The sequence below is a fragment of the Sprattus sprattus genome, assembly GCF_963457725.1.
Source record: "Sprattus sprattus genome assembly, chromosome: 3".
In the NCBI taxonomy this organism is placed as follows: domain Eukaryota; kingdom Metazoa; phylum Chordata; class Actinopteri; order Clupeiformes; family Clupeidae; genus Sprattus; species Sprattus sprattus.
In genome coordinates, this window is record NC_137922.1 from 39,460,647 (window position 1) to 39,567,606 (window position 106,960).

General features: G+C 44.3%; 5 protein-coding genes across 12 annotated transcripts; 4 read left to right on the forward strand and 1 right to left on the reverse strand.

Annotated features, from left to right (window-relative positions):
- Positions 1 to 5,877: 5,877 nt before the first annotated feature.
- Positions 5,878 to 20,524, forward strand: ercc4 (excision repair cross-complementation group 4). The gene is made up of 11 exons (XM_080835906.1): positions 5,878 to 6,274; positions 6,657 to 6,837; positions 12,946 to 13,141; positions 13,466 to 13,673; positions 14,206 to 14,386; positions 14,815 to 14,940; positions 15,440 to 15,547; positions 17,654 to 18,236; positions 18,630 to 18,722; positions 18,938 to 19,050; positions 19,549 to 20,524. The coding sequence occupies exons 1-11, from the start codon at positions 6,098 to 6,100 to the stop codon at positions 20,283 to 20,285; spliced, it is 2,703 nt and encodes a 900-aa protein (XP_080692032.1). The 5' UTR covers positions 5,878 to 6,097; the 3' UTR covers positions 20,286 to 20,524.
- Positions 20,525 to 20,924: 400 nt separating this feature from the next.
- Positions 20,925 to 57,349, forward strand: mrtfba (myocardin related transcription factor Ba). Of its 6 annotated transcripts, XM_080835754.1 has the most exons (18): positions 20,925 to 21,059; positions 24,738 to 24,773; positions 27,207 to 27,282; positions 31,616 to 31,869; positions 39,190 to 39,255; positions 40,423 to 40,478; positions 41,073 to 41,148; positions 41,518 to 41,679; positions 42,336 to 42,487; positions 42,874 to 43,023; positions 43,255 to 43,505; positions 44,774 to 44,945; positions 45,245 to 46,117; positions 46,894 to 47,022; positions 48,465 to 48,623; positions 50,161 to 50,295; positions 51,132 to 51,192; positions 51,738 to 57,349. In XM_080835754.1, the coding sequence occupies exons 4-18, from the start codon at positions 31,734 to 31,736 to the stop codon at positions 52,226 to 52,228; spliced, it is 3,069 nt and encodes a 1,022-aa protein (XP_080691880.1). In that variant the 5' UTR covers positions 20,925 to 21,059; positions 24,738 to 24,773; positions 27,207 to 27,282; positions 31,616 to 31,733; the 3' UTR covers positions 52,229 to 57,349. The 6 variants fall into 6 exon arrangements, with proteins under 6 accessions (XP_080691880.1, XP_080691879.1, XP_080691884.1 ...); XM_080835753.1 differs by lacking the exon at positions 24,738 to 24,773 and having other exon boundaries at positions 20,928 to 21,059; XM_080835758.1 differs by lacking the exons at positions 24,738 to 24,773; positions 46,894 to 47,022 and having other exon boundaries at positions 20,928 to 21,059.
- A 12,257-nt stretch (positions 57,350 to 69,606) lies between these two features.
- Positions 69,607 to 83,969, reverse strand: ubald1a (UBA-like domain containing 1a). The gene is made up of 3 exons (XM_080834712.1): positions 83,757 to 83,969; positions 82,987 to 83,046; positions 69,607 to 71,099 (listed from the first exon to the last, which is right to left on the reverse strand). Exons 1-3 carry the CDS (start codon positions 83,862 to 83,864, stop codon positions 70,746 to 70,748), a joined length of 522 nt encoding a protein of 173 aa, XP_080690838.1. The 5' UTR covers positions 83,865 to 83,969; the 3' UTR covers positions 69,607 to 70,745.
- A 1,896-nt stretch (positions 83,970 to 85,865) lies between these two features.
- Positions 85,866 to 100,219, forward strand: mgrn1a (mahogunin, ring finger 1a). Of its 3 annotated transcripts, none has more exons than XM_080833968.1 (16): positions 85,866 to 86,227; positions 87,074 to 87,192; positions 87,783 to 87,871; positions 88,164 to 88,310; positions 88,714 to 88,831; positions 89,199 to 89,277; positions 89,406 to 89,449; positions 90,518 to 90,565; positions 91,052 to 91,120; positions 91,366 to 91,525; positions 92,426 to 92,535; positions 93,454 to 93,680; positions 95,039 to 95,153; positions 95,525 to 95,570; positions 96,827 to 96,937; positions 98,329 to 100,219. In XM_080833968.1, exons 1-16 carry the CDS (start codon positions 86,140 to 86,142, stop codon positions 98,439 to 98,441), a joined length of 1,683 nt encoding a protein of 560 aa, XP_080690094.1. In that variant the 5' UTR covers positions 85,866 to 86,139; the 3' UTR covers positions 98,442 to 100,219. The 3 variants fall into 3 exon arrangements, with proteins under 3 accessions (XP_080690094.1, XP_080690095.1, XP_080690096.1); XM_080833969.1 differs by having other exon boundaries at positions 93,457 to 93,680; XM_080833970.1 differs by lacking the exon at positions 98,329 to 100,219 and adding an exon at positions 97,760 to 98,071.
- A 2,354-nt stretch (positions 100,220 to 102,573) lies between these two features.
- foxj1b (forkhead box J1b) lies at positions 102,574 to 105,821 on the forward strand (the record flags this gene model as incomplete). Its single annotated transcript, XM_080835261.1, has 2 exons — positions 102,574 to 103,137; positions 104,970 to 105,821. 2 exons carry the CDS (start codon positions 102,574 to 102,576, stop codon positions 105,819 to 105,821), a joined length of 1,416 nt encoding a protein of 471 aa, XP_080691387.1.
- Between the last annotated feature and the right edge of the window lie 1,139 nt (positions 105,822 to 106,960).

Consider the following 106,960-nt stretch of genomic DNA (forward strand, 5'->3'; position numbering starts at 1 on the left):
AAGCCCAGCCTCTCCACTCAGCTCTTGGCACCGTGATACTATTACTGCCATAACCCTCCAGCCCCATCTGCTCACAGAGGGAGCACCATCTGGGGTCCAGGGTCCTTATCTCAGCCCCCTCAGCCCACCCTCCAGGCCTGCGGCCAACTATCAAAATGGCTGACAGGCGGTCTAATATTTTTGTACAATCCCTCCTTCTTTCTCCGCTGTGCGTGCCGCTTCCCTGCGCCTACTCCAAAGCATGAGGACCGCAGGCGAGGTGAGAATGAATGTTCCCAACTGGTCATTCAGGCCCCTGTTAAGCTAATTGGCACGTCAGAGGGCAGCAACAGGTGGGTGAAAGTAATTTCGCGCCACATGACTGTTCACGACAGCAACTTTTATCATAGAAGGGAGAGAGAGAGCGCGTGAAATGGAGTGCATATAATTCACAGTCAGACCTCGTTGGAAATGGTACATTTCCATGATTTTCTGTCAGCAGGTATGTTGATGTGAAATCTTGTGAATACGATAACAACTGTTACTAGAAGGCTATAAAATGTCAACAGTCAGCCATATTGCCACTGGTAGGCTAGCATGGCAGAGCTGTGCCTTGTTTACTGGGCGGATGGCTCATGAGCGTTGACAGAAGGACCAGTGACATTTACCAGGTTGCCATTCTTCACACAGCAGAACAGACTCCCACACTCACCCAGTCAGAAGCACAGAGAATCAGCAGCTCAACTTTTGCCCAGGCTCAGCCACCCCATCTGCCAGCCAATAATGGCTTTTGTCTCAGTCCGCCTTTGCTTTTCTCTTACTTCACTGTGTTTATCCCCCCCTACCATTTAGAAATCTAACTTTCCACCACATTCAAGTTTATTTACACGCAGCCATAACTTTGGAATTCCCAATGAGGCCTCCTCTGTCAAAAGAAAATGGCAATTTGCCAGACGGCTTTTTGAGCTGTCAATCATGACCTCCCCTCAAACTTTTGAACGATTGCCTGCTAGACAGCCCATCTGCATGCTATTATGGCGGGGGGATTCGACAGTAATGGAGCCATTTTCCAGAGTGCAGTGGAGCGGAGGAGACATTAGTGGAGATGTGGGGAACATGGTGAAAATGAAGAGCCACTGACATGCACCGTGTCATTAAGATGCCTCATTGGGATCCCAAATGACTCAACAAAAGAACACCTGAGAGAAAAAAAAGACAGACAAAGCTCCTGTTATTTGTAATATGTTAAAAGCACCATGGCTATGGTCCAGTTTACTGGTCACTGTTATTCATGTGTGTTATTTATGAATTTCATAATGTATCATCTATGCAGCATTGGGATTTTGACATTTGTGCTTCAGCAGGTGCTTTAACAGAAAGTACAGGCAATTTCCGCTTAATGTATAAGAAACTGCCGACATTAAGAGGGCAGTATGTTCTTAAATTTGTTTTGAATGCCTACAAACCACTCACTTTTTTGACTGATTTTAACAGTCTCCAAATGCCACAACAAAGAATACTTTCCACTTAGGTAGCATTTCAAGGCTTTTCCTTCCTATAATACCAAGTTAAGCTTTTGTGAAGTAATGTGAAGTGCACTATAAGACTATACTGAAACACACCACTATAGAGAACATATGGTAAACTCATTAAGATGCCTTTCAGAGTCATTAAGCGACCAGTAACAACACTAATTAATCCAGCTATCATTTTCACACACACTAGGATGGCCTTGGTTTACACTCCACCCATCCATAGATTTACATGTATAATATAGGCGTTTGAATTTAATTGGAATTACACAGGAAAGGCTAATGTTATAAATCCTCCTGGCTGCGAGTGCTTCATATCAGCAGCACAGCAGCCTCACAGGACCCAGCGTGAAGCTCTCTTTATGTTCCACTGAACATATAAACAGTTCTTCTGACGGGGCCTCTCACAAGGAAATGGCACTCTTTGCCTCTCCAAATGTAACTTTAGAAAACCCCACAGGTGATATCCTGTCCTGTCAGGTTGTGTTTTTTATTCTACTCCAACTGGGGTTGGGGTGGGGTAGGGGTGGGGGTAGGGGGGCAAGGAGCAGGAGTTTGTAATGAGAGGAATAAAAAACGAGGACATCGGGTTAATTAACGCCCCATAAAGTCGAGGGCCTCTGTCAGGTTGGACATTTTGGCCCTGTCTCTCTTTGAAAACTCGGCCAACACGTGCTCATGTGAATCAAAAATGCATGGATCATTGTCAATATATTAATTTATTTAGGGAGTAAACCCAGAGCCATCTGCTCTGATCTCACTTGAAACCAAACTAGTCAGACAGCCGCTGAAAATAGCACTCGACGAAATCAAAAGCATCCAACTTTCCACAAATTAGGTTGTAATAAAACTCATATATCTGGCCCCAACATATGTACACCTTTCAGAGCACAGGTGCCAGGAGAGCAACCACTCAGCTTTAATGAAAATGCAGCCCAACCTAGAGGAGGGTGAGGGGCTTGAGTGCAGTTTCTAAACTCATGTTTAGGTTCTCTAAAGGTTTTTATGCTGCATCATATCCCAGAGGTTTTCTCTGACTGACTCACTGATATTAACTCGGTCAAACAGGGTGTACCTGTCACCTCCCCGACAGAACCCTCAGAAATCCATTCACTGAGAACCGACAGATCCTGGTAAATTATTAATCTGATATGTTTTCTGACAAGTTCTGTCTTTACCATTTCTGCTGAAGATGGCATTTGTTTTTTCTTTTCATGTTTGTTTTTCGCAATCCTTCAACAAGGAATATTCTCTCTACTCCTTTTTATCCATTTCAACCATCCCTCGTCACAGTGATTTGCTAAAATGGATCTGACAGTTCAAGAGCCTTGTTCATGCTGCCAGGAAGACCATGTGTTCAGCTAAATAAGATGCCCCCCCCCCCCCCCCCCCCCCCCCCATTCACTGTCTTGCTCTTTGGCCACAAAAACATTCCCAGCAGAGCTCTCAGTTCGTCACATTTCAATGGCTGAGACTGAAGCACCACAAAAACTAGGTCTCCTCTTTACCAGCCCGCGTTACACAATATTTTCAGAGAAAAAAGGAAAGATTAAAAACAACAAAAAAAAGGAGGGGGGGGGGGGGGGGGGGGGGGGGGGGAGGAGAGAAAAAAGCGACCTGCATTCTTGCTGTGAGGCTTTGCCGAGAAGCCAAGGTGCAATCTCCTTCATTCATACTTTAGCAAAGAGCAGCAAAACTGAAATACATTTCTAATGGCGGTGAAGAAAGCAAAGGAACACAGAGGAACACACTTACTCACATCAGGGAGTCCAGTTTCAGATGACTCTCTGCTAGACAGTTTCAGCAGGTCTAAAGCCACGCAACACAGCGAGCCCACAGTCTTTCTCACTTCCTGTCTGTATCAGATGATGGGTCATATAATTAGTGTGGTATTATGTGATTTGTATCTTTGCTTGTCAGCGCATTACTAATTAAAACCAAAGTGTAATTACGGAGATCCATGAAAGATGACCTACTTATTTTTCTAGTCACTCACGGCCGGTGATTACATGCAAATCGGCGTACAGTAGTTTTAGTGATGAGCACTATCTACTCTATCGGATCAGGAACCAGAGTTTAATTTGCTCTGCCATATTAGGTGGTGGTTCAGCACTGTGTGTGTGTGTGTGTCTATGTTGTTATGTGGTGGTTCAGCACTGTGTGTGTGTGTGTGTGTCTATGTTGTTAGGTGGTGGTTCAGCAGTGTGTGTGTGTGTGTGTGTCTGTGGTATTACGTGGTGGTTCAGCACTGTGTGTGTGTGTGTCTATGTTGTTATGTGGTGGTTCAGCAGTGTGTGTGTGTGTGTGTGTCTGTGGTATTACGTGGTGGTTCAGCACTGTGTGTATGTGTGTCTATGTTGTTATGTGGTGGTTCAGCACTGTGTGTGTGTGTGTCTGTGTTGTTATGTGGTGGTTCAGCAGTGTGTGTGTGTGTGTGTGTCTGTGGTATTACGTGGTGGTTCAGCAGTGTGTGTGTGTGTCTGTGTTGTTACGTGGTGGCTCGAGTGTGTGTGTCTTCTGGTGATGGGATCCTGCACCATCTTCATCCTGACAAGCCGTCGAGCAGTTCAAAACCCTCAAGCAGTCTATAAATTTCAAGCTGTTCTCATCCCATTTAAAATCAAATCTCTAATGATGCTGGAGGACAGCACTGGTATGGGTTTTTAAATCTAAATTCTATCTGGTGTCTGCAGAGCTACACAAAAATGCCATATATGAGTTATTAGATTCCCCCAGGTACTGGGGTGCTTTTAAATTGACAGAATAATGGAACTTGATCACAATTTCAGATCTATCACTATTTCCATTGAGGCTATTCTATGTAATATTCAGGACATGAAACCAGGAAAAAAAACCTGTTTGCATACAGGTTGACAGATGCCATTAACTGTAAGTCAACACACATTCTGATGTACAGAATGGCTGTTCTCAGTGTGAGTAATTCTAGAGGACTGGAAACAAAGCTAATTACAAATCATACACCTCACTATGTCTGCTGTGTGTCTTGATTGAATTGTATGCAAATCTTTGGCGGAAACAAGCTTGCTCTTCCTAAACTAGCCCTGTGCTGCTCTCTAGTGGTGTTATAGTTGAAAATGTGTCAATGAATACAGACTCCAGTCTCACCATCTGGATGGAAGGGAGTCAAGGACCAAAAAGGTCCTGAAGGTGTCAGCATTTGATAAATTCATTGACTGCATATGTTGATTCAAAACACTTTTTGTATCTGAATATTCCTGTGGTAAATTTGTCAGACATTATTATTAGACCCTTTGAATATATTGTGGATGATTCTTAAGAGATTCCTAAGGCTCTTGTTTGTAACAAGATGTTGTTATTGCATGTTCTATGAATCATTTAAAATAGATCGGCATATGTAAGGTATGGACATATTTGGTTGGAGGCGGGTGGAAATACATTAAAAAAAAAGAAAGTATGAAAGGTGACAGAACTCACTATAAGTCTTTGATTCAACAAAGAAAAGCCTTGTGTTATATTTGCACCATATAAAGAGCAAGAGAGGCAACAACAGTGGAGGCGCATGGTGGGGGGTTAATCTCCTCCTCTGCTCTTCCATTTACAAGTCTGTGCTATTCTGAGCTGTGGTTACACTCCTCTGTGTGATGACTGAGCACCGGCGGTTCCGTGAAAGTGCACACACCTACAGAGCCCAGCCGAGCAGAATTAGAAGCACAAACAACACTTTGTGTCACACAGTCTTAAGAAAATGGAATCCTCTTTTCTAAACTCTCTCAGTTAGCCCTTTTATACTAGGCCCTCTGTTCTGATTAAGCTGTCTCAAGCATAAATAAAATGAGTGGCTACCAGCTGTCATGGAGTGCTGGCCATGGGCATGCAGTTTAGGACTGTCTTATGTGGGTTTCATGCAATGCCACTTTGTACATTTGTTTTTGTTTTTGTGAGCAGAATACCAAGAATAACATGTCACTGAAGATGCATCATTAAGAGGTGTTTCAACTTATTTGTGCAAACCTGTGCAGATTATGGTTTTACGTTGTAGCAGGTAATTACAGTTTAGCAATAATTTGCTTTGGTACAGTGGCACTGGTTTATTTCTGGGATTTCAAACCAACTTTAAATAAAGCGGCACTAGGCAATATGATATACATGTTTTGAATGGTCCACGTCGATAGAAGGCGCTAGTGGTGAAACTCTTGTTTGTATCAGTGGTGAGTCTGACGACAAAAATGACGTGATATCCGGTGACATGTTGCGTTCAAACGCCGCTGTTAACTTTATAACTAAAACAACACACAAAAAAGAGAGTTGGTCTTAAACATGATTAGTCATAGTAAAGAATATATGTCGCGCCTTTACTACAGTAAAGATAGCAAATCTTAATTTTCAAGAACATACTGGCATCATACACACATACATACTGCATTGTTGTCTAACTCTAGCTTGCTAGCTAACGTTAGCCCTGTGAAGGTACATGCATGGATGAGCTGTGCAGCCTTTTTGACAGGAGGCCGGTTAGACGGTTCTCATAGACAGAGAAGTAATCATGAATTTAGGGTAACTCATGAAGCAGAAAGTTGATCGTAGAAATCCTGAGCGAGATAACAATGGCGGGTCCTTTGCTGGAGTATGAGACGGAGATGTTTTTGAGCCTCTTCACCACGGACGGATTGTTGGTGACAGCAGAGGGTCTGGGCATCGATCGCATTCTCTTACAGTTCCTCAGAGTGTATTCAGAGGAGGGCAGTCTGGTCCTCCTCCTCAACACAACCCCCCCTGAACAGGTAACCCAACGTTGACTAATGGCCATATTCGACAAAAGATCATCACGGTGGTTTTGTGAATGAATTTTGCTTTGTTTTTCTGTGCATGTTAATCGTTATTTGATTTGGCGAGAAGCACTGACTTTATAAACACAACCAGAAGTATAACAGGTTGAAATCTTGTGTAAAGACATTAGGCATTGCAGGAATAGGTGTTTTTGTTTTGAAAACTAGTCAAGACAAATCAAACGTTGTCTCGCCCCAAAAAACACGTTAACGCTGTCTGTAAATCTACACTGTGCCATTAACATACCGACAGTTATGACTTGTGTAGCCTTTTCATTTTGCATGCACTCACCTTAAAATCTATAAGGTGCTGTTGTAACGGTAGCAATCATTTCAGGAATACTTCACGGAACAACTCCGTGCAGAGGGTGTGAGTCACCTTCCGCGAACCGTAACCAGTGAGGTGCAGGGCAGCGAACGATATGACGTCTATACGCAAGGTGGTGTGCTCTTCGTCACCAGTCGCATCTTGGTCGTGGATTTCCTCACAGAGAGGATACCTGCCCACCTCATATCAGGTTTGCAGTTATTTGTGAATACATCACATGGTATTTTTATCACAATATTTATGGTGTTATGTCTATCAAGTCAGTTCCTATTCCTATTTTATTTTACACTTACAGTAACAAAAGCACTTAAAGTATGTACTTCCCAGCTTTATAGTGCAGTGCCAGTAGGAATCATGCATTCTGTAGTGTTAGCAGACGTAGGTGTAGCTGTTGGGTAGTGTAATAGCAAGACATATTTGCACTCCACATAGGTACAGGTTACACTGAAGTATTATTGTGATGCATGTTTCCTTTTCATTAAGAAATGTTTTAATGTTAGCCTTTTTGGAGATATACCAACAAATAAAGTTTGAGATTATGTAGTGGATGCAGTTTAATATAGATGTCAAAGTTGCTGTCTAAACTATAAACTAAATGTCATACAGAAAGATATTATTTAAAATGAAGTTATGGTTGAAATAGGATCACTTCTTTATTGTAAGGGTAAGTGTAGGGTAAGAATGGTCATGCAGTTGGACTCAAATGTAGGTTCATTTTATTGAATGTATGTAGCCTACTGTACTGTAGGCTACTGTATGACTTCGATGATGCTAGCTTTGACAGCCCATTCTCAGACAGATCGTAATCTAATTATGTCCTTACAATGAGAACACAGTGTAAATACTCTGACTGGAGATGGCGTTACTATCCCCCACCCGAATTCAGTGCAGGACTGGGAGGATAACATGACGACGTGGGCCCAACATAACTTACAGCGAGATTTGCGCGTATTTCGTGGACTCCATAGCAACAGATGGGAAAGCAATGGACAATCTGAAAGCCTCCGAGGCTTATCAAAATATTCATATTGTTTATTAGTATAGCGTAATTTTACAGTACATTTCTGCACTTATTTGACTTACAACTTGGCAAACTCATTTCATAAGCATGGTTGAAATGTAACTGTGATTACATTACTTATTCATGGCATATGCAAAACGCATGAATTTTACTACAACTCTCTCTCTCTGAATTCATAGTTCGCGAGATATTTCTATTTTATCGTTTGCGTTTGGATTACGCGTGGATTACTATTCCCTGTCTGTTAGATGACTGTACAACTCTAGACATTACTTTGAAACTTAATATAAATAAGCTTATATAAACGAATAGATAAAATCAATCACTGTCTTAAGATTACCTGAGCAAAAGTCTGTATCTGTTCACCAAGAAGAATTTGAATGCGGACCTCCTTATCGTATCCAACGCTATTCTGAACTTTGAGTGAAGGCAGGATAGTTTTAATACCGCTAATATTGTTTGTGACGTAATTTGTGACATCATTTCGGTGCTACGGGAAACGATAACCCATTAGTGCCTACGGGAAACGGTAAAATACAAATATCTCGCAAACCATGATTTCAAAAATCTTCAAAATCAAGGATGCACAGGTTCAGGACATGCGTAAGCTACGTGCGAAATCTCATAACTAACGTAACTACCGTCAGGGAGATACGCCCTAGACAGACTGACTGACAGACACACAGAGATTCCTGGATTTATAGATAGATTTCAAACTGAGAAGAAGTCAAAGTAAGTTTAACGAATTAAATTAAGCCTAATTTTTGTTAACACTATAAACATGTAAAGGACTGGAAGTGTTTCTTTAAATGAACAATTCCAATAAAACAAAATCATGTTCTCTATTTAATAGCCTTCCACAAGACATAACCATATTTTCCTATGTATGACTGAAAAAACAAACAAACAAAAACAACGGTAAATGTTATGAAAATAGACATTATCCCTCAAAATTCTTAACCAGGAACACCAGCCTTATGGATGCCCTACTGCATATCATGACATTTCCCCCTATGCTGAAAGCCGGCTCAGGTGGTCTTATAGTGAGAAGAATGTCATGCCATGGCGACAAACCGGTAACTAAATAGATGCCAAACCCTTGGGTGACAAATGCAGTTTGCTTTGAATGAAGAACAACATTGACAATGACACAGAAAGACGAAAAATAATTTGGTAATTTAAAAACTGTATGGAGACCCAAAATCTGTCTCCCGGTACTTTTTGCAATACTAATTTGCAAATAAAGACTGTTTTGAGTTTTTTTACACTGAACCACTTTACACTTATCAAGATAAAACTTGAATCTCGCATATTAGGCTAATCTTTCTTGGACATTATGAACTATTGCTTTATTTCAATGATGTCACTGTAAATTATGTCATTAATGCCAAGCTCAAATTCTTTGTAAAGCTTACATTGTTCATACTTATTTAGACATTGAAAACCTAACAGACTCGTAAATTAATATGTACTAGTGCAGTGCCCGTAAGAATTATGCATTCTGTAGTGTTGGCAGACGTCGGTCGCTGTTATTGATGGTTCAATTCACACTGGTCAAGGTTATCATCTAACTTGGTAGGCTAATAATCTAAATGGTTGGATGAGTTCTGTATAGGCTATAACTACGTTCTTAAGTGTATTTTCAAGGATTGTCAGTCACAAACTAATTCCAAGTGTCTGACTAAAACAGAGGCTAGATGGGTGGTTGCGTGCGTGTGTTTGGGGCATGGGTGAAAAAATGAGTGGTATGTGAGATTGACAGAGAGAAAGTGAAGCTGTGTAGTACTCCACTCTTGCGTTGTGATTTTGATTGGCACCCAGCCGTTTATTCATACACTCTGACAGGTTTAATGAACACAGAGCAAAGGCGATCACACACAGTATCTTCGAAATGACAGCCTCTCCCAGCCAGGGTAAATGCAGACTGAGGTTTATAATATTGCAATAATGAGAAAACAAAGTACACATGAATTATAACAGATACATCGGGACACTAATACATCGGAAAACCTCTCTCATTGCGTCAGTAGATAAATGCCATGAACACATGGTCACTGGTCTAGGCTAACCGGCAACGTTGAATAGGAAGCTAACTCTTATACAAATACATCAAACTACAATATACTACTAACATGGTAATGAGAGTTGGTTACATGCCAGGCCCATATGCATCAGCTGGGGTAACATCTATGACGACGACTGTTCTATGACTGTGACATAATTCACGTCGCTAAAATTCATGCGTTTTGCATATGCCATGAATAAGTGCTGTAATCACAGTTACATTTCAACCATGCTTGTGAAATGAGTTTGCCAAGCTGTAAGTCGAATAAGTGCAGAAATGTACTGTAAAAATACGCTATACTAATAAACAATATGAACATTTTGATGGATTATTATTCCCTGTCTGTTAGATGACTGTACAACTCTAGACATTACTTTGAAACTTAATATAAAGAAGTTTAAAAATAAACGAATAGATAAAATCAATCACTGTCTTAAGATTACCTGAGCAAAAGTCTGTATCTGTTCACCAAGAAGAATTTGAATGCGGACCTCCTTATCGTATCCAACGCTATTCTGAACTTTGAGTGAAGGCAGGATAGTTTTAATACCGCTAGGCGTATATGTTCGATTGTGACGTCGTTTCGGTGCACAGTGGGACTTGCTACGGGAAACGATAACCCATTAGTGCCTACGGGAAACGGTAAAATACAAATATCTCGCGAACTATGATTTCAAAAATCTTCAAAATCAAGGATGCACAGGTTCATGACATGCGTAAGCTACATGCGAAATCTCATAACTAACGTAACTACCGTCAGGGAGATACGCCCTAGACTGACAGACTGACACACAGAGATTTCTGGATTTATAGATAGATTTATTTTGTGGCTTGGGTTATGGATTATTAGTATCACCCAACTTCTTGACAATACTGTAAGAGGTATCTAATAATATTATCCACTGCTTCCATCCTTCTATTGAAACCATCAGCAGCACAGTAATGTCGCTATTTTCTGACCACTACTTCAGGTGCTGTCCAGTAATTCTGTGACGTGTACATTAATTTATAGGTAAAATGACATGACGTAAAGGGTACCAAAGTACACGTCACAATGGACAAACGCTATATAAGCCCATCTCGCATGGCATTTTTCACTCATTTCACATTTTTCACTCTTTTCATATTTTCCGTCCTGCAATTACCGAAGTCATGATCTATGATCTTCGTAGTGACACTATTGTGTCTAAAGTATTGCAATGTATTAACGGCTGGCTCTGCGACGAGTTTGTCACGGCCACCGTCGGCAAGGTTTTGAAGTCCGCTCTTCGAAAGGTAAAAAAAAGCGAGAAGACGACGCCTACCCGACGATGCCGTCCCGACCAGCAAACACGGAGGTATCCCGTTCTGCGCCCGGTCTCATCAACCTACAGGAAGCCGTCCTACCACACCACGGAGGTGACCCACGTGGTGATGGACACCTGGAACGCCGTGTGGCATCGATGCGATGTCTGCATGAAGCAGACTCTCCAGACCATCTGGACTAGAAACGTGTTCACCCACTTCGGGGCATATATAACCTGAACTCGCCAACGTTACTGTTGATGAATGGAAACTGCTACACTAATATTTTCAATAAACATACTAAATATACAGCCGCGGAAAAAATTAAGAGACCACTTCAAAATTATCAGTTTCTCTGGTTTTACTATTTATTGGTATGTGTTAAAGTAAAATGTACATTTTTGTTTTATTCTATAACCTACTGGCAACATTCCTACCAAATTTCAAATAAAAATATTGTCATTTAGATCATTTATTTGCAGAAAAATGACAATTGGTCAAAATAGCAAAAAAGATGCAGTGTCTTCAGATCTCGAATAATGCAAAGAAATCAAGCTCATATTCATTTTTAAACTACACAATACTAATGCTTTAACTTAGGAAGAGTTCAAAAATCAATATTTGGTGGAATAACCTTGATTTAAAATCACAACTTTCATGTGTCTTGGCATGCTCTCCACCAGTCTTTCACATTGCCGTTGGGTGACTTTATGCTACTCCTGGCGCAAGAATTCAAGCAGCTCGGCTTCTTTTCATGGCTTGTGACCATCCATCTTCCTCTTGATCACATTTCAGAGGTTTTTTTATGGGATTCAGGTCTCGAAATTGGGCTGGCCATGACAGGGTCCTGATCTGGTGATACTCCATCCACACCTTTACTGGCCTGGCTGTGTGGCATGGAGCATTGCCCTGCTGGAAAAAACACTTCTCAGAGTTGGGGAACATTGTCAGAGCAAAAGGAAGCAAGTTTTTCTTCCGGGACAGCGTTGTACTTTGCCTGGCTGAGGTTTGTAAAAGACCATAAGGATTGAACCAAAGCAGACTGGAGGGTCTCCTAGTTCGTCTTCTCTGATGAGTCCAATTTTCAGCTTTGCCCAACACATGGTCGTCTGATGGTTAGACGGAGACCTGGAGAGGCCTACAAGCCACAGAGTCTTGCACCTACTGTGAAATTACTGTGACCAATTGTCATTTTTCTGCAAATAAATGATCTAAATGACAATATTTTTATTTGAAATTTGGTAGGAATGTTGCCAGTAGGTTATAGAATGAAACAAAAATGTACATTTTACTTTAACACATACCAATAAATAGTAAAACCAGAGAAACTGATAATTTTTAAGTGGTCTCTTAATTTTTTCCGCGGCTGTATATTGGCTATGTGTTTCTCTCTATGGGGCAGGTAATCAAATCATCCCAATAAACCAGTTGGCCTTAGTTCCAATTGCGTTACATTACTTGAAAGTTTTAATTAATCAAATAATTATTAAATGGAAACAAAGGCAGCTGATGGATCAAACCGATCAAAGCTAATCATGAGAGGACCTCTCCTCCCCTTCTGAGTTAATGACTGAGAAGTGAAGAGCCTCATTGTCAGCAGACCTGTTGGGATATCCTGCAAAAAAATAGATTTTGAAATTTTGTCGTTCAGCAACTGTGGCTGGGAAAATTCAAAGTCATTGGCAGGGGTGAATGTAGTTTGTCGCAATTAAATGACATTCTATCAGTTATAAAGCCACCATTATGCTTTATTTCATGCTTTTAATATTCCGGTCTTACAAAATTCATGTTGTGGCATAATGTAATGCCATAGACAACTACAAACCCCCCCCCCCCCCTTCATCATGGCAAAAATGGATTCTTGACCATTCATGATTGCTATTACAATATTTCTACCACATATACCATCACGACTTATGTTTACACAGGAATCTTGGTTTACCGAGCCCACAAGATCATTGAATCGTGTCAAGAGGCCTTCATTCTGAGGCTTTTCAGGCAGAAGAATAAGACAGGCTTCATCAAGGCTTTCACAGACAAGGCCACAGCCTTCTCCTTTGGCTTCTGTCTGGTGGAGCGCGTCATGAGGAACCTCTTTGTCAAGAAGCTCTTCCTGTGGCCCAGGTAAATGAGCAGGTGTGCGAAGCTTCTGCGTGTTCTTATTGCACCATATTGTTTCATGGTCCTCTGTCCTTCATAGCATTCATATCCTACCATGTCAGCCAAGGTTCAACTAGTATGAATGACGGCGTGCCTATTCAGGGGTGCAATATCCTTATCTTCCGGTGGAATTCACAGTTTTGATCTCAAAACAAGTCACTTATGCAGCAGATTTTTTTTGTCCCCTTCCCTGTTTGCATCTCTTTTATTTATGATTGTGTGTATTGCGTGCATGTGAATGAACACATTGAAAGTCTAGATGTAAGTGTGCATCCATGTGGGTATCAGATTCCAGGCATCTGTGGTCTCTGTGCTTGACCGACACAAGCCTGACGTGGTGGAGCTTCACGTGTCTCTGACGCCGGCCATGAGGGCCATCCAGAGCTCTGTGATGGACATCATGAACGCCTGTCTGAAGGAGCTGAAGCGCTACAACCCCACCCTGGAGGCTGAGGACCTTTCTCTGGAGAACTCACTGGGCACTGCGTTCGAGAAGGTGGGTGGTTGTACGAGGGATGTGCACGGATGTAGTTAAACAGAATGGTTGATTCAGAAATTATGTCAAATAGGGAGTAGACAGGGCCTGACCCTGTCAGACTTGTGACTGTGTGTCATGTGACTTATCCAGCCCGTATGATGACTAAATATAAATGGGAGAATCGCAATAGTGTTAACTTTTGTTATTGGACAAATTGAAAATAATTGAACACTAACAGTAGATATACTTTAATGTAAAAATACATTTAATTTCTGTTTTGTCAAGAGAAATATCTTCTTTTGAAATTGTTAATATCAGCACAAGTCAATTCAGCATTTGCCCACCAGGGAGACCCTTGCTGCACATCTCTAGCTAAACCTTGCCCTTCAGGGTTAGATAAGGTCATGGATGGGCACCAGATGCTTTAGAGCCAGTGGAATAGTTTGACAGAGTTGAACTAAACTGATTTAATGCTGCGCTTCAGTACTGTTTGACACTGACGGTATGGACGTTTGATGCACTTGACATTGACCTTGGGTGTTTTCTTCAGACTATTCGTCATTATTTGGATCCCTTGTGGCACCAGCTGGGAGCCAAGACCAAGTCCCTGGTGCACGATCTGAAGATCCTGAGAACCCTCCTCCTGTATCTCACTCAGTACGACTGCGTGACCTTCCTCAACCTGCTGGAGTCCCTTCGCTCAAGCCAGAAGAACTTTGGAAGCAACTCAGGTACAGCTTTGTCATGAGGGGAAGGAGAGACAGTTACATATTAACGCAAAAGGCCAAAATCAGCCAGAAAAATGAAAGACATGTTTGGGCTTGGCAATATGGCCTAAACTAAAAATATCATGATTTTATACCTGGGTGATGATAAATGAATTATATTTCTCTTCAAAATACCACTTTCATTTATGCCTTTGGGACAGTAAATGTCTGTGGCAAATATGTTCTGTTTAAATTACATCAGTACTGAAATTTGTATCCATGTTATAATTTGTATATTTTATGCTATGTCATACATTCTTAATAAAGTGTCACAATGTGACATTCCTAGTATGTTGCCATAAATAATGTTTGTTTGGTAAGAAGTTGTGGGTATCAGCAAATTTACGGTTAATTGTGCAGCCCCATATGATGGCTTTTTTTAATCTCAACAGGATGGCTTTTTCTGGACTCGAGCACCTCCATGTTTGTCAACTCTCGTCAGCGTGTCTACCGCATCCCAGAGGCAAAGAAGAAGCTGAAGGTGGGAGGAGAGAAGGAACAGAAGAAGCCCACTCCCGGTACAGCGTTTGCATGTTTCCTCCCTCATCCATATGTCTTTATCTTGTTTTCCGAAACCTCTAGCGTAAGCTCAAGGTAACTGTAGAAGTGATTGGTTAGCACTTCAGGCTTCAGCTCCCGGCAAAGCTGCTTTGATACGAGATATTTTGTCAGAAGCGATGTAAATGAAACTAAATGCATTTAAAAGTAGCTCACTGGAAGCTGTAAGGAGAGGAAAAGGGCACTCTGAATGAAATAAGCAGCCTCTAAAGGCACAGACACTGTTTCATGTACCCTTGAAAGTCATGTCTATTTTCGATTCATAGTCTCAGCATTGCCATTGTGTCTGTTCTTAGACAGATAGTGCTGACAGTCGTTTTTTGGGATGCTCTGTTACCTTTGAGTGATTTGTGTGTGTGTGTGCGTGCGTGCGTGCGTGCATGCGTTAGTGCGTGTTTGTGTGTCTGTGTGTGTGTATGTGTTTCTGCTTGACATGCTTTTATGTGTGTGTGTTTGTAGTGGAAGTAAAGAGACAAGTGGTGCTGGAGAGGAACCCAAAATGGGAGGCGCTGTCGGAGGTGATGCGGGAGATCGAGAAGGAGAACAGCAGCCGGGGGGATGCTGCAGGTCAGACACACAGTCACAAAAAGATTACTGATACACACCGATGTCTGTGTCTGTGTCTGTGTTTGGATGTGTGAGTGGGTTGTGATCTTTTACAAAGGCCTGTGTGTATGTGTTGGGTGCACGTATGTGTGTAGATGCATGTATTTGAAAAGCAAGAAGTTCATACCTTCATGTTTATTTGCGTGACAATCATGCTCTATGTACGTGTGTGACTGCATGGGTGTACACACTGTTGCTGTAGGTCGGCAGGGTGGCCGCGGGTCATTAAAAAGTCTTAAATCAATTTTCATCAAAATAAGGCCTTAAAAAGTATTAAATTGTCTTAAATTCAGATTGCATTGGTCTTAAATATTTTTGTGCCATGTCAGTGCAAAAATGCAGGCAATCTGTTCTGCCAGGTCAAATATTATTTTTCCGGTAGCTGGTGCGCTGCGTTGTCTATGGTTAAGTCAGTGCGTAGACTACTGCGTGCAGCTAAACATACAAGTGACTAGATAGCCTACTAGCTGGCTAGCTTGCTAACTAGCTCTCTAGTCCTGTCAGTGCTATTTCCACACACTACACCACGCCCGCTAGCAATGTATTAATTTACCTTACAACGAACTAACAGTTTATGGAAATTAAACGGAGGTCACATATTTATCACAGTGTGAGACGGCAAAAAAACACTTATTAGCCAGCTGTGCTGTAATCTGCAGTTGCTCTGATTTTGGGAGGTGGTCTACCTGTTGCTTTGATCGCTAACTTGCCACTGTAACTCAATCCCTGGAATGCTTTGAGTAGTAAAACACGAACAATTGCCTATGTTTCCATTGTGCACTTTATTCGCAAATGTTATTTTCTTGCTGTCGTTCAAATGATCGGAACTTCTTGCTTTGTTTAGGGCTGAATCTCGTAGCCTAGACTTGAGGGGATAACCCCACCCCCCGGATTGCGCCACAGCCAGGGCTCCTGTTTATTGGTTTATCATCATAGCCAGGGCTCCAGCCTGTTCGTTTATAGATTTTGGCGGTTTTTAATTTATTTACTTGATTTTATAAGCATGGCTGTCAAGTGTCACGCATTGAGCGTGACAGTCACTCATTTCGGTCTTTAGCCACGCACTCCCGCCACACATCGTATTTCTCACGCTGAAAAAAAAACCTCTAGGCTGTTTAATGTGCCGTAGCGCGCAAACATGACCTGGCCATGGAGGAATCAAGCACGTCTCCCCGAATACCCTCGAGTTCTGCCGTAAGGTGCACAATAGCGAATCAAAAAAAATATGTATCTTTTGTATCTGGGTAAGATTTAATCCAGGAACCAATGGAAATAAAGCATCATGGAATGACTTGACTGCAGTTAGAGAATATTTCCCAGAAAATTAGCAACAGTTTCTAATGAGTGTTTGTAGCCAACACAGTTACTATAGCTTTGACTCCTAACTTCGAAGAGGAGAAGGAGATGGCTAGAACAAAAGGGAGAAAAGTCCAGGAGCAGCCACCTACAAGACCTCTTTTGATAGTGAATGGACCTCTAAATGGCCTTACTGTAGGAAGCACCAGTTCATAATACTGGTGCTCTATCTGCCGCCAAGAGAACTCCTGTGCCCATCAAGGTGTCATAATTGTCATAATTCTCTCTCTCTCTCTCAAATCGAATACATACTTTGTAATTGGTCGAATTGTCAGTGCCATGTGTCAAATCTTTCCTGCAAGTCTGAGCAATTATTATTAACAACAACAAAACACTAATAATAATATGGGGGGGGGGGGGCCTGGTCTGTGGGCATATGGAATACGGCGGGCCGGGGCGTGGTCGGAGGATATGTCACTCTTGCCTGTCTTCAAAACTTGAGAGCCCTGCAGCATTTGTTTATGGGACCTAAATGCTCTGAAAATTGAGGACTGATGACATTTTTGTGTTATCTTTTCGCATTACACACATTTAGCCGGTGTTCTTAAACTCAGCCGGTTATTATCAGACATCAGTGTGTTTACTTGGAAAGATTACTGTATTTTTCAACTTTTGATTTGTTTTTCCATCGTAAGTTTGGTCTTACATTTAATTTAGAAGTGGTATTAAAAAGTCTTAAAAGTCTTAAATTTAATTTGTTTATACCTGTAGACACCCTGGGTCGGGTTCTGATATGCGCCAGCGATGACCGCACATGTGCCCAGCTGAGGGAGTACGTCCAGCGCGGGGCTGAGGCGCTGCTGACCCGCCTGTATCACCGCACCGTTGGGAAAGGGGAGGCCGTCTCCACTTCAGAGCTCGGCAGACAGAGCAAACGATGGGGCGCCAGGGAGCCCGGCAAGAACTCAAAGGGCAAAAGACCCAAAGCCAAGCAGGGAAAAGCTGGCGGTAAGGGCCCCAAAGCTGCCCTTTCCCTCAGCCAAATGGTGGGGAGAGAGGGAGAGGAGGATGCCATGCATAGCGGAGGTGAGGAAGAGATAAGCAAAGAGTACGAAGAGGAAGATCAAGAAGAGGAAGAAGAGTTGGATTTGAATCTGTCCTCGGACTCCTACTATGGAATTCTGAAAGAGCCATTAACTGTCATCCACCCACTGCGGGGCTGCAGTGACCCCTACGGTCTGACGCGGGTACTGCACGAGGTGGAGCCCACCTATGTGGTGCTGTACGATGCGGAGCTCAGCTTTGTGCGCCAGCTGGAGATTTACAAAGCCAGCCGGCCAGGAAAGCCTCTGAGGTATGTGCACAGGAGCCGTCTTGTCTGAAGCTCTTTTAAATCTCGTCTCCTGTTTCTTGTACCACAATGAGTCACAGCCCCTAGTGTTCGGTGTCTGTGACATTAATATTTGTCATGTCTGATTCCCTTGATGACTTCATCCTTGGTTCTGGACAGTCACATGTTTCTTTATATGTTCTCTCTCACCTGCAGGATGTGCTTTTAAATGTCTTTATGGTGATGCAAGGCTATCTCTTCACTAAACTAAAAATATATGAATTAAGAGTTTTAGTTCACATAACATTTATACGTGTACAGTAAGCAGTAGTCCTAAACGTAAATGGATCAACACGTGGATGTGTCTGTGGGTGAAACATTGATGGCATTCATTCTGTCTGCATCTCTCTCTTGCAGGGTGTACTTCCTCATCTACACTGGCTCCACAGAGGAGCAGAGATACTTGACAGTCTTGCATAAAGAGAAAAAAGCATTTGAGCATCTCATCCGGTAAATAGTTGTGCACACATTCCACTCATTATGTGTGGAGAATTAGAGTAAGCTAATTTAATCAGGCCATCATGCCTCTGAAGTGTGTTCTGCATTGTAGTGTACATTACATTAACATTACCTTTACAAGTTGGCAGCAAGTTGAATGAATTGAAGTTCTAAGGCTCAGATTTTAGTTTATGTTGCCTAATCAAGTCTTGTGCCTGCACACACAGGGAGAAAGCCACTATGGTAATACCCGAGGAGAGAGAGGGACGAGAGGACACAAATTTGGATCTGTCAAGAAGTCAGGAGCCAGCCAACGCCACCACCAACTCTCGCAAAGCAGGCATGCTATTTTACTTCTCCTTTAAATTCTGGTTCTGGAGTTCAGATTTTTTACTGTTTTTGGGGGTACAGTAAGAATGGAGTTTTGGCACAATCCACAGTCACTGCCTTCATACCAGACTGTAGTAGTCAAACTGTAGTCATAAAAAAAAAACTGAGCAGGATGTAGCACTATTTTTTGTATTTCTGAATGTCAGTGATACATGTGCTCAAATAGCCATTGAGCCAGAGCGATGATGATGAGCACAATGATGACGATGATAATATCTTTTAGTTAGCCAGGTTTGACACTGGACCGCATACTTGAATTTTGTTCCCCCCAAAATGTAAACCTAATTAATGCAATGTTTTTTGAGACAAACACCCAAGTCCAATCCAAATTCCTGAATCACATTTCCCAGTGTCCAGCACCTGAGCCCAATTTGAGGTAGATGAGCACACTATCTTTTATGTGTCCTTCTGAACCACGTGTGTTAATGCATCCGTGTGTTTCCTTCAGGGGGTCAGGAACAAGTGAAAGAGCCGAGCCGTGTGATCGTGGACATGCGCGAGTTCCGCAGCGAGCTCCCGTCCCTGCTTCACCGCCGCGGGCTGGACATCGAGCCGGTCACGCTGGAGGTGGGCGACTACATCCTGACGCCGGAGATGTGCGTGGAGCGCAAGAGCGTGAGCGACCTGATCGGCTCGCTGCAGAGCGGCCGCCTCTACTCGCAGTGCCTCTCCATGACGCGCTACTACCGCCGGCCTGTGTTGCTCATCGAGTTCGACCCGGCCAAGCCCTTCTCGCTGGTGGCCCGAGGCGAGCTGCGCGGTGAGATCTCGGCCAGCGACGTCACCTCGCGTCTCACACTCCTCACGCTCCACTTCCCTCGCTTGCGCCTCCTCTGGTGCCCCTCGCCTCACGCCACTGCTGAGCTCTTCGAGGACCTGAAGCACGGCCGGGCTGAGCCGGACGCTGCAGCCGCGCAGGCCATCACCGCCGAGTCGGACACTGTTGCCGAGTCTACCGACCTCTATAATCCAGGCCCGTACGACATGCTGCTACGCATGCCTGGCGTCAGCACAAAGAACTGCCGGGCACTTATCAAACATGTGAACAGCCTGGCAGACCTGGCCACCCTCAGTCAAGAGAGGTTGGCAGAAATCCTGAGCAGTGCCAACAATGCCAGGCAGCTGTACGAATTCCTGCACTTCACTGCAGAGGTCAGTGTAGGGCAGAAAGGGAAGCGTACTTAAACAGGACTAATGACATTTCTCATTGAGGTTGTTGCCATGAAGTGTTGAGGTTGCAAGTTGAGAGTAAAAAGGGAGCTTTGGGTAGGGATAGACATAGGAAGTATTTTTTTAACAAAATGATTTGGAAATTAAAAGCCATGTTTAATTAATGCCTTAATGTCTTCAGGTTTTCTGAGGACTTTCTTAACTTAATAGATATTCATTGTAAGGTGATGAAAATATTTCACACTGTGTTTTGTGGCCTGTATGTGGTGTACAGTTTAAAAATGTGTAGTGATTTTGCTAAATTGTTATGTAAAGGTAAGTGTGGGATTCTTATGTCCTTAAAAACTTTCTATTAAATAGCGATGCTAAACTATTTTTTATATTTGATTGTAGAAATAAAATGTTAAGGCAGCATGAAATGAAAAGCACTCAGTACCACATTATTTGTTGTTTACTTGCATGAATGCATCTTTGACTCCGTAAAGAAAACAAATTGTAGATCAACAAATTGCAATCAACTGAGTTGAATGCTCTTTACTCCCATTTGTTTGTAAACTTCTGTACTCACACTTGCGCCCCCCTCAGGTAATCCTGAAAATGAAGTGTGGAGTGAAAAGCTCCCGATTGCGTCACTGGGGGCAGACGAACAGCAGCGGCCATTTTATTCCGCGTAAAACTTCAGCACTAAACAAAAAAAGGAAATTGAGTCCTGTTTATGTAATAGTCAAAGCTGGACCATTAAGCCAACGACTACGCTGATGTGGCCATTTACAACCACAAAGGCTAAAGGTAAGGCTGCTCATAGGTGGGGGAAAAAAGCTATTTGTTTCATCTGGCTTTGCTGTCTAGCAGTTTGCTGACATTAGAGACATCCGTCGCTCATGCAGTACTGTATAGTGCATGTAGGATGTGTGGGCTTGCCAGCCAGTTAGCTGCCAAGCTAACATTACAGGGCAGACAGTGGTGTCCAGCCTTATTAACGTTCAACAGTTTCTTTGAAAATCAGTGATGTCAGTCATGCCGAGTTTTTGGGTTATCGGCAGTCAAATTGTCATTCCCTAATAGTAAAGGCAACACATGTTACATACATTTTGGGAAAATACTAAGCCATTAAGATATAACGTTAACTTGGCTAGCAAGCTAGCCATATTCTTAGTTGGCTGGAATTGTTGTTTATCTTTCCAGACTCCCCTGCCACTCGTGTATATAACAATACGATTGTCACACAGGACAGTCCCAAATTGTATTCACAAGGGCTAACAGAAGAACAACCGTGATCGTAGCCTACATTCATTATTTTTATAACCAAAGCGCCGCACTGTGTCCTGTCAATAACAATGTATGGAAATGTCAACCATTGCGGCACTGAGAACTGATTGACACCCAGGGACATTTCTAAGCCTCATTAATTTTGAAAATGAAGACTATTCTATTCTTTGACATGCGGCATCTCGAATCACTTGCGCATGCCTATCAATATTATCTAGTGTCCCAAAATTACACATTGTACATTCTGTGAAGGTTATTTGTGGTGTACCGCTGTTAGGATCTAGCGTTTATTCGTGAGCTCAAAACTGTCTGCGATTGTCTTCCTCTGAAGCTGATGAATGTCATTAGGTGCCTCCTGTGACACCACATAACCTGAAATCAGACATCTGATAGATATAAAAGTAGCAACGAAACACAACGATACATCAATGGTGCACGGAGAGACGGATGAAAGTGGCACTTTGTAGATCAGACAGTACGTGAGTCATTCACAGGTGTGCCAGTTCACCTTACAGCCCAGACACCTACTCAGCTGCTGTCTCCAGCTAGATGTTTGTTAAACAAGGACCTTAGCATGTCATGGCAACAGATGTGATAGATGCTGTCTAATCTCGAAAAAGAGTTTGTGTTTCGAGTGTAATGTTAAATTAATCACACAGTCGCCCGCAACCTTTTGTGGGGCAGACTACAGAAGAGAGCTGTGGTTGGCATTCAATAAAACATGTTTTTCAACAAGCTTTTGTTCCCAAGCAGTGATTTGGGGAGGCATGACATTCCAGTGCTCTGTCCCATGAGATTCGGTGACAAATTTCTCAGAAGTGACATCAGCACATGGTTTGGTGGGCCGACTCTCTCAGCTCCTCAGTCTTAACTTGCGGAAGAGAATCGAGGGCTGAATGATTTGGTTATTTAGACACATATCGGTATATGCATATCACCAGCACACCACACCCCTGTTTGTTAATTCTTTCATAACCTGGCATCATCCAGCGGTATGTTCACCCAGCAAGAATGTTTTCAGTGAGGCCTATTCATGTTGTTTTTGTGATTGTTTGGTCATGAATGTCATATTTATGCTTTCTGTGATTTGTATGCTTTCATCTGTTAAATGTCCTGTGATTTTAAATGCCGGATAAAGGTCTGTTTGGTTCAGCTATTTCAAACACATCACCGTTAATAGGCGTATTATAAACTCATTTTTCTTCAGAAGCAATCTGGGGAAACATTTCTTCTGGTGTCACTGCCTTGTAAGATTGAGGGGATTTTTCAGCCTTTGCCAGATCTTGATTTTGGCTTAACGAGCTAGTTTTGCTTTGATGAGATCATCTTCCAAGTTCTCTCGAAGCGCTCACAGGAACCAAAACAGAGAGCTTGTGGTCAGCAAAGCAGAACCTCTTGCCAGAACCTTCACTCTTGTGGCTGCCTTTTGCATTTCTGTTGAACAGGCTTTCATTAACTCGTTACAAGTGCTTCTTATTTTGGTCGACAGCCTTGGCTCTAATGTGGCTCAGTCTTGAAACAGGCGGACTGTTCCGAGTTGGCCAGGAAATGCACTCAGCCTGATAGCCCTGGTCTCAAAGGGGGAATGTCGTTGCAGACCAGGGAGAGTGCTGTACTCCTCAACACTGACCAGGATGTGGGTTCAAGGGGTCTTATCTCCGGAAAGAGTGGTCGTTATTTTGGGACATTTTGTTCACGTTAGTCGGACAGGAGTCAGCTGTGGCTAGTGCGATTGAAATTCTCTTGACCACTGGCCCAGTGGCTTCACTTTAAACCTGCCTTCGGGTATCCACAATTAGGATGCAGCTCTGATATTCAGCCTTTTTTTTTTTTACAGTACCTCTTACAATGTACAGTGTTCAATTTCTATTCAAAAATACACAATGTGTGCCGTACATTGTAAGTTTATGTACACTGTGACGCTTTGCTTAAGTTTCTGTCTTGTTTGATTGTGTGTTCATGTGAGTTAACAACATCCCTTGAGTATGAAAACAAACAGGAGCAGCGTCCAGTCCAGCTCTTTGGTGCAGACAAAGGCTTGTGTGTTATGGTGGAGGAGTAGGCTAGTCTCTGTGGGTTACTAGAGGCCCAGTCTATGATAAAGAGAGGTGTGACTGATTGAGTGAGTGTGTGTGTGTGTGTGTGTGTGTGTGTGTGTGTGTTTTTATAGTCCTCCTGGTTATTCCGACACACTCACTTGTGCCAACAGGCTATTTTAAGACCAGCGCTGACGCCTCCCTGCTTTGTAGTGTTGAGGAAGAGGAGGCCTGGGCATTCGTGTGTGAGTTTGTTTGTTTGCTGCCGCTGTTTGATATGATCCATTTGAAGTGGACCATCTTGTTGATTGAGGATGCAGAGATGCGACTCCCCCAGGTCTTTGCACATGTGTTTCCTGCCTTTAAGCAGCTACACTGAGGCTTCCTCCTAAAGGTTAAGCCTACCGTCGCTCCGCTTAACTTGAGCTATCGCACAGCATGACATAAACCACACCATATGCCTCTCTCTGAAGGCTGTGTGTGTGTGTGTGTGTGTGTGTGTGTGTGTGTGTGTGTGTGTGTGTGTGTGTGTGTGTGTGTGTGTGTGTGTGTGTGTGTGTGTGTGTGCGTGTGCTGGACTGATAACATTGTCAAGAGAAAAAAATAGCTAATGATTCAACTCTTGTGCTGACAGCTTTCTGTTATCCTCAGTGTATAGGTCTGTTTGGTCTGCAATCATGATCAACGCATGCACCGGTTAATATGTAACTGCCACCTTGCTTGGAATGCGATCACATCCATAAAAGGTTAACTCTCAAATCACGACCTGAACCTTGCTATCGGTCCACACCATTTAGTTTTCTGTTTCAACCCACGCAGGTCCCACCTATAGTCTGTCCTGTTTGATACACATATGGCAGCAATTGGTCCCTGTTCGTGGCAGAACAAGCCCAGAGACCTGGCAGGTGGCCACGACCCACTGATAGTTCACAGTGGGGCTTGATGTTTACCAGAGAGTGTTTAGTCATGGTTCAGGTGTAGCCCCGTGCCATCGTGTCCTCAGGAGACGGCGCACAAGCGTGGCGAGCTCTGCTTTTTCTTTTGTGCACTGTGATGTCTGCGAGGTGAAAGGGGACGTTGTGTTTTGTTGGTGAATAGAAACAGCTGGAGCCGTGGGCCAGAGCCGTCATTAACCTTCATATCTGCTTCATCTGCTCCTCAGGACTTTCCAGGAATGAAAGACTTCTTGAAATGAAAGGTCTGGAGACCAACTTTCTTGTGTTTTAATGCATGAAACAAACAAAACAGCAGTTTTATGTCTCTGTTATTTTTTTAACTTATGACAGAACAATCAAGTGATAGACTAAACCCAGCACTCTCTGGGAAGTGCAAGTCTGAATGGTAATGATTTAGCCCCTTTTTACTGTTTTCCTAAAAAAAATTGGCTCCATAATAGTGCTTTAAATAAATGGATGGGTAATAGCCAATACAGGCTCTTTTGTTGGCACTAGCCACAGGTTTATGAAATCAACATACAGTTGACTATATCACAGTGTTCTACCTCATCAATGATTTAAATAATGCTCATGAGAGTTAGGAGTTTGTGAGATGGCAATGAGTTAGAGTGCCGTAATATAACGACTATTAAGACTATATAATATAAAGACTAGAAAGGTGTGGTATCAATGGTCATTCATTGAGTTAGAGAGACACTTGGACAAAGTGTATGTTACAAGGGACAAAAACAGTCCATTATTGAGTTAGAATGCTACCGGCAACTTGGGACCCAAAAAGCTCTGAAAATAGGGCCCAGGTTGAAAAATCCCAACGTTTTTCTTTACCTTTTTTTTTGTTGTTACTAATTTCTGCATCATATAGTAAGATATATTTGCCAAAGAAAAACTAAAAAAATGTCAGTAAGAATGTTAAAACAAGGCTTTCCTTCAAGTGTTATACATGCCCAAAAATAAATCTAACCAATCTAAAAAGAATAAATACTACTCAAAGTGAAAACTAACAAAAAAGGACTCATGATGCCTAATAGTATGACTAATATGCCTTGTATTATTGGACACACCATGTTTTCACCAGCTATGCTGATAAACCTATCAATATGAATGATTAGAACTCACAATTAACTTCTATTTCCTTGGCTAATGTCTAAAAACTGGCTAGTGGCTTCGACCAAAAAATGAACCTGCCTCTGTAAGGCTAATACTGTCTTCAGCACTTTGGTCAACATGAGTTTTTTTTTTTAAGGGTAAGCATGTTAACTAGATTAGCTCACTGTAGCCTACCTTATCATTTGTTGTTTGACAGAATCTTGTGTGATGTTGATGTGTGATTTTCAGGCACCTGTGAAACTTTCGACAGCCGGGGAAATAGTAGCCTAGACATGTGTTTACTTCTCTTGGGAGTCATGACAGGGGAGACTTGCTGCACAACTTTCCTATGTTGTTACCACTGACGATGATGCTAGCTGAAAACGAATGCCAATATCATTCAATATAAGGCGTTTTACAGCGTGGCACCCCTATGTGCACTTGTCCTTCAAGCAAGTTAACGTGATTTAACCTGTTGTGGACAATCAGACAAGTGCTAAGTTAGAACCACGTCACGTCATGATGTTAGTAGGCAAATATCAGCTTGCTGAAGGAAATTTGTCCTTCTGGGGTATGGTCCCAACTGGCAAAATAGTCGTAAATTCAAAAGTTTAGAGGCCCTGTCAATCATTCTGTTATTCATAGTGGCAGTGGAAAACAGAAGGGTGAAAAAATCATCTTCCGTCTCAGATGACGCAGGATATCGAAACGATAAGCGAGGTTATCACTTTCCATTACAACACAAAGAAAGTTCTCCAGTTATGCAGTGTTTTAGACCATCACTCTTCACTCTTATCAGCACCTTCCTGATGCATTTGTAATGAGGAACCTTGACTGCTCTTCTACATGATAACATGTTGATCCTGACAGATATGCTTTATCACTCCGTGTACTGCCTGCTCATTATGATCGTTTCAGTTATTACCAAAACAGTGTAGGATAATTCTTGGCCAGCATTACACTATGTCACTGGGCTATGTCATTAAATTAGCAAACCCAGTAGGGGCAGTATAAATTCTGTCTGGAGGGAGACTGTGAACCTTTCAACAGGAGTGCATTCTAAAACTAGCTAAGTTAATTAAAAGGTTGCCCATTAATATTTAATTGCCTATTCAAAAGGATGGCCCCAAGCTGTCCATAGCTCTCGCCATTAGGGCTCTGGGTCGCGCTCAGAGAGCCTCGCCATCCTCCGAAGGAGCGTGAGATGCTATCGGCCCCTGCTCACCTTTGAAAAAATGTGACTCTTCTCAACGCGCATCTGCAGCCTCTGTCGCCAGAGAAACCGCACACGGTTGCCATAGCAACCCCTTTAAGCCTTTCATGACACTCACGCTCTCTCACACAAACACACACACACACACACACACACACACTCAAGTAGCGCTTTGAGGTCTGCTGTTGAGAGCCGCACCATTTCGATTCCCCACATCAATCCTCCTGCACAGGTACACGTTTGCCACAAGTTTATCTGAGTTCACCCTCTTCATTGCCTTGGGCGAATGCTGTACTGCACTGTGAACTGTGAACGAACAGGCTCGTTTTCATTTTCATCCTAATTGAAATTCCTCTCTCTCTCTATCTCTCCACAGGTTGGTCTCCATGGCTTAAAGAGTGAATACAAAGTCTTATCACCCTCCGTCTCTTCTTCCACTTCCCAGCATTAAGGTAAGCAAGTAGTTTGTCGATGATGTCAATGGGGAAACATTTCTGATCACAGACTGACAGTTGAACAGGGCCTACTCGCTCAGTAGAGTAATCTGAAGGAAAATTGTATTTTATTTTGTGTGTAAGCTGATAAGCTCAACAAAGAGTGAATACAAAGTCTTATCACCCTCCGTCTCTTCTTCCACTTCCCAGCATTAAGGTAAGCAAGTAGTTTGTCGATGATGTCAATGGGGAAACATTTCTGATCACAGACTGACAGTTGAACAGGGCCTACTCGCTCAGTAGAGTAATCTGAAGGAAAATTGTATTTTATTTTGTGTGTAAGCTGATAAGCTCAACAAAATGAAGTTGAATTCTGCCTCTATCCATGTTGTTGTGACATTTTATTAGGAGAGAAGTTTAAACGGTGACGTCTTTAGTAAGACTGAACAGGATGTCAGTGGAATTCTGGACGTTTAATAAAAGGTGAACGCCTTAGAGATGCTCTCTCTCCGGAAGGTTCCTTACCCCCTGCACTTAGCCAGGTATCATGCCAGCTCAAGCTTTCATCTTCTGCTCTCTAGGCGGCTTTACTACAGAGTCTTAATTTAGACGAGTGTCGCTGCCAATTCATTCACATCTAGACCGAAGTTGAATCTGGCTGAATGTTGAGATGTAATGAGAGGCCATCAGCTGCTGTCTTGACACATTGTAGTATGCTGTTGTGAGGTTGCGCCGCAGGCTGTGAAGTTTCCCTGACGTGTTCTCACGCCAGCGGACACATCCTCTTGTCCATTGCAAGCCTTTAATAGCTCACCAGTTGGTAGCGTTGTCCTTCTGCTGTTAGTCAGCACAGTTGTGTGGGGGAAAAACGTTTGTAAAAAATCTAGAAAAGAAAAAAAGCTTATCAAAGAGATTGCCAGCCACATGTAATACGTTTTGGTTTTGAACTCGGCCAATTGAACTTGAAGGAAGGATATTTAAACTTCAAATGACGACAAATGTAAAACTATTAGCTAGAAACACAGGAATGAAATCCCCTGAAATGAACCCAAAATGAGCCACACAGTGCAGGAGCTCTAGTGTGCTCTTATATATAGGCCTAGTGTTGAGACCAGAAACCAGTGAGGCGTTCCAGCTGAAGAGCGGACTGCTCTGATACCGGCTCGTGTCTGTGTGTTAATTGCCATAAAAGCGGCTGTATTTTTCTAACTTTGGGCTCTTTTTGAAGAGCGTGATGTGTGAGAGCGGTGCTTGGAACAGCAGCGGCCTGGAGATGAAGTGGGCTTTAATTTAATTTCTGCCCTGTTTTGACTGGCTCTTCATGTCATCTGCTCCTCATGGCTCGGCGTACTGCTGGATTGATAGCAGTTAGCCTTTGGCTGTATCCTAACCCCTGTGTTTTTCCCCCCTCAGCTCCTTGACGGGGGCAGGAGTTTCTCATAATAAAAATATTATGCCCTTTGGGTCTTTGGCCGTCCTGATATAAAGTGATTAAAAATATCACAGTGTTGGGTATTTGTTTTGTTATGGATGTGTAATCATGACCGTTATGGTTTTGAGGCCACGGCTATCTGTTGGCGTGTTGAATTTCGCTAGAGGCCTAGATTCCTGGAACCTTTATTAAATTAGTGCACCGTGCTCTAAAATATCAGTGTTATACCTCAGCTTTGTGTTGACAATTGGAGATAAGCTGTGTGCCACACATCCCTCTTTAGATTATTAATATTTGAGTACTTTCCTGTCTGAAGGGATCCTGCTGTACATTCGACAAATAACGATAGTGGTGAGTGTTTGCGCGCGTTTGGCCATTGGTCTTGGAGCGGATATGAAACCGATACTGGAGTGTTGTGGCAGACTGGATTTTGAAGTGAACCGAGGCAGGCACACACAGGATCCTGCCTCGGGAGTGCTTGCACAAGTTTATTTGTGGAGGTGGCAGCTGTGTCTCTAAGCAACTGTGGCTGTCAAGGACAAGTAATGGAGTCGCATTCTCAGTATTGTGTGTGTGTGTATCTGTGTGTGTGTATGTTTGTGATAGCTGGGCATGCAGCCCTACAAATATAAACAAACAAGAAGGCAGCCCCAGACCAGGAGCTGTGCTGGCAACGACAGTGAGAGATGATCGTGCCCTCAGTGGCCTCATCTCTGCAGAACAACTGTTTTGAGAATAGCACTTTATCTAAACAAGAAGGGAACGGAATTAACCTGGTGCTAAAGGCATCACATACACGAGCACAGGGACCATCAGTCAATCCTAGGCACAGACAAACCTCCTAACAGGGGAGTGAAGAAGATGACTACTGTTATTTTCATTCTGTGGCGTTGCCGCGCATTTGTTTTCACTGCCTCTCCCGTGCAGGTCGGCGCGACCGCAGCTAGTAATTATTGTCGATGCAACCAGTTTCCGTCTGTCGACATATCCTTGTTTCACGTCCCGATTACGTCAGTGACCACAGCATTTTTCGAACCGTAGTTATTTTTTAGCCCCAATGCATATTTCACGTTTGAATCCCAACCTCCCCCTTTGCTTTCCCAGACTCTGTAGAGTTGATGGAAGCTCAGCTGACTGTCACAGGGGCCTGGTGGAGTGGGTGGTTAGTCTGTGAACATCTGGAGTCCTCTGCGAGCAGCTCTGTGTTATTATTATAGCAGAGGAAATTTATGATTTCAATTAAAAGTGTGTCCGTGGATGTGCTTGTATGTGTGATGGAAAGGGAGGCAGGATGTGTGTGTGTGTGTGTGTGTGTGATAGAGAGAGATAGAAATGGAAAAGGAGGCTATTTGTGTGTGTTCACTTAGGGGGGTGGGGTCCAGATTCCCTTTGAAGGTTGAACCTTGTGGCTCCCCTGAAGATGGAGGAAATGGCTAGTGGTTGCCCATCCCACTGAGTCCTGGAGACTGCAGGACAGGCAGGGGGAAGGAGCGATGATAAAAGAGAGCGCTTGGCAGTAGGTTTGGCCCAGAGTCTGAGCAGTTTCATCCAACACACACAAAAGCACAAATCCCCACAGACACATACATACACGTAAAAGCACAAACACACACACACACCCACAGACACCACACACACACACACACACACACACACACACACACAGACAGACACATGTGCGCAGAGAGATGGCTAGACTTCCCTTCAGCGATGCGGGCTTGCCCCACCCAAACAGAAACAAATCATGTTGCAGAGCATAATTAATGTCAGGGTTTAATTAGGCCTGAGATCCTGGGCTGCCTCTTTCTCTCTCATTTCCAGTGAAAGGGAACACACAGACAGCAATCACACGGTGTTCATTATTGTTATTTGTGTTCTGATGTTGGCTGACGTTCAGCGCAGATCATTAATACGACTCTACCAGAACCCAAGTTGACTTAATCCAAATACCTCTCTCTGTCTTGATCTATCTGCCTGTGTATCGAGTTTGTCTCCAGCTCTCTCTCTCATTTGAACTACGATGGTTTAACCGGGTAGCTTGACCATTTTTGTCATATCAATGGCATGAATGATGATATTTTTTTTTAATAAATTCTCTTGCTTTTAGTGAAGACTTATAATGGTTCACATAGGCTCACATAATAGATAGAGGAGACTGGGAGTAGTTTGCTAAATTAAAAAACGGACTCATTTGATCGCCACCCGAGATGTCTGGATGGAGAGCTTCTCTATACCAAGTGCTCCGTCATAGTGAGCAATGCATGTGGTTCATAGGGATTCAATCAAGGCAATCCATCTTTTTCGCCATTCCGAGTGCTGTTATGATTCCATGGTGAAAGCGGTACTTGCGCACCCACGTTTCCAAATGTTAAGCCTCACCGCAATGATGTAAACTTGAGATAATTATACGTTTGGAAAACACTGGGTCCGTTGTGCACGAGGTGGTTATGATTATTGGTTGACATTTCTTTGTGGATGCATAACTGTGTCGATTGTACTGTTGATGCCTCTTGGCTCTTTACACCAACTGTTGCGCTACAGTGATGGAGCTATAACTGTGTAGATCCCCACAAACCAGTAGCAGAAACATCTAATAAAAAGAGTGTATGAGAATCCCAGACGTTCCACTTCCTGCTTGGCGGAGAACCGTATAGTTTTCAGCAGGCTCAACCGTTTACAGTAAATCTGGTTAACCATTCTCTCAGCGTTTGTTAATATTAAATTACAGCTCGGTGCTGGATTGACCATGCCTAATGTTGTGGAATTGTAGCGGAAAGTTTATCCCCGGTCCTTCACAAACGTGAGACCAAACAGACTCAGTCAGGTGCCTGAAAAGCCTCTGAATGAAAGTGAATATCCAGGCCTCCCCCTCCTGTGGTGCTGACCCTCCTCAACTTCTTCTCCATCTCTCTTTCCTAGGGACCCACGTTGAGGATCCCGCCCAGACCGACCCACTGCCACCCCCTCCCCCCCTTCCACTGCTCCACTCCTGCCTGCTGGTCGCCAGGGCGTCCCCCCCTGACCCCTCGGTAAGGAGATGGAGGCCCGGGGGGACTCTGGGCTGCAGGGGCTGCTGGCGCCCAGCCCGCAGAGCGAGGCGGTGGCCCACGAGCTGGAGGAGCTGACCCTGCAGCCCAAGAACAACCTGCTTCCTCTCAACGAGCGCAAGAACGGTAAGCACCACCTCCACTTCCACCTCCACCCTTCTGCCTGGACTTTCAAGCAAGGTGTCATTTTTTTTGTTTCCTACTGCTTAGCCTCAAACCCACCACTAGCTGTGTCCTTAGTCCTTGAGCCCGTGTCCTCTTTTTTCTCATTTCTGCTTTTTTCTCATGACTGCAACATCAAAATTGCTACGTGTTGTGACAAGCCTCACTTGTTCAGGTCCTTCTTTTCTTTAGTGAGGGACTGCCATTTTTTTCCCCTCAGCTCATCCTACCTGAGTTGGTGTACTCTGGCTGAGGTTCAGTAAGCATGAAAAACTGTGAGCATCACCCTGCACTGCCCTGCTAACACACTCCCCCTTTGCTTTTTTTCGTTGACTCAGCAGTTCTTTTGTTTTCTTCTGTCCTCCTTGTTTCCTGATGTGGCCAGTCGGGTGGATGATGTATGTGTCTCACGGAGTCGCCTGGAAGGCTAATATCGGTGTGTTTTTGTTGAGTGGATGAATGAGACAGCTGGGACACAAAGCATTGGGTTACACCCATTGTCCTTCTGAATCATCACTTTTAACTAGAGATGGTATATGGATTTGGGTTTCAATGGAAAGTTCAAAAATACTTTCCTTCTTCTTCTATAGGTCTTTACCCACTGTTGCCTGAGACCTCGTTGTCTCTCCTATTTCTATGGTGCAAGTAGAGCATCCCACCTGGGCGCATAGTATTTCATGTTCTGTGTGGGCTGCTTTGTTTGTGCTTCATATTTGTTGCGTTGTGTAAGCAGTGGCTTATTAGCCTGAGGTTGCAGAGTGTGCTGCTAGCATGTGTGCTAACCATTAGTCAGGCGCTGGTGGTGTTTTTGGCAGCATGATTCGACTCACTGTGACGGATGACTCTACCCACAGATGGGCAGTGATTTCGCTTTAAAGACTGATTTGGAATGGCCAATCTTTGCCAGTTGTTAATCATCGACCCGAATGGTATGTTTTTAAACGCTCAACTCTTTGGATGCTTTTTCCTGTTGGAGCGCAAGCGGCGGTTATTAGCCAGATGTGCTGTTGTTGTTGCAGCAGCGCTCCCCTTGGTAGGAGGAGCCACAGATGTTAAGTTTTCAATAGCTGATACGTTGGCTGAGGAGTGGGGGCAGGGTCAGGGGCACGAACCAGTGTGTCAGTGACTTCGGAGATCTCACAGATTTTGGCCTCAGATTGTTATCCGTTCCTGTTTGGGCTGTTTTTCCCACTCCAATTTTCCCTCCTTCCTCTCAAACCCAACCCCACCCCTCCACCTCCCACCGTTTTTTCGGCAATTCTAGCATCTAGTTTCGGGGAGGAGCAACACGTGAGTTCCCACCACACTGCCAGTACGGGGGCCTCTCCCTAGGGCTGCCGTCTGGGGCTCTGAGTGACATGTGAAGGGTCAAGGGGCCCCGGAGCCTGGGGAGCCCAGCCGAGGCTCCCGGAGGGGGGCGCTGGGGGTCGGGGGGATATTTCGGGGGGGGGGGGGGGGACAGGCAGACAGTCCGAGGCGAGTTGGCAATGGCCCACTATGCCCGGCACGCCGACATGCGAAATCCCACGGATCTGCGAAAAATCAACAGGCCAGCGGCCCCAGAGAAATGGCTGCTCACTGAATGACTCAGAAGGAGAGAGAGAGAGAGGGAGAGAGAGAGAGAGAGAGAGAGAGAGAGAGAGAGAGAGAGAGAGAGAGAGAGAGAGAGAGAGAGAGAGAGAGAGAGAGAGCTAGAACAAGAGCATGTCGTAATTTTTGCTCGTAAATAATCCATACATGCGTCACCAATTGCTGTTTTGATTTTGGCGTTTTGGCTAAGAGGCATGCTTTCACAGACCATGTGATTCAGTTTCTGCTTAATTTAAACAAGCTCTGTACTTTAGGGGGCAGGTTTGTGAGGGCCTGAAAACGGTTGTCATTATATCGTAATATTTTCCTTTTAGTCGGCTTGTTTTTTGTATTGATTTCAGTGTGAGTGCAGAATTCTAGGGGGAAATCTTTGGACAGAATGTGAGCCTGATGGAGAGGAAAAGTATAAAAGTAAGGGATACGTGAGTAATAGGATGAATGTCGAGTGTAGACGACTAGATGATCTATGGCTGGTTGTGTTAGCGTGGGCTATCTGCTCATTCATAACTATAAGCAACTGGGGGAAGGAGCCACGTTCTTCCTCACAACTGCGTTGTTTCAGTGATGTCACGTAGCGGTATCACAACATGGCTCGCTCTATGACTTTGCTGAGCTATGAATTGTACTTTAAATCCAATCAACGCTGTCGCTCCTATGCCAAGAACCCTGTTTGAAGCAACAGAGTGCTGCTTCTCACGCTATTCAGGGACTATGAAGTGTATTTTTAGATCACTATATACACCAGATGCTTGGTGATGTCAGTCTGCACTATAACATTCCTTCGGCCCCTCAATGGAGATCTATATTCAGCCTCCCAAAATCCCAAACGGTTCATTGCAGACTTTTATTTTTGCTTTTTTTTAGGTCCCTGAAGCAGCCCTTATTAGCAAACCTCACAATAGGTTTCTGTTTACAACGCATAGTAGGAGAGAAAACATGAGTGCAGTGGAAAGTCAGCTTGAGAAAAATTAATTTGAAGGTCCACATTTATATCTAAGCAATTTATATCTAATCAATTTATATCTTATCAATTTATATCGTCAATAATTCAGAAACTCATAACCTTATTATTTTATAAGTGGCCATTCATTTCCTACAGACTACAGTCATATTCTTGCGATGTGTCTGTGATGAGTCAGGGCCCACTGTGTTTTTCAAAGCAACGTCGATCATGTTGTCACCTACCACCTCAAGCTGTGGAGGTCATGTGCTGAGAGTCTTTTAAACAGTGATCGTGACATCAAAACAGACGAAAACATGAGAAAAACAGAAAAACGTATTCACACAAACATTTATACATTTCACATTCTTTACCTAGGTGGTCTCCAGATGTTACAAGTGCTTTGAAAGAACTCTGCTTAAGTTCATCCAACAGTACCAGTACCTTGATCAACTAATTATCATGACCCTCTTTTAAAGACTTTGACCTTTACCTAATGGTCATACATCCATTTGATCGCTCTTGAAAATGCCACCACCTCATTAGCCTCTGCACACTGGTAGATGACCTTGACTTTGCATGACGTATTTGAATTCTAGTTAGTCAATAGTAAAATAACGGCATTGCAAAATATTTGGTTGCAAGAAGTTCAGTGTTAGGAGGTGGTGTTGCAACAGCAGGTTGAGGTGAGGATGACGCACAAGTCTTGGAGCGATGTCACATTCATTCCCTGACCTCAGCACGGGGTCACTGAGGCCGAGTCACCCAGGGGGATAGCCAAACCCCCAGCAGACCGGAAGCTCTCATACCCCACCCAGACAGTACACACACTCACACACTCACACACTATCTCTGTCTCGGTCTCTACACCCTCACTCTGTCCCTCTCTCTTTCTCTACACCCTCTCTGTCTCTGTCTCTCCTCCCCCTCTCTCTGTCTCTGTCTCTCTCTCCCCCCCCCCCCCTCTCTCTCTGTCTCTGTCGCTGTCTCCCTTTCTCTCTCTCTCTCCACCCTCTCTCTGTCTCTCCTCTCTCTCTCATGAACACACATATACTCACCCACTCACTCTTACTCACTCATATGCAAACACACACTCACACAGGCATAGATACACCAATGCAGTTTGACCCGCTCGACTGGACAGGGGCTCAGGTCACTGTGTCACCGGCTGGAAACTTTTCCGCCCTCTCCCCAGTGTCATCAGGCATGACTGCCCCCACACCCACCCATGGTTATATTCTTTGTTGTCGTTTTCAGTGGTGTAGATTTCTTTGGAATTGGGTGATAAGTTCTTCCGGCCAGAACTGTTTTGAGTGGTTTGCATTCCGTCATAAAGTGTCTGTCTTTAACTTACAGTGCAAAAATACGATCATCACTTTACATTTCACAGACTAGGCTAAATGTAAACGTTTGCTTCTTTGCTGTCCTGCCATAGAAGTATTTTCATGACTTTTTTCATAGTTTTGTGAGACTTTGTTTGAATGAGGTTTGATCAAATCTTAAAGTAAAATCAAAAAGTACAAATGTCTCTTAGGGAGAACACATATATGATTGCTTTTAAGATTCCTTTTATTTGTTTTGTGGAACTGGCTGTGTAAACTGATCTTCACAAGCAAGGCTTTTTTTTGGTGTCTGTGCTGTGGTTTGCACTGTGCTTGGGAAGGTAAGGGTTAATGTTGCTGTGCTGTGTCTGTGTGTGTGAATACTCCCTGCATTCTCCTCCTCCTCCTACTAGAGGGAAGTACTCACAACTTTGTTAGCAACCTCTCCCAGCGAGAGAGAGAGAGAGAGGGAGAAAGGGAAAGAGAGAGAGAGGGAGGGAGAAAGGGAAAGAGAAAAGACAGAGCATGGAGGAGGCTGTGGTTTAGTTAAGGCACACCACGGAATGAGCTCCATCCAGGCCCCTTCTCTGCGTGGATGTGTGGTGGTGAGTGGAGGCTGAGTCGCAGCATCCAGACCCAGCACCGTGGCCCCTGGAGAAGCATGGCCTGTCTAGGAGTGGAGACGCGTCCGATTTGCAGAACCGCTTGCCCATCAGGTGCCTTTACTGACCACTGAGAGCTGTGTTGGGGTTGGGATGCTGTTTTTTGAGTTCCTTCTTGACGTCCTGATTTTGTCGTAATGGGAAAGTGCTCAGACTGTATTTGTCAGACAGTTCATTGGTTTGGTTTGGTTTACGCTGCTTTACCTGTTGGTGACTGTACATCTGCTTGCTGTTCTTGGAAGTGTGTGTGTGTGTGTGTGTGTGTGTGTGTGTGTGTGTGTGTGTGTGTGTGTGTGTGTGTGTGTGTGTGTGAGAGAGTGCGTGCGTGCGTGCGTGTGTGCAGACACACTCAAAGCATGCCGCTTTGATACCAGTAAATCCTCCCAGCCTTCCTATTGTTGTGCATCTGCTCTGACATTCTCATCTGAAAACTGTCCGTTTCTCTCGGCCAATGATTAACCATAAGGAAACGTCCACAGCAGACCAAACAGGAAGCGGCTGGTGATTGTTCCCAGCTTTCTTAGTGTGGGGACTCACTGGAAGTCCAACCACATCTTGGATGAGTCAGCCCTGCTTAGCATTGGCAGATCCACCCTGGAGGGGTGATCATGCAACCAGACAGTTCTATCTGATAGCTGTCTCATCTGTTGCTTGATATCAAAGGGAGGTGAGATTGTAGACCAACTCACTTATGCTCCAACAAGAGGGGTCCTCACAGTTTCATTTCAGAAATCTTGAGGTGTCTTCGAAGGTCTTCGAAGGTCTGTGTGTGTCCTCAAGATTTCAGTTAGATTTGGAGGGTAAGATGTGGCACCCTTTTTGAAATATTTCTAACTTGAATATTGATATGGTTGAAGATTTACGAACGAAAAGAAAAAGGATTCATTGTACTTACTTTGTTGAATGCCTCTGTTTGCTTAAGTATGAATATGGAAGGCTAGCCCTGACTTCTGTTTTGTGGGTGTGAGAGGTAGCCCAAGTTGAGGAGTAAGTTTAGCTGTGTTGTTTACAACATTCTGTCAGAATGCTGCCACTCTTGACTGGGTTGAATTCAGTGACGTGATTTAAGTGTATAGCCAAAGAAGGCACATCACAGATGCTTGGCAGTCGAGTAATGTTTTTGGCAAACTAATCTCTAAGATCTTTTTTTTTTTTTGCCGTTTTAGCACTTAATAGGTCTGTCAACAAACCATAATTATTTTTGCAGAAGTTGGCAGAGTTTGGCAGTCTGCATCCAAGTCCAAAAACATCATGGCAGACATGAATTCTCACTGTCATACCACTTCATGTCAGCCAGGCTAATCTTGGCTCATCTATTTTGCGACCGAGAAGATTGGACTTTCCCTGTGTGGGTTCAGCGTCTGCAGTGATGGCTGATCAGTGGAATTTGAGGGCACTTCTAACTAGGACCTTATAACTCGAAAGCATTTCCGGTATAAACATGTAACATTTTAACCAGCTTACAGTGCACACGATTCAGTTTGGATATAAAAACTGCTTTGCGTTCAGCTGAAGTGAATTGAGTGGGCAGCTGGGTGATTTGTTGGAATGGCCTTGCGCTTTGAAACAGGAGTTCCTTATGGCCTTGTGGGCCTCCTCTTGCTCCCCTACCATTAAATCCTCTGACCCTTGGCTGACGTCATTAGCTCCAGGCAGACCGAGAGGCCAAGAAGTGATGGCCGGTGGTTTGGCCACTCTCAGCCACGTTCGTGGGCTCTCTCGTGGAGGCTGTTCAAACATTTTCAGCAGCAGTTACATAGTCCACCAGGGGAAATGTTTTCCAAGAGGACGTTTTTTTTACGCAAGCAAAGGGACCTATAAAAGGAACACTTAGCTGGGTAAATCCGTGTCGACAGATTTTAGAAAAACATTCTGGACTGACCATCTTGGAATTGCATCATACTTATAGTATATGTAAATAATGTTGTTTTACACAACAACTAGCGTGCAAAATGTTTTGCTTGATATGGAGTTGATTTCCCATAGACTGACCCAGCTGCCTTTTAAAAACCAACCCAAACATTGCAAAACAGCGGTCCAGTGCATACCATTATACTAATTATACAGAAACATGGATTACCTCACACTGGTAATCCACTGGTTTTGGCAGAAACCTCCCAGTGCCTATCATTTAACCGACATATGGAATGGACCCTTCACTGGGATACTGTTGAGCTGGTCATAAATGAGAGGCAGTCATTTCTATGGGCGACAGGAGTAATTGTTTGTTCAAATGGGTGTTACGTAATGTGGCCTTGTCAGAGAGGAAGTGTGGGGGGTTTCTAAAGTGAGTCCAGCCTTTGTGTGTGTGTGTGTGTGTGTGTGTGTGTGTGTGTGCGTATGGTGTGTGCAAGTATGTGCCTTGCTTAAAAAAAAAAGAGCATGCATACGTGTGAGTGTGTTCACAAGATCACATCCTGTGTGGAGATCATTGGGCAATTGTTTAACACTGAGGAAACTCATCCCATTCTCTGTTTCCCATCCCATCCCATCCTCTCCCTCCCTCTCTCTCTCTTCCTCTCTCTCTCCCATCCTATCCTCTCTCTCCCCCCCTCTCCTTACGATCCTATCCTCTCTCTCCCCCTATTTCTCTCTCCCTCTCTCTATCCCATCCTATCCTCTCTCTCTCCCCCTCTCTCTCATTCTCTCTCTCCCTCTCTCTATCCCATCCTATCCTCTCTCTCTCCCCCTCTCTCTCATTCTCTCTCTCTGTCTCTCTCCCTCTCTCTCTCCATCCTCTCCTCTCTCTCTCCCCCTCTCTCTCTCTCAGTGCTCCAGTTGAGGCTCCAGCAGAGACGCACGCGGGAGCAGCTCGTAGACCAGGGCATCATGCCACGTGAGTACCAGCAGCGCTCCTCTGCCAGTGTGTGGAGCGCAGCTCAGCTCAGCTCCAGCTTCACGCCAGTGGATTTCAGTTATGCTTCATGCAAAAGACATTAGCCCTTATTTGGCCCGTACTCTTTCGCTACAAGAAACTGACACTGTTATTTTTCTATAAGGACTATAGGATAACTCCTTCATTTCATCCACTGATGGAACTCAGAGTTACTCAACTTTAACTTTCTGTTCTGTTGGTCCAGTAATGGTCATTAGGATACTATTATATGCAAACATGGTCATTAGTATACTATTATATGCAAAAATGGTCATTACTATACTATTATATGTATACATGGTCATTAGGATACTTTTATATGTATACATGGTCATTAGGATACTTTTATATGGCTGGCTGTTATTGTGTTGCCACAGTAAATCTATCTAAATCTTTGACACCCCCTAAGGTGAAGAATAAGTACTCCCCAGTTCTTATTACTTTGTGCTCGTAAACAAAGTCTGTGGCATTATCACGCTACGGCCAAAGCCTAAGTTAACACAAGCTGGCCAAGGGGGTGCTGCAACAACCTGAGTTGTCCAAAAGTATTCAACTAAAGTCATGGAGGTCATTGCCAGCTTAAGCTAGAGAGAATGTGTTTCTGTGTGTGTGTGTGGGGGGGGGGGGGCTTGTATGCTTGCGTGTGTGTCTGTGTGTGTATTGTGTGTTTCCTCGCGAAGGTGCGTATGTCTTGCTGGCAGCTCTGTGAGTGTCTGGAGTAAGGAATCGGTGCGGAGTGGGCAGGAGACTGCTCCCATCTGTCTTCATTATGAAGTGGAAACTGAGCCCGTGGAGAGATTGCGTAGATAGAGCTTAAGTCACTCAAGCAGCGGCCTCACTCACACGTCACAGTAGTAACAGTAGCCCCTCTCTACTCCTCTTGGAGTAATCCCAGAAATACTTCTCCCCAGCGCCTCTGCCTGTCTGCCGTGTGTGTGCATGTCAGCTTCTGTTTGTGTGTGTGTGTGTGTGTGTGTGTGTGTGTGTGTGTGTGTGTGTGTGTGTGTGTGTGTGTGTGTGTGTGTGTGTGTGTGTGTGTGTGTGTGTGTGTGTGTGTGTGTGTGTGTGTGTGAGGGAGACCAAGTATTATGACTGTGTGTGAAATTCAAAATGTATCTCTCCTTGCAGCCCTGAAGAGCCCCGCAGCGTTTCACGAACAGATCCGCAGCCTGGAGAGAGCCAGGGTAAGAGCCAGCCACCTAGCCTCATCCCCATCCCCGTCCCCAGCCTCTCTCCCTCCCATCTGGGCCTCCGTCAGCAGCATATCCCCACTAAACCTCAGTAGATCACGAAAAGATCCAGGGCTTGGGCCTGTAATGTGACGCATATGGATCACAGTGATGGGCAGTGATGATCAGCAGTGTTGTCCCAGCTCCTACGAATGTGTTTATGGTTTGCCGGGCTTTAATGTGCGTCTGTATAGGGTCCTCTAAAGGACCCATAGGCTTCCTCCATCCCTTTATGTGTGTCTGTGTAGGGTTCTCTGAAGGCCACATATGCCCCCTCCATGCCTTTTCTCAATGGATTATCTGTTGAATGGAGCATTATGGGTTTAGTGAGGGGCTGATCCTGTGTGTGTTTGAAGCCTTCATTCGCTTATCGTGTAATTTGCCAAGCTTTCATGTCCGTCTTTGAAGGTTTGCTCCTTGTAGAGAAACCCCCCCTCCTTCTCTACCACCTCCCTTTTTTGAATGGTGTGTTGTTGAATGGAGAGGTTTGGGCCTTTGATGTGTGAGTGTATGACCGTTCACCCCTGATTAACACATCTTCTCCCGCAGACGGAAAATTTCCTGAAGCACAAGATCCGCAGTCGGCCCCAGAGGTCGGAGCTGGTGCGCATGCACATCCTGCAGGGTGAGGTTCTCCTCTCCGCGCGCTGGACGTCTGGGTTCGATCTCGGCCTAGGGGACTCGAGCCCCTTTAGTGCAGGCAAATGAAGACAAATGCATCTGGTCCCGAAAGACCAATAAATAACCACAGCACTTTAACAGAAAGCCAACCGTTATTAATTCTGTAATTGTCCTGTGTTTTGTTCTGTCTTATTTGATTAATGGGAAAGCCAGTGGTAGGAAAGCCAACCAAATATTTACTGAATTACGCCTTTCATTAAGATGCTTTGGTCCAGTTTTCAGACGGCCTAACCTAACCTCCCTTATTCTTTTCTATGTATATAAGTTGGGATTGTTTTTCTGTGCGCTGATTGGTCGGTCCCCCTCCCCTCAGAGACGCACGCTGAGCCCTCCCTGCAGGCCACGCAGCTGAAACTCAAGCGGGCGCGTCTGGCAGACGACCTCAACGAGAAGCTCGCCCAGCGGCCCGGACCCTTGGAGTTGGTGGAGAAAAACATCCTGCCTGTGGATTCCACCCTCAAAGACGCCATCGTCGGTAATAGTCGTGCTTGACACAGTCCACAATCCAGCAGGTCCGATAACGATGGGAGGGAGTGGATGTGGGCCTTCGGGGTATTAAACCTGCAGCTTAACATCACAGCCTCAGAGCCGGGATCGTTAATATGGCAGTCAGAGTGCATACTTAACCATAGTGATGGCACTTTGTCACAGGCCCCCCCCCCTTAAATAGATGTGAGATTAATCTGGGGGTTTGGACAGAAATATTTGTCTGCCTTCATGTGCTGTGGGCTTTGGCCTTCAGGTGCAGAGCAGCTCTTGTCACTTCCCTGATAAGAGGAGTATTTATGGCGCTCTGCCACAGGACAGTGACAGGAGGAATTCAGCAAATACTGTAGATCAGAGAGGACAGAATGCTTGTCAGCTGGATGAAAAAATGTGTTCTTGGTGTCAGCCGAGTATGAAAAATGTGCCTATAGCTGGATGATTCATTAACACTTTCAGTTACACACACACATCAAACAAACAGTTATACCCACTCAGACTCACAGGCACACACGCGCACACACACACACACACACACACACACACATACACACACACACACACATGCGCTTCTAAAACAAACATTCAGAGCCGTCCAGTTACAATCTCACCATTACCTTTCTCCACCCCACCCCATTGATCCCCCAGAGACGCTGGAAGCGTTCGACGAGGACAGCTGGGATGCCCTTTCCCCGGAGCAGCCGGCCAGCCAGGACTCCCAGAGCTCGGCAGCTTCCCCCGGGGACGCCCGGCCACCGGAGACACCCTCTCCTCTACCTTTCACATCTATCACATTACAGGTGCACAACGCAACCACGCAACAGCCCACTGATCACTGCAGGTAGACTGCAGCACATCTAAACCATACCAGTCAGAACCAGAGTAGCCAGAGTTAACCATAGTTGCCACAGCCAGACAATACCAACGTCAGCTCAGTACAGACACTTGACCACAGCCAGACAGTATGTGACCACACCGCACCACATGTGAAACACACATCAGGAGGACCGATCGTACACACACAACACACACTGCTGTGCCTGTGTGCCATAATACAAAGATCGGAATCCCCGGTATGATAATGAAGTCCACCTGGAGAGATGAGTCATGGTATTCAGCACCACATCTGAAGCTGGCTCCATCTGAAGGGTCTGTGAACGTCTCGTCTGCTTTCTTTTTCTGACAGCCGAGTCCCCCGGTTCCCCAGGCTGTGCCAGACTTCCTCAAGCCCTTCCCCAACAGTGAGAAGCAGCTCCCGACTCCCCCCCCAGCAGTCGCCATCCCCCAGCCAATCAGCCCTGCTGCCCCGACAAAGCCTGCGCCCATGCTGGTCAAGGTGAGTCTACTACATCACAGAACCCCCCGCCCCCCCACACACACACAAACACACACCCATACTAGGTGCCATCTGGAACAGTAAACTCCATCCATACTACTTTGAGAATCTCTTTTACCACAAACACCTCACTCGCCCATCTTCTCATTCTCTCTGTCACTCCCCGCCTCCCCCCCCCCCTCTCTTCCTCTCTCTTTTCCTTCTGTCTTTCTCTCTTTTTCCTCACCACAGCAAAGCCAGCCCAAGATGCCAGGGGACAAGAGCCGCAGCAAGAAGAGCAAGGAGGCCAAGCCGCGCGTCAAGAAGCTCAAGTACCACCAGTACATTCCCCCGGACCAGAAGCAGGAGCCCAGTGAGGAGCCCATGGACTCGGCCTACGCCCGGCTCCTCCAGCAGCAGCAGCTCTTCCTGCAGCTGCAGATCATCAGCCAGCAGCAGCAGCAGCACTACAACTACCAGGCCATCCTGCCCGCGCCCCTGAAGTACGTCACACCGTCTACGCTGCACACAGCTAGCGCAAGCATTACGGAGCAGATGTGGTTGAACTATGCAAAGAGCGATTGAGAGAGAGGAGAACAATAATAGTGAATAATTCAGAGGTCTACCTAGTTTATTCAGTTGTCTCTGTTCATAGCCACTTTCAGTGCCATGAAAAGGTTTGTAATGGTGAATCTTGTTTTGTACAATACAGAATGGACCTTATTGATGTAAAGATATGAGTTTAGAGTTTAGTCTAGCACACAATAACCACACACCAGCGAATGAAGTGTATTTGAGTTGCATGACGCTGATGACCAGGAATGGGGCTATTGTATGCTTGGAGTTCTGTTTGACCACATGCAGTCGTCTGAAGGGAGCTTCAGTATGGAGCAGCAGAAACCACATCCATAGACCCAGATGACTAAGCATAGGCCCACAAGGATCCATTGCATAATGTATATGCTGATTTTTAAGGTCTGGGCCAGTTCATCAGTTAGGCTCTATCTGCTTTGAATGCTATCTGACCTCAAGCTGAGCAATAGGCATTTTGGCGCCATGTTTGTTACCAGATGTATAAAGGTTATGAATGTTATTCCAGCAGCAAAAAGGCTTGAAACAAATGTTGTTTTTTCCAATTGCCCACAGGACAATTACCTAGTTTCCAATAACAAGTCCGGTTCGGGCATATCAATTAATTGACGGATGTGGGGGAGGGTCCAGTTTCCTGTTCCGCTTGTTATACGGAGGCGGCACATGTGGTGGATTTATTTGGACTCCAGTTCTGGTTCTGCCTGGGCATTGTTTGAGCGTTTTAAGCGTTTGTTTATTGAATGAAAGAGGGACAAAGAAAGAGAGAGGGAGGGAGAGAAGCAGAACAGAACAGTGAGCGGAAGAGTTGTTTCCTCCGGTGCTTAATAATAACCCCCCCCCTTTTCTTTCCCTCGCTCCATCACTCCTGCCTTCCCTTTATGCCTTTTTCTCCATTCCTCCTTCCTTCCCCCTTCCTTCACCCCTAACTTTACTCTGCCCATCCCCCACCTGTTCCCTTCTCTCAACCAACCATCCCTCCCTCCTTATTTCCATCTCCATTTCCTTCTTTACTTCCTCTTCTGTCTTTACCTTACTTCCTCATATCTCCCCATGTCTTACCTCCATCTCTCTCTCTCCTTTTTCCACTTTTATTTCTCTAAATGTTTTCCTCTCTCTCTCTCTTTCCCTCTCTCCTTCTTTCCACTTTTCTTCCTCCGTCTCTCTCTCCCTCTCTCCACAGGCCGGTGGTGGAAGGCCAGCCTCTGAACAGCACCAACAGTCTGCCCACCTCCATCGTCGTGTCGCTGCCCGCTGCTGCCCCTGCCGCGCCCACGACGCCCCCCGCCAAGCCCAACAACACTGCCAGCAACCGCAAGGTGGGCACGCTGCCTGCCAACCTGGAGGAGATGAAGGTGAGCAGTGATTAGTTGCAGTTAACATTGGGACTGGGTAGAGTGGTAAGGGGAAAGTATACATCGCATCTGAAGTTATAAGCCTGCAGTCACTTATTATGTATCTTTTGAGGTCAAACTTGATTTTTTTTTTCTCTTGCTTTGATTTTGTTTTCGTTCTTTGTCAAGTCTTTTCAAAAGACCAAGAAGCTCAACGACAAGAGTTTTGTCCCAAACTGTCTATGTTTGTGTCCATATTTTCCCAAAGCTTAGTGCGCAGTTGTGTGATCTTGAGCGATAACGGGTCGTTGTTTTCCCAGGTGGCTGAGCTGAAGATGGAGCTGAAGCTGCGTGGCCTCCCCGTGTCTGGCACCAAAACCGACCTCATGGAGCGCCTCAGGCCCTACCAGGACAGCCCTGCAGCCCCTGTGCCAGCCAGCACAACACCCCACCAGCTCTCCACCACCACCTCCACCTCCAGCACACCCATGGAGGTTTCCATCTCGTTGGCCTCTTTATCTCCCAGCCAACAGCCTCCTGTGGTGGAGAACATGACTGCCTCACCCCCTGTCTCCCCCATGCCCACAGACCCCACCAAGGAAGACGCAGGAAGGGTCCTGGAGAGTCACAGGGAGGCCTTGATGGCCATGCTCAACGGGCCCCGGTTGCCCGAGGAGCGCGATCGGCAGCTCCACGAGAAGGAGCGCCAGATCAAGGAGCTCCTGCGCAAGCTGGAGCACGAGCAGCGCCTGGTGGAGGAGCTGAAGATGCAGCTGGAGGTGGAGAAGAGGAGCGGCATCAGTAGCACCAACCAGGCGATGGTGTCGTCGCCTCCACCCACGCCTCCTACACTACCCTTGACGGTCTGCGAAAGCAGCCCCCGCAGCCCCGTGTTTGCCGTGTCCCCGGTAAAGACTGAGCACCGGGCCCTCCCGAACTGCACCATTGGGGTGCAGGGCTCTCCCCAGCTGGTGAAGCTGGAGGAGGCTCATGCGGCCCAGGTGAACCGTGCTGCCGCACCGCTGCTACCCCAGTTCCTCATCAGCCACGCAGGCATGCCTCAGGTGCTGACCCATCCCCAGACCACCATCATCACCACCCAGCACGCCGGGACGCCCATCGTGCTGCCCGTCTCCCTGCCCAACAACACGGGCACCATCCAGCTGCCCGCCGTCACCAGTGTCAAACTACAGGTGCCATATTACCCATCCTCCACTCTTTCCAGCAGCCAATACAGCAGATTAGTAATTAGTATTAGTATTTATTTAATATATTTCAAACATTTCCAATTCAATATTTGAATAGTTATTATAAATCCTGCACTCTTAATCTATTAGCTCCTCTATCCATTGAAACACTTTGCTAAGAGACAGTAGCCACTCTAGATTTCAACAAATAACCTTTATAACAGTATTATTATTGCACAAAATGGCTGCTGTGGTTCAGTAGTCCCAGCCCTTCCCTTAAGTACAAAAATGTTTCCTTTGACTGTTGCAGCCCTTCCCTGGCACACCTGACCATTTGGCTTGGGATTATTTGGACAAGGTGTGTCTGTGTGAGGCTGCAGCAGATGGGAGGACATGTTGGTGCTCCCTAAGGAACTGAACTGAAACAGTGGGGAACTCCTAAATGGTTCTGAAAGGACTGGGTCGATGGGACATGAGCTTGTTGGCAAGTTCTGATCCTAATGGATGGTTCCATTAGTGTCTTTGGACTTAAGTACATGTGCCGATAGTGTGTACACTGCTTTACTGTAAAGGACTGAAGACTGAGAGGAATTGATATTCTGGGACGAGCCATCGCAATGCCATCGCAATTTGGAATTAAGCTTCTGCTCCACTAAGAATGATTTGAAGTACACTTTTGAAGCTATGCCATTTCACAGATGATCATGAAATGGCATAGAAGCGATTTTCTAGTTGACATTATTTTCTGTTTGACGTCTGTTCTTTTCTCCCCTCTGTCCCAGCCTGTCCTCCATGCAACGGTCTCGCCCCAATCCCCCGGCCTGATCCAGGCCCCGGTGCCCCAGCTCCGGCCCGGCAAACCCGTGAGCCCCTTAGCTCAGCAGCTCCCCAGCCACAACCACTTAGTACAGGTCAGTCGGTTTCCCACACACTAACCATCCATCACTCGGGTGACACAGATATGTTTCTAAGACTTCTTCTCCCTCCTTATTCATTTAGTTATTTTTCGTTGTTGTGAAGGGATGATAAATCCTACGCTGGTTCACTCCTCGCAGATGTTTATTTAAATGTTTTTTTATTGTCGACCAAATAAATCTATCCTGCCTTGTTTCTGAAGGTCCATAGCTATGCTGTGCCGTCAGAAGTCCATCCAGCCCATATTTTTCAGAGAGATAAGCCTGTGACACATTTTTCCACGCGCGCACACACACACACTCTTTCACCCATCCACACACAAATGGGAGTGATTGAAGAAGTCTGGATATCGAATGTCCTCGAGGAATCCGAGTAACAAACGTAGATCATTGTCTGGGAGGCTGATCAAAGCATGCCAGCGAAAGCCTTATTGGGTTACTCTGGGATCATCTTGTCATGTGATCTGGTCATGTGACGCTATCCATCATGGCAGTGTTCTGGTCTCGCCTCAGTGCCCTTACTTTCCCTCAACTACAAAACAGTACTTTTGATTGACAGCCCACAAACCCTATCTATATCATTGGCTTGTACAGTTTAACAGCATACATCAGATGCTTCAGTCTGGTGTAATTGTAGCTTTGTCACTGGCTCCATGTGACAGCCATTCTGGAGCCCCATACCTCCAGGCTAGCAGGCGAGTGGGCAGTATCACAGGACAGGTGAGGGGAGGAGGGCTGAAAAGGATCCAGGTGTTGGCTGCCGTCTGGGGCCTGAGGATCCTGGCACAGGGCCGAGGAGGGGAGCTGGCTGCAGGCCCACAGGAACCCAAGCTCAGGGGGGTGGGGTGGAGGGGAAAGCGATGAGCCGATAGCACTCTCACTGAAAGATGGCAGCCCCGAGCGTTGGAGCCCTGCCAGCCACCCGGTCCTACCCAGCCTGCCCTCACCTCGCCTGACCCAGGCCACACTCACACTGGCCCACACACACACAGTACACAGGCATGGGGAGACAGAATAACTAACAGGATTAGCCTGAGCTGTACTGCTCGTTAGGGAGGCATCATTGTGGTTGATCAAATCACTGACTCATTAGGGAGGCATAATGGTGGTTGTTGAAAGCGCCGACTCATTTGTTACAGGATTGGGTGGGGCGGGGTGAGATCGGGTGCATGTTGTCATGGTTTGAGGTGACTTTCACTGCTTTTGGTTGAGACTTCTTTGTGGTTTGTTTTTGTTGTATTGACTTTTGTTTAGTTTTAGGTTTGGGTTTATTTTGGTTTGGTTTGTGATGTTTTGGGTAAATGTTCGTCTTTGTTTGGTCTAGGTTTGCTTTTAGGTCAGGTCGTGTGATGTCAGGCGGGGCCTCTGTTTTTTTTTTTTTTTCCAAGTGGTGTACATTTGGTGACACGTTCGTGACCCCCTGCTTGTTTGTCTGATAGACACTGCCTGTGTGCACCCCTGCTGGCTTCCAGCACTGCCTCACTGAGAACCAGGTAGGCCAAGAGGGGCACCAGTGTTTCCTGAGCAGCTCCCCAGACAACAGGCTCTCTCCACGGGCATCACCTGGGCATACCGTCTCCAATGGTCCCCTGAACAAGGTACCACCATTATGATGCATGTGTCTGTATTTATAAACTTTGTAGAATGTTTATCCTAAACTTCTACTTGCTATATTTTATCTGCCATAGACGGTATTGTATAGTGTTTTATAGATGGTATTGTATAGTGTTTTATAGATGGTATTGTATAGTGTTGGCGGTGTGATATTCTAAACTCCTCAAAAAAAGTTTGGAAACATTTCTTCAGTCGATTATCCCCCCCCTTTAATAATACCAATTGGTATTGTATTGTATATAGTTGGAAAGCCTGATTAGTCACCTTTACAACGAGGTACAACTTGTAAGGATTGTGCATTCGTGGAATGAGCAACACAGCTAACCGTGTGGGTAGCGGCCCACATTTTTTTGCCAAAATCCCCTGTAATATTCTTCTGTTGGTATTCACTCTTGTTTTGAGTTGTTTGGTGGATTGGATGATTCTCCCACAGTATTAAGGAAAAAACAACACATATTGACCATTTTTACACTGTATTAATTTTACACTGTCAGGGACCTCAGTAGCATGTGGAAGATCCATACGCAGCCACAACAGCTTGGCACCTCCTGTGGGATGGCATCCCATTCCTGAACCAGAATTTGTAGCAAGTCAGCCAACATGGTTGCGTTGGTCACTCTGGCACGTACAGCACGCCCAAGCACCACAAGTATTCAATTGGGTTGAGGTCTGGACTCACGGCAGGCCTTTCCATCCTCTCCACTCCCAAGTTCTGGAGGTACTCTGTGATGATCCTGCCTCTATGGAGGATGGAGTTAGGTCCCAGATTCTGGAGATATGGGGTTGCCATTGGCTCCAGAATCTCATTCCGATATCTCACTAAATTCCAACAGAAGAATATTGCAGGGGATTTTGGCAAACATTTTTGGGCTGCTATTCACACTGTTAGCTGTGTTGCTCATTCCACGAATGCACGATCCACATGCTACTGAGGTCCCTGACAGTGATAAATGAATAAAGTGTAAAAATGGTCAATATGTGTTGTTTTTTTCTTAATACTGTGGGAGAATCATCAAATCCACCAAGCAACTCAAAACAAGAGTGAATACCAACAGAAGAATATTGCAGGGGGTTTTGGCACATTTTTTTGGGCCACTACCCACATGGTTAGCTGTGTTGCTCATTCCACGAATGCACGATCCTTACAAGTTGTACCTCGTTGTAAAGGTGACTAATCAGGCTTTCCAACGATATGCAATACAATACCAATTGGTATTATTAAAGGGGAGGGATAATCGACTGAAGAAACGTTTCCGAACTTTTTTTTAGGATTTTGGCAAAAAAATGTGGGCCGCTACCCACATGATTAGCTGTGTTGCTCATTCCACGAATGCACGATACTTACAAGTTGTACCTCGTTGTAAAGGTGACTAATCAGGCTTTCCAACGATATACAATACAATACCAATTGGTATTATTAAAGGGGAGGGATAACCGACTGAAGAAATGTTTCCGAACTTTTTTTGAGGAGTTTATTAAATCAAGTTGTGTTGTACTCCAATGCTTCTTGTCTCCCTCCAGTCCCCATCCCATCCCCAGCCCACATTCATCCTGCAGCCCACCACCTTTACCAGCATCCACAAGAGCAAGGAGCCGCCGCGCTACGAGGATGCGGTCAAACAGAGCCGCAGCATGCAGAATGCTGCTCTCGCACAGGTACAGACACCGACCCTCAGCAGTCTCCTGACACATGGTAGCCAGACACTTATTAGAGGTGGATATTGTTAAGTAACCTGCATTTCTTAATATGACAGTGTTCTTACCCTTCATAGCGATAACATCAAGCAATGAAACAGCTCAGCCATTCTAAAACAAATCTGAACTATTTCTTACAAAGTGTGAAAATATACATATTATCAGATATCAAAGTAATATCCAAAGGCTGTTCCAAAACAAAAGTTTCACATGCTATGTAGATCAACAGCATTATTCACTTGGTGACAGTTCCACTTCCACTTTACTCGTCTGAAAGGACAGAATGTACAGCCAAGTAAATGATGATTTAAACTCTTTTCACTGGGGCTGTTATTAGTATGATTAGCACCACCCTGAGGACTCATGAAGAAGTGACACACTCTCAAGTTCAGATGGTGTCAACCGGCTGGTTGCCGGTTTTAGCATTTTAACTCAATACTTGACTGATTCAAATTTGACCCGAAAAGATATAAAAAATAGGGCAGAGGTTGTAAAATGTCTACGTTTTCCTTAAATGTGGACAAATCCATTGAAAGGATATCTACTTACCATTTATTTATACTTAAAAGTGGCATGTGTTGATCATTTTTCACAGGATAGTATTCTGTATACTGTAGTATACTGTGATATTTTTCCGTCTTTTTGTCCCCAACACGAACTCACACACTGATACTACATCTTTTCAATAAATGTGCGGAGTGCTCTTAAGCACTCGAGAAGATGCTCGCCTCTCACAGCAAACATCTCACTCCTTCACTTAACCCCTCACACAGAGCCGTGCTATTCTTGTGCCCCAGGTTCCCACGGCAACCAGCCAGCAAATGGACGACCTGTTCGACATCCTGATCGAGAGTGGAGGTAAGACTGGAGCAAGAGCGGAGCGACTTTGTCTCAGAGCAGCACACGTCTCGTCTGGTTAGGCTGTCGACACTCTCTTCTCCTCCTCCTCCTCCTCCTCCTCCTCCTCCTCCATCCTCCTCCTCCTCCCTGGGGAGCCATGAGGAGTAAAGAGCATCAGCATCAGGGAGAGTCAGTCAGAGTTTCAGGGCAGAACTGATAAGAGATCAGCACTCAAAGCGATTAAATGCAGACACCGCTTTTCAGGATGCCCACCCACAATTCACACGTAGCTGGAGTACATCACTTACCCTGCTTTTCTGTCTATTGAGACAGTAGTCTGCAAATGGGCCCATTAGATTTTAAGGATTTATTAATGCAGGCTGAAACTTCAGACCTTCCTATGATGTGTGCTCTGTCCTCGTACCCCCTTGGTTTTTGAGGGCATAGCTCACACTTGTCTGTGAAGACATTACTGTAGGTAGTATTTCTGTGCCAATTCAGCATGATCGTTCATGCACCACCACAGTGTAACTGAAGCCCCTCTTCCCTCACCCCCCTTACAGAGATCACGCCCTTCGGTCCTCACGAGCCCTCCACGCCAAAGCTGATGCCCGTCACCGCCAGCGTCACCACGCTGCCCATCAACACGGCCCTCTCCCGGCCGCCCGCCCACGTGCAGCTGGCGCCGCCTCCGGTCATGGGCGTGGATATGCTGCCCAGCCTGGCCTCGCTGGCCACCGACAACCAGCTGGAGGCGCTGCTGGACGGGGCGCTGGAGGCTGAGCCCCGGCTGCTGGAAGACCTGCACGCGCAGCTCCTGGCCGACTCCCAGCACTCGGTGCACTCCCCCATGGACACGACGGACCTGGGCTTCAACGAGACTGGTGGCCTGGGCCCCTCCAGCTCATCCTCGTCCTTCAGCCTGCAGGAGGCCGGCCTGGACAGCATGGAGTGGCTGGACCTTACCATGCCAGGGACCATGGGCACCCTCAACCCGCTGGGCATGGCCACAGACTTCCTGGACACGCACGATCTGCAGATGCCCTGGGACTGAGGGCTTCGCCCTCTCTCTTTCTCCATCTCTCTCTTTTTCCATCTCTCTCTCTCTGTCAATCTCTCCTTTTTTATTTCTCTCCCTCACCTACATCCTTGTCTAGCTTTGAGGATGGTGCTGGGTTTGTACTCGAGAGGGTAGTTGGATGGTTGTGTATGAAGAGTGTGTGCGTCTCCCAAGTGACCATGTTGATCTTCGTACCTCAAGAGTCCCACCCACATTTTTTAGCGGCCTGCCTCTGCCAACCTACATCCACACACACACACACACACACACACTCACATACTCTCACACACACACACACACACACACACACACACACACACACACACACACACACACACACAAACACTGATCACTACTCTACACACATGCGAAGCCTGAGGATATGCAGCATGCCTGTATCACCCCTCTCTGTTGGGCCTGTCATGGCCCAGGTCCCTCACTAGGGCAGGAGTGCACTCAGTCCTCACGGATCCCCTTGCAGTCTGACAACACTTAATAATTCATTCATTCTCTGAGGGAGGGCTTCTCATTTCCTTCAGACAGTGGGCTGAACGCCGCCCCTTGCGAAGGACACAGACCAGGCAGTCTGTCTAGGAGGCAGGCAGGGCAGGCGCCGCTTTTTGACCATACGATGGGACAGCCACTCGACAGTAATCAGCTTCTAATTAAGACTAGAGAAGCTCAGGGAGCGGAGTAGTACCAACAACCAAACTCAAACACCTGAGTACTTAAGACTCCATAGTTCACATGTTAGAGACTCTAGGTATCATATCCCTGATGCATCCATCCAGTGGTGCGTTTCAGATCAAGATGAACGACCAAATGTGGTTTCAGGAGAGAAATCCAGAGAGGTATCACATGAATGTTCTAGACTGTGTCCCAATAGTGAGAGGCAGCTATTTAGCTGTACTGATAGGAGAGCACTAGATTTTGCGGAAAAACACAGACCTTATGAGGGTCGTTTACGATGAACACATTGAGGGAAAAAATGGAAATGCTTGCCAACATGCAAAGATGAGGGAATGTCCCTCCGGTGAAGGACCTTTTTGTTGGGGTGGTTTGGACTGTCCGTGCCATACAGAACAAGACCGATTCTCAGCTTGATGGAGTCTGTCAGCGTCTCAATTATTAAGAAGAGGGTTCCAGAACTGTGACTGCTGTTCACTCAGCAGTGGGATTTGAAGTTGGTCTTCACAGGAACCACAGAAGTGAATCATGGACACATATACGTGTGTTGGCACATGGAATGAACCATATTTTCACACACACACATACTCCATGCATCACAGTGTCTCAAGTCACTTGGCTCTGGATACATTTTCCATTTCTTCTTTTTGTGTTCAACTTGTGTCTGAGTTGATTGACTGATTTCCAAAGCTCACCGCCTTCAGCTGGAGCCCACGTGTAGAGAGGACAGTTCCATGGCAACACTGCTTCATCCCTTCATCACTAAAACTCATACACACACATACTTCACGCCTTTGTTTTTATGTTTGTGTGTGTGGACAGTCAGAGAACTCATCTCACCTGCGTTATAGAGTAGGTGGGACTGAATGTGAGGCAGATCATGTGACACTGCATACCTCAACCACTAAACCTTCACTGAGCTGGCAAGAGCACACAGGGCATGAACCATCTATCTCTTTAGTAGGGGTGGGTATTGCCAAAGAAGTCACGATTCGATTCGTATCACGATTCACATGCCACGATACGATTCTATCACGATGCATCGCGATACTTGAATTATTGCGATGCATTGCGATGCATTGCGAATTTTCACTGAACACTGTTAGAAAAAAATGAAGCCATTACCAGTGGCTGACTGGCTGTGTATGATCTGGATAGTGTGTTCAATTGATAACTCAAAGCAACTCAGTTCATACATAGCTGTATTTATTTAAACGACTTTTGGAGGTTACTTAACACAAATATTATTATTACTGGATACACTGCATGTTTTGTTTATGAATGACTTGTCGCAGTATCGCGCGGCCAGAAATGCTTGATGTTCGCCAACCATTCATGCAATTTAAAAAAAAAAAAAAAAAAAAAAATTTTTTTTTTTTTTTAAATTAATAATCGATACTTGGCGTCAACAATCGATGCAGTTGATCGTGAAAATTAGAATCGCGATGCATCGTCATGACGATTATTTGGCACACCCCTACTCTTTAGTGTCTGTTTGTTTGTTTTTGTAGTTTAACTGACTCCACAGAAGGATTGTTTCAGCTGCTGTAGGACAATGGCAATTGGAGGACTAAATACAGGCAGGCTTCATGGAGGTCAAATTCGCTTTTGGTGTGTGTGTGTGTGTGTGTGCTGGTGCGCTGGTGCTGGTGCGCAAGCACGTGTGTGCGTGTGTATTGTCTGCGCCAATCTGAGTCTCTAGACTCTAGAGGATGGACAGATGCATTATAGTTCAGAAGGGATGTTTATTCCTAATGACAAGAAATTGCGGTCTGTGAGCTACCATAGCATTTATAGTGTACTCCCATGTCAGTTGTTAAGTCTTTCAGTTATTAATTTCAGTCAATCAAACCTGAGACAAAATTGTGTCTCAAAAGTTCATACATCTGAATGGATGTTTAGGCGTCACTTTATAGAATTGCTGTTTTGAAACACTAAAGACATTGGCTTGCTACCTCCCAGATGTAAAGTATAACTCAAAACAACACTTTCTGACACTTTCCTCTAGGTGTGTTATTGGTCACATCTAGGGTGATGACAGACATACTGCTGGTTACCCGTGGCACCGTCATGAGTTTGTGCGATAGGAAACCCCACTCCGTCTGAGGTCATGTGACCACTCAACTGCATTACTTCAGTGTTCAAACACCTGTCCCATCTGAGACACAGTCCTCCTTTCTGGCTGTGTTCAAATTCATGTTACCTGCGCCTCTGTCTGGTTGGATGCATGGATACTTCTTCATGTGTGTGTGTCTGTGCATGTGTAAGTTTGTATTGCTATTACCCAAGGTTTACCAGCTCCTTCCCCAAGCACTTTCATCATAGTCACTATTTTTAGTTAAAGACAATGGTGTGCTAATTGACTGGCAAGAATTTGGCAAGAAAGTCCTTTCTGCTAAAGGTCCTACTCCTCAAGTAGCACTAAAGGTCTTTGTGTCTGTTAGGACGAGTGTCAGAACAGCAAACATTTGAAAGATACTATCTTAATTTTAAGATGATGATTAGTTAGCAATATCACTAAATTATGGCTGTCTTGCCACCTTAGACTTGTGCAGGAGAAGCAAAGCTCTTCAGGTTGGATTTCTTGAAATAAGACGAGTCAGAAAAGATCACCTCTAGCAAATATCATACTCCCATTAGAAGAAACCGTAATAACAATATGTAACAGGCTTTTGGGTTGAGTATTGATTAATCTTCATTATTCAATTCAGCTCCTGAAGTTTAAGAATTCGTGTAAACAGTCAGTAGCTAATTCTAAGCGCTTCGACACTGATTGTGAGTATATACTCGTGAGTATATATTGTCTCTATACTCGTGCATGAAAGCATGCGAGTAGATGTCTCGTCCTCGACAAGACCCTGCCACCGGCACCAACAACCCAAAAGACATCCCAGCAGTCGCGCTTACCTCATCTCCATTCAGAAGCAATACTTGACACAGTCACCTGAGAGCTATACTTGTACTCCTGTCATTCGTTGGCAGTCGACCTCAGTCCCTGCATGGCTTCGATAAATGGTTCACAGACTACAAGCACTTTTTTGCTGCAACAATCATGGAAAAAAGCAAGCACCTTTAGTATTGATGTCATTTCTGTCAAGGTCTTGTCTGTTTGTCTGTGTTTTGGAAGAGTTGTCAAATGTCTATGTGTGTGTCTATATGTGTGTGCATGACTACGTGTGCGAGTCTGTTCCTTGTGATTTGTTCTGTTTTTCGCTAAAGCTTGCGGTTATCACAGTTCTGGGTGTATTCGTGTTCGGCTTGTGGCGATGGCTCTGTACTGTTTACCTGATGCATTGACAAAGTCATGCCCTCGAAAGCTGAGGTCTAAAGCTGGTATGATGCCAAATAAACGCTTGTAACAAGTCAAGAGCTTATAGCTCAAATCCAGATTGAAAGACCCATTGATGGGTCTGAGATCATGAAAGATGATACCTAGAAAGGCCTTCCCAGATGACACGCTGGCCCTGCCATAGTGCAGTTTGGAAGGATTGCCGTGCATGTGTGTTACTTGTAACGCTACAAGGTAAAAAAAAAAAAACTAAAGAAAAAGAGCCCTAGTTGCCAAACCGAAACGTTGGAAAAAATATCATAGGATGGTCAATGATGATCTTTTTAAAAAATCATTGTAAGAACACTTTTTTTAAAAGAAAAATATCATAATTAATGGTTTTATGGTATTCGTAATGGATGATGTTTATCCTTTTTTTAGACGTATGAAAATATTTCAGATAGTGGTTTGGCTTCAAGCTGGTCCGAAACAGAAACGCAAAAAATGGAAAGCAGCAACATCAAGTCGAAGGGATCGTCTCCACGAGGCGAGCGAAGCAATACGTTTCTACACCGTGCGGCACTTGCTGCACTGTTCCCCCGGCTTCATATCATGGCACTGCCTTTGTCTCCCTTTAGAGCCACGCAAACAAATAGCCTAGTCTTGTTTTGTTCGGTAAAACGGCAAGAGGAGCTCCACTCCTCTCGTCTGTCTTCAGCCTCTCTCCTCCCTGCCGCTTGGACCACTAGGAGTCACGGGAACCCCTACCCCCTCCCCCACCCTATTTTACACATTTATTATGAAATATAAATACTGTTATGGTTTGATGATATTTTTTTTTATCTGCCATCTCTGTCCTGCTTTCAGTCCTCTTCTAGCCTTCTGTAGTTGGTTTGTGATGCTGTGTGTTTCTGTAGCAGAGGTGGAGAAAGGGAGTGAGTGAGGGAGGAGAGAGAGAGAGGCATCCCTCCCCTCTGAGAGGCTGAATCATCTGTATGCCATACGTTTTGCACATTGTGTACATATTTTAATGGATGTGCTGTAATGCATATTTTTATACATGTTTACGCATCCATGAGCTCTTCTGTGTAAATAGTTGTAAGGGATGGAAAGAAAAACTAAACGAAAAAAAAAAGATCTATATATGCTGTTATGTGTCAATAAAATTTGATGTACTGTGAACATGATGTCTGAGGCAATGTTTTAATCTCTGTTTGAGAGGTCAAAGAGGGAATCACTTCAAAATACAAGGTTTGGTAATGAGCTCTAGCTGAAACAAAAATTTTACTGGCTATACATACAAATATCAATGTTCAAAGGAATGTACATGGTTTGTTTTCCAGGTTATAACAAGTATTGACATTGTAGATTAAATTCCAGAGATTTCGGTTCTGCTACTCCGTTACAAGCAGAAGCCCGCAGTGGAAAGTTCAATTCAATTTTATTTTATTTTAATTTATTTGTATAGCACCAAAACAATTACATTTCTCAAGGCACTTTAAAGTAAGAAAATACTACGGAAATGTGCACATTGACACAAGCGAAACTTAATTATTACAGCTTTTATTACAGAACTATTTTATTACAGCTTGTTTCCATACTGTGCAGATATGAAGGTAATTCCAGCGCTTGGGCAGCTGCATAGCAAACTCTCCTTGACCAATAGAAACATCGGTCATTCAGGCGCATACTGTGGAGAATATTGGGTCTCAAATGCCTATCAGCCTTGTCATATTATGTACATTTGAGCTTCCTGGTTGTTTATGTGATCCAAACAATGTCTCCTTCTCGGGTCATTGAGTTCTCACAGACACTGGTCAGTTGCAATCACTGTCCTTGGGTCAGTTGATCAGTCAGGCTCAGGCAAACTTCCAGAAATCGCTTGATCGACTTATATCGCTTCAGCATTCTGCCCACTTCCTCTTCTCTGATCAGAATCGGTGCAGCTACCATCTCAAATTCTTGGTATCTTGCGAATCTTTGCTTTACAGTCGGGACAATAATGGCAGACGTCCTTGAAATAGTGTAAGAAGAAAGGGATGAGGCAGCACCCACAAACACACCTGCAGAGAAAACAAACCAAGCCTTCTAGTTCTCATCACTGTAAACAATTAAGAAGTCCTTATATTCTGTATGTATTGTATTATAGTCTATGTACGTATGTTTTATGTACTCCTTATATTCAGCTTATTCCATCTTTGAAAGGAAGTGTGAAACCAGAGAGAAACTGAATTTGGATCTGTAAAACTAAGATGAGAGAAATTAAACCACTCCAGTGGTGCCTGGAGTCATGGTCATAATAGTCACAGAATGATCAGTCATCCTCTACCTACCAGTCTCTATGTAGTATACGTACCCAAACACCGACAATATGCAGCACAGAAGCCAACTGTTCTCAGTCACTGTGTGCTTGACGACTGTGTGGACGACCCTTAAGCAAGAAGAGCACGTGACCCAGTCAGGATCCCGACGAAGTTTGTCCTCTGGCACCACCGGCCTGGGAGCTGCACAACAACAGACAAGAAAGCGCCAGACGTCAGTTAACCCCCATACTGGCTCAGTCAGACCCCTGCTCCTCAGCAATGTGTGTCTGCTCCAAACAACCATTAGAGTGAGTAGTGAGCAGTTCTTTACATCATTACATTAATGTTTTTATACATAAATGCTTTTACGAACGAGTCATGTAGAAATTCCTTTCTATCTCTATCTGTGGAGTCAGAAACTGTTTAGAATATTATGTTGCAACAATATTTTATACTAAGATACATAAGTATTTGGGCCAGTTTGCATTAAGTGTGTGGATCATCTCTCATTTTTTTATTTTTTTATAAGTATGGTTATTGAGCATCGACGATACAAAATGAGGACATAAAAGAGATACTGAACAATGTACAATTTACAGTAACACACCCCTAGCCCCCTTTCCACACATCCAGCCACCCACCCACCCACGCACACACACCTCCTACCCCTGTAGAGGTCCCAACCCTACCTGTCTCTAGGTGAAGGAAAAAGAGAAAAGAGAAACCCTCTCTATTATTTAACACTACACAACACTTGTTTTTCCTTTGAAAGCCTGACCACTCTATTCATAGAAATGATGGACAGGCATCTCCACAGCAGTAATATCACACTTAAAGACAAAATCTCACAATAACTCATCCCTTTTTCATCATGACATTATTCACTGTCTAAAGATAATAATCTGCAAACGACAAGCTTTAGCACAAGTTCACAAGTTCAATTCACTCTATGGAAATGACAACACTACCGGAGGGGGAAATGCAAACAAAGCCATCAGATAGTATCAGAAGGTAACCAATCACCAGGTAGAGAGGTGAAATATTAACTATTTTTACTGTTTTCTGGAGGCTCGGGTTGGCTGGGGGGTTCCTCAGGCATATCGTAGTCTGGCTCTGAAATATAGGTCGGTCGGAGTAAACTTTCTGAATCAAGTAGTACTGGTATATGAATTTAGAATGAAGCAATGGAATATCTTTGCTGTATTTAGATTCACGCTGTCTTACCTGGAAATTTCAGCAAATCGTAGTCTGGCTCTGAAAAATAGTTCAGTCGGAAAAAACTGTGTTTGAATCAAGTAGTACTGGTATATGAATTTAGAATGAAGCAATGGAATATCTTTGCTGTATTTAGATTCATGCTGTCTTACCTGGAAATTTCAGCAAATCGTAGTCTGGCTCTGAAAAATAGTTCAGTCAGAGAAAACCGTTTCTGAATCAAGTAGTACGGGTATATGAATTTAGAATGAAGCAATTGAGTATATTTGCTGTATTTGAATTCACGCAGTCTTACCTGGAACTATCAGCTCTCCAAATAATCGCACATCTGAGAAAGAGAAGTTTGATCAAATACATAGGATAATAGAACAATGAATTACCACAAAGTCTATTTAGAGAATGTGTATTATGTGCAACATATTTTACCGTAAGGATCCTTTTGGAGACCTCCACTTTTGAGCAGCCATTCCTCTCGCCTGGACATTTCTTCAAGTTCTGCTTCAATGGACTCCAGCTCTGGTAGTCCACAGATTTAGGCACATTTAGACACAGTTCAAGTTCCCCTAAATAATTTTTACCTAAAATCCATTCTGTTGCCTCTTGATGTTTCCTGAATATTTTCTCTTTTATAGCTGTCCAAACCCTACCTTGTATTTTCTTGAATGATGAATGAACTGTTTTTTACACTGGACTGTCTATCAGTCTCTCTCATCAGATGAAAAGACTGGCAGCCAGTGGGGTGTGATGTAGGAGCTGACCTGAGGCGTTGATGTTCTCCTCGGGTGGCTCTGAACTGACCCCAACCCGGCAGCTGACCTCCCGGGCTTTGAGCACCAGGAGGCGCCGGTGCTGCAGATGCTGCCGCCTGAAGGCCAGCAGCCACAGAGCCTTACAGGATGGGTCCACCTCCGGCTCCTCTCCAGCGGCAGACATACTGCAGGCGACAGTGACGGAGGGAGGATAACATAATAATAATGTGGTTATTACCATGACGATGATCGCCAGGATGGTAGAGATGGTAGTGAAAATGTGGAAAAACATGGTAGCCAGTTACACGTCATGAAAGAGGGGGCAATATGTAAGGGCCGTAGTCCAAAGCTATCCAGCCACCAATGCCATGCAAATGAATAATCAAACTTATTGAATAGCTAGGAGCCAAGTGAAGCATTCTTTTTATTAGTATCATGCCACCTGTTTAGAAGTCTTTGCTTACACACATCTAGTGTCCTTTTGATCAGATCGTGGCAAAATACATGCTCTTTCCAGTAATTCAAACAGTTATAAAACTGATGTTGTATGGGGCTTTCCAAAAGCAAAAGAGAGGAGGCAGCGGTTAACTAATGTCAAAACAAACAACGCAGACCAAGGGGTTGCCACATTGGCTACAGTCATACAAGATTTCTGAAGATAATTAGGAATTGTAGACTTACAGTAGAGAATATTAAAATGGAAGAGGAAATGGTAAGCCTTGCCTGTCTCCCCTCAAGCTTTTTTCTTAAGCATTTCTAAGAATTGCACGCAAGATTACCTTTCGAGGCTGAAATTCTGGTACGGCTCTGCAGATTCAGCTTCCTATGTCGATCTGCTCGAAGCACTGGGAAAATAAGTGTGATGATGCGCAATAGTATTCTTATTGGGTCACAGTCGGGAAACTGTAACTTGACTGTCTACCCTATTCAGAGGAAGTACTCTTTAGTCCCTTGTGTGCATTACCATGGCAGTCCACAGTAATCAGCATTCACTGTAACTATATCAATAAAACATTTGCATGTTATGATTAATGCCAAACAGGACAAAACAGTGCATTGTTATTGTATGGTGCAGTTTTGTTATGACTGCAGATGGCGCCCAGTAAAGAAATAAAGGAACAACGTTAATTCTGGAATATTCCTTCACTGTGTGTTATTTTTCTCCATCTGCATTACATGTTGTTTTTCTTCACTAAAAAGATATTCCACTCACACTTGAATACTTCCATAAAATGTGTGGTGGTTTGCATGCTTGTCGAAGTTCAGGATAGTTGGATGGAAGCATTGACCCAAGCCAAGTGTTTTCAAACACATTTTGAATGGGTCACGTTTTCATAACCTAAAAGTTCTACAAGGGCTCTAAATCAGATTGGTAGGCCATGTTCTCCCCTCGGCTGTATGTTCATATCTCGATGCGTTTTGTAAATGCATGTATCTCAACTCTCATTTTTTATTGATATATAGAGTGCCAATAACTACCGAAGTGGTCTCAAGGTTCTTTATAGAGCCCAGAGCCTGAACCACCTAGAGCAAGCACTTAGGCAATGATGACAAGAAAAAACATCCTCTTAACATGAAGAAACATTGAGCTGAACCCAGAAGATAGTGGGTGGGGGAGGGCATCTGCTTGGGCCTGGCCGGGTCCTGATATAAAAAGATGGGGTGGCAGAAGGAGAAAGGAGGTGAAGAGAGAATCAGATGCAAGCAGATGAATTCACACAAGCATCAGTCAGGATGAAACCTATTAGGATACCCACGGAGACACACAATATTGACTGTGGATACAAATGGAGGGAGTAGCCAGCATTCAATGTACTGTTAGACACTAGGCTGATCCGTCTGAGGCAGGGGTGGCCAACCAGTCCAGCTCAAAGAGCCACAACAAAATCCAACACCATTTCAAAGAGCCTCACGAATCTAGGATCCCACTTTTTTTGGGGGGGATAAGCCCCTACATAAAACCATTTTTTTCCCCTGTGACCAAGCAAAACTAGGGGGGTCTGGGGGCATGCTCCCCCATAAGATTTTTTTTGAAAATAACCTTTTAAATAGTGTCATTTAGTGGGTTTTAGGAAGAGAAATTAACACATTTAGATTTAAAATATGGCACAAATATAAACATATTGAAGACATTTGCTGAGATGTTGTGTTGGATGTGTGTGAAGCAGGAGCACTCTGACCTGGGAGAGAAATTTTAGGAGCAGCTACTACCCTTTGCCTCCACATATTTAAGTGAGGCCTCCTTTTCTGCATAACTGTGATCAAAACAAAGCATTGGAACAGACTGTGCCTCGAGAAGAGCTTAATCACAGCAGTTGCCAACCTTTTATTGGAAATAACCTTTTAAATAGTGTCCTCTAGTGGGTTTCAGGAAGAGAAATTAACGAATGTAGATTTAAAATATGGCACTAAAATAAACATATTGAAGACACCTGTTGAGATAGGTGCTAATTATAGTTAATGTCAGATATCCTCTGTTCAATTTTCAAACTCTCCCTCACTATATTACTTTTTTGCTCGAGCAATATTCAATGACACCTGATACAATGCCAACGTGACCGTTTCAGAGTAGCCTACTTCAGAGTAAATTTCCCAAAAACCGAGTCTGTTTCTCTGACTGACGTTTCAAAGTATGTACCTTGTGCTTGCCCATCTCTGTGCCTTTAGGAACTCCTGAGCTATGTTAGTTAGCATTGTGTGTGGAGAGACGGCGCTCCAAGTTTGAGGCTTTAGAATGCGACAGTGACGTCTGGCATATTAAGCAGAGGGGTTTTCCATTTCGCTGCGCAAATAATTCCTCCCATTCAGGCAAGAACGTATCTTCATATTTTCGTTTAGCTTTACGCTTTGCTGGATCCATGGCATTCTATCAGTAGCTACTGCTAGTCTGGCTAGTAACTCTCTGAAACTGGGTGCACACATTAGAAAGAATGTTTCATGTTTGGAACATTAACGTTACTTGAAGACATCTCTCAAGATCGCGTGATGACAAAATATACATGAATAAATACCCCATTCAAATCGGGCAGACTTTTTGTCTGTATTTCCAAATATATTGCGTGAAAAATATGCATTTTAGATATTTGTTTTACAATATGAAAATTCTGTACACCAAGAGAAAAGTGAGTGAGCACTCGAGCTGGAGCCGAGCCGCACGTCAGCCGGCAAAGAGCCGCATGCGGCTCGCGAGCCGCGGGTTGGCCACCCCTGGTCTGAGGCCTTCAATGAGTGACTATGGTTGCAGGTGTTAACATGGACAACTTTACTACCACCACTGTAAGTCAGGACCCAGGAACAACCAAACGTTGTCTTGCACACCAGAATAAAACAGTGTATTAATAACGTGATTAACCATGGCCTATATGTAAAATTCAGTCTGTGTATATCTCACTTTGAGCACATAAAGAAATCACCACAAAACAAAACTGTGTGTAGCCTTGCTCTGCCAGCAGTTTGCCAGTAGGTGGCGACCTTCTACACAGAGAAGCCCACAGGCTGTAGAGCACGTCAGAGCGCACTGGCATTTGTTAACTGTTTTACCATATTACAGAGCAGACTGTTCAAATGCTCTGAACGAAATATTAACCAACGCACAGAGTGACGGAGGAGAGTTAGAGCATGTATATGCCTTGATTCTAAGATGCACAGGATAGCACCTGCCTTTGTGTGGTCTTTAAGCCTGTATGAGTTTTAACATTTCGTGTATGTTTGTGTTACGTGTGTGTGTGTATGTGTGAGATGATTGACACATGGTCACCATGTGCTCATCTCTAGTCCCTCCCCCTTGTCCACACTCCTCCAGCTTCCTTCCGTGTTGTTCTCTTCCGCCCTCTCTCCCTCCTTCATGACATATCCTCACATTCTTTCCCTCCTCTAAGCTCTGCATTATCCCTCTGTCTGTCCTGCCTGTTCTACATCTCCCCTCCCCCTGCACACACAAACACACACACACAAAAACACACACACACACACACACACACACACACACACACACACACACACACACACACACACACACATCTTTATCTAAATTAAATCAATTCAACTCAATGTGTTTCATTGACTCTGCAACATCTGTAGTCATATCTGCATGGCATCATCACATGGCACACGGCACTTGAAAGGAACATGCAAAGCGTTCCAGAATGTCCTGATCAAAGAGTCGTGTCAGGACATAAAACTGTTTCACGTCAAACAAATGCAGAAAATTGTTCTCCCCTCCCTTTTTCTGTTCCTCATTTTCCCCCAGTCAACCCCCCCTCCACCCACCCTTTCAGAAGTGTGGGACACATGTCTTGAACGTGACACCCGAGTGATGATGTCACAGAGGGGGGGAGGGGCCTGACTGAGCTGAGTGGACCCTGCTGCCGTGGTGGTGGTCGTTCGGTGGGCGGGCCCCCACGTCATAAACACTCAGCTCATTTCATATTAATGAGCGCTCGGTTCACTCTCCCTCTGCGCCGGCCTGAGCGTGAGCAGTGTGCAGGCTTGTGTTTAGTGATATAGTGCACTGGCAGCTGTTTGACTGCATCTACAGAACATGGCTGTGTGGAGGCTAAAATGGCTCCTGCATGCCGTCCTCCTGGGTGAGCAGAAACTCACTCAGCCGTCGGCTTCAGCTCCACAGGCCTCCACGCTGTTTGGAAAGACAAACAGACATTTTTTTTACTCATAAGAAACTACTATTCTCTGGTGTAAAACACTGCACTACAGCTATATTGATTATTGCTAAGCTCTATTGGATTTTTACCCTTATTATATTATACTATTATATTTGGTTTGATTTTCTCTCACACATTAAGTAAACATCCCATTGCACATCTTATTTAAATCTCTTTGGGGGGACTATTGTATTTTCTATGTGTTTATTTTATTATTTCCTTTGTCTCCCTTCCCTGTCCCTGTGTTTGGCTGCGGTGTGCTAAATGCATCGTTGGCGGAGTGAGTGATGTTTCATAATGGATGGCGCTGTCGCATGGGCCTCCAAGGCGCAGCGCTCTGCAGTGGGGGCTGATGGGAGAGCAGAGGTGTGATGCATTCTCTCTTATACACACACTCACATACACACACACATACACACACACACACACACACACACATAGACACTCATCCCTAGCACAGTCGTCACATTTGTCTGTTCTGTTTGTGTGTGTGTGCGTGTAAGGATCAAGCTGGGATTTTTTTCCACGGCGTGCTCAGTCTGCTGTGCTCTGACGTAATGGGAATCAGCTTTGATTTAGGACACAATCATACACACACACACACACACACACACACACACACACACACACACACACACACACACACACACACACACATAGGCCTACAGGGACTTTCTTATGTGCAAGGGTTGGGGGTAGATATGAATGCATTACAGCTGAAATATGTGTGATTACAAGGGGGTGGAGATTGTGAGAGCTCTGTGTGTGTGGATTTGTATCTATGTGTATGTGTAAGCTACAGTCATCACCCTCTTTGACCTGATTTTAGCAGTCTAGACAAACACATACACACCCATACACATACACACACTCACTCACTTAAATGTCCCTGCATCATAAAAGCATGTCAATCCCAGTGGATCTTTCCCAGCATACACACACAGTGTTCTGTATGCATCCTGTAGATTAAGTAGAGCAACGGGGCGCTAATGAAACACTAGCTTTGTATAAGACCTGGGAATGGCACTATGGCAACCGTGACAAAACTTTAAGCATTCATCTCCATTTACACACTCTCTCTCTCTCTTTCTTTCTTTCTTTGTGTGTGTGTGTGCTTGTGTTTGTGAGTGTGCTTGTGTGTTTTCGTGTTGTGTGTTTATGTTCGTGAGCGTTTTGTGTGAGAGTCTGTGTCTTTGTGTGTGTGTGTATGTTTGCAAGTGTGTGCAACTGCGTGTGTGTTTATGTTTGCAAGTGTCTGTATTTAAGTTGTGAATTTGTGTTTATGTTTCTGAGAATATTTGTGCATTTGCGCTTGTGTGTGTGTGTGTGTGTGTGTGTGTGTGTGTGTGTGTGTGTGTGTGTGTGTGTGTGTGTGTGTGTGTGTGTGTGTGTTAGTGTGTTAGTGTGTTTGTGGTTGCACACACATTTATTTTGAGCCCTCTTATTAGGCTGCCAGTGCTGCTGGTCTGGCCTTTTGGGATAATTACATTTGTTTTGTAAATGTTCATTCGCTGCTTGTTGGCACAGGTGCAACATCTCTCTCTCTCTTTCTCTGAAGTAAAGAAAGCCAGGATACCTTGTGTGAAAACTCATCTTAATTTAATTTCTTTTACTTTCTCTCTCGCCTACGTGATCCGTTTCACTTGTTTTATATCGGATGAATATGCACACTTTCTCTTTCTCTGCTCACACCCGTCAGTCACTGATGGTTTGCTTTTTCTTTCCCCCTCTGCGGTGTGTCCTCAGTGACAACGCTGTCACCCACCCACGAGTCTCACTTTAAATACAACCCTGAGACATTCAGGCTACTGACATCAAAAGCAGTGTAGCAAATCATCCAATCTGTTCAATTATATCCTCAGTTTTTTTCATGTTGCCTTTCTGCTAAAAAACTGAATTCAAAATACAGAAATGGGCACATTGAAGGAGGGAGTAGAAAGTTGGTTGTTTTAAAGCAAACGAAGTCCAATAAGTGTGTTCCATTTGCAGCCTGAAAGAAAAGGGTGCGGTGTGCATCATTCCCGACCCATCAGATCAGACCAGAACAGACTGCCTCAGCAGTCCTCCAGCGGTTATCCTCCGCTCTCGATCTCTACATGAACATGGCGTTTCAGAACAGACACAGCTTGCCCTGTACCGAAGTGGACTCTGAACTGTATGAGCTGCTACATGGTATCTTGCTTGTATGGTATGGGTGTAATGTGCTTGACAACCATATGTGGACGATTTTGGCAAAGTCAGCTCCTTGAGTTAAAAACCAGTTTCAGGCTTGTATGCTGCAACTTGTGACTTACGCACACACACACACACACACACACACACACACACACACACAAACACACACACACACACACACACACACACACACACACACACAGAGACACACCCGCACACACAATGTCTTCCCACTGCGTCTCAGGCTGGCTTTGTAGTGAAGTTGAAACACTGGCGTACACCAGCAGGCATCTCCGTCTTACGTTACCACCACAAGAGCCCTGCTCTGCCACACCAGTGCCCGCTGCGTAGCCCTACCCTTGCAGTGGTGCTACCGGTGTATTCCTGGAGCCTCAGGCTTGGTGTGTGGGTTGGGGCAGACGCAGGAAGTGCTTTGTTGAGTCAGGTCACCAGGGGCGAGAGCGATCCGTATCCACCTGGCAAAGAACGGGGAGCAGACGTGTGCGAGGCCCTGGCCAAGGAGAGAGGCTGCCAAGTTGGCAAGGCCCTGGTTACCAAGTCACGCCCTGAAAAACACATAAACACACACACCCCTCTGTACCACACACATAAACACACATACACCCTCTGTACCACACAGTGAGGTGACTGTGCAGAGAGAGAGAGACAGAAAGAGAGAGAAAGAGAGAGAGAGAGAGGGTGGAGACAAATAGACAATCCCTGCCATTTTTTAAATCTCTTTCCCCTCTTTTCTCTCTCTCAATCTCTCTCTCTCTCTCTCTCTCTTACCCCTCCCTGGGGAGCTGGACCAGAGTTGAACCAAGCACAGCTTCGTAGGGGAACTCCCTGACCCCCTTTCACAGGTTCAAACCTTTTTCGGCATACTAACTGGGCACATTTTTTGTTCGGGTCCAGTCATGTGGAGACAGCTGTGTTTGTTTATGTTTACACATATCCTTCTTACTCTCATTCTTTTCAGGGAGATAAGTGCCAGTGATTAGGAGCTCTTGCGCCTCCCAACACCTTCTCTCTATCCTTCTATCCTCTCCTCCAGTCATCTTTCTTCCTGAGCGGCCCCATACCACTGACCTTGCCCTGCTTTTGGGCTCTGCACTGAAGTCTTGACCCTGTGGTGAAATAGGCCAGTAAGAGCCAGAGGCATTTCACTGCCTGCATCTTTATATTAAGAATATGGCCGTGTGATTAATCACCCGTGGCTAATGAAATACGGTGTGATACTGGTACCGTACATTATTCCTCTCGAAGGGGGATGGCTTCTCTGAAGGGCAAACAGTGAAGTGCCAGTCAGTCAGAAGTCTGATGCTCCTGTCGTCCATGTGTAACACACACACACACACCGATCCTGGGCCAGTACACACAAGAGATCTGTTCTGAGATAAAAGGGATAAATAATCCTGATCCTAGGTCACTGGCTGATTGGAAATACACCAATGGTAATAGGAGTTGAGATTCACAGCCGCACAGATATCAGACAGGTCTTTTTTTCATGTCGATCGAGCATTACGTCATCTCAACAAAAATCCCATGGCAACAGTGGTGCCATGCGGAGCGAGAAAACTAGGACAGGTCAGTAAGCACACATCTCTCTATATTAGAATTCTGAAATGGCACTTACTCATTTCATGGCTTCAACCAGGCATTTGCGTCAGGGGGGGACAAGTGAATGGAGGTTGCTTAGAACATACAATATTTATTTAGGAACACAAACAATGATAACTTAATTATCAGGTAGTCCACAAATATTGTGGGAATGGTATCAATACAGTCATACAGGGGAAAAACATACATGAAAAAAAGGTTTAGAAATAGGTGATCCCAACACATCTTGATTAAAAAACTGTGCAAAATGGAAAGTAAACCACAAAAGAAAAGAATAATGTGAAGTCAAATTTTTATGATGGGTTAAAGTACGTATCACGTTGTAAATGATTTGTAGTTCTCATGTTTACAGAAAAGGATGACCAACGATAAAAACATTTATTTTTTCTGCTTTTGTCCTTTTCAAATAAACAGACCCTATAAAAGAAATTAGTCCTACCCTGAACTTGAGAGTAATTGGATGTCATTTTCTCCCTCTTTCTACACTGATGGCTCAGCATTTGTGAGGGTGAGACAAAAAAAATTGATCTTGGACTTGAATTTAAAAGGAATAAAATATACAGGTCATGTAGAATTCCCCAAAAAAGCGTCAAACTACAAAAGATGGTAGGTATGCATTTGCGTACGTCATGCAAAGTGGCAAGTCTGCTTACAAACATTTCTTATTATAGTAGTCAGGTTTTGTGTAGCTTTATTTTTCTCTGTTTAAAAAAAAAATAAAAAAACGTAGCGGCCTTAGTTGCTTTTCCAAAACAGTCTTAACACCCGTCTTACTATCCAACAGCTGTCCCAGTCTTCATGAAAACCTTAAAACAAAACACTAAAAAGACCCGACTTTCCCCACAAAATACCCACATTTTTAAATCTATCCAGGGATGGGGTGTTTGCTGTCCAACTCTGTGTGTCTTTGCCCAACGTAAATTCCAGAGATGTTACTATGAAGATGTGTACCAATGATGTCTGAATAAAATGTATCCGGTGTAATTAAAAAAAGTGTCCATTGTTACGAAACAATTGAGATTCCCTGATTGGTTGAAGAAAGTCAGGTGACCAGCGAGGTAAGCGGAGTCCAGAATCCCATCATCCAATGGGACAGGGGAAAAAATTGTCCTGGTTTCTTCTACTAACACTAGTTTTGTTTGTGTCTGTTGTTGTTGTGAGTGTGTGTGTGTTTTATGTGGTTGTTGCACACTGTTCACATATACTGTATGTATTAAAAAAAAATACTGAATCAGAAAGACTAATATGATGGATTCCAATTCTTCATGCAACGCAAACTGTTGACAGGTCTCTCACACATATAAGACACCAGATGACAGAAGAAAAAAGCGGAAACAGGTGCTGCCTTATAGTTGTCCATATTTTAGAGAGTATCAGAGATCCTTGGGCATGACGAGTTTAGTTCCATACTGTATATATATATATATATATATATATTTTTAAACTATGCTTTCTTTAAAATGAACAAAAAACTAAGAGCATTTTTCACTAGCTTTCTTATTCGGTAACATGATGTGCGTTTATTTATTTATTATTATCATTATTATTATTATTATTTCATCAACCTTGCATTGTTTTCCTCTCACCTTCTTTAAATTGTCTGTGTTGCTTGGTGTTGCTTTGTCTTAGTTGTGTAGCTCCTTCCTCTGCCCATAGCCAATGACAGAGCAGAGTGCCCCGCCCCTCTGCCCATAGCCAATGAGAGAGCAGAGTGCCCCCGCCCCTTGTATTTCCCCACCCCTCCCCTCCCAGGTGCTATGCAGGAGTAAAAACAGAGAGGGGAGCGTCAGGTGGGTAGGGGCGGGGTCAACATCCTAAACACAGTCCAGCCCCTCATCTCTCAGCCTCCATGGCGACGCTGGCTTTCTGCTCTGCGGCTGCTTGCTGGTTGACCGCCGACGGCCAGCCGTGGGGTTGGTGAGGTTGGTGAGGGTGCAGGGGGTGTGCGTGGGCCTGCGTGGGCGGGGGCGGGCCCTGAGTCCATAGGCCCTGCTGGCCAGGCACTGGCGGGGTGATCCCCCAGCCCATGGGGGGCAGCGGAGGGGGGGAAGTGGCCATGGAGCCCATGGAGCCCATGCCAGGGCTGCCGCTGCTGCTGAAGCTTTCCGAGGCCTTTAGGCGGGAGAACATGGTGAGAGCGTCAGGGAAGTTGGGTGGCGTGGCTGGTGTGTTGGCCGGTGTGCACATCTACAGGGATACACAGAGAGAAAGAGAGAGAGAGAGAGAGAGAGAGAGAGAGAGAGGTGGAGCAGAGTAAGGGTCAGTTAATTATGTGTGTATTTGAGAGTAATTTACTTTGTATGGAGAAACAGGCAAACCATGGTACATCTAGCATTGTGCAATGGCACAACGCTCAGAAGTCATTACACAATTGCTTCACATGTCTGGCTGGCACGCACAACAGCTGGCAAAGAGTGGCATGCAACATTTCGAAGGCAATACTTCCGGCTGCCCAGCTGTCATCTCCCACTGCAAGATTGAGTCGTGCAAGGCAGGATTTCGCCCAATCCCTGAGCATTCCCTGCCAGCATTCCCTCTACGCCATTCCTCATATTCCTCATCTTCCTCAAGCCCTGCAGTTTGTTTGGACCCTTTGTCTCGTCTCCTACCACCACCATTTCCTGTTCCAAACCCCACTCTACCCAACACACACACACACACACACACACGTATCAACTTTCACTCCATCCCTTCCTAAAGTCCCACAGGCCCATGACCTTTGATGACCCCTCCATTGTCCTCTGAGCACTGACACCCATACCCCCGCCCCCCCACACACACACACCCAGGCCAACAAATCCAAGCCAAGGGAATTACACAATGGGCACCCCCCCCGAACCGTCCCACAATCCACCAGGCTTGTAGCGCCACGGCCAAAATCAACATCAGCCTGTGGATCGTTACAAGGCCCCTGGTGTGGATGTTATCTGTACCCACTAGACATAAACAAAACTTTGGCAGGGAAAGGGGGGGGCAAAAACGTAATCTCTGTTTAAATTGCGCTTTGTTCTGAAGCTATCCTCTGGGCGGGGTTTCAACAACACTGGTATAAATAGAGTGGTCACATGATGATGTGGCAGTATGTGGAACTCACTCTGGGAGTGTGGAGTAAGGTATGGCTGGAAAGATGCCTGTTTATGTGTATGTGGGTGGAGGTGGAGGTGGGGAGGATGGGGGGGGGGTTGATCTCTGATCTCTCCCCCCCCCCCCAAGTTCCCTACTCATAAACCCTTCCTGGCCCTCCCCTCTCTCTGACCCTGTGCAGGTATGTCAGATTGTCTTACTGCTGTAGCCAAACAACTGCTGTGCTCACTCAAACAGTTCTCGTCTTTGGTGTCTCTCTATTTCTCTCTCTCTCTTCCACTCTCTCTCTCTCTTTCTATTCCACTCTCTCTCTCTCTCTGTCACCTTCATTCTGGGTGCTGTACGATATATCACTCTCCCGGAGGCTATCGATCCTCGCTGTAAGCGAATCCCTAGAGCTGCGAGAGAACGACGGAAAAGAGACGGTGAACAAAGAGAGGGACAGAGAGAAAGAGAGAGAGCTGCCCGTGGGCCTCTCTGTGAGCGGTCAGGAGTGTGGGATGTTTGGGACTGGAGCTGAACCTGCTGACCCTGTCTGTGCGGTGGCCGTGACTGTGACTGAGCTGAGGACGGAGAGCGCTGGCCATTCATGCGCTCCCATTAAGCCCCGAAAGCACGAAGGGTGCTGGGAGGGTGGCTATGCGGGCGCATAACAGCGGCTCAGCCTTTGTCAGCATGCCTGTGTGTGTGTGTGTGTGTGTGTGTGTGTGTGTGTGTGTCTGTGTCTGTGTCTGTGTCTGTGTCTGTGTCTGTGTCTGTGTCTGTGTCTGAGTCTGTGGGCCTCATTTATAAAACGTACTTACGCACAGAACTGATCTTAGACGGTGCGTGCGATCAAATCCACGTCTAAGTACAGATTTATAAAAGCCGTCTAAAGGGTAATATATGCTCTGTTTTAGACGTAACGCGTAAGCACGTAGGATACACAACCCCCCCCTGCGAAGTAAAATACCCCCCCTTACGTGCTTAAGTGCGTCGCCCAAAATTTCTGACTATGCGACTAAAACACTACGGCCCTACGCATCTCGCAAAGACTGTGATTGGCCGGCTAACCACAGCCTTTCACAGAGTCTCACGTTTCCGTTTTATAGCATACTACAGTCTTTTTTAGACCCAGAATTTTTTTTAATCATGAATACCCTGCAGACCGTCTCACAAGCCTTTTCTTATGGATTATGAACAAACATAACAGAAGAGGTCCGAAGACATGACCTCCTTTACAAACCCTCTTTAAACACTTATAAGGACGCTCAAATGACCGCGAATTTATGGAGAGAATATCCCTTTCTCACCCGCGATTGTTTGGAGAAAATGTGCTAATTCACGAACAAATACTTTCATATTCATTTTCCACCACTTGTGAGTCATGGTGATATCATTCATTGAGTTCATATTGACGTGAATCAATCAATTGCACCCGCGAGTTTGATAGAATGAGCCCGGTCTGCTCATATACAAAAGTTAACATTAACGTGGCGGTGGCCAGCACCATTGTATTTACAAGCATTGGCAACATACTCTCATGATGAGATTCTCTCGCCGTTTACCTCTCATCTTTGAATAATGTAACTCATAAACACATCGTTTTAAAGCCTGTCGCAGTCATCAAAAGATGTGTCAATAAACAAACTTTTGCCTCGTGTGATCTGTCTTTTTCGCCACTGGTACTGAATTGCCAACCTTTGTATTTTGTGTAACACATGTATTCATAACATCAAGCCTTTCGCCCACTACACTTTCATGCTCTGGTAAGTTTTATTCCTTTGTCCTGCCGCAATAAATACGCTTACTTCACTCAAATTAAATCTACAGTTCTGGTGTCAACTTGCTTTGCAACACGCACAATCCTTAGGGAACCTTAAGGAACCGTAAATCAAAACTTGTCTAAAACAAGTCCCTTGTGTAAATTACGTGCTTACGGCTCTGCGTCTAAAACGACCCTAAATTGGCCTTTAGACGTAGAAAAGGACGTATCTCTACGTCTGGTTTCAGTTCGTGTAAGTACATTTCCTTGCGGCAATACTGGAGTACTGCAGGAATTCAGGACTCTCCGAGCGCCGACCCCCGACACGCAGTTTCATCATCCTCATCGTCAGCACCACCGTCACCATTTGGGCTAATGGTGAAAGGCCAAATTAATGTTTCGCTCAATAAAATCAAATAAACTATTAGAATAATTTACACATGAATGAGATTCACATCTTATAAGTATTCCATTTTAATTTCACAAGTGTAAAACATTTCGCTCAAACTTATAGCCTATAAAAAGACTAATGGTGGCTTAGTTTTCAGTATGAGATATGGCTTAATTGGCGTTGTTAGAGGATATTGCCAACTGCGCAATAAGGAGAGAGAGGGTTTTTTTTGTGATCGCGCAGACTTTTTGACACAGGATGATGTATGTCTGATAAGCAGGTACCGCTTGCCGAGAGCGTTGTGCCCAAATCGCCTCTCGTCTAGAGAGGCGCACCAGAGTGAACCAGGCCATACACGTTCAGGTATGATTGTCCGTTCTTGGATTCCTGGCTACAGGAACGTTCCGATGAGAAATTGGAGACCAGTCGAGCAATCCCCGTCATCTTAAAGCAGAATTTTGCCCGATGTTCTCCGCAGTACACTATCCCATATGCCCACAATTTATTAGATTTCCATATAGTGCCCAGCAAAATGTGAAATAGGATTTCCTGCGTAAAACAGGGTTCCCAATGTATTCTCATCCAGATTTTGCACACTCAGAAAGCCTAGGAAGCCCACTTCAATACAGCACAGGTCGGTAGTGGAGCGCACCAACGCCTTGGTGCTGCTGCCGCAGGTGCTGGTGCTTCGGAGACGTGTCTACTACTTCAAATACTTTGCTTTTGCCATTAAGCCACCAGACAGGCTTTCTAACGATGTTTTGGCCCGCATCTGCTGTAACATCAGCAGAATGTCGATGTCAGCCTCACTTTAATTCTTCTGTTTACATGTTTCTTTCTTGCTTGCCACTGTCACAGAGAGTTTTTGCATTGAGGATGCGCTCTGTTTGTGCATTGATAATATGCTGATTAGATTAAATAGGGGCGTTTTGAGGGCGGAGATTCAGTTGCGCACAATTTCATGACCATTTGTGATTTATAACCGAAGCATTGGCGTACACGTGTTTTTTGTGTGTACGTCTGTTTTCTGTGGATCTCACTTACGCTCATTTCAGGAAATGTCTTAGACAAAATGTAGAATGGTTTCTACGCAACGTTTTATAAATGAGGCCCTGTGTCTGAGTCTGAGTCTGTGTCTGAGTGCGTGTGTGAGAGAGTGAGAATGAATGAGTGTGTTTGTGGTAGGACGCGTGAGAGAGTTATTTTTGTGAGATTGCATCCTTATTTGAAAAGGGCACAAATACAGATGAGCTAATATGTTAGCAACCGTTTTAGGCATAAATTCATCGCAACATGCACCTAACCAAACACCAAGATGAGTGCGAGCAGACTGCTGGAGGAGCGCAGAATGCAGAGTTGCAATTTCCTGACTTTTGCATATGCATTTGTGGAAGGGTGGTGGGGAAAGTAGGGCTAAATTATGGGAGAAGCGCAAGGAGAGACCCATTCCACTGCATGTGTGAAAACTGCGTGGGACAGCGCACAGCTATTTTGCAGTGAAAATCTCCCACCCTTTAAAAGCAGGTATAATCCAGATTGAGCGTTAGATGCATGAATTAGAGAGTCAGGATTCTGAGCAGCAGTTTTGCTCATGTGTACCATGATTAGGGCAACCTTTCCTTTGTTTGCCTTTCGATCCACTTCACTATGTGCAGATGCTTTACTATTTCATTTGTCTATTTGTATAATTTGTTACAGCTGCACATAATGTATAAGTGGTGTAGAATGACTGCCCAGTATTATCTTTCTGTTTGAGGACACCTTATTAGCATGTAGTATATACATTTTCTAGTCACTTAAATTTGTATTCCTTTTATGTCATTCGGCGGTTCCATGATTGAATGATACCGTTCAGTTTTCGGGGTGGCAGATTATGGTAAGAGGAAGGCGACATGCATTGATTAGGCGATCAGCCGCAGGTTTTGTACACTCAATGTGAAATGAAAAGGAACAGCGTGCGCTTTCTGCGGAACCGGTCAGGCTGCTGTTTACGCTGCGCTGTCTAACGTACGCACATCTGTCCCACTGCGTCTGGATGTTTATGTGTAGAAATACAAGCCATATAAAGAGAAAGACAGAGAGTTGGTGTTGGTGTGTGGGTGTGGGTGTGTGTGTGTGTACAAATGTGTTTTTTGTGTGTGTTTTGCTGTGATCTCTACACGCTCTCTCCAAAGCTGCAAACACTGCAGGGGTATGTACACAACAGGGGTGGGGTGGGAGGAGGCCGAGCATCATTTTTCACGCCGGCATTCAGAGAGGCCAACATTACCATGCGGCTCTCTAAACACAAAGAGGAATATTTACATTTTTTGTCAACTGTGGTAGAAACAAAGTCAAACCACTGAATTAAGTAACTAGCCACCTCGCGTCCGCTCACTGCAAACCCACAGCTGGGTTGCTATGGAAATATTTTTGTAGCGAGGACAGACCTGGTACCGCCAGAGAAAGGGAGAGAGCGAGAGAGGCAACACGAAATGGGGCCAGGGGAGGCTTAGGCTGACAGAAACCTTCTGCACGGACCACGCACTGTTTAGTAAATCATATTTTGGAGACAGGAGATTTAGAGTTTGTATGAGCTTTTGTTTGCTAAGTCGTCTTCCACGACGTAGGAGCATTTATTTTTTCCTTCGCCTTTCGCTTTGAAGTAAATCATCTCTGTGGGGACGCGGATGTCATCGGCACCGGTTGGTTGCAAAACGTGCAGCGTGTGCAGCGTGTGCGGCGTGCTTGGCCACGCCACTGCGTGTTCGGTGAGCCATTCGCTTTGTGTGGTTGCTGTGTTCCTACACAAAGACAAATTGGAGGCCATTTCCTGTGCAACCAGCGCGGACAGCGGGCACTCATTCTTCCACAACCAGTTGTCCGTGGGCTGGATTTGCATAGAATTTATAAACAAAATGAGATGTGGTTTTTGGTTTAAAGAAGGATATGCAGTCATACTCATCCCCCTCACACACACACACACAAAAAAGAGGGAGAGAGAAAGATAGACAGCTAGTAATCCGGTGCAATTCTTTTTTTCCTCCAACCACTGGGGCCTTTTTATGGCATATTCCAGGGTGTAATGTTTGAACGGCCTTTCAAGTCCCCACTTGCAGGCCAATTAGAATTCCGAGAAGATCATAAGGAATTACACATCCCAGTCCGGACCTCCACAAAGCCTCCACTGAGCAGCTGACGACTGTTTGACTCATTGGGGGGAAAACCAGAGGGGGGAGGGGGGGGGGCAGTTCTCCCTGGTGGATTTATTGCTTTTAGCAAATGCATTCCAAAACTGCCCCTTCTTCCCTGCACTCCTGGAATGCGTGTGGCAAAGAATGGGGAATTGTTTTCAAATTCAAAAATTCCATTCATTCAGAGAGCCAGAGAGAGAGAGCGAGGACACAAAGTTGTTCTTCAAGGCCTCTGAATGAATGACCAGGAGGGCTCTTTTTCACTTTCACTCCCGTTTTTTTGGGCAAACATGTCCGAACCATTTGTTCGCCCCGAGGGCCGGGATGTGGGGGAGCGCTTGCATGCCACAGAAGGCCTGTAGTTAATATAATGATCAGGTTGGTAATGGAATAATTTATGGGGCTTCTGCGGTAGCGGCGGGCCTGTGATGTGCCCAGGGACACGTCAGACAACAGATGCAGGCGCAGCCCTCCTCCAGCTCCAGCCGGCTCTGCTCTGGTCTGTCTGAGTGGGCAGACTGATGGATGGGGAGCGAGAGCGAGAGAGAGAAATGAGAGAGAGAGAGACAGGGAGAAGACAGAAGGGGAAAAAAAGAGAGAGAAAGACAGACAGACGGATAGAGAAGGTGAAAGAGAGAGACGCAGAGAGAGAGAGAGAGACAGAGAGAGACAGAGAGACAGAGAGACAGAGAGACAGAGTGAGCAAGAACTAAAGGGATAAACAGTAAAAGGCAGTTTATCAAACACGAACTCGTTTTTGATCAAAAATGACATGTCTGTAATTGCATAGAAGTGTTATCACTGCCGTGCATAAGGCATTTTCTTCTGTGTGTGTGTGTGTGTGTGTGTGTGTGTGTGTGTGTGTGTGTGTGTGTGTGTGTGTGTGTGTGTGTGTGTGTGTGTGTGTGTTTATTTACAGGGTGAACGTTCAGTCATTGCCTGGCTTGATTATTAACCTGGCTGTGGTCAGCGTTCAGAAGAAAACAAAGGCAACACTGGGCCCGCTTTCGAGACCAACTAGTTAAACTAACACGCCGAGTAAATAATCATTTCTCAACACAGAGAGTGCTAGCTCATTAGCTAAATAGGTGCCAACAGCTAATGGCTCCACGGTCCCTGGACAAGCCACCTCTGCTGCAGAGTCGGGCCAGTGAGCTGGGGCTGAGGTAGCTGGGTAGGGGAGGACAGGGGGGCCATCCATGCAACTTGTATTTTAAGCTAAACGTTTCGGGTTTTACACACCCAGCACTTGTGCTGCATATCTGTCGTCGACATCTATCAGCTAAGCAACACATAAAACAAGGACAAAAACAGGCCTTTTAGATATAGTTGTGTGAATGAGTGTGTGTGTGTGTGTGTGTGTGTGTGTGTGTGTGTGTGTGTGTGTGTGTGTGTGTGTGTGTGTGTGTGTGTGTGTGTGTGTGTGTGTGTGTGTGTGTGTACAAGGCAACTGCGGGGAAGACCAATGCTCGTTAACACATCTGCTCTTCACACTCTCTGATATCCACTCCTGCAGCCAAAGCACCCAATGTTCCGGGAAACCGTGCAACCAGAAACACACACACACACACACACACACACACACACACACACACTCATAAAGCAACACAGAGGGCCAGCAACTTCAGATGTGGCTCACCCTCTGGCACTGTTTCACACAGAAAGCATGGCATGAGGACATGTTCGACCTCAAGGCTCTGCTTACACACACACTTACACACACACAGGCACACAAACACAAACACACACACATAAACACACACACACATACACACTCACATACACACACATACAAACACACACACAGTGTGACTCCAGTGGGAAAAAAAACGTGTCTGTCTACAAGGCACTGATCTCCAAGAAATGTTTGGGGAAGTCGAAGATTACGACATAACAGAGTGTACAATATAACAGAGTGTAAGAACCTGTACACTCCATATAACTTATCTCATGTCAGCTTAGAACTAGTATCTTCATTATCTTATTACTCTTAATCCACAGCTATCAGTTCATAGCCTCCTTTCCTGATGACCGAGTTCCCAGTCACACACATAACACAGCACACAGCTGCAAAACACTTGAATTAAAAGAACAGCCGCAGCAATGACTGGAGAGTTGTGCGATGTTATTATGTCTCTGACAGTAAATGCTCCATAAAAGAGGCGATAAAAATACATCTAAACAGACTGAATTTGACTGTGGCTGTGACATTGAGACTTCAAAACAATGTCAGAATCTGGCCTTGCATGTCAACAGGTTCTTTAACCCCACCCTGAGACCTTTAAAGTTACGAGAAACCCCTCCCCTCCCCCCTGCCCCCAAAATACTTAGTCACAGAAGGGGGACCTTTCAACTTGTTTATACTCATTCTTTTATGATCCTTCAATCCGCTTTTAATGACCGAAAACCAGGAGCCAGCTGTGAATGTAACCACTGTTCCATTTCCTTCGGTGGAGTAACAAAGGAAAAAGAAGCCAATGGACCATTGTGGTGGAGTTTGCGGGTTTGTTTATTGGTAACGCTAAGGAGGTTGACGGTGTTGGCCACGTTGCTTTTGGCTCTGGAGAGTTAGCCTACGTGCTACATGCTAACCTCGGCCATGAGCGGTATTCAAGATGACGGTGAGAGGGGGGGCCTTCAGAGCAGCTGTTCATCCCTGCGTTAGCTTGCGAATCTCTGTGTGTATTTGTGTGTGTATTTGTGTGTGTGTGTGTGTGTGTGTGTGTGTGTGTGTGTGCACATGTCTGAGGAGTGGCCTCCCTTCCAATCCCCCCGCCCCTTTCCCAGCACAAGAAGCCATCTATGTACCAATGCTCAGGCAACTTTTCAAGTCCTTCCTTCCCAAACAGCGAGTGCAGCGTCGGAGGCCACTGTTTGCGTTGTGGGATGCGGACACTAAAGCAGTCTCTGAAGAGAGGTGGACGAGAGTGCGAAAGGAAAAGAAAACACACACACACACACACCCTCCCATCCCAAACACGGACATCTCTTAGGCCTCGCTCAGTGACTGTGTGTGCCTCCCTCTTGTTTGGCCTGAAAGGGCCCATTCTGGACATGGCACAGGCCCTACATCCTGTCTGAGCCCACAGCAGCGTCTGTGTTTGTGTGGGCAGCCGCTCCCCAGCTGGCCTGGTGCACCTAAGGCTGAGGACGGAGCCCTGGACATGCTGAGGCTGCACTTCAGTTAAAGCTACATGCTAAATGCTAATAGCCATTCTAGTGCACGCTTTGGGACTTGAGAGCTCTGTGCTTTGTAGGTGATATCCTATAAGAACAAGGAAAATTGAAACAAACTGAATGCTAGTCCTTATAGCGACTGCAGCCCAGCAGGGAGCAAGGAAGTGTGTGCTATTATGCGAACAAATAGCCTGTGCAACAGTGAATTAGGTTTCTGCTGACTGGTGTACTCCAGCACCACACACCTTTTGAATTGTGTATACAGTTCGCCGAAGAAAAACAGCTGAATCCAAATCCCTGCCTCCCAACAACATTATGCAAGCTGAAGTAGAGACATTAGTGTGTGAGAGAAAAAATTATGTTAATTAAGTGTTAATGTATTGTTACCTCAGCATTATGATGCAAAGCTAACATTAGGGTGAATCAGACACCATAACATTATGACTATTAAAATCACAAATGACCTATATAGAAATGCACAAATAAAAAGATGAATCCAATATTGATGCAAGAATAAAATGTGCTATGCCTGCTGCAGATCCTCTTACTGACAGCTGACTTCAACGGTGTACAAATTAAAATCTCAGCAGCTGAACAACACTACATCCAGAAGTCCAAGCAGTCCTGGGAAAAGGCACCTCTCCAAAAACTACAAATGATATTTTGTGTAGCAAGAGCCCCAATTACCCCGGGGAGCCCTTGCGGCCTCGGCTCTGTCAATCAGAGTAAAGTGTGTCAGTGCGTGGAAATTCTAGAGCAAAGTGGATTAGGCCTCACTGGCCGGGCAACACTGATAAGCTGGAGGGGGGTTGGCTGCTATGCAGGAAGGAGAAGGCCTCTGCACTGTGTACAATTAACTGAATAGACCCACATTAGACAATACTGCGCAGGCTGCTCTGCATTCACGGTTGAACTCTGGTGCATAGATGCCCTTGGAATGGCCCAACACATAACAGAGGGCTCATTCTCCCTATGTTAGCACGACCAGGCTGGGCTGCTGCCATAATAGCAGAAAGACTTTGAGTTGGTTTATAGTATCTGTTTAAAAACCGCAGAGCTATTCCCCTCACACATCATGCTTTTACATACACAGTTCAATATGTGCTCTGCTGAGATGTTAAGTTCTGAAAACTTAAGGGTTAAATTCAGAGAGACATCAGCAAATAATCCACAAATGTTGACATATTGGGGGGAAACGAGATGTTATTTGTGGGCTATATTGTGCTTTAAGAAAAATATTTCACACATGGAGAAGTAGGCCTGCACCCATGTGTTCACTGCACAGAGCCAATTGACTGGCAGGGTTACCAGTGTGTTAAGGGCTTGGCTGCCTGAAGTTTTCCCTGGAGGGCTATGTGACATGTTCTGGAGCACAGCACACTTGTCACTGTATGATGTTGCCCAGTCTCTGGTGAACCAAAACAAAGTCCCCTGCCGTACTGAAGCTATTCATTTAGTCCTTTTAAAAATAATGTATAGTCTACATTATACCAACAGTGTCTGCACAACCAAACAAATCGCATGGGAACGCAGTGTCGTTACACAATAACAAACACCCAAATAATGCTCGCACTGAACCAATCATATCTCTACAGCAATGTACAGTGACATCATCTGAGGTGTAGCCTGCAAACTCAGTGCAATACGCCGTCCTACCTTCGAAAGACATATTTCCGTATAACAATATAACCTTTTCGAGGTGAAATATAATAATAATAAGGCAACAAACCATTAAAAAACGATTAATTTGTAATTAATAGGAAATAACAGACGTATAAACATTTGCCTACGCTATAGCCTGCGATACAAAACGGATGCATAAATATTAGTTTGATTTAAAAACATGAACTGTCATCCCAATCATTCCTCTATTGGGATATCATACTAAAGTGTAGGCTTATAACCTTTTTGTTTTGCTTTTATATTTAATATTAAGGAACTCACATTCAATCAGACAACGAGCCAAATCATTAGTTAAAAATAGAACCTTTTACATCCCACCAAAATCATTTTTATATTCCTTGGGGAATTCTTTCATGAAATCTTCTAATGTCCAATGTTAACGTTTTCAACAGAACTTGTTACACGACACTGTTCTGCGCACCATGTTCCCAAGTTTTCGTGAGGACACTGACCCTTCGTGGCAACAGCACAAAAAGGGGCACATACAGTTGTTTTTTTTTTTACCATGCAGAGACACGGTTACTCAAAGAAAGCACCTTTAGAAAATGCACGTCGCTTTAAAGTCCCTGCATCAGAAAACACCGAACGTGGCCGCCCGTGTTTATTTCTGGAAGCCCAGCAGCAGTGTCTCCGCAACATGGCCGACAAATACATTGTTATTGTTAGTTGATCAGAATTCTTTGCACTTCGCCTGCCAGCCAGTGCGGCGGAAACAATTAAATCAGTTGAAGATATAATGTATCAGATGAAACAAAATGTTATTAGACCGACTTTGCAAGAATGCAGACATGAGAATATGATATAAATCTTTAATATACTCACCATTTGATGGTGGTGGCCGTATGGAATATTAGTCTCTTGAAAGAAGGCACTGAGCGCCGTCTAAAATAAAGACACACATTTGCAGGTTTGTGAGATTCCGCTGTACACACAGATGTCAGATGTATTTACGGATAATAGTGCATGCAGCCACATGGTGTCATGGATTTATAGACATGGCTACATTAACAAGCAATGTTTACATTGTGTTTTCACGAAATAAAAAGCAGCTTGGCAAGCAAAACAATTGATCCAATTGATAGATTTTGTTAGCAGATCGATAGACAAACAAAAGCATCAAAGGGACATGTTTCTGCTGTTAGCTGCATGTCTTGCAGTCTGGGTAGTCCACGCAAAACCATCGGTCATCTTCATTGCATAATAGCATTTGCTAGCCCTGCTAGCTTGTGCAGTGTGTCATGAGGAGGATTATAGTATTTAATCTAGAGTAAATTCTAATTGGATATTCAACCGGTCAAGCTTTTGCTTGGTTCAAACTGGCCATTTGAAATTCCTTTACTAAATGTGTGGTAATGTAGCAAACCTTAACATATACGCTATATGCTTTTTCTGAATTATACTTTACCAAAAATCACCATGTAAAAATAATAGGTTTTGATTGTTAAAACTGATAGATAGACTTCACCCAAAACCGTAATGCATCACATTTCCATGCTGCAATTAGCATGGCAGTGAAAGCAAGGCGAGTAGTACAATAGACTTCACAGTCAGACATAAACATAACGTTAACTGCCGAGCCTGAAATCCCTTACCTCGAATTGCCAATGTGCCGCTTGCAATAGTTGTTTCGCCTGATCGGCTGCGCATCCAGCTGTCAGGACGAACTGGTTTATCATGACTTGATGTTTAAGTTCATCCATATTTGCCGGAGCTTATTTGCGAGCCGTGGGGTGTAGTGTTTGGTTCGTTATTCAGTTTTTGAGGTTTTACTTTTCTCGTTCCCCGTTCAGTCGTCCACCATTACAGCCGGCTGAGCAAACACAAATATTTACCTACTGTAGGACCGATAGAGTAGGAGAGACTGTAGATTGACATCACACGGCAGCCAATAGGAGCATTGGAGACAGCGTGGGAGTTGTATGCCGCAAATAGTTGCTGTGGAAGTCGACCTGAATATGACAACATTCCATTATATATGTTTTACACAGCCAAAAACTACCACTGTAAGACACGTGTAAATTAACCATTATATCTTTTCTGATGCGATGGGGTAATGCAAAGCGAAACAATTAAATGAAAGCAAGACAAGCCGCTTTAGTACTATGGAGTTTGGACTACAACTCCCGTCGCTACTCGCTTTGTTTGTAAGGCTGTCGAAGGGGGGGGAAATATGAATGACAGCAGCTCCCGTCCAATTCCCATCAGCGCTATGCCACTATCTTGCCAAATATGGTAAACAAACGTTCTAACGCCAATAATATTGCAGAATGCTAGCATAGACACTGTTGGGAGTACTGAAAAGCATGGGCCTACTCCCCGCTCTTCACTTCGCCTCCTCGTCAATTTTCCCTTTGCAATGCGCTTTTTCTTTCTTTCATTCTTTTTTCCCCGTATGCATTACGCTTCTGCAAAGCCAACTGTACTTGCTAACGTCATTCATTCTAAATTAAGCACAAGTCTGCCCTGCAGCTGCCAACATCAAACGTGACATAGGGATGCAACTTCATAAAAGCTCATAGATAGATAGATCGATCGATTACTTTATTGATCCCCAAAGGGAAATTGCAGTGTTGCAGGAATTTACATAAAACACAAAACACAAGTAAACTACACAAAAACACACATACCTTACATACAAACAAACACTAAGGTAGAGTACTAAGGTAGAGTAAAACAGTAGCCTATTGACAAGTTTGTGAATATATATACACACACACACACACACACACACACAAACTACTATACTTTAAGTTACTGAGATTTAGCTGTCACTGCAAATTAAAAATAGATTGTGCATTGTGCATAGCCATTCAGAGGATATGCGTCCTCTCCCAATACAGGGCTGAGACTGGGCTCGCTGAAGCAGGTAGATGATAGCATCCACAACTCCAACCTCAGGGCAGTAGGCAAACTGCTGTTAGTCCAGAGAGGTGGTCACCTGAGGTCTGTGGCTTTCCTCCTGCCACATTAGTTTGGATAACTTATTTCTCAGTCTTTCTTTATATGCAGGAGACATGTGTTCAAAGGCAATTGTTAAAATATAAATGTTGAAGTTACATTTTGACAGGTTAAAAAAAGTGTAATATTTTATGAGATCACATTTGAATGTTAACATGGAACAATTGGGTAATATTAAAGTTGTCATTATGATCAGTTGCCATTAGGGATTCATGCATTTCACGTTGTTTCTGTGTTGTCAGACTTGAGTTAGGTCCTCTCTGGGCTACACATCAAAGAAGGCTGTACAAAGGCTGTTTTTGGGTTAAAAAAAATATTAGAAGGTGTCAATCTTCTTGTTCACCACATGCTGTTAAACTTAAAGAGTAATCTTGTAATGAGTGGACACAGGCCTTTGTTGACAGTCTTGCCTCAATACCAATTACATTTTACTATTAGGCCTACTGTTACAATGTTCCACTTGTGCTGCCTAGACCCTGTCAGCATAATGATTAATACGAGACTTGTGGCCCAAATAACGCCTTGGTCCTAAGTGCACTCTGTCTTGACAGAATAGTTAATCATATCTGTGAAAGTGTCATATTTAGTATGCTCTTTATAGCGATGACGACTTCAGTTGGAACTCGGTTTTGGTGTTTTGGTAAGTTGGGCTTTGTTAGCAGCCTACGCATCCCGCAGTGCACCTCTCATGTTCTCCCAAGTAGCGAATCTCGCGCGAGTTCCTGTTTCCTGAACAAGGAATAACAACACTCAACTCAGTTGTTTCGTCGTTTATCTTTTGTTGATTATCTATCAACGATTCATTGGTTTAAAGAGCAGTCCTAGTCTTCGTTTTGTTTTTTAAGTATTTACTTTTCTTATAATTTGAGGAAAGGCATATATTTGGTCTCCCAACGGGAGTCTTTCCAGACATTAAAACAACCGAGGATGGGAGGCTGAATTTCACTACTCAAAATTGGATTGGCACACATTACTTTAAAATATATCAATAAGACGAGGGTGTACATTTGTTATAAAATGGGTTCAATACTCAGTCGTAGAATTGCTGGTGTTGAAGACATTGATATCCAGGCTAATTCGGCTTATCGATATCCACCGAAATCAGGTAAGTACATTCAGTAGTTTTCTATAATGAACAACGTTTTGTGTCGACTTTGTTGCAATAGGAGAACATCGGGTCTCTTCTAGACCATGATGTGTTCCCCATAGCTCTTTTACAGTATTTAAAATGCCATGGTGGCACACTTCCCCCAAACCTTTCTGTAGCACGTAAATGTTTGGTCGGACAAGATAGTCTTATATCTGTAAACGATCAAGTTTTCAAAACTTTGGTTATACATTTACTTTTTACCCCTGGCCTGCGGTATGGATTGTTGTTCTCCTTTCCTTAGGGAACAGATGACAAATGAGAAACAACTTCTGCAACCAACTATTAAACATTCCAGTCAGTAGGCTATTACGCAGCCCCTAAAGTTCCGTTGTGTGAAATGTTTTTCAATCTTGTGAGCACAAGTTACTATAATCATATTGCATGCACAAGTTATAGTTATTTTGTGAGAAACAAGATAAAACATGCTACTTCTAGGGTTTTAGGGTCTGCGTATAAATGAATTAGCCGTTAGTTTGTATTCCCTTGCGAATACAAATCAATGAGTAACATCTAGCCCACAGTCATCCTTACCTTGTAGCCTATTGATTGATTTGCTTAGTAATTCTTGTTGACGTTCTTTCTAATAATGATTACCTGTGCTCCCATCTGAGTCATGCCCGTCATACTTATCTCACGCATGGTCGAAATTACATTAATGATAGTAATCGATGCCAGAAACATGGATTCGGCCTCATGTAGGAAGATTTATCTTAGATTCAGTCTTAAAGAGATGGTTTGGGAAACACACGTAGAAAAGTAAACAATTACTCTGAGCATCACTCACATATAATTATTTTTCAGGCAATTACTTCACCAGCCATTTCTTTATGGGAGGGGAGAAGTTTGATACACCACAGCCAGAAGGATACCTGTTTGGTGAAAACATGGATTTAAATTTCCTAGGCAACAGACCTGTGCAGGTAATGCATGTCAATACACTCTGTAGACTGATGAGATCAGAATGTGTTTCTAGTTATGGTTTCTTAGGTGATACTCACCCCTCAAGATGATGAGATTTGAAACAGTAATCCATCATCTATTAAAGATATCTAATCCAGCCTCCCCAAAAGTAATTTTTGTATCTGACAGATATTCACTGTACCAAACACACACACACAAACAGCGATTTTTTTTAAATAGTCCCTGTAGAGATGAAACATTTAATCTTCTGACCCACTCAATTGTAACACTGCCTGGTAGTCGTTGTGACAAACATGAGACAAACTACTGTTTTCCCTAAGTGCTTCCTGAATTGATTTAAGTATTGCCTTTATCCAGTCCTTCTTTGGGCTTCTCTATGGATTGATTAGTTCACAACTATCACCCACTGGCAGGTTCTTCTGAACAATAAAGAGTATTGATTTGTCACATGACATATCCCCCTTAAGTTTGTGGTTAAAACAAATTAAGTATGATGTCAGAAAGAGAATTGGAAGTGACAGTATATTGTTTAATGTGTGTGTATATAGCTCAAGTCTGCTGTCTTAATCTGTGAATCTGAACGTTTCAGTTCCCCTACGTGACCCCAGCGCCACATGAACCAGTGAAGACTCTGAGGAGTTTGGTGAACATCAGGAAAGACTCTCTCCGACTGGTCAGGTACAACAATTGAGCCCAGTGTATGGAATTCCAAATCCACTGATAGGAAATTACCTTTATTTCATTTGTAAGTAGGGCTGCCACAACTGAAATGAATGTCTGAGTGAAAGTTGCACAAATTGGCATGTAGCTCATGGGAAAGCCTTTGGCTCAGACTTGGCAGCAGTTGCATCAGACAGTGTAGGTTTGAAAGAAATCTCTGGCTTTGTTTCGAGAGAAAGCCTCCCCATATTTTATCTATTCATTAATATATATATATACATATATATATATGGCTGGTTGTGTTTTACAGGTACAAAGAGGATGCTGATAGCCCAGCAGATGAGACTGGGAGCCCCAGAGTGCTCTATGGTGTGGAGTTTTATTTTGACGCAGATGCTCGAGTTGCCATCACAATATACTGCCAAGCCTTTGAGGAGTTTACCAATGGAATGGCCATGTAAGGTTTTATGATTGTTACAACACATACATATACGCATACTGTACATTTTACGTCTGTGGGCCTAATGATGCTTTTGTTGTTTAAAGATACTGACATGAGAGGGAGTATGGATCTTACTTTGTCTTTAAATTGTCTTCGATTGAACATATGAATGTTAGACTGTCCCAAGGGTTTCTGCTGGGGTGGTTCCCATTTCATGGGTGACGCGATGCCACAGAAACACAACACACAGGCAGCTGGAAAACTGAACCCCTGGCAACCAGGAGCTCATGGGACATGGAGTGTCGATACCAACGCCACTGTTTACAGTGGATAATGACAGCTCCTGGGCACTGTAATAGCACTGTCTATGCACTAGTGGCTGACCTCTGCAATAACAATGACCATTCACTCTATGTAGATACAGCCCCAAAAGTCCCTGGCTTGCGTCAGAAACTGTCCACTACAAGAGAGGGATAAACCAGCACTACTCCCTGCCCTCCTTCAAGATTGATTTCACCAAGTGGAAGCCAGAGGAGGTAAGCTGTTTCCCAGTATTATGACACAGCCACAGTTTAGAGAGGGTAGATATGGCTCTGTTTGAAAGTCATCACCACTAGACTGGGTGGGGGGTGCCTCATCAAAGGGGGCAAGGAAATATTATTATATTATGTTATGGATAATATGCCATAGGGTTAGTTTAGGATAGGGTGAGAAAGTATGTTGACTAAATAATTTTTTTGAGTTCTTTGTTTACAGTTAATAATGGGAAACAACAACCTTTTTAAAACTTAGTGGGTTTTCAACTGATAACAAAAAACAAATAAACGATCATTGAAAAAAAGCTAAGTTGAAACCGTGTTTGTCTTGTAATTTGACATAAACTAAAACCTGTGTTTGCTCTAGCTGAACTTTGATCTAGACCGAGGGGTCTTTCCGATGGTGATCCAGGCCGTGGTGGATGAAGGGGAGGGCAGGGCTCCTGGTATGGTCCCCCCCCCCCCCCAGAATAACATTACTATTACTGCACCAGGCAGTACACCATTATATGTCATTATTCTGAGCAGAGTTTTCCCCGGTAATGCCTTCCTTTCTCTCTCGTGTGACTCACAGACTTATCCGGACATGCACATGTGCTCCTGGCAGCCTTTGAAAGGGTATGTTGGTCTGGTGCATGTTCATACAATGCCTGCTAAAGCTGACGGTTTTGAGACAGCTGGATGTTTCTATGGTTTGCCCTGTGACCTTTTGTACTTGCAAAAAAACAATCTGACACGGAATAGCAAAGGGGATCCAGCAGCCCCCATAAATGTGTCTTCTGAGCAGTGAATATCTGTAATATAACATGTTAAACTCTGTCTTATTGAAGTAGAAGGAAAGCCATGAATACTGGAGTTGTCATTAACATGAATTGATCAGATGTTGCTTGCTGGATTATCCTATATAGCATGCTGCACACTGAAGAACTCATGCCAGTGGCTGAGCGCGGAAGCATATTTGTTTCTGGGTTACATCTTTAATCACATTAAGAATTGGTTCTTCAAATGTCCAGTATTTTCCCACAACAGTATTTTCCCACAACATTTGGGCATGCTTATTTATGGCTATCTTTACTGCCTTATTGGGATTTGTGGCCCTCAAAAAAGCAATGTTCTCTTTCAGTGGTGTAGTGGTAAGAGGGATTTGATGCAGGCAGCCATTACATCCACTGATCAAGTCTGGATCTCATTTCCTCTTTCAGGGAACAGAGAATTGTTTGTAATGCTTTGGCAGTGAGCTACATATTCTTAACTACAGAACTCAACCCTAATGCTGAAAAACTGTTATTTTCAACAGTGTTAAGAGTAAAAAAAAGCCTTCAGTTGATTGGCAAATGTACTCATTGACAGAGATGTAAAGATAAGATAAAAGCAGATAGGTAACTTCCTTAAAAGCATTGAGTGGCCTTTATCTCACAGTCACCATTTCTGGTGTTGCATGTAGAGATTGGAAACGTGATAGTCTGTGAATAGAAAACAAGTAAAAAGTAAAGGAGTAAAAGTAAATGCCATGTTTTTACGCGTCAGCTCAATACTATTCTTACCACAGAACGCATGCCTGGGGGATGTTCTCCAAAGTGCAATTATGGTAGCCTAGCTGTCAACAGAAGCAGGAAATTGACACTTTCTATTAATAGAGTGTAAGTGCTATAATAAAGCTAAATATTCTCTTGGTTTCTTTGGCAGCACGTCGACGGAAGTTTCTCTGTGAAACCCCTGAAACAGAAGCAAATTGTAAGTTTGCTAGTGTTTCTTTTGTGTGTGTTTGTGTGTGTTTGTGTGTGTTTGTGTGTGTGTGTGTGTGTGTGTGTGTGTGCACTCTGTGATCATGTGTAATTTGAAGTCTCTGTGTGAATGGGGACACTCTCTCATCAGTTATGCAAGTTCTCCATGAATAACACGTTTGGTAGATGTTTTAATGATTTTGTGCAACACTGACTGGAAGCTCGGTCCTAACACTCAATACAAAACTGCAAAAATGTTCCATGAAGTCTGTTCACATTGCCCTATGGCTGTGTGTGGTGAACCTCTGTTAAACATCAACCCTAGTTGTGGTGTCTGCTTCCTCATCCACTGACAAGATACGTCTGAGTTGCAGAACCCATGATATTGAGTAATATAAGGGACCATAAACAGTGTTTGTGGTTAGTAAGCCCTCTGATGTGAGACCTCTTGTGATCTCTGTTGTGACCTCTGACCTTTGGTGATGACGCCACACAGGTGGACCGGGTCAGCTACCTACTGCAGGAGATCTATGGCATTGAGAATAAGAACAAGCAGGACAAGAAGGTCAGCTATCATTCCTCTTGCACACACACAAAACTATCAGAAATAGGATTTTTTTTTGTTTTTTGTATGAGAAACATTGAGGAAATTCCCCATGGTTTCCCCCTATACGGATACAATAAAATAAGCAAGACTATTATGATATACTATAATTTTGCTTCTGTAACTAAATAGTGTGTGTGTGTGTGTGTGTGTGTGTGTGTGTGTGTGTGTGTGTGTGTGTGTGTGTGTGTGTGTGTGTGTTAAAGACCCCAGATGATGAGAACAGTGACAACAGCAGCGAGTGTGTGGTGTGTCTGTCGGACCTGCGAGACACAATCATCCTCCCCTGCCGACACCTGTGTCTGTGCAATGCCTGCGCCGACACGCTGCGCTACCAGGCCAATAACTGCCCTATCTGCCGCCTGCGTGAGTCACTGACCTCGTTTGTCTTTCCATGGCTTTATTACCTCTTCATTTTGGCATTGTTTTGATTGTTCCCATGGCTGCCAATAGTCACTGTGGAAATGAGTTTGGGGAAATGGTGACCCCTTCTGTTTAAGATGGCATCAAGCGTGGAAACATTCAAACTAGTTTATGGAATCTATATACTGTTAGTGTGTCAGCATGTGGTTTAGTGTAGATTTGCAAAATAAACATAGTCTTACAGCTGTACATTATTTTGATTACTTCGTACCACCCTTATCGAATAAATATTACTTCTAAAAGGTGCAGCATACACTGTTGCAGGATCAGTTAGTTAGTATACAAAAGGCCCTAATTAAAAAAAATTTTGTGAGAATCATCATACGTACAAATCCGAACATCTAAGACACTTCATTTCCTTAAAGGGTGTGGTAATTTGATGTCTGATGAAGTGTCAAAGTTAACATTTAACCACTCACCACCCAACCTATCCTTATAGTCATAGTAGCTGTGTAGCAGCTATACCGTGAATAAGGAGTTTGGAGTAAGCAGCTCCCCTATGGTATGGTAACAAAAAGAAAAGATGATGTACTTAGATCTCAGTTTATTTAACCTCCTTTCTTAACACTGAGAGCAGCTGTGTCAATATTCATGCGTCAATAATCTCCTTTGTCTCCAAAATGAGCTAGGAAGCATTTCTGCTCCAGCTCCTTCAGGGGAGATTGTGGCAGCTCAGTGTGCGTGTGCTTGTGCGTGTGCGTGTGCCTGTGTGTGTGTGTGTGTGTGTGTGTGTGGGGGGGGGTGTGCATCCAGGTTTCCCCAGATGACCTTTCTCTCCCTCCACCCTGCCTTTCTCTCATCCCTCTCTCCTCCCCTCGCTCCATCTGTCCGTCTGGTCCTCAGCGTTCAGGGCTCTGCTGCAGATCCGTGCAGTGAGGAAGAAGCCTGCAGGCTCCGTGTCTCCAGTGTCCTTCAGCCCAGTGCTCCCGCAGAGCACCGATCACAACGACTCGGTAACATTCTCTTCACAGCTTCCCTGTTTCTCTCACCCTCCCTTTCTTCTTCTGTCTCTTCCTCTCTTTCTCTCTCTCTCTCTCTCTCGACCTCCCTTAAATACGCACATACAGTTAAACAAACACATACACACACACACTTTAAGATTTCTTCTCTCTATCACACACACACACACACACACACACAATTTATTTAGATATAGAGAGATGCCAATCCAGTATTAATATTGTCTCTGTCTGGTTGCACACCTTGCATTTTAAGATGGTTCCTATCTCATGAGGTATATAGTAGTATATAGTGTCCCTGTCCCCTCCCGTCCTCCTCTTGTCCCTTCAGTGCTCTCACAGACTTGCACAGACTTCTGCAGCGCTGCAGAGCAGAGATAACGTCCCTCTTTGATGAGGTTGTGCATCCGCACGACTCCGACTCTCAAAAGGCAATCAACCATTAAACCACAGACTTCCAGACATCATTGTAGCTCCGCACTAACATCAAGAGGTGTCTGTTTCAGTGTCAGTGTGCTGTTGACAGAAAACCCTTCCATAGCCTTGTTCTATAGCACATGTTGCAGTTAGAGCAGGAAAAAACGTAATGGAGGAAATTCGCATTATGTTTTGTTTATCCGTTCACAGTGCTTACAACATTCCAAACTGATGCAGTTGAGAAAAGGACTACACGATTGTTCACACCCATCGTTTTTAAAACATTTTTCAGGCATTCCAAACCACCACCCTTCTTCAAAAAAATGTTTTTTATTGGCCCTAGAGCTTATCCAAATCACAGACCAAACAAGCACATCACTGAAATCACCCATCAAAATGAAAGTCTGACCTTTATCTGTCATGAATGCATCAGAAGTATGGTAGATATCTGAATAAACATCCCGACTTACGTTTATCTCTATCTACCCCACTCAGCAGAGCTCTGATAACATCCCGCCGGGCTACGAGGCCATCTCCCTGCTGGAGGCGCTCAACGGCATCTCCTCCGTGCCCTCCTCCATCTCATCAACCCCTCTGTACGGGGAGATCCAGTATCCTGGAGACGGCAGTGATCCCCTGTCTGTGAGCCGGCCCCAGAGCATCGGCGATCTGCCAGGAGACACGGCCATGCTGAAGAGCAAAGGCAGCAAGTCACCTGACAGGTAACCACACTTCCACGACAGCTTACTCATATGCAGGGTGGCATACACACTGAAACAACCAAGAGTGTTTTACACTACTAAATATTGACAGCAGTGGTTATACATACTGAAATATTCCAATAGAATAACAAACGTGCATTAAATATCAACATGGAACTAGACAGGGTTTCCCAAAGCCTTCTCAGCATTGTCATTCGTAATTCATTCCTTAATCTGTACCGTAAGGTTTCGAGGTGTTTCCAAGAACGTTGAGATACTTTCATGAGATTTGTCTGGACCACTCAAGTTTAGAGCCTAAAACTATTGTATTAGTGTCTGGACGTATATAATGATTGTGATGTTAGACCAAGATATTTGTATGCAATACAATCCCAATGTAGTGATGCAGAGAGTTTTGCCATAGTAAAGTGGCTTACTTTATGATCAGAGACATTTGATTGTGTCTAAAGTAAACAAATTCTGACTGAATGGTTAATGTTAGTTAAGAACTTTAGTGGCAATGGTATGGCAAAAAAGGACCCATTTTAAGACCTGTATGGTAATGGATGATATGTGATAAGTTATAGTTCTGTGAAACTGTGCCTGTAGTTGTGAACTTGCCTGAAATTAACTCTGCATACTAATGTGTCAACAGAGTGAGATATCTGGGTATCCTAGCAACCACTCCTATGAAGGCTATTGTACCCTTTCCATTTTTGACAGACAAATTTATGTTGTCAAATGCCATGTGAAGAGGTGAGGTTGTCAAGGTCGCATGGCTATCAGAGAACCCTCCTTGAAAATGTTCTGTTGGGTGCTCTAAATGGAAGTGGAACCACAGTAGCCAGAACCTCCTGTGTTCCTCCTCTTCTGGGAAACCCAGAGCCTGTTTTGTATCTCAAACGGTTCTTTCTGGCTACAGGATCCTTTCACAGGAACAGAAGTTCTCCTCTCCTCTCTCTCTCTCTCTCTCTCTCTCTCAGTTCTCCTGATAAGTTTTGTGAGTGAGCCTTCCCATGCTGCTCTGAAGGCTGGCTAGGTAGGTAGGCAGGCAGGCTGGCAGGTAGGCAGGCAGGCTGGTAGGCAGGTAGGCAGGCAGGCAGGCAGGCACACTGGTAGGCAGGTAGGCAGGCAGGCTGGTAGGCAGGTAGGCAGGTAGGCAGGCAGGCTGGTAGGCAGGTAGGCAGGCAGGTAGGCAGGCAGATAGGCAGGCAGACTGGTAGGCAGGTTGGCAGGCAGGCAGGCAGGCAGGCAGGCAGGCAGGCAGGCAGGCAGGCAGGCAGGCAGGCTGGTAGGCTGGCTAGGTAGGTAGGTAGGTAGGCAGGCAGGCAGGCAGGCAGGCAGGCAGGCTCGCTCACCTCTGGTTGTGTTCCCCTCAGCTCCACGCGCTCCCCTTCCTCGCCCATCCAGGAGGAGGAGGACGAGGAGAGGCTTTCGGAGGTGTCAGATGCGCGGCCCCACCCTCTGCTGCCCTGTTCTCCCGCCCCCACTGAGGTTAACAGACACACACACACACACACACACACACACACACACACAAAATCGCACACACACACAAACTCTCACACCCCACAATACCTACCTACATAGGAATCAAGCTTTCGAATGAACAGTTCGCCCACCTATTTTAAACCCTAATGAATATTTCTTGTGATCCTAATGACACACTGAGCTGTTCAGCAGTGCAAGGGGCTCAGTCCGCTCTTGTTAACAGGGAAGGATCAAACCTAGAAATCAATTGCTGCGGAATGTGTGAGGTTACATTCCTGTCAGTGACCCCAGAAGATATGACACTAGCTCAGTCTTTCCATCATTTGGACTCCTCCGGTCACACTCACATCACTGTCCTCTGTTCTGTTGCCTAGGTCACAGTTACCGAGGGGAGCCAAGATGCAGTCACCCCTAACTCAGGTGAGGCCCCAGACACAGCTCATTTCAGCAAGGGTACTGAGCAGGGTTTAGGTTGCATTGGGTGTATATATCCACCACAGTAATGTTATTGCTGCTGATGATCCAGTCGGTGAACTTGAATGATTCACAGGCAAAGAATGAATTATCTTTAAAGATGGAGATGCTTCTCGTGTATTTGTGTTTCTTATTTTAGTGATGAAGGTTAAATGCTCTATTAGGTCTTAATGGATTGCAGCAGAGCATAGGATATAAAATTAATGTCTTAATGAGCCTGAAAATTGAATGAATCTGCAATGCAAATAATAATAAATAACAACCTAATTTAAAATCACACATCTTTTACTTTTACTTACAACACTTATGAGGGAAATGTATGCAGTAACTCAAATATTGTAATATTTATTTTGCAAATGCGTTAAAGTTGAGTATATTTAGTCACAGATTATCCAAGCATGGTTATTAATTTCACGGTTTCAGCATTATTAGCATTCAATGCAATGGCTCATTAAATGGCTAAACAAAGTTATGCTCTTTATTGCTCCCATAATGTTAAGATCGCTAAGATAACTCTAAACAGAGTAAGACATCAGTCTGTGTCAAGAAGGTAAATTAGCTGTAATTACACTTTAAATGTAATAATAGTGTTGTACACTCTTATTAGTGTCCATCCAGGGTTCCATGGCCATGTTCTGAAAGCCCATTATTCCGACAGCCCACTGTTCCGAAATTGTGAGCACAGCAACGTGAACCACTAGGCCTATAGCCCACATGCACATCCCAATGAATTGAACACACAATAATAAACATATAAATGCATTCATTTCACAAGCATGAACTTTAATTCAGAATATTATTATACGCACATGGCATTTGCATCGCGATGATAAAAATACTTGCATGATGGCCAACGCATGCATGCCTTGTAAGTGCTTGTAATGTCCTGCGACAATCTGCCAGTGATTTCCTTCGAATAAATGGTACCCCATATTCAAAACCAGAGTAGGCTGAATTAACAAATATTGCCTCGGAAAAGTGATATGCGTGATAGCCCGGTGAACGTCCCCGTCGCAAATTAAATGCTGTGTGTGTTTTGTGCCACTTAAACTAGTTCTAAAGTATGCCAGGGAACTTTTTTAGTAGTAGATAACTTGGTCATCCGTTGATTCCTCTATCTCAGTCACCAAGTGATGATTTTCTCTTTCTCTCTTTCTTTCTATCTCTCTCTTTCTCTCTCTCTCTCTCTCTCTGTCTCTCAGACGGCTGTTCTCTGGTCCACTCGGTCAGTGATGTTCTGCAGGGGTGTCAAAGTGAGCGCAGCAGCCTGACCCGCACTGAGAGCACCCCCTCCACAGAGCTTGCCCTGCCTGGTGAGACCCCCAGCCTGGGATGTCCATCCACACCATCCATTTATTTCCAAATGGCTCTGTTGTTGTTTGCCTATCCTCTAGAATTGCATGGGGACACTTGTGTTTTTCTTACACTAAAGGCCACATATGTCTCATTTATATACTCACAACATCATGCAACAGTTTAGTTTGAAAGAACAAATCTTGAAAATCTTGTTTGGAAGAATGGCAAAGAGATTTGCAAAAGTCTTTCCAGCATACATGATCAGTCAGCTTCTTATCAGCTTGGCATTTCACAGGGAAACACAAAACAATTTTAAAAATGTATTCAGCTCACCCAGGAGTTGCTGTGGCTCTGGCCAACAAACTCTCACATACTAGCTAAGCTAGCTCAGTTGTTTGTAGTTGGATAACAGTGCTGATGACTAAGCTAACCAGAAACAGTCAACTCTAGCATTTAGCAGTTAGGTTGTCATTAGACGGTGCAAGGGGGATCACTTTAATGCTCTCCCTCTGTGCTCGTGTCAAGACAGGCTACCATGTGCCATGCATGTGTTGTAGGCATGATCTCTTTTTTGCGTGTGTATTGCTTGTCTTGTGTGTATTGATTGACCCCATGCCTACTAACAAGTTTGGAACTTCTGTTTGTGAGCTACTACAGTTCTACCTCTGTGTGAAGAATCAGTCCAAACGCCTCAGCGACTAAATGTCATTGTTGACAGTGGTGTTTAGTGGCTCAAGTGCTTGACTGATGGACTGATTGATTGGTTTGGTCTGCTCTGCTCTGTCTGCTAACCCTCTCTTTGTTCTCTGCCTGACCTCGGCTCCTCTGAACTCACTCAGATCCTGAGTCCAGCTCCCCTGCTGTTGAGGAGTGACTCTGGTAGGTCCAGGTTTTCCCTCTCCTCCCTCAACTTTCCTCCTGCTGCAGCTTGGGAGAATGGCACCTTCATGACCCCTCTAATCATCTTTACCCGCTGCCCTTTGAATCATAAGTAAAAAACAAAACAAACATGTGAAGGTGGAAAGTGTGGATCTTTGTGGGATATTAAATTTGCCTCTGTTGATTTCTGAGGGTGTCTGGTGGTGGTTCTGTGCTGTAAGTTTACTCAGCATCCTTGTAAGAGAAATTCCCGCCCTTTATTGTTCACTGCATGTGCATTTGGAAATCCAGCACTACACATACACCAAAAACACCATTACACATAGTAGCATCCGCAACTAAATAATTCAGCAGAAATGTGTTTAATTCTCCTAATGTGGTTCCTTAGCACCCTCTTCTGTCTAAACTTGGTTCTGCTGTCTGCACTCTTCCTGTAAGCATTCAGCTCAACTCCATCTCTCTCTGACCCCTCCTGTCCCCCCTCGCACCTCCTCACACCTCCTTGCTCCTCCTCGATCCTCCTCTGCAGGCTCGTCTGACTCCATGGAGAGCTTGAAGAGCCGCAGCACCAGCAGCTCCAGCCAGCCCCTGCTCTGCGTCCCCAGCTCCCTGTGCCTGGAGGACGAACGCCTCACCCCTTAGAAAAAGACCCTCTCTCTGTCTTGTCTCAGCCCCATCCCCAGAAACACCAGGCCAGCTGTCCCTCTTCTGAAGGGACACTCCACTCGTGTGGCAGTGGTCACCAATGGCATCTTGAAGGCCTTAGGTCCTGATGTATGTTTGTGCACTTTCAATTCCACACTCAGAAAAAACATTTCAGAGATATTGTCAAATTGACACTAAAAAATGACACAAGAGAATCTCTTTGACCAATCGTAGGAGATTAGTCTTGTCGTTTGCCCTTTCATGCATAACAAATGCTTCAGTAAATGATGGCCTTTGTGTGCATTGAAAATGGTAGCAATGAATATCTAGGTTCTGCTTCATTGCCTGTCTTGTGATATGTACCAGAACATTAGTCTTGTAGTGTTACGTAATCACAGATTCGCAGTATCTCCCATTTTCAAAACTCTGAGCTTTTAAAAAAACTATTGAGCTTCGGCTATAAACCTGCTGTGAGCAGCATCAGCATCCTTTTCATCATTTCAGACTTGGCCACTATAGCAGTTCACCCTCTACTTCTGATGCACATAGGAGAGCTGGCAGGCCAAGATGCCTTTCTTTGTATGCTTCCTGATTGGCTAATACAATGTTGAAATGTTGATAGCTGATTACAGACAAATATACTCTTCTCGTCTTAATGTAAAGGCAGTTGGCATAAATATATAAATATATTTTTCAAAACATCATAGCTTAAAGCAGCTTTACAATATCAGAATCAAGACAATCTATCTGTATTACAGCCAGTACCCCAAACATCTAACTGCACCTGGCCACTGTCCAATCACCCACGCTGTGGCCTTTAAAACAGTCCTGAAGTTGGTCTTTTACTTCTACATTTGGGGGGGCTACACTTAATCATGACTACATTTCTGTGAATCATACAATACAACAGAACTAGACAGGAATATATGTGTGTGACATTGTGATGTATACTTCTCCATCCCTACTCCAAAACATGGCCTCGTCCACCAGACAAGCAGAATATTTTCTGAAGAGCATCTTCGGTAATCAGCCCTGCACTTAGACTTGTCATGCCTTCAAAAATGTTGTTTGTGATTGTGAGCGGTAGTTTCTAGAAGGTGTAGACTTTAATCCTAAACTTGTGTTTTCACCCTCTCCTCTCCTGTGTGTTCTCGTGTGAGTAGATCGGCATTGTGGCATTATCCCTTTAACGTTCCGATGCAGTGTCACTCCTCTGTATACCTGTGCCTTATAGTGCAGTGGCTTTTTTCTGTTACTGTTATCAAGAGACCTTTTGTTTGTGTGGGAACATCAATGTTTTGTTTTTTAAGTTTTGAAGTGCACCTGAATTCATTCCATTGAATTGATGATAGATCATTTTGCAAAGTGATATTTGAGAATGTGATTTTATTTCTGGATTGCATTATGTTTACTTTTACTTTACTTAATTTTCATCCTCAGAGTTTTCTGCAGTCTCTGTAATGTTACAGTATATCCTGTACTCAGCCTGACAACTCTCTGTATACGTTTATGTATCGTCATTATTGGAACAGAAGTGATCCAAGTCTACTCTTACCATTGTCTTATCATAGCTTTTACCAATGTCACTTTCAAGAGAAATGCTCTGAAGAGAGATTTATTTTAGCAGCTTATCTTTATTACACTAAGACCAGAGAACTATGACTGAAAGGAAACACCAACCGGTGCAATACATTTCTAGGAAAAAACTATAGGGTTAATTGTGGAATCGGTTTGTAAAATATCCCCAAAAATACAGTTGCCAGTAAAACATTTAATACCAGACTTTTGTTTAATTATTTATCTATGGTTGTTTCGTCTTCATTTACCTAACAATAATACACAAACACGATCTGATTAAACTAGTAATAAAACTACAGACGTCAGCTTTGGAAAGAGTTTGCGAACCCCTGGATTCAGTAATTAGGAGGCTCTACTTTCAGCAGCAGTAATAGCAAAGTTAGCATTTCCTGTAGCTGCTGATCAGAGTGTGCCTTGTTTAAGATGGATGATGTAGGTGGAGGTACCGTTACAGAGTGTTGGCCAGACAGACAGGACAAGCACATGTTCGGAAGAATTAACACCAAAAAGCCATTCCAATTATGAAAGAGGAAGAATGTCCTCTACAAAACAGGGCATTGCTGCCACAGAATCTGTATAGTTGTATTCTGCAGGCAGGTTTTCTGGTGTGGAGTTGAATTAGGTTAGAGGAGACAATAATCAGAAATGTATAAGTAAATCAACCACAGAATGGTTTCAACGTAAAACATCAGTGTAACTCAAATAATCATAGATGTACGATTCTAAGATTCAACTGGCTTTTTGGTCTTTTATTGTGTTTTTAAGGAGGAATAGATTAATATTGCCAAACAGCTGTGGCAGTGTTATCAACAACTCTAAGAAATAAGGTTACTGCTGTAATAGGATTGTTTTAGATTAGGGTAACAGTCTGTTATGTTTTGAGATTGGCCTAATAAATGCAAACAAGATATTTTATTGAAGGATAATTTGAATCACTATCCAGAGTTACCGCCACAGGGTGGCAGTACTCGCACTGCAAAGGAGTACCTCATAGCCCCCCCCCCTTTAATCTTGAGAAGTTGGTTTTACTGTCTTACTCAATTTATAAACAGCCGTCTATAGTTATGTATGGTGAAACTACTCTTCTACAGTCAACGTGATATTTTAACGGACGCACATGTGTTATGTTTAAACTGTCCTTGAAATATCAATATAGTCTTAAAACGTATAAATAAATTACGTTTTCATATTAGGTTGGTGCGGGCAAATAAGTCCTTTAATATAGTCACGCCAAGACAACAACTTGATATTTTAACCATAGCGATTAGATCGATGTCTTCATTAGTATCATAGATTTTAAACGTGCCACAGGTCAAAAGGCGTTCTTGAGCGGGACGTGTGGCGCGGATTCCCCGCTGGAGAGCGCCTTTTCTCGCCGTCGAGCGCGCCATAGGCTCTGTATTGATGTTCAGTTGAGCGCTGTTTGGCAAGGACAAAAAAATGCATTGTCTCCATTGTGTGTAGGCTACGTTAAGAGATTAGTGTGTCCATGGGTTGATTATAACTTGAGAAAGTATAGAATGTATTGAATCTAATTAGACATTCATGTTTATAAATATTAACTACACGCGCAAGGCTCTTTGAAGAATGTGCCACCTTTGATCCAAAGCTACCTGTCACATCGCTGCTGCACGCTGAATCAAAACTCGGACGACTTACACTCGATACAAGAAAAAACAAAAACTGAAGCATTATGGTTTATAACTAGAAAATGTAAGTGTGGAGCATTTACTAATCAAATCATTTAACGTTTAATGCTGCTGCCTGATTATATTGCACGTATTTAAACGATGGCCAATCTATTTTCCACCCATAACAATCCCATCAAAATAAGCTGCCCTGAATTATTCTCCAATAGGACTAACTCCCGGATTTTTTTTTAAGTTCTTCGGTTTCTCCCTCATGAACAGTTATTGCTATAGGTTGTGTAGACACTCCCAATGTAGCCTTGTGCGGAGGATAGGCCTACGTAGAACCTGGTTACCAGAGAGCCAATCAGATGGCTGCAAAATGTTTAAAGGACCATTATGTACAAGCCAAGGGCATCGTAAGTCTAGTCTACGCTACAAGGCATTCGTCGTCAGTCCTGTTAGGTAACTCAAGGATGTAGTTAAGATTTCAGCACTTTTTTCCTTTAAAGCGGGGACTGGAATAGATTCGGGAACGAAGTGGTTTGGACTATATTGTTCTTCTCTCTTGATGCGCGCAGCTGTGAAGTATAGGCTACTTCATCCACTTGTTGCTTGAGCCCCGTATCCAACAACTGTTTATCCAAGGTTTACCCAACTCTACCGTCGATTTGGGTAAGCTGAAAGTGTTCACAAAATAATTGTTCCTTATGGAAATTATATAGGTTTTTCGTTTAAAAAAAAAAAAATCATGAAAAGCTAACGTTTTATAAATAACGGATAAAATAGCCTGGATATTGAATGTCTTTGTCACTGGAGAGATTCGTCTGAGATTACTTTTTACCATTGTAGTCATTCAAGTAGGCTATTCGTATTTTTTTTTAGATTAGAGTGAGTGAAGAATATAAGCTGTTTTCTGCAAGATGCCCGTGTTGATGAGTCCGGATATTGCCACGAAGTTTAAAGAAAAATGGATGCTGCTCCATCCAGAGGACAGAGACAACATCAACGGTTCGGTGACCCTGGACGATAGCCTGACCAGTTTGCACTGGCTTCAGAATTTTTCTATCCTGAGCGCAAACCCAGAGAAAGGTCCCAGCTCCGGCTGTCACCCGGCTCACATCTACTACAACAAACACCTACCTCTGTGGGGCACGGACTCTCCCTCCAGTCCTCCCGCCGGAGACACCGCGGCTACAGGGATGCCGCAAACTCCCGGAACCTCTTGCAGCCACTCAGCCAACACAAACAGTTACTCCCCTCCACAAGCAGGACCTTATTCTCATAACCACATAACGGCTCACATGAACCCACCGGAGGAGATCGACTACAAGACCAATCGTCATGTAAAACCTCCGTACTCCTACGCAACACTTATCTGCATGTCGATGCAAGCCAGCAAGAAGACCAAGATTACTCTCTCTGAAATCTACAGTTGGATCACGGAGAATTTCTGTTATTACCGACACGCAGAACCCAGTTGGCAGGTAAGGGCACCATTGATGATAATTGATTAGTGTTACAATGCCTTAATAATCAAGGTTTAAATGTTTATGTTTATTTGTAGCCAATGGTAACATCCCAATAAACCAGTATCGCAATGTCAGTAGGTTAATGATACATTTTCTTGAAATTGTAATAAATATTCAGGCTATAAAGGTTTTGAGGCTACACCTGTTGTGTACCAGTGCAACAGGTGAAGTGCCAATGTTCCAGTGGGACTTCTCAGAGAGACCAGAGGGTTTCGTGTTAGCTGTTTTTTTTTGTTTTTTGTATTAAAGTCACATACTACTGTGATGCACTTTAATTAGTTGATAGGGAAAATAAACGACTGTAAAATGACTGACTGACTGTAAACCCCTTACAAAAAGTACATGGCAACCGTTTTATCTGCTTCCATGATTATGGCTTGACAGCTTAAATGAAAAGTCAGAGGGTAGTTAAGATGATTTTATTGGTATGGTCCAGGCCCGCAAATGAGAATGTGTGTGTTCCCTGTACGTGTCTCTCAGTGTGTGTGTTTGTGTGTGTGTGTGTGTGTGTGTGTGTCGGAGAGTGAGTGGAGAGAGAGAAGTCTGCCTGTCAAGAGGGAAGCTCCATTAGTGCGAGTCTCTTCTGGGAGGCCCGTCGGCAGTCAGGCACAGCTGATCGTGTTTGAAATGCACAGGGCTGCATTACTCAAAAGCCTCATTAACAGCATTTGCTCTCTGCATACACACAACACAACACAACACTGCCCCCTCCCCCTTTCCCCTCTACCCCCCTCCCTCCTGCAGTGCATCTTTACTCCTCAGTGTCAGAGCGCTCTCTCTCCTCTCACACACACACACACACACACACACACACACACACACACACACACACACATACACACACACACACACACACGCACACGCACACACACACACACACACACACACACACACACACACACAGACACACACACACACACAGCTCAGATGAAAGAGGACACCACTGCTATAAGCCACAATGATGTCTCACTGAAACCTGTTACCATTCGAGATGTGACCTTTCAGTGTCGTCCTCTCTGTAGGCTTTGGCTTCATGCTCATTGTGATGTTAAACCCCATTTCAACCAATGGGGTGGAAATACACCTGTGATATTCCCTAAACCGAGTAACACAAAAAAAGGATAATTTAAGAGCACTCTGGTGCCTTGGAGCAATCAATTGGGATTATATAAAAGGGAGGGAAAAGGCTTCACGTTAAGATGTATCCTTCTATTGCACCTGTTTACACTCATCCCTGTCCCTGCATGGCTGAGCGGGAGCTATTCTGTGTCCCTGGCAGTGTCTTATCATTTATTTAAACAGGCCCTACTAGAGCGCTGCCTCGCTGGGGGAGGATCCAAGCGTAATTTGTTTGTCAGGCAGAGCACACGGGAGGCAGGCCAGGGAGAGATAGGACGCCATCGAAAACAATGGGAACACTCACAGGGTTTCTCCTCCGTGGATCAGTGCTCTGGGTCTGTGTCTTAGCTTAGGAGAGAGGTGCTGTAGGGCTTATATTCAAGCCCAGGTGCCTTCAGTCGGGAACTGTTGCTCAAACTGTTTTGCAAATTATGGTCATAATGGCTGAAGTGCTGGTCAAATGAATGATTGGATGAAATTAATTAAATGAAGGACAACCTTCAAGCCTGCCAGTCTGGCCAGAAATTGCGATTGAACAGACTGTAGCTGAATAGGTAGCTTAATGGGTAGAAAATAGAATAGAAAAGCCTTTATTGTCATTGTATTTGCATACAATGAAATTTGGAGTCTAAATTATATATTTTTTTTTCAATGTTTCCCCTCTCTAGAATTCCATTCGCCACAACTTGTCCTTGAACAAGTGTTTCATGAAGGTCCCTCGGCAGAAGGACGAGCCGGGGAAAGGTGGCTTCTGGCAGATCGACCCCCAGTACGCCGACATGTTCGTCAACGGTGTTTTCAAGCGGCGGCGAATGCCCGCCACAAACTTCAACCCCCAGAGGCAGAGCAAACACCAGTCTTCCTCAGCACCCTCCTCCTGTTGTCAGGCTGGCCAGACCAGCCCGCACCTTGGCATGGCTTTTTACCAGGGGACTGGCATGGGCCACAAACGCAAACAGGTGCTGCCCAAGCGCGGTGGAAAGCTGGCACGGGTGCCCAAGTCACCGCTGCTGGCCTCCGAAGCCAAAGGCGCAGATGTGCTCCGTGGGGATTTCGACCTGGCCTCGGTGTTTGATGATGTCCTCAGCGGCAATGGAAGCACGTTTGAGGACCTGGACATCAACACGGCGCTGAGCTCGCTGGCCTGTGAGATGGAGCTGTCCCCCCAGGGGCAGCACGCTGCGGCCCGGGGGAAGTGGTACGGCAGCGAGGACGAGCAGGCTTGCGCCTACCTGGAGGCCAGCAGCATGATGGGAGACTTCCAGCATCAGCATCAACAGCAGCAGCAGCAGCAACAACAGCAGCAGCAACAGCAGCTGCAACATCAGCAGCATCTACAGTCCCATCCACTGTACTATGAGGGCATGACTCTGTTCTCAGATCAGCAACAGCTGCACCCGTGGGAGGAGATCAAGGAGGAGCCTCAGCAGGTCTCACTGTGCCTGGATCAGAGCTTTGGTTTCTCCGAGGGCTTCTTCTCGGAGATGCAGCTGTGGGAGAGAGCGGAGTCATATATGTAGCCCTGCATTACCTAAATAGGTCATGTGACAGGAAGTCAGTTGTCCAACTCATATCTCACCTCATCAGACTTGCATTGTCTTTGCTGGTCTGAAGACCTACAGACTTTTGTTTTGCTACATTAGCATAATTATTCTTCATAAATATATATAATGAAAACAATTGTAATTTTGATTCTGTTTTTTTTTTACTTTTTCCATTTTTTTTACCCAATCTATGCTGTATGTTTTGTGCTCTTTTTTATGCTCGTTCAATAGGTTAAATGAGCTGTAGATCAATGTAGGTAAAGGACGAATATTACAGGAAATGAATTAGAAATGAGGCAAATTTCTTTATCCATTAATCAATTTTAATATATATATTCACTTGAGTTCATTGTAAATCGTGGGGTCTATCATGCTTTTGAAATCATACAACAGAACAAAAGGGAAGGAGAAGGCTGCCCTAGACAAGCCATAAGGGAGCCATGCACAAGCACTTTGTCACAGAATTGGGGTGTGACTGCAGTATGAAGAGAAAACCTCCTATTTATTTTTTGACTCAAAAAAACAATTGATTGAGACATGATGAAAGGAAGTGGTCTTCTAAAAAAAATATATATATCTCAATTTTGGATGATCTATGAAAGTCAACGGTGAAGACTGTTGTATAAATGGAATGGAACATTTAAAGACAGTGGTTCAGATTGTGATGTTATTGTACTTGAATGAAATGATCAACATTATAACTGAAGGTCTATATTGAGAAAACTTTTCATTGTCATATAATTTCCACGTCCATGCAATGTTATTGATTACGGACATACTGCAGTGCCTTTGCATAATCACATTTGGTGCCAGTCAATGTTTTTGATATCAGTCATGTATAGGAGACACTCTCGACATCTCTGCAGTAAGTGATTGATTTTAAGTGCAGTTTTCTTCCTGTTCTACTTGCTTTGGTAAACAGTCAGTATGCAAATTATGAAAGATATTCTTCAAATCTGTCTTCTTACTCTTGCTTCTAACCAGCCAAACATGCAACATTTGGAGGGTCATGGTGTTGAGGTTATAATTCCTACGTTTGTTAGAAAATGGTGGTTTGGTATGAACATTTTTGTATTAATATGCTGAAGAATGGCATGAAATGATTTAGTGTATGG

Bases quoted from the DNA above. Each gene is read 5' to 3' on its own strand.
- ubald1a (XM_080834712.1), bottom strand. From the start codon at position 83,864: ATGGATGAACTTAAACATCAAGTCATGATAAACCAGTTCGTCCTGACA. The intron at 83,047-83,756 runs GTAAGGGATTTC...TCTTTATTTTAG, and splicing joins CGGCACATTGGCAATTCGAG to ACGGCGCTCAGTGCCTTCTT. The intron at 71,100-82,986 runs GTGAGTATATTA...GTATCCCTGTAG, and splicing joins ACGGCCACCACCATCAAATG to ATGTGCACACCGGCCAACAC.
- ercc4 (XM_080835906.1), top strand. From the start codon at position 6,098: ATGGCGGGTCCTTTGCTGGAGTATGAGACGGAGATGTTTTTGAGCCTC. The intron at 14,941-15,439 runs GTACAGCGTTTG...GTGTGTTTGTAG, and splicing joins ACAGAAGAAGCCCACTCCCG to TGGAAGTAAAGAGACAAGTG. The intron at 19,051-19,548 runs GCATGCTATTTT...TGTTTCCTTCAG, and splicing joins CACCAACTCTCGCAAAGCAG to GGGGTCAGGAACAAGTGAAA.
- mrtfba (XM_080835754.1), top strand. From the start codon at position 31,734: ATGGAGGCCCGGGGGGACTCTGGGCTGCAGGGGCTGCTGGCGCCCAGC. The intron at 41,680-42,335 runs GTAATAGTCGTG...TTGATCCCCCAG, and splicing joins CCTCAAAGACGCCATCGTCG to AGACGCTGGAAGCGTTCGAC. The intron at 51,193-51,737 runs GTAAGACTGGAG...CCCCCCTTACAG, and splicing joins CATCCTGATCGAGAGTGGAG to AGATCACGCCCTTCGGTCCT.
- mgrn1a (XM_080833968.1), top strand. From the start codon at position 86,140: ATGGGTTCAATACTCAGTCGTAGAATTGCTGGTGTTGAAGACATTGAT. The intron at 90,566-91,051 runs GTAAGTTTGCTA...GACGCCACACAG, and splicing joins CCCTGAAACAGAAGCAAATT to GTGGACCGGGTCAGCTACCT. The intron at 91,526-92,425 runs GTGAGTCACTGA...TCTGGTCCTCAG, and splicing joins CTGCCCTATCTGCCGCCTGC to CGTTCAGGGCTCTGCTGCAG.